The sequence below is a fragment of the Centropristis striata genome, chromosome 17, assembly GCF_030273125.1.
Source record: "Centropristis striata isolate RG_2023a ecotype Rhode Island chromosome 17, C.striata_1.0, whole genome shotgun sequence".
NCBI classification, from domain to species: Eukaryota; Metazoa; Chordata; class Actinopteri; order Perciformes; family Serranidae; genus Centropristis; species Centropristis striata.
Window position 1 is genome coordinate 6,863,742 of NC_081533.1, and position 144,179 is coordinate 7,007,920.

The 144,179-nt window shown below is 41.9% G+C and overlaps 3 protein-coding genes and 1 non-coding gene across 7 annotated transcripts; 3 read left to right on the top strand and 1 right to left on the bottom strand.

Moving 5' to 3' along the window:
- Positions 1-1,459: 1,459 nt before the first annotated feature.
- Positions 1,460-1,642, bottom strand: LOC131990237 (U2 spliceosomal RNA). The gene has a single exon (XR_009396043.1). It is a non-coding gene; the product is annotated as a U2 spliceosomal RNA (small nuclear RNA).
- Positions 1,643-4,880: 3,238 nt separating this feature from the next.
- Positions 4,881-74,966, top strand: ctc1 (CTS telomere maintenance complex component 1). Of its 2 annotated transcripts, XM_059354312.1 has the most exons (23): positions 4,881-5,000; positions 14,438-14,537; positions 14,646-14,718; positions 16,159-16,378; positions 17,062-17,294; positions 18,047-18,176; positions 18,264-18,578; positions 18,649-18,771; positions 18,893-19,122; positions 32,346-32,493; positions 32,660-32,987; positions 37,423-37,537; positions 58,624-59,014; positions 65,608-65,700; positions 65,768-65,905; positions 68,765-68,811; positions 68,900-69,136; positions 69,505-69,573; positions 69,670-69,826; positions 70,336-70,391; positions 70,501-70,657; positions 70,760-70,874; positions 74,747-74,966. In XM_059354312.1, the coding sequence occupies exons 1-23, from the start codon at positions 4,950-4,952 to the stop codon at positions 74,830-74,832; spliced, it is 3,612 nt and encodes a 1,203-aa protein (XP_059210295.1). In that variant the 5' UTR covers positions 4,881-4,949; the 3' UTR covers positions 74,833-74,966. The 2 variants fall into 2 exon arrangements, with proteins under 2 accessions (XP_059210295.1, XP_059210296.1); XM_059354313.1 differs by lacking the exons at positions 70,336-70,391; positions 70,501-70,657; positions 70,760-70,874; positions 74,747-74,966 and having other exon boundaries at positions 69,651-69,788.
- A 4,098-nt stretch (positions 74,967-79,064) lies between these two features.
- On the top strand, positions 79,065-93,583 carry tfr2 (transferrin receptor 2). Of its 3 annotated transcripts, none has more exons than XM_059355022.1 (17): positions 79,065-79,221; positions 80,486-80,696; positions 87,148-87,331; positions 87,502-87,642; positions 87,705-87,813; positions 87,890-88,132; positions 88,223-88,362; positions 88,433-88,608; positions 88,743-88,862; positions 89,049-89,131; positions 89,222-89,285; positions 89,821-89,888; positions 89,979-90,049; positions 90,265-90,349; positions 90,515-90,739; positions 92,551-92,691; positions 92,769-93,583. In XM_059355022.1, exons 2-17 carry the CDS (start codon positions 80,492-80,494, stop codon positions 93,015-93,017), a joined length of 2,304 nt encoding a protein of 767 aa, XP_059211005.1. In that variant the 5' UTR covers positions 79,065-79,221; positions 80,486-80,491; the 3' UTR covers positions 93,018-93,583. The 3 variants fall into 3 exon arrangements, 2 of the variants coding, with proteins under 2 accessions (XP_059211005.1, XP_059211004.1); XM_059355021.1 differs by having other exon boundaries at positions 79,069-79,422; XR_009395982.1 differs by lacking the exon at positions 89,979-90,049 and having other exon boundaries at positions 79,067-79,422; positions 92,769-92,907.
- An 8,610-nt stretch (positions 93,584-102,193) lies between these two features.
- LOC131990149 (zinc finger BED domain-containing protein 4-like) lies at positions 102,194-113,826 on the top strand. Its single transcript, XM_059355550.1, has 8 exons — positions 102,194-102,229; positions 102,326-102,443; positions 102,591-102,730; positions 102,830-102,961; positions 103,323-103,409; positions 103,491-104,082; positions 104,169-104,419; positions 113,479-113,826. The coding sequence occupies exons 1-8, from the start codon at positions 102,194-102,196 to the stop codon at positions 113,824-113,826; spliced, it is 1,704 nt and encodes a 567-aa protein (XP_059211533.1).
- Positions 113,827-144,179: the final 30,353 nt, after the last annotated feature.

Below are 144,179 nucleotides of genomic sequence, written 5' to 3' on the forward strand. Positions count from 1 at the left end.
CACACCCATGTATACTGCACATTTGTGGTGCAACTACAAGGTGAACAGCATGCACAAACTGAAGGTGGCTTATAATGATGCTTTGCGATTACTGTTAAATAAGCCAAGATGGCACAGTGCAAGCCAGCTATTTGTTAGCCTGGGTGTGCCCACTTGTGAAGCGCTTTTACTGTATGTAATCTGATGTATAAATTTATGAGTCGCCTTGTACTGTCCGAAAATAGTGTGATCGTTGCTCTTACTAATCCTCAGGTTAGCTCCACCCGCCTCTCCTCAGTATATTGGAGACACTGGCGTAACAGTTTATTTTGGTCGGTCTGAAGATCATCTTTTTGTATTTTTTGGTTTCTGTCATATTTTTGTCTGCTGTGTAATTTATTTATTTGTATTGTTCCTGTTTTTAATATCTGTCTCCTATGGACCCTGAGTCTTGAATAAAAATTTGATTGATTTACCAAACTCCGCCTACAAATTTAATCCCATTGATTTCTGAGTTGGTCAATACCATTACAAGCCCTTTGGGAACATAACTTATCAACACCTTTACTGACCTTCGAATATGTGGGCGTGGCATGCCGGCAAAATATGGCATCTCGCCATAATACATCAGACTCTATAACTTGACCATACATTGTCCAATCTGTCCCAAATTTCCCACACCTGATGAGGGTCCAGCACTGACCACACCCACATGTCATTATTGACACACAAGCTGTATCCCAATGTCAAGGAAGGATGCTCAAATGGCTGGATTTGAAGGACACTACGTCATCGACATCCACCGAAGGACTGTCCCAATGTCGAGGATGCTCCGGAGGACAGAGTCCTTCTTCTGCCCAAATTCCAAGGATGCATGTTTGTATCCTGAATGCGCTCCGACTACCCATAAAGCATTGCGCACACCGGTCTACCGGGACATTTAAAAATGGCGATCGTAAAAATGGCGATCGTAAAAATGGCGATCGTAAAAACAGCGACGCCGGCGGCGCAATATGCATTTAAATAAGTATTTTCAGTTTACACTGAATGTTATCACATAACTTACAAAATGTGTGTTTAAAGTCAAGCAAAAACATATACATAAACAAATGCCAGAATATTAAGCTAAAGATAATAAACGTCATATTGACACATACCGTCTCAGTCGCTAAAGTTATTGTTAATTAATTTATATGCGTCCGATGATGATGTACTATGTGCAACTATGCCATTCAGAAAGGTATACATTTCTTTATTGTGTTTACAGGGACCGAAAGTCCGCTATTATCCGTTATTGTTATTTATATATAACTGTTATTGTACTGTACTGTAGAATAAAAAGATAAAAAAATCACAGAACATATTTCCATGATGAATTATCCTCCGCTGCTTTTATGAAACTAAGTAGCGGCCAAATTCAGCCAGGATCAGTTTAATATTCAGGTTTAATCCACTTTGTGGCTTTTACTTGATAAATCGTGGAGATTCAACCTTAAAGCATCTTCTTCCATTTATACAAATATGTGTCAGAGTGCTGATGACACATCCATGTCGTGAACTGATTTTGAAATTGCGGCGCTGAATTTATTTATGTATTAATTTATTTTTATTAAACTGATAAGAACAGATACTACACTTGATCTTAGCCAAAAGGCCGAGAGTGACGCTGAATTTAAGCAGGACGTCCAATTACGCAATGAGGCACAGCTGCACACTCCGAAGGCTGTCCCATTTATGCGTTACACCAGTAAAAGGAAGGACTCTGGCCTCGCCTCTGGAGGACCCGACTCCGAAGGAAGGATCCTACCAAGGAAGGATCCTTGACATTGGGATACAGCCACAGTCATAGTGCCCCCCGCTGACATCAGCATCACATTGTCAGAAGTATCAGGACTTTAAAAAGACGCAAACATGCAAAACAATACATCTTTTCCGCAGAAAGAATCAGTCTCATAAATGTATGACTTTTGTTGTCTTCCTCTAGCCTGGCTAACGCCATTCATTTTTCTGTAGAGGAGGCGTGGTTAACGATCCTCCAGAACCGTTTATTTGGCGCTAAGAATGTCTTTCATAAGCGTCTGTACGTAGCTCTTAGCCAATCGTATCAGTTATTACCAGATCACGTATGTAGAGTGACAGAAATGGATGTTTACATAGCTAGCCCTCTAGCATCTCTACTTCGAGACTAAAATGCTCAGTTGTGCTTCTGCAACGTTTTTCTGCAGCATGCTCTGCTCACAGTCTACCAGCAGTGTTGGTGTGTGTGTCTGTGAGAGAGTGATGCTTGCTGCTTTGCTTCTCCAGTTCTCGCTTTCTGCAAGATTATTTATTTTCAACCTTATTTCCCCCTCATGTCATTCAGCCACACACATCCACTGATTTTATGGGCAATAGATGAGCTGCTGTGGGTCTCTGGGCGTCTCCGCTGTCCCCAGGCTCGTAGCGAGATCACCGGCGTTAGAGCAGCGAGCGGTAGCGGAAAACTACAAAACTACAAGCTTCCATCTGTCGAGTAGTACACGTCACCGTCTTGCCGTCCCTCCCCGTTCTGTGATTGGATCCCTAAAACAGGGCTAAGAAACCGCCCTCGTTTCCAGACTGGATGGAGGTTCGAAATGAAATTCAAGCGTGCAAGGCAGTATGGGTATACCCAGGCTAGTCTTCCTCAGTGTGGCCCTAAAACTCGGTCGTATAAAATACACATCCCATATAAATATATATATATATATACAAAGTGTAAAATTATGTTCCTTTATTGAATAAGGATAAATCAAAACAGGTAAACCATCAGCTCCTTTCAAAACTGAAGTCACAGTGACTCTACAAGATAGAAAGGACAGAATCAAAGTATATTATACAACACAAGGATAAATACACATTCAAAGGTCTGTATATAATACTATAATATATAATACAGTGCATGTCTGCACACTGAAATAAATGCAGGACAAATCCATACACATCAAATGAACAGACGAATGATGCAGTAGCCTGCCTGCAAGCTTCTATACACACAGTATACAGCACAATCATCATAAGAGGTCAAATCAATTTAAATAAAAAAAACACACAAATTCCTCTGCCACTGCAGGACATATTTAACTTAAATTTAAATCATGCATATTAACTAAAATAATTTAACACATATTGGTCCCACACCATCCGACCACTGTCGTCATCTGGGAAGATTGCAGGATTGTCCCAGTCCATGGCTGGGGGCCCTCTGGGGGCCCTCTCCTTCTTCAGGCAGGCCACATTGTGGAGGACAGTGAAGACACTGAAAGCGTGCCTTCAGGAGGTCAAAGGTCATCTCATCTCTGGGCCTGGTCCTGGCATGGGCATGGTTGTAGGCCTGCTGTGCTTCCTGGGTCTGTGAATGGTGTCAGGAGAAAAGGCTGGCAGGCAGATCCCCTGTTTCCTAGCAACACACCAGAGAATTCACCTGTCAACACAAAATCTCATCATTACAACCTCAAACAGAGTGACATTCTTGACACAGCCATGATGTAAAAAGTGGTTATTAATGGTTGTGTGGCTCACCTTGTGATAGGCGCTGACAGATTCCAGAGGTCCCAAAGACTCTGGAGTCATGGACTGAGCCAGGCCATTCTGCCACAACATTGTTGATCAGCATAGCAGACCATCTGAAAGCATAAGATGAGGACTATTAAACCAATCAATGACAATATCAAAAAGTTATGTTCACCTGACCATTAATGCTGTTAAATGATTTCCTATTCACAAAATCCACCTCATGGGCCCCTGGGGGGGATTTTATGCTGAGGTGTGTGCAGTCCAGTGCACCAGTGACATTGGGGAAACCTGTAATACAAAGTAATGAGTATCCTACTATGACTGGTAACAGTTGTCCTGTCATTTGTAGATTTTCTCACCTGCAATCCTATAGAACTCCTCTTTGATGTCACAGAGTCTTCTGTGGCCAGGGAAGGACACTGTAATGAATTATTCTGTAGTAATTTCATTTTGCTTAATATATTTTATAAAATGTATTAAATATAAATGCATCCTTGATTTTGAGGCATTTGTTTAAGTAACTTCAATATAAAAATGTTTGAGATAGAATCTACTTATTTTGATCACATTAAATATAATCTTTATGTGTATGTAATTCTAAATCAAGAGAATTTTGAATGAATCCAACACAATAGAATTAGTCCGTTTTTAATTGACAGGAACTTCCTGTAAAGTTGTTATTAACTCAACTTGTAATGTAGTTAGATTTAATTAATAATATTGCGTGCAATCTGTTGCCTCAATTTTATTGAGTAGCTATTGTTTAACCTTTTTTACAGATGAAGACACATACACCCTAAATATAAGAAAAGAGAAAATGTATATATTCCAAAAGGAAATCCAATAAAGTCAGTGAGTGACCGTGGGTCCTTTGAAAGGCGCTATATAAATTAAAGTTGTTATTACTATTATTTGCTCATCTATTTATCAAAGAATAATACAGTCTGGTGGAGTTATATTTACACAATTTCAGTCATATCTGCCGTCCATTTCAATTAAAAATTAAACTAATTCATAATCAGAGTACAACTACGTTTTTGGAGATGTTAATTAACTATTTGGATTGTAATTGTGATGTTTCAGCGGAGCGGTGAGTGTGTAGTTGTGCACTACTTACGCATTCAGACGGTCAGCAATACTTTGCCACGCGTTTTCTCTTTGCTTTACCACTGTGGCGGTGTTTCCTTACTTTTTAATTATGTGTTTCACCTCCTCGTATGACTCCATCCGGATGCAACGGGCCCCTGGACGGCATGCCATGACTGTTATGGGATAAACAGCCAGTTGCACTGAATGTCCGCTGGGTGGCGCCTGAAACAAGCAGCGCTGCAGACGGCTGTGAGCCTGAGCGGACACCGTAGAGAAGCAGGAAGAAGATTTGAAGGTTTCTGCGGGCTGCTGGGCATGTTTTTATATTTAATAAGTCATAAAGTGTCATGGAGCTCCTGCAGCGGCTCCTGGATCAGTTCAGCCCCAGCGGGGAAGCGGTCAGTAACTCCGATCACCAGACTCCTCTTAGAAATGAGCTGATTTAATGATGTTTATGTTCTGAGCGGCGTAAGAAACACCAGAGAAGAAACAAACAGTTTAATAATAATGTTACTCATGTCTCCTGTTAAGGGGTCATTCTCAAACTACAGTCAAATTTGGTCTGGAAATTTTTAAGAAAATCTAACGCATGTCTTTGGTCATATATTGGTATGTTTTACTTTTCCATAATGTGTAGAAACACTTTCTGATAGTGGTCGTAATAAAATTAATTTAAATATTTTATTCCGACATTCAGAGGGAATCATCATTTCCATCACACCATAAAAAGGGTGTTTTTCAAACAAAATGACTAACATAACCCATGTTTTCAAAACATTAAATGAAATTCCACACTAGATATAGCCAAATATATAACTGTATTTATTTTAAGCATTTTATAGATACTAATTTCCCATTGCTTAGATGACAGATACCCTTTAACTGTTTTACTGGTATCTTTTAGTCAAGTTCTTACATGGCACAATCATGAGTTGCCAATCCCACAAATGAATTGTAACCATAACTGCATATTCTTTTAAACTCATAAATATTATTAGTGTGACTGTCTTATTATTTTAATTATTTTTAATTATTCTTATTTAATTTTATGTAAAAATTAGGGCCGGGACTTGATTAACAAAATTAATGGAATTAATTAGAGGCTTTGTAATTAATTAATTGAAATTAATTGCATTTTAATCGCATATAAATATTTCACCTGAGAACAGTGAGAAGTTATTTTTTTCACATGGATTTTTAGTATACCATTGAATAATGACTGAATACATAAGCTATATGTATAAAATATTGTTTATTTTTGTTCAAGTCCAACAGACCAGTGCAATTTTTGCCATTAAGTGTAGCAATAGCACATTTAGAAATATAGTACATTTCAGAAATTCAGGTAGCCTATAGGTAGGTAGACCTTCTGTAAACTATAATGCTTTGTTTTTTTAAGTAAAACATAATACTTTCAAGTACATTCAGAACATTGGAAACCCTGACTATTAGAAAATATCTCTCTGTTGCTTCAGAGGCCATAACAGACTTTGTTGATTTACCAACAGCTGGTTTAAAAAAATCAAATTAATTTCAGTCCAACTTTCTCAATAACCTTGGCCAAAACAATAAAGAGTTCAACATAAAGTGCCAGTTGCACTAACAAAATGTCCCATCATCCACGGGGCCAACCAAAGCGCTCTCATCAGCTTCTTCCTTCATGTTCACTGTGGTTTGTTGTTGTCTGAATTCATCAACGCTAGTTGTTGCTCCAGTATAATCGGTCTGCCTGAAACTCATCCAGTGAGAAACGTTCCGCGGTGCAAAAATAAGTGCGATTAAAATACGTCAATTTTTTTAACGTGTTAATTTTTGTTTAATTAATTAATCTTAATTAACGCGTTAAAGTCCCGGCCCTAGTGAAAATATGGGTTGTGATGGAGATGACACTGTGTGATGGAGATGACACTGTGTGGTGGAAAACAGCATGTGTTGGAAATGACATGTGACACAGAGCATTGTTGAACAATGTTCACTTTTATTATTGGGGGGATGCAATGGCGGCAGGTAGCAGCAGAGTGGCAGGTGCTGCTGTTTCACCTTTCCCAAAACTAACTGGGAGTACGCCTGATTTTCAAACTTCACGTGGGAGCTGGGCGTCTTGGCGATCACATTACTCTCATGTCAAAACTAAGGAGTTTTCCCGCCTGATCATCCCCGTCCTGTTCCTGACTATCCTCACAGTTTCACAATTGTGGGGGAACTGGTGCACCGCTTGTAAACACTCGTCTCCGCTGACCTACTCTCCAGGAAACTGCGCTGTTAGCCTACCGCTTGATTCATGGAGCCAATACATCATCTACTCCAAAGTTTTGGATGATGGGCGAGTGCGAGTTCAGCAATTACAGCGTGAACAGAGCAATAATGGGTGCAAAACGTCTCAGTCATCAAGAAAACGGAGCATCTCCTTGGTTTTCTGCGCGATTCTCTTGTTATGTGGTGATGTCTAAATCCCGGACCTGTGTGCATACTGTGGAACCCGAATACAAAACCGAAAGGAATCTTTGGTGGACATTTAAACATACGTAGCATCATATCAAAGACTGAACAACTTGAACACTTATTAACAGACTCAAATATTGATTACCTGTGCCTTTCTGAAACTAGGTTGACACCTACAACTCCTCCATCTGTTTTTAATGTCCATGGATATAAAGTGTATAGACGTGATAGAATTAAAGGAAAAGGGGGCAGGGTTTGATTTATGTAAAAGACGCTCTGCAAAGCGAGCAAATTAACATACCTGCAAGCAACCTGGAATGTGTAGGGGTAAAAATAATACTATCCCCTCAAATGTCTTTTGCTGTTTTTGCTGTTTATCGACCTCCTGCTGCTACAAATGACTTTTTTGATTGTATAGCTGATGTCCTCAAACAGTATGCAGGGAGTGAAATGATAGTTATGGGAGATTTTAATTTAAACTGGTTTGATAAAGCACGTAGGAAAAAGCTCAAGGACATTATTAAAAATGTTCAGATGACACAAATGATTAGTAAACCCACAAGAATAACAAAATCTTCTCAAACACTACTAGACCTCATCTTTGCAAATAAACCAGAAAGAATGACCAAAACCTACAACCTGATTACTGGTCTGTCAGATCATAATCTTAGGCTGGCCGCTAGAAAGCTGACCAAATCACGTTATAGGAATCAACACACTATGAAAAATAATCCCAATATGTCTTTCATCCCTAAAAAAGACTCGGCACTCATTAGAAAAGAAATAAAAGAAACAAGATGGAGTGAAATTTCTGATAACAAATCCTGCGAACAAGCAAGCAACGATCTAATGCTTGCTTTTAAGGATATTGTATTGAGATATACAAAAACAAGGTCTAAGAAACAAAACACATAACACAACCTGCCTTGGTTTGATAGTCATCTATGGGACATAATGAAAAAGAGAGATACCGCTCTAAAAAAGTTTTTAAAGTCAAGATTAAACACTGATCATCTAATTTTTAAAAGTTTAAGAAACAAGGTTACACAACAACTTAGAAAGGCCAGGACAACTTTTTTTCTGGATCTTATCAGGGATGCCAAAGGGAACAGTAAAAAATTATGGAATAGCATCGATAAATTACTTGGGAAGGAAAAACACACATATGAGAATATTCAACTCAAGGTAAATGGCTCCATCCTAAATGACAGCAATGCTATTGCTATTCATTTTAATGATTATTTTTTAAATTCTGTGCAGCAACTTAGTCAGACGTTTCCGGCAATAGACCCTCCGCAACCATTTACTTGTGAAGGGCCTGTATTTGACCTGAACACATTAAATGAGGCAAAAGTAGATACAATTTTATCAAACTTGTCAAACAGCAAGGCCAAGGATATACACTGCCTGGATACTGCATTTTTAAAGTTACATAAAGAGTCCGTCATTTCATCACTAACTACAATAATAAACAAATCTATAAATGAAGGCATCTTTCCCAGTACTTTTAAAACAGCTATAGTAACTCCAGTCTATAAATCTGGTGACACTCAGGAGGTCAGTAACTACCGCCCCATTAGTATACTCCCAGCAGCCTCAAAGGTCTTGGAAAAGGCAGTGGCAGAACAACTCACTGCCCACCTTGAATCCAAGGCACTTTTACATCCTCTGCAGTTTGGATTCAAGAAAAAACACTCCACTGACATGGCCTGCTGCTACTTCCTTGAGGACATTAAAACCAACTTAGACCAAGGAGGAGTGGTTGGTGCTGTCTTTCTAGACCTGCGCAAGGCCTTTGATACTGTCAATCATAACAAATTGTTTCACAAACTTGGTAATTATAATCTTTCATCACACACTCAAAATTGGATCAAATCATACCTGAGTGACCATTGCCAGTGTGTGCGTGTAAACGATACACTCCTTCCACTTAAAGCCTGCACACTGGGTGTACCGCAAGGATCAATCTTGGGGCCATTACTTTTTAGCATCTATATAAATGACCTGCCCTCCATGTGTGATGATGTCAGCATAATAATGTATGCAGACGACACTGTCATATACACTCATGGTAAGAGCGCTACAGAGGTTGCCAAAACATTAACAAAGGCAATGCAAAAGGTTGCTCTCTGGTTACATAACTCTTGCCTTACCCTAAACTTAGAAAAAACTGTAACCATGTTTTTCTCCAACAGGCTAACACTGAAAGAATGCCCAGACGTCTCAGTAAATGGGCAAACAATTAACAATGTAGATAAATTTAAATACTTGGGTGTTACCCTTGACCCAACTCTTAGCTTTAAAAACCATGTTAAAAAACTGAGAAACACAATCAAATTTAACCTAGCTAACTTCAGATACATAAGAAATTCACACACAATAGAGGCTTCCAGTATCTGAATGCTATGATTATACCACATTTTTTATATTGTATTACAAGTTGGTCTCAGTCAAACAAAACTATACTAAAACCACTTGAATCACTATACAAAAATGCCTTCAAAATCCATGATAAAAAGCCATGGTGCTACTACCACTGTCATATACTCAATAAATATGAAATTTTAAACTTTAACTTTAAATCTGATAAAGCACTCAAATGTCTGCTTACTTTTTAAAATGATTCACAATGCTGCAGCTCCCCCCTTGAAAAAATATATTACACTCTGTTCTGAGAAGTCAATAAGAACAACAAGATCTGTTACAAGGGGGGAGTGTAGTGTACCCCAACGCAAAACTGTATTTGGGAAGTCATCATTTTCTTGCATTGCCATGACTCAATGGAATACTTTGCCAACTGACATTATTTGTTGTAGGAGTTACCATGCCTTCTCACATCTTGCTAAGCGTTGGCTACTGTCAAGACAAGAGTGTACACATTTATGAATTGTGTGTGTGTCTGTGTGTGTGTTGGGAGGCAGTCTGTCCTGTCCTGTTGAACCTTGCTTCAATGTTGCTATTTATCTATTTTATATATTGTCTCTTATTGTTCCATCAACCTGCCCAGGGACTACAGGTGGAAAATAGCAATCTGCTAGAACCTGGCACAATGCATATTCTCTTGTTGTACAAGATTAATGTTTTATTGTGCGCTGTCCCTGTTTGAAATAAATAAATTACAATTACAATTACAATCCTTGACACAAAGTAACATCAATTTAGAAACATAGCAATTTTAAAACTTAGAACTATACTATTTAATCAGATGGTAAAAAAAAATGCTCCTTCCATGCTCTCTATGTGCTGAAACTTACAAGCAAATAGCAAAAGTTGGACAAACTGCAAAACAAAGCCAGTTCATGATTGCTTTTTTAAAATGACATATATATATATATTCAAAATTGAAACTAAAATTTCATTTATCTTTTTTAAGCTGAGCTGTGGTGATAGGTATGCTTGTGGATGCAGGAGTCTCAGTATCACCTGTTACTTCCATGTCTACTGACTGGGGACCAAAACATCTGCAAAGCTGGGGTTCCAAGCAAAAGCAGCTTAGAATTTTTAAATGATGTCCCTCAGTCTGCAAGCCATCAGAAAGGAGACTGTCCATTACCTCAATCTCCTTCAAAGTGACATACATGAGCTTCACAGTAGACCCTTCCATTTGGAAGATCAATGCCATGAGCCACTATTGAGTCAGCCTGCCGTTTAACAGCTGCACCAATCCCATCAGCTTGGCCTTTTCCATGTCCAGCCTCCAGGAAGTCCCATGTGATCCCTTTGAAACCAATCTGAAAGGGAATTTTGCTCAAGAAAAATAAGTTTATCTTGGACCTGTACTGGGTGGTTGGCCCATCACTGATGACATACAGTGTGGTTGCTAGTGGGTTCAGTGCTTTGAGGTAGGGAAGCACTGTGTTGAGATGAGCCCAGATAGCTGATGGGTCGTGGCGCAATGCTAAGTGGAGATGGTCCGATCAGGTTTTTTGGGACACATACCGATCACCTAAAGCCTCACCGATCGGATTACCGATCAGAACTGATCGATCACGTGGGACGATATTAATATTAATATTTTACTCTTTTTGTCCCCCCCATCAATTCATCCACTCATGCACAGGCCTATAGTCTCTCATTTATGTTGACCTTGTAATCATTTATTTACTAGATGCTACTAGATTACCTAGATTGACCTTTGTTTATTGCATAGCAGTAACTTTAATATTCCTTCATAGCAGCAGTGGCACTGTGGAAAACAATATGCCAACATGGCCTCTATAGGGCAGTCAAGAACAGGCAAGAGCTTCATGATGAAAGTTCACTCATTTATTCATACTATCCATTTTAAATGGCTGTATTGTTGCATATATCATATAAAATACAATTCAAATAAAAATTGAGCCTATTTAACAGGCCAAACAAACATCATAATAATGGAAGTCTGAACATTGGTGGCATTATTGCACATTGTTACACAGTACAGTGTAACATATTATTATTGCTCACTCTCACACTAACATTTCTCTAAATGTCTAAACGCTTGCATAAATTGCCGCGAGCGTGTGTGACATCGGACTCACTTAGATAAAGTTCCGTATGGCAGACATGTTGTGGGTGTGTGTAGGTGCATGCAGGCTGCGTGACCACAACACAACACTTCTTCTTCTTCGTTTTAAAGCGGCATCGTTTCGGCACACTACCGCCACCTTTGGATCCGGAATGTATATCACACCATAACAAACACTTGTAAAGCACATGTACGTATAATGTGATAAGTGATTTTAACCTTTGATCAGATTTTTCGATCGATCGTTTTTTGTCATTTTGTGTCTTTCTTGGTCATTTTGTGTCTTTTTGGTCATTTTGTGTCTTTCTTGATCATTTTGTGTCTTTCTTGGTCATTTTGTGCCTTCTTGGTCATTTTGTGTCTTTTCTGGTCATTTTGTGTCTTTTTTTAGTCATTTTGTGGTCAATTTGATTCTTTCTTGGGTAATTTTGTGTCTTTTCTGACAAATCCCAAAGTAGCAAGTTATTACTTTCCAAGGAGTCTCTGGCTTGAAGCTGACTGTTACACACTCATGAGGTCAGAATGGACCTTTAAATTTATAGCAAAGGACTTAGATTAAAAGTAACAGTAAAATCAAAAAATATATATAAATGCACAGACAGAGAGATGTTTTGGTTTAGTTGCTTCATTATTTGTCCAAAATTCGTATCAACTGAGTTTATATGATCTGAACTGTGAGATTGTGTTCAGTGAGCGGGGGTCACAGACAACATGCATGTTAAATTGGGGGTCGCGACTCAAAAAGGTTGAGAACTACTGCATTAGAACATTGAGATTGGTACTTTTCATCACTTTGTGATAAAACAGTTTCTTTGCCATGAACTGGAGGTTTGCATGTATTTTTCAAAGGCATGTTTCTCTCTTTCAGAATGCTCCATTCTAAACTTGTGGTGAAGTATTCTCATGGACTCAAGCAGGAAGCGTTTTTGCATTCTATTCTTGCTCTTTGTAATTGTCTCCTTCTTCCCCGTTGTTATGCTACTGTTGTCATCTCGCTCCAGAAAAGATGTAATCTTTTCCTCCACTTCTTTGCTGATTCTGTTACTTTGAATTTTTCGGGTGTACTGGAGTTTGGTGGCCCTTGTCACATTTGTTTTCATCAGATCAGAATCCAAACTCCTTTTTCGCAAAGCAGAGCAGGCGGTATTTCTTCAGAAGCTTACCAGCGACAACTTTGGAGAGGACTTGCCTATCTCTAGCAGTGTGCATGTTTTGATATTTCTTTTTTATCTGTGAAATAATTGTGTTCTGAAACAGGAGAGTTCTTCTCAAATCCTTTGTTCTTTGTATCTGTTGTTTGGTTTTGAGTTCCGGGGAACTGGCCATTTCCATTTTTTTCTTAAGTCGGTCACATCTTTCTTGTATTTTTCCATCTTCCGTAAAGCAACTTCAAGTTTTGAAGTAGTTGCATAAAGATCTCTGTAGACCTTTGCCCTTGTCTTTGCAACCTTTTTCCTCCCTCTCATCTGTGGACAATTTTTAGGTGCAAGGCAGGCGGTTGAGGTGTTTCAGGTGGTTCAGTGGAGCTGGAGTTGCCTGGGGAGACATATTCTGGGCCAACATCAATGTCTTCAGGTGACTGTGGTGGTGTTGTTGCAGCCATAAAAGATTCAGCTTCAGCCAGTCTTTTCAACTTTTTGCGTCTGTTTTGTTGAGAAGTTCTCCGTTGTCTTCTTACTTTTCTTTTCTCTCTGTGTGTCAATTCTTCAAAAATCTCAGATTTGACAACACCTTGTTTTTTGTTTTTTTTCAGGTATCTTTCTCTGTCTTTTCGGAGAAACTCTTGGTATATAACTGGATCTGATTTAATTCTTCCTCTGCTGTGGTCCTGCGTGCCAACAAAAGAAAAGATGTGTCATATTTAAATATTTATTCTTTAGTCTGTGTGTACACATAATATGAATTAGTTGATGAAAGGTACAACAGTATTTTAAATAATATAAGCCAAATAAATGCAATCGTAACAATGGCATTGTCATTTCCATCACAACATGTCTTTTCCATCACAATAAACAAAGTGATGGGAATTACTGTGGTGGAAATGACAGAGTGTGACATTTTCTTTAAAATGACAGTGTGTGACATTTTCTATAAAATCTCATGATATATTAGCATGCTAATCTCTGTTTTAGAGTTAGCATTAAACATACTCAAAAAACACACTATAAAATGCTATTTTTCTGAATATTTGTACATTCAAAGGAAATATGAGCTGTTTGGAAATGACGACCAATAAACCAGTGACCCCCTAGGGACAGGTTTTTTTTTAATTTTTATTAAAAATACATAAAATATTAATATTTCTTACAAACACATGACACACAGCTTCCCGGGCGCAGTAATGTGCTGCCCACTGCTCCTTGCATGGTGTGTTCACTTGTGTGTAAAAAAGGATGGGTTAAATGCAGAGGTTGAATTTCCCCATTGTGGGATTAATAAAGTAAACTTCTTCTTCATTTCATTAAAATAAACAATTCATGTGTCATTTGTCCATAAAGGTACAATCAAATCAAAAGTGAATTCAATATTATGAGGGATTGAATGTCCAAAATCTGGCCCAGGGACGAAGGACATATAGCAAAAACTAGTCATACAAAACCATATTTTATATAATAAAAATAATAGTTGAGCTGTCATTTATTTTTTGTACGTTATAAATAAATAAAATAAATAAAAAAAAGAGAAATGTGTTTTTGTTTTCCTAATTTCTGCTTGGGACTCAAATGTTTCAATAGTTGGAAAATCACCCATCGGCTCACATGAGCTGCAGTGGACGCTGAGCGCTGCAGAGTCACAGCGCCTCAAACAGAAGTGATCAGTTCATGGATCAGCCGCTGACGGTTTGTGGATGAAGTTCTGCATTAATAACTTGTTGTGTTCCTGCAGGAGTCCACGTGGCTGGAGGAGATGTGCAACTTCGTCTCTGAGCAGCTGGCTCCGCTCCTCTCTGGCCCCGCCCCCTTTGCTGCTGACGACCTGCTGACAGGTGAGTCCGCCAATCAATTCCCAGAGTGTCTCACCTGAATAAACATTAACAAACTGAGAGTTAGTGTTTCCAATAACGGATCAATAATGGATCAGGTGTGTGTTTCAGGTGTGTGCGTGTGTTTGGTGAAGAAGATCCAGGAGAGCAGGCCGCTCACACACACCTTACCTGTCAGCTACAGGTAACCTGCCTCGTTAACATTATTGTTATTAGGGCCACCGGGCAATCGCACAAGGCACTATTGTTATAAGCGCGCACACTCCTCTCACATGCATACACATGCTTCAAACACACAGACACACACACACACACACACATAGAGGTAACTTTACGTGATTTTAATTACACACACACACATATACACACACACACACACAGACACAGGTAACTTTATGCAAAAAAATGTTTGCATTGAAATGAATGGGACAGCTGAAAAAAAATGAACGAAAAAGAACAATAATTGGAGATTTTTAAACGTCTACTTCTCCGGCATAATTTCACCTAGAGACTCCATTTAAACTTTAAACAGACACAAGTCTTGTGTATCGGTGTACTAATCCACGTTTCGATAGGTCATATAGTTTTTTATCAATCCCTGTTCAATGACCATGATCATTTTTGGAGAAATTCTGAGATTATAATGGGTGTGTATTGCATGGAATGTTCGTGTCACAGTGTGTGACATCATTGCCAGAGTGTAGAGGGAGAGAAAAAATTGTCAAAAAATACATTTGAAAACTGCGCTCCAGGCCGTAAATTCCACTCTACAGAAATAATTTATACATAGAAATGTAGGAAAATTTGTCTTCTCCCTCACAATCCTCTGGTAAAGCTGTCAGAGTTATAGTTTGGGCGTAGGACGCACAGATGCGCCACCAACACACACCAACAGCCTCTTTGGCTCCCATATTAAAAACGCACGAAGATTTCGGAAAAAGGGAGATGTAACAGTTTTTTTAGATTGCTCTAACAAAGCTCTTTTTTAATTTTTCTTTAAAAAAACAAACATATGTAGACGTTCAGGAAGAACTCAGGAGGCTCAAAGTGAAGTCGGATCAATGATAGGTATTATGGTTTTGCCAAAAATGCTTTCTGTTCGAGGCCAAAAATTCCACCTGTCAATGTTCCGGGACATTAACAGGTGCCAGTTAATTCTGTTGATTGGTTTGATCTGATTGCCTTTGATCTTTGATGTGATTACAGTTACAGATACGCACACACGCACACACATGGGCGTAAGCACGCACACTCCTCACACATGCACACACATGCTTCAAACACACACGCACACACACACATACACACACAAACATACACACACAGGTAACATGCGCGTAAGCACGCACACTCCTCACACATGCATACACATGCTTCAAACGCGCATGCACACACGCACACACACACACACACATTAACTTTATGTGATTTTAATTACACACACACACACACACACATTTTGACGTTAAAGGGCATAGTTTGAAATCTCTGAAGAATCTCATCATAGTGTACACACACCGGCAGTAGCCCCCGTGGCCCTTTCAAAATTTCCCCAGAGGAAATTTTCTAGTTATTGTTATTATTGTTGTTATTATTGTTGTTGTTATTGATCACATGTCCCCAGGCCGCTGTGTGTCTCTGAGCTGTTGTCCCAGCAGCACCTGTCCTGCGTCAGTAACCTGTCCTGGAGCACCAATCAGCAGCAAACGTGGGCTGAGGAGGCGGAGCTCTCTGTGCCAGGTCACCACGTTCTGCCGCGGGTCAGCCTGCTGCTGATTGGCTGTCTGACAGAGGGGCGGGGCCATTGGAGGCTGACGGATGCCAGCGGCAGTGTCCCCTGTGAGGTCTGTCTGTCTGTCTGTCTGTGGACTCACCTGTCTGTCTCACCTGTCTGTCTGTCTGTCTGTCTGTTTGTCTCACCTGTCTGTCCGTCTCACCTGTCTGTCTCTCTGTGGACTCACCTGTCTGTCCGTCTCACCTGTCTGTCTCTCTGTGGACTCACCTGTCTTTCTGTCTCTCTGTGGAATCACCTGTCTGTCTGTCTGTCTGTCTGTCTCTCTGTGGAATCACCTGTCTGTCTGTCTCTCTGTGCAATCACATGTCTGTCTCAACTGTCTGTCTCTCTGTGGACTCATCTGTCTGTCTGTCTCTCTGTGGAATCACCTGTCCTTCTGTCTGTCTGTGGACTCACCAGTCTGTCTCACATGTTTATCTGTCTGTCCGTCTCACCTGTCTGTCTCTCTGTGGACTCACCTGTCTGTCTGTCTCTCTCTCTGTGGAATCACCTGTCTGTCTGTGGACTCACCTGTCTGTCTCTCTGTGAAATCAGCTGCCTGTCTGTCTGTCTGTGGACTCACCTGTCTGTCTGTCTGTCTGTGAACTCACCTGTCCGTCTCTCCTGTCTGTCTCTCTGTGGACTCACCAGTCTGTCTCACCCGTCTGTCTCTCTGTGGACTCACATATCTGTCTCTCAGTATTCTCACCTGTCTGTCTCTCTGTGGACTCTCCTGTCTGTCTGTCTCTGCAGTGCCTGTCTCCCTCTCCTCTGTGGCTGAATCAACCTGTCTTCCTCCCTCACTGGAACTACATCCCCCATGATGTCGCAGGGCAGGGCGAGGCCGGAGGTTACCTGGAGCTGATTTGTTCTCCTGTTTTGCTGTCTCCTTGTCCTGAGCAGCAATTGGCTGATGGTCCTGAAGGGGGGGCGGGGCTTAGCAGAGCGGTGGGAGTCAGAGAGGCTGCAGGTTTAATACAGGACAGGTACCTGTCTGTCTCTCTTCCTGTCTGTCTGACCCTACCTGTCTGTCTTTCTACCTGTCTGTCTGACCCCTACCTGTCTGTCTCTCCTCCTGTCTGTCTAACCACTACCTGCCTGTCTCTCCTCCTGTCTGTCTAACCACTACCTGTCTGTCTCTCCTCCTGTCTGTCTGACTTATACCTGTCTGTCTCCACCTGTCAGACCCTTACCTGTCTGCCTCTCTACCTGTCTGACCCCTACCTGTCTGTCTCTCTACCTGTCTGTCTGCCTACCTGTCTGTCTGACCCCCACCTGTCTGTCTTTCTACCTGTCTGTCTCCCTACTGTCTGTCTGACCCCTACCTGTCCACCTGTCTGTCTCTACCTGTCTGTCTGTCAGTCTGACCCCTACCTGTCTGTCACTCTACCTGTCTGTCTATCTACCTGTCTGTCTGACCCCCCACCTGTCTGTCTCTCTACCTGTCTATCTCCCTACTGTCTGTCTGACCCCTACCTGTCCACCTGTCTGTCTCTACCTGTCTGTCTGTCAGTCTGACCCCTACCTGTCTGTCTCTCTAACTTTCTCTCTCTACCTGTCTCTCTCTTCCTATCTGTTCCTACCTGTCTGACCTCTACCTGTCTGTCTCTTCCTGTCCGTCTCTCTACCTGTCTGTCTTACCTGTCTGTCTTCCTATCTCTCCCTACCTATTTCTCCCTACCTGTCTGTCTCTACCTGTCTCTCCCTACCTGTCTGTCCCTGCCTGTCTGTCTCTCAGAACCCGTGGACAGCGTGTCTCTGTGTATGGACGGGTGTCGTCAGTGTGCCCTCTTCTGGTCGTGGCAGGAACTCCGTTCTTTGTCTTCTGGTTGACGGACAGGGGCGCTGCGCTGCCAGTCCTGGTGAAGGTGTGTGATATCACTCCCTGAACATGATAATAACAATAACAACAACAATAATAACGCTAACAGCTGATTGGTCTGATTGGTTGTTAGGAGCCAGGCCGGCTGTGGTGGGCGGGGCGTGTGTGTGTGGGTCAGAGTGTTTGTGTGACGGTGCTGCGTGTGTGTGTGTTGCGAGGCTGGAGAGGAAACAACATCCTGTGTGTGACTGACCGCTCAGAGATGCACACAGACGACACACACACGCACGCTGCCTCGCCGCCACCGGACACGCCCCCGCTGCTGCCGGACACGCCCCCGCCGCCGCTGATGTCACGCGCCGATGACAGCGGTGAGGAGGCGGAGCCAGAGAGAGACAACGTCCAATCAGCTGTCAGGATGAAGCCGTCCAGAGTCATCAGCTACCAGGTAAACATGAGAGCACCGATTGGCTGAGGATGTGACCTGTGTGCTAAGCCCCGCCCCTCTCTCCTGATAGGGCACTGTGACAGAGGTGGTGAGTGAGGGGGCGGGGCTGTATGTGATTGACAGGAAGGTGGGGCTATGTCTGGCCTATCAGCCGGCGCTGAGGAGGAACCTGCGACCAGGTGACACGGTGGAGGTGAGTCATAGTGTTTTATTTTGAAAAACTACCGGATTGCGAAGCAGTGGGACGCCAAGGCGTGGAATGACGGGGACGACAAGCGCCACGCTGACCTCTGACCTCTGTAACGCCCCTGCAGCTCCATCACGTCCACTTCCTGTACCGGGCGTGTCCTGACCTTTCTCCCAGCATGCTCTGCACCTGTCTGCGTTCCAGCCTCAGGGTCACGACCTTCAGCAGACTGCGGCGCTCGCCGACTGAACGCCGCTGCCCCGGGGACGCCGTGTTACCACGGTTACTGCTGGAGAAGAACATGGGCGTGTCAGAGTATCTGTGGACCTGTCACCTGAGCTCCCAGCTCTCACACAGGTAAACACAACACACACTTGGACAGATGACACAACACACACCTGGACAGGTGAGACTAAACACACACCTGGACAGGTGACACAACACACACCTGGACAGGTAACACAACACACACCTCCATAGGTGACACAACACACACCTCGACAGGTAGACACCACGCACACCTCAACAGGTGGACACCACACACACCTCTACAGGTAGACACCACACACACCTCTACAGGTAGACACCACACATACCTGGACAGGTAGACACCACACACCTGGACAGGTGACACAACACACACCTGGACAGGTGACACAACACACACCTCGACAGGTGACACAACACACACCTCAACAGGTAGACACCACACACACCTGGACAGGTAGACACCACACACCTCCATAGGTGACACAACACACACCTCGACAGGTGACAAAACACACACCTCGACAGGTGACACAACACACACCTCGACAGGTAGACACCACAAACACCTCGACAGGTAGACACCACACACACCTCTACAGGTAGACACCACACACACCTCTACAGGTAGACACCACACACACCTGGACAGGTAGACACCACACACACCTGGACAGGTAGACACCACACACACCTGGACAGGTAGACACCACACACACCTGGACAGGTGACACCACACACATCTCAACAGGTAGACACCACACACACCTCGACAGGTGAGACACCACACACACCTGGACTGGTGACACAACACATATCTGGACAGGTGACACAACACACACCTGGACAGGTGACACCACACACACCTCAACAGGTAGACACCACACACACCTCGACAGGTGAGACACCACACACACCTGGACTGGTGACACAACACATATCTGGACAGGTGACAAAACACACACCTGGACAGATGACACAACAAACTGTTGCTTGTGAGGAGAGAACGCTGGTGTTGTCTGTTAGCTGCTTCTCCAAGCCGAACCGTATCTGTATTTTCCTTAGTTGTATTCTTAATACCAGCTAATGTCAATGATTTGTTCAAACAAACAATCTTGTCGCCCAACTATCCGAGGTCACGGATCAGTAGACCCTTTTGTAAAGTTGTGAGATACAGTTCTGATTTTGTCAAGTCTAGTGGTTGGCTACCTTTTGCTTGGAAGCTCAATGGATTTGCCCATTATTGCTACCACGACCACAAGATATCCACCTGCGCTGCCTGGGATCTGCTCACCGTCGCTACAGCTCTGTGCTGGAGGTCTTGGTAGCTACACCGCTAGCAACAACCGGCATTACTATGTTGAGCTACTATGTCAACCAGCTGATGAATCTCAACAATATCACCACTCCTCCGTCATGCATCTCAACTATGAAGCAACTTGGACTTCTTCGCCGACCCCGCTACACTCACAGAAGCTCCAGAAGAGCACAGAAGTAGTTTGACCATGGCAACACCTTTCAGGAACAGGATGGAAAACGTGGAATAAAGTCCAGTCCATTACAGCCAATTTAAGCGATTTGTTGCCTCATCAAGCATCAAAATGGAACTATTTAATTCTCAATCTATCACAAACAAATGTTACCTCCTGCATGACCACATCCTGGATAAATGTCTTGATTCTATGTGCATTACGGAGACCTGGCACCAGCTGGTGAAGGTATCTTCACCAGTCTAAATGAGACATGTCCCCCAGGCTACAGCTACCTCCAGAAAGCTTGCACAGCACAGGTCGTGGTGGCGGCCTGTCAGTCATCCATCACGACGACCTGGATATAGCCCTGTTGCCCCTACCTGAGCTGACTTCATTTGAATGCTTTGCATTTCAATGAAACATCTCTCCCCAATGTGGGTTCTTCTCATCTACCGACCACCTAAACCAAACTCCTTCTTTATTCCGGAACTGTCAAATCTTCTCTCAACTTTCTGCACATCCTCTGCTAATGTCATCATCCACAGATCCACATCAACACCCCCTCCTGCCGCTCTGCAGCTGAATTCCTTCAGTTATTGGACTGTTTTAATCTAAGGCAGCTTGTAGATCTCCCTACAAACACCAAAGGGCACACTGGACATTGTCATCACTCAGTACATTTACATGATACATGAAAAAAACGAATTATTGCCTTAATCTGACCATATAGTAGTGTTAAAAAAAATAGCAGTCCAATGTGACTAACCAGATTAATCCAGGTTTTTAGTATATTTTTTATTGCTATATGGCAAACAATTTACCAGTAGCTGCAGTAGATTCTCAGAAAACCAACAAGACCCAGCATTCGTGATATGCACACTCTTAAGGCTGTGCCAGTCGCTTTCTTGAAAAATAGTTGCTAAGGGGGTCTGAAAAGTCGCTAAATTTAGCAACAAAGTCGCGAAGTTTGGAACACTGCTTTGCCGGCTTTTACAAATGCCGTTTGTTGTTGTCGTGTAGAGTGCTAAGTCACATCCTGCTTAGCGATCTATCCAATCAGTAACCACGCTGTTTTCAGGGGAGAAAAAAGACCCTGCTCTGCCACAGGGACTAAAAAAGTACCGTCAAAAGCCGTCTCCGGACTGCTGGTATTCAAATTAGAGGCGTTTCGGCAAGTGAGACCTGCATCATTTATTTGACTCCATTAAATATTTTATTGCGATCTCAGTAGTAATTGCAGTAGATTTTAATGATCATCTTCAAACACATTTCTGAACAAACCCTAAAGTCAATGTTGATTTGCAGCACTGCACTACAAATAGACAAGGTGGAAGAAAGAGAGACTTAAAAAGGTCAAGACAACAGATAATCGATAAAACCTTTATTACAAAACTGTAATTGCCATGCAAACATCATTTAAAAATATTTAACATGAATGTGAAACAAAAATTATGGCTGGCCCGATAAAAGGATGAGACACATTATAAGGGATTTGGTGCACCCCTTACTTGACAAATGTTCTTCTTAAGTTACAAAACACAAATAACAGTGAAAAAGATGTAACAGTGGCCCATATTCTGTATTAATAAATAACATACAGTGGATACTGGACATGTTTAAGCTTTTTGTATAACATATGTAACTTCCAACATCACGGCAGCCAGCTTCCCAACTTACTTCTGCTCCCTGTTGTTTCATGGTATGAGCTTACCAACTGCTTTACTTTTAGCTGTTTTGGCCCTGACTCCTGCATCATTTTGAATCATGTATTCAAATTTGCTGACAAAGTCAGCTATCTTCTCTCTTTTATGGAATCCTGTCAGTAGTTTTTAAAACTCAGCAGATGAAGAGGAGGAGGTGGCTGATGAGGGGGGTGCAGATGATGATGAATCTGTCACTACAACATTGACTTGGCCTAAAAAGAAGAGAACATTGTTTAGTGTAACTTAAAATAATAATGATAACAACATAACAGTGTTAACAGCAAACAATGTGCTCGCACTTTCGAAGAGATTATAGTAGGGCTGCTCAAGCAGGATTGGGTATTGTTTAGAATTGACTGATTCTGCTCATCAGATCCAGTTCTTATTGAATCTTAGAATCTACAATATGATTCTAATATTGTTGGTGGAGGAGAAAATAATATTTATAACCAAATATGATTATAATATCAAGAACCAAAATTAGGTTTGAATCCCCGAGTATACACTAGGTACACTCATGGGTATGTCAATGTATCCATGTGGCATGCATTCACTTTCTAAAGGTCGTATGAAGTCATTTAATGCCATTTTTGCTGTATCGGTATCAAATTGTAAAAGTGTGGTATCCCTGGTTAAAAGGCAGCATGTTGAAAGGCATGATAAAATGCTATTTTATCATGGAAAGTATGATTTAGATTTGTATGTGTGTATATACAAAGACTTAGATGTTAGTATAATACCCAGTGTTCTAGATTTATGAACCCTCAAGTACAGTTTGTATTAAGCTTCGGAATTCAGAGACACATGTAGTTTTGACCAATATTAAAGACACTAATCTAAAGTCACAAGTATATGTCATAATTATCTGAAAAGCTGGTTATGGGAGTTTAAACAAAAGTGGAGTATTAGGACATAGATTCTATACGTATTCAAATTCTGAAGACACAATTCAATTTCCAATTCTTTAATTTTGTGTGTTAAAACATATTCATATTACAGAGCTCTAATTGGAGAATATGTATTATACTACCAGGCCTAACAACTTTTCTATGTGAAACCCTGGAATGAGTAATAAAGAAAAAAATAAGTTTAATAACACAGCACATAACTGTATCCCAAATCGGACACCGTTAGGCTAAGATTCTATCAAAATTTCACATTAACTACTAATATAAATGATCATGTTATGCTTCCAATTAATTAAATGGTGTGAAACTAACGTCTAACTTATTATTTTTCGAACCTTATATTGTTTTAACCGTGTGCGTTAGGCTCGGGTTTACCAGAGTCGGCAAAAGGACGCTAACGCCGGTGAATTAGCCATGAGCTAACTATATCCTAAATTGTACACTTTCATCTCCTCACTGTAAAAAAATGGGGGCTGCTGAGTTTTTCAGGGGGAATTGGATGTTTTCTGGGTAAGCCACATAAATATCGCCGTTAGCAACCATCGTTATCAACACACCCGGACCGTACTCCTGTCCTTCATAATAAAATTCAGTACAGTTAAAATACAGATGTACTTTTAAGATCGTCACCTGAGTGTCGCCCAAGCGTTCTTACTGCTTTCTCTCATCAGTTACTTTAGTATTGTAAATAGACATGTAAATCTCTTAATGAAATTTCACAGGTAGATTGTTAAAAATGTATAAACCAATTATTCCTACACTGCTAGTGGCGATCTTATTTGAAATGACCGTGAAACACTGCAAGGTGCGGCATTACAGATGTGTCTGATCAGGGATCTAAGCGCCGAATGATGTCCGATGTGGGATACAGTTAGCTATACTATACTTACACAATGAAATCCGTCTTAATCATCAGCTATGGGCTTCTATTCCTGTGTGGTGGTGATTGCGTCTACAGACCCCCCCTCTCCCTTTATAACAGATCAATATTAGCTAACTTACTGACAGTCTGAGATTTGTCCCCCCTGTCAGCATCAAGGGTATCACTGGAAATATAAATTTAAAAAAATCATCTTCATCATTTTGGATAGCGTTAGTTTCACTCAAATTCTTGCAGTCACCATCATTGCTACTGTCGTTCTCCATGATGCTAACGTCGGGTGCTGTTGGCTGCGTTTTTCCTTTCCACAACGGCAGTGTCGCCAACATGTCTTCTTTTAAGCCTTTTCCAGATCTGTTGCAAGGTCCTTCGGGCATGGTGAAACAAAATGATACTGAAAAAAACAGTCAAGTTGCATGCACATGTCAGGAGGGTGTTGTTGGCAAGAGACAGGTCCGAATTGGCCTGAATCTGAAGATAAAGTGTGATGCTGCGTTCAAGTGTACCTCGGAGGTGGCAAATTCCGTCCTCAGAGATGGAAAAATAAAATAACAGCCGGTATGTTTTTCTCAACCCCAAGTTATTCGTACGACATAATTTCTCCATGACATCACACACATTGTTAAGAAAATATACATTTTATGACTTTTTATGAATTTTAATGATCTCAACCTCCGACTTTGTTACTCGAACGCGTCCAGGTCTGAAATGGACGTGTTTCCCACCTCCGACTACACCCAAACGCCTTTGGCCTGTGACCTCATGGCTCACTTTTGATGGGTTTAGTCACTGAACTGAGGGAGTTAATTGAAGGCTAAAAGAAAACATGTGAATGAATCAAATGAAGGACTGCAGTTGTGGAGATTTCTATAAATGGTAAGTAAAGTGACCCAATCTCTCTTGAATTTACTTAATCTGCACCATATTACATCACATTATTAAGTAATTAGTTTATTTATTTATTCTTAATGTATTTACTGCCTTATCTGTTAAAAAAAAAAGTTTTACTATTTATTGTTCTATCTATGTACATCTTTTGTTAATCCTTCGAAACAGTTCATTTTTAGATTTTCATCACATTGAAACAATTTCTTTGAAAGGGCTTGAACCTAGATCTTTGAATTTCAATGAGTCACTCACAAGTAGCCCCCGGAAGGATTGCCACCTTGTTGTGGTCCGGGGGCTTGAGTGCCTCAATGACCCCAAGAGCTATACCGACAGGAGCTTAGGCTCCTGGGAGGGTCACCCAAGTCGGTCAGGTCGAGGGATAGAGGTCTGACAAAGTGCAATCCACTGGTCCTCCAGATTGGGGGTTGGGCACAGGGCTAACAACCCAGTCCCATAGAAAAAATATTGTTACGGAAACAGCAACAAAGGAAAAAAACACTACCATGCACAATGGGCCTCCAGAGTTATGGAAAGATAATAGAATGAATGTCAGTAGTGAAAGCGGTAAGGAAGCTACTGACAAGAAGGTGGATGCCCTCAACCAGGATTGGATTCTGGAATGTGCGAACCTTGTACCAAACAAGTAAACTCGCTCAAGTAACAGCAGAAATGAGAAATTACAACCTGCATATTCTCGGAATAAGTGAGAGTAGGTGGACTGGAACAGGCAGACACAAAACCAACACAGGAGAGACCGTTCTGTACTCCGGAAGGGATGACAACCAACATCATGAAGGGGTAGCCATCATCCTTAAAAAAGGAATGGAGAAATGTCTGATGGAATGGAAACCTGTAAACAGCAGACTCATTAAAGTCAGATTGTGGGGGAAACACATTAACATCACAATCATCCAATGCTGTGCACCAACCAATGACAGTGATGAAATAACCAAGGACACATTCTACGATCAGCTTCAAGCAGAATTAGAAGAAAGTCCACAACATGATATGAAGATAATAATGGGCGATTTAAATGCAAAAGTAGGCAGCAATAACAAAAACTACGACAGGGCCATGGGGAGGGAGGGCTGTGGCATCATGAATGAAAATGGAGACAGACTGTTAGAGTTATGTACCACTTACAACCTTGTCTTCGGAGGTACCCTATTCCCACATTGCGACATCCACAAACTCACCTGGTGTTCCCCCAATGGAAGAGACAGGAACCAGATAGACCACCTAATGATCAACGGCACCTGGAGACGATCACTCTTGGACGTTAGAGTCAGGAGAGGAGCTGATGTCGGCAGCGACCATCACCTAGTCACAGCAGCTTAAGCTAAAATTAAGGAGAGCTGGGAAGAAGATAACAGGACAGCAACATTTTGACGTGGAGAAATGACATGACCCCAAAGTAAAGACCGCTTTCATACTACAGCTGAAAAACAGATTCCAAGCTCTGGCTGACATAAGTGACAACACGCAAATAGGACCCGATGATGCCAACATGAAATGGGAACAGATCAAAACGGCTTACTCCAATAGCAGTGAAGTCTGCCTGGGAATAAAACAAAGGAACAGAAAAGAGTGGATTACAGCAGACACCTGGAAAGTCATAGCAGATAGGAGAGCCCTTAAAAAGAAATTAATGGAAGCCAAGTCAGAAAGGATTTAAGAGCTACAATATAGGGAAACCGACAGAACAGTTAAGAGGATGGCAAGAGAAAACCAGAGAAATTATATAAACAGTCTTGCAGATCAGGCAGAAGAAGCAGCAAACAAGGGAGAGCAAGGTAAGGTCTGCATAATCACCAGAATAGTCTGCGGTAGGCACCATAGAGCTACCGATACACCAATCAGTGACAAACAAGGGCGAACTCTTACATCAGAGGCAGAAGTAGATGCAAGGTCGGCCGAACACTTCAGCGAGGTCCTAAACAGACCCCCACCAACAGCAGAAGCAGAGATACAGGAACCTGAGACTGTCCTAGATGTTAACACTGCACCACCAGAAGAGAAAGAAATAGTTTCAGCCATCAAATCACTCAAAAATGGAAAAGCTCCCGGGCATGACAACCTGAATGCAGAACTACTCAAAGTACATCCAGAACTTTCTGCAAAACTGCTCAAACCACTCTTCACATCCATATGGGAGGGGAAAACGATACCAAACGATTGGTCAAAGGGTGTAATCGTAAAGATCCCCAAGAAAGGTTCCCTAAAAAGCTGCGACAACTGGCGTGGAATTACCCTTTTGTCAATTCCAAGTAAAATACTATCAAAAGTCATCATACAAAGAATTTCAGATGCAATAGACAAGCAGCTCAGAAGAGAACAAGCAGGGTTTCGGAAAGGAAGAGGGTGTGCCGACCAAATTTTCACTCTGCGCAACATCATAGAGCAGTGCACAGAATGGCAAAGACAGCTGTATATCAATTTTGTAGACTTCGAGAAAGCATTTGACAGCATCCACAGGGACAGTTTATGGCGCATTCTACGTTTGTATGGGATTCCACGAGAAATCATCCTCGTCATAAAGGGTTTTTACATCAACTTCACATGCCAAGTAGGAAACAGCAACCACACTTTTGAAGTGAAGACTGGAGTGAGGCAAGGATGCGTGATGTCCGCATTACTCTTCAATATCGCCATAGACTGGGTGATGCGAAGAACAACTGAAGATCAACCTAGAGGCATCAAATGGACACTATTTACAACTCTTGAAGACCTAGACTTTGCAGACGACTTGGCACTGGTTTCCCATACACAACAACTTATGCAAAAAAAACATCCCGTGTCAACAGATTTGCACAACAAATAGGACTGAACATAAGCCTGAAGAAAACAGAGGTGATGACCTTAAACGCACAAAACCCTCCACCTATACAAATAAATGGAATAAATATACCCGCAACAGAAGAGTTTTCATATCTGGGAAGCACTTTAAGATATGAACAGGCAATGACCTCAAAAGCCGTCTCAACAAGGCAAGAAACACATTCAGAATCATGAACAATGTGTGGAAGTCCACGAAGTACAGCATCAACACCAAACTCAAGTTATACCAGAGCTGTGTTCTCTCCACCTTATTATACAGCTCTGAATGCTGGAGGATGACGGAGAAAGACCTTTCCAAGATCTCTGCATTCCACACAAGAAACCTCAGAATAATCTCACATATCTTCTGGCCTAACACCATCTCCAACCGGCAATTACTTGCTCGGACAAACCAAGAAAGTATACAGACCATTATTACAAGAAGGCGGTGGAGATGGGTTGGACACATCATGCGAAAAGAACAGAATTACATTACAAGAACCGCTCTACACTGGACACCTGAAGGCACTCGAAAGAGAGGACGACCCAAAGAGACCTGGCGTCGAACAGTGGAGAAAGAACTGAAAGCCATGAAGTAGACCTGGAGTTCTATCCAAAAGCTCGCCCAAAACAGACAGGAGTGGAGATCCTTTGTTGCTGCCCTACATGCCACTAGGCATAAAGGGCAGTAAGTAAGTAAGTAAGTACTCACAAGTATCAAGCATCATCATAAAATCTGGCACCAGTCTATCTTCAGCAAATCCAAGATGAGGCTTTTCAACTGGATGAGATTCTTGTACAGGTATAAAATACCTATTGGATATTCTAAAGAAATACACAGAAAAAAATGTTGTCTGCAAAAGGCCACATTATTATTTTATGTATTTTAACACACAAGCACAAGGCTTACGATTGAGACAAATCGACATGATGACAGATGACATTGCCGGGAGTTCAAGAACACAAAAAGCAATGAAATGTCTGTATTGAGGCAATGGAGAGGAGGAAGAGAAGAAAAGGACAGAGACTGGGAGGGCGGAAAGAGTTTGTGGTTATCGATGAAAGCCATTTCAGACACAAAAGGAAGGTTAGTTGAAACAGCCATTATTATAACCATTGAAGTATTTAAAGTTAAGTGATTATATAATCATTTAAGTAAATTAAATTAGTTTAATGTTATGTTTTAATGGTCAAATGATTACCATATATTAGTCACATATCATCATGTGAATAGCTACCATTTATATGTTCTATGTTCACATATATGTTGTATTTGAATATTTTGACAGTACGGATGTGGAAGAATGGTTGGTGGGTGGACACAGAAAAAGTGGGTGTTTGGAATTCTGGGTGTGAAGCACAGAGGACAGAAGACAATGTCTGTTCTCCACTTGTAGGAAAGACGGGGTCTGCACCATGTTCAGATGGGATCCACAATATTGACTGATGAGTGGCGGGCCTACCGGCAGGCTCTGCCTCAATTTGGATACAAGCATGACTGTCAACCACAGTGTGGAGTATGTCAATGCTGACACAGGCTGCCACACTCAACACATTGGGCCTCATTCATGAAACGTGAGCAGAACGAATTTGTGTGTAAACCGTTCGCAGACGGAAATTTACGTGCATCTCCGCATTCATCAATATTTTAGTAGCTCCGATCTTTTCGTAGCTACTAACAAAATCTACACATGCTGCTGACCACACGTAGTGCTTGTGTAAATTTAAGAACGCATATAAATAATGCTCGTCACTGTTGGAAATTACAATTTTAATTCATAATGCGTTCTGTTATGTACACAATACGCAGATGCCTTTGAAACATGTGACAACGAAACATGACAAACGATTAAAAATATAACATATTTAGTTAAATTAGTTGGCAATTGGCGGGATTAAGATTCAGATTAAACTCATAATTGTGAATTATCTATGTAAATTGACGCATCCTGCCTGCAGTTCTCAGAGGTATCATTAAATTAATGCCAGAGTATATCCAATTTCCTTACGGCGCACAACGGCAGACAGAAGTAATGCAGGGGTTCAGCGCAGTTGCAAACATGCCAGGTGTTATCGGTGCCATAGACTGCACACACGTACGCATCAAGGCTCCATCCGGTGATGCATTTGCTTACATTAACCGGAAAAACTTTCATTCCGTGAATGTGCAACTGATCTGTGACGCAAAGTGTGTGTTGTTAAACGTTGTGGCACGGTGGCACGGTGGCCCGGTGGGACGCATGACGCATTCATCCTGCGTAATTGCGCAGTTGGCACGCGTTTGGAGGATGGAGCTGTGAGAGACGGCTGGCTCATTGGTAAGAATATAGCCTGCATAATCACATGTGTGTGTTATATATGGACTTACCTTTCTATATCCATAGGGGATAGGGGTTACCCACTGACGCCGTGGCTTATGACCCCACTGACCAGCCCGCAGACACCACAGGAGCATACAATGAGGCGCACGCGGCTACTCGGGCCGTTGTAGAGCGCACCAACGGGGTATTTGGACTCTGAGCGTCCTCCTCCTGTGGCAGATGTACTTTTTTTGTGTGCGCTAATGCGTTTCTTTGCGTCAAGTTTAATGTCAAACCATTTACGTTTAACCTCGGACGTAGTTCTTTGCACTACAGAAACCACATTTACTGCGTCCGTCACCTCTCCCACGCTTTCGCTTTGCCTGTCCCTGTCACACCACTACTAACAGATGAAAATAAAATTTATTTTTTGGACTCCACTTCTCCCAAAATAACTTCAATCTCCGCTTCGGAAAAATTCTTTTTTCTTTCTCGTTCTTTTTTTCTTTGTGCCATGACTGACAGGTTGACAGGATGCCTCTACACACCTCCTTATATGGTGGTCATTAGCAATTCATGGGCGGGGTTCATGCTAATTGCTGATTATCGGGAGCGCGCTGCCACCTTACGATGGATTGGCATTCATGATCATACACACGTGTTTACGATCAGATCTGAGTTTCCCGCGGCGTTCATGAATCCGGAGTAGGTTTTTAGTAGCGTAGGCTTTTATGTGCAAATCTACGCACAAATCTACTAACGTTTCATGAATGAGGCCCATTGAGAGGGCCTGGAGGAGCTACAAGGGGACCATCGGGAGACTCCGAGGGTATCACACCGAGGATCTACTAAGAGATCACCTGATTATGATTGATTGGAATGAAAGGCTGGGTAAAAAACACTATAATGGTCCATTGATATTGATATTATTGCAAAGCAATACAAATGGACAAATAAATGATGCCAAGAAGGCAACACATTGACATTCCTGAGTGTGTGATGTTGTGCATTGTTTTTTTGTGTATTGTTAATTTGTAGAAATATGGGGTGAGTAGTAGACAATGAAAACATTGATTTTAAAGTGCATTGTGCCTGAATATTGTACTATCAATTCATTTTAAAATTAAGTTGTCATTTTTGTGTTGTAATCCCACCATTCTTGTCTACCATCATGTTTCTGTGGTACAGTGTTGCATGTTATTGACTCGACTTGAATGTTCATAAATTTGTTCAATACGATGATCAGATCCTATTCTTTTATCACTGCAAAATAATCAGTCTGTTTTAGATCACCAATAAAATTAGTCAAATAAATGTTACTTGATGGCTCACAAACAGCTTATTAAACATTAAATTATTATTATAAACATCACTTGCAACTTTACAATAACATCAAAGTAATGTTTATAGATGGTTTATAAACCATTTATTAGCATTTAGAAAGTACTACAAATAGGTCTACATATTTAATCTATAAATGTTTTACAACATTAAAGGTATATGGATCATTTGAAAATCATTAACAAATGTTTGTTAATGGTAAAGTAACTATTAACTCACATTAATATACTATCTATTTGCCATTAATAAATGCTGTTTAAACAATAATTAATGACTTATTTACCATTTACAAATGGTCTATAGGCTGTTTATAAATGATGATTAAACATTTAAAAAATATATGTTTACCATTTATAAATGGTCTATCTACCATTTACGAATGGTCTATAGGCTGTTTATAAATGATGATTAAACGTTTATAAACTATATGTTTACCATTTATAAATGGTCTCTTTACCATTTATAAATGATGGTTATTGTAAAGTGTTACCAATACAAATTCCAATTGTGATTTAAATTCAGTTTTTAATGCAATTATTCAAGTTAAGCAATTCAAATTCAAATATAAATCATTCAAATTCAGTTTCTGGTGGCACATATTTCAGACCATACTCACCCCACAAAACACAACACGATCCCCCCTCTGCACCCACTCACACGGCCTCCACACACCCAGAACCAGACTCAGCACCATAGGAGACAGACAGGGCTCCTCCTGACACCCTGAGGGCACCACAGTCCATACTTTTAAAAAAGGACTGAAAATTTTCCTTTTTAGCAAAACCTTTGGATCCTCCTGTCCAGATGGTTTTTAGATTGCATATGTATGTATATATAAATACTTTTTCTTCTGTTTTAGCTGTTTTTATCCTTTTCAATCATTTTTATAGTTAGACTTGTATGCTGTTAACCTGTAGCATTACAACACACACCTGGACAGGGGAATGTAATTAACATTGTACAAACCTGTCTGTCCTCCTGTTTGTCTGTCTGTCTGTTTCCAGTCTGGTCCCCAGTGTGTTGCAGCAGCAGTGTGTGTGTCTTCTGTCCTGGAAGTTGATGGAGTGTGTGTTGGGACAGGGACGAGGACGGAGACGGAGGGACATCTACTCAGAGATGTTGGACGAACCACACACCTGTCCTCTGACACAGGTAGATCCACCTGACAACTAGTGTGTTCCCTGTGTCCTCAGTGTCCCCAGTGTCCCTTGTGTGTCTCAGTTTCCTCAGTGTCCTCTGTGTCCTCAGTGTTCTGTGTCCCGTGTCCTCAGAGTCCTCTGTGTCCTCAGTGTTTGCTGTGTCCCCTGTGTCCCCACAGTACCGAGTAGACCCTGCAGTGCATCAGTACCTCAGTGTGTCGGAGCTCCTGGCGTCCCTGCAGTCCGAATGGTCCTCAGTGTCCCCGCCCTCCGATGGATCTGGTCTGAGCCGGTCCTGGTGCTGCAGGAGGCTGGCTTCTGACCCCGCGGCGGGAGCCTGTCTCAGGCGACGTCCCCTGCTGCTGGTTGGCGTGCTGGAGCTGCCGTCGGTGGCGAGCGGCGCCCTGCAGCTCCGAGACGGGACGGCTGCCATCGACTGTGTCGTCACGGAAACCAGAGAAGAAAAAGGAGGAGGACAGAGGGAGTCCTCCAATACAGCCTGGATAGGTACAAACACACACACACGCAAATCCAATCAAATCAAACTTTATTTATATAGGGCTTTTCATACATATAAATGTAACACAAAGTGCTTTACAAAAAATATGACTAAAAACAGACAATAAAAATGACAAACCCACCCCTCCCATCCCCACACACACATCTGCATGTACACATACATATACATGCACACACACGCACATAGACAGGTATGCACACAAACATACACTCAGACTCCCACACAGCACATATTAATTGACAGTGTAGAGACATGGCAAGGCACTGAGGATCCAGATGAGGAAAAAGCAACCTGTGGGAGCATCCACACTGAGAGGTGCCAGAGCCCACAGCCATAGAGGACACCGTCACAGAGACCACCACAACCCGGGTAGACCGGGGCGGACTCCACACATGGTGCAGAGCCGCCCACTCCCCCGAGCCCAGGGAATCTCCAAGAAGACATCCCCATGGGCAGACCGAACACACCCCTCAGTGTGGAGGCCCTCATGAGGGAACTCTGGAGCTAAAAACTATAAGACTAAAAGACAACAGGACAGGATAAAAACTAAAAGACTAAAAGACAACAGGACAGGATAAAAACTATAAGACAACAGGACAGGATAATAACTAAAAGACTAAAAGACAACAGGACAGGATAAAAACTAAAAGACTAAAAGACAACAGGACAGGATAAAAACTACAAGACTAAAAGACAACAGGACAGGATAAAAACTATAAGACTAAAAGACAACAGGACAGGATAAAAACTAAAAGACTAAAAGACAACAAGACAGGATAAAAACTAAAAAACTAAAATACAACAGGAAAGAAAATACAAAAACAATAAGATGAACAACTAGGGCAGTTGTCCTCTGGCAGAGGGCAGGGAAGAGATATACCCACTCACTCTATCAAGGAGGATTCTTTCCATTACCTTGGATAAGATACTGGCCAATGCTATAGATCTATAATTATCCAGGCAACCAACTTTTCCAGCTTTGTCCTTGATAACTTGGACAAACAGAATGGATAACTTTGAATCTGGTATATGCCATGGATCATCAAACCAGTAAAGTCGATTGCTAGGAGGGGAGCAAGCCTGAGACTGGCATATTTCAGATGCTCTGCAGATATTGAGTCCATACCACATGCTTTGTTGTTAGGTCATTTCCTTATGGCATCATATACCTCATGTGTCAGTATACTTATTGATTAATCACTGATAGCAGAGTCCTCAACATATGGATCATGTTTTAAACTGTTAAAGAGGGAGCTATAGTGATGTCTACATAGCTCAGCAACATTATCTTCTTCTTCAACAGTACAAGGAAGGGAAGATTTACAATTATTGAGGGACCTCACCTCCTTCCAAAAGTCAGCGATATTGTTGCTCATCATTATACTGGCCATAGAGTCAGCCCTTATGGCTTGCTCATTTCTAGATATAAAACGAATAGCATTGGAAAGCTTTTTATTCTCAAGCCCAGGGTCTTGCCTAGGTCTCCCAGCCAGGGCCCAAAGTTTGTAAGCTTCCCGAGCTTCAGTATGATATGGAGCTACATGCTCATTCCATCCTGGTCTAATATTATAGGCCCTGTTCCTCCTGTATTTTTTAAGAGGTTTACCACCCTCAAACAGAGCAGCCACTACATCATCATGCATGGCACATAAGTTACTCTTGTGTTCCTCAATCTGACAGTTAACATCCTTACACAGAATAGCTTCCCTGGGCAGATAAACATTACTTAGATATTGGTCTGTGTTAGTATAATAAGCCAAAAAAAAATCCTGTTCAGAGTGTTGACCAGTCTAATTTAGTACTCACATTACCACTGATAGCATTGTTGTTGCCAGCTGTAGTGTCACTTATGTATGTATAACTGTCTGCAGGCAACAGTACTCTACTTGATAGAGTGAAGTTATTATCTTCACTGAAGCAGGTCAGATGTTTAGCATAGTGAGTTGCTGTCAGTGATATCAGCATTCATATCACCAACAACATATACACTACAGATGCTATTGTCTTGGATAAAAGCATTAATAAAAGCCAGTCTATTGAGATATTCAACCTCATTCTCACTAGACTCATATGGAGTATAAAATTATTACATTTATGAGTATATTTTATACCAATACACCAGTCAACATCAACCCTGATTGATTTTATCACAGCATCAAGCTTTTTGTCCCAGAGCACAGCCACCGCGCCTGGGATTCTGCCTCTGACTATAGCCTTGCTAAGATCAGTCATTGACTCTCCCACTCCAAGAAAGTTTTCAATTAAGAGTGTTCAGTTTCTCTAGATCATGTTTAGCAATAAAAGTCTCTTGCAAACATAAAATGTCACATTCTGCAAGCAAACTGTCCACCACAGAACGCCGAGCACAAAGACCCAGACGCAGGCCACAGCAGTTGTAAGACAGTACCCAAATTGACATTTTCATGCCGACGGATTGACACCAGAGGGCACATTTGCCTACCTTTCGGACGGCGCACAACATAATCCACGCGTTGCGTGGCTCATAATAACGCCTTATTAGAGCTCCTACAGGCCAAAGCTCAGGAGTGTACATTTCACCAATATCGTTACATTCAGCAGTCACTTTAAAAGAGCCAACCCTGCTACGTGCATTGTCTTTTTTCTGACAGGTGACCACTCTGTTAAGTTTACTTTTCAGATAATCAGCAAGTGTGTCTGCATCGAGGTCGCTAAGCAATTTTCAGAATTCCTCCTACAGAACAATCTTCGTGATCCAAATCATTCTGGTTTCAAAAGCGGTCACTCAACTGAAACTGCTCTGTTGTCTGTGACAGAAGCCTCTCTACTCTCTAAAATGGGCATGTCTGGCTTGGCTTTGGCCTGGTTTGATTCCTACCTGAAAGGACGCTCATTCAGTGTATCCTGGCATGGACAGTTGTCTACTTTGCATTGCCTCTCCACAGGGGTTCCCCAGGGCTCAGTGCTAGGACCCCTGCTATACGCTATCTACACCACCTCTTTGGGTCATGTTATCCGCTCACATGGCTTTTCCTATCACTGCTATGCAGATGACACTGAGCTCTATCTGTCATTTCCTCCTGATGACCCATCGGTCTCTGCATGGGTCTCTGACTGCCTCTCAGACATAACCACTTGGATGAAGGCACATCTCCTCCAGCTGAGCCTTTCAAAAACTGAACTGCTGGTCCTCCCTGCTAAACCTACAATACACCACGACATCAACATCAAAATTGACTCCCTGTGCCTTGCCCCCACCAGGGTGGTGAGAAACTAAGGTGTGATGATTGATGACCAACTAACCTTTTCCAGTCATGTCGCCTCAGTTACCCAGTCATGCCGCTTTGCACTTTACAACATCAGAAAAATCAGACCTAACCTAACTCAACATGCCACTCAACTCTTGATGCAATCAGTCGTCATCTCGAAACTTGACTACTCTAATGCCCTGACAGGCCTGCCAGCCTGCCAGGAAAACCCCTTCAGATGATCCATGCGGCGGTGCGTCTGGTCTACAATGAGCCAAAAAGTTCACATGTTACACCGCTGGTCATTGAGCTCCATTGGCTACCAGTTGCAGCCCGTATCAAATTCAAATCTCTAATGCTGGCCTACAAAGTTGTCTCCGGTAATGCACCAACCTACCTGAACGCCCTGATTCAGACATATGCAACCTCACGGCCGTTGCGCTCTTCCAATGAACGGTGCCTGGCTCTGCCCCACGTTGGTCCAAGGCAATCCAGACACTTTGCATTTCTTGTTCCCTGCTGGTGGAACACACTACAACTTCCAACCAGAGCAGGGGCGTCCCTCTCTACCTCTAAAAAACTCCTGAAGACCCAGCTCTTCAGGTAGCATCTTCTTTGATTGTTTGCTTTTTTTGCTTTGGATAAAAGCGTCTGCTAAATGACTAAATGTAATGTCTAAATGTAACTAAATAAATAAATAGATCAATAAATAAATAAATAGGTGAATAAATAAATAAATAGTAAAGTAATCAGTTAAAAGCTAGACCAAACAGGTTAGTCTTGAGCCTCCTTTTAAAAACATCAGTAGTCTCTGCGGTCCTGATGCCCTCTGACAGACTGTTCCATAGGCATGGGCCATAATGCAGCCTCCCCGTACGTTTTAGTTTTAACTCTGGGAACAATTAAAAGGCCAGTGCCAGAGGACCTCAGAACCTGCGATGGTTGGTATAATAAAAGCATATCAGATAGATAAGATGACCCAAGACCATTAAGACATTTAAAAACTAATAAAAGAACCTTAAAATCCACACACACACTCACAAACACACACACACACACACACACACACACACACACACACACACACACTGAGGTCAAAGATCACCTGAAAATAATGTGTGTGTTGGTTGTGTGTGTGTTGGTTGTGTCTGTGTGTGTCTGTGTGTGTCTGTGTGTGTGCGTGTGTGTGTTGCAGGCTGTCTGGTGTGTGTCCAGCACTTCACCATGGTAACAGAGAGATTGCTCCAATCAGATTTCCCTTCTGACCAACACCTGAACCAGGACCAGTACAACACATACACACACTGCAGGTACACACACACACACACACACACACACACACACACACACACACACACACACACACACACACACTGCCCTCTGTAGGGAGGTGGGACTGGGCTGTGAGGCAGAGCTACAATCTACAAGTCATGGCTGGTTGATGACCAGACGGATCATCTGCTGAGGCTTGGTGGTGCAGCAGGAAGACCTGCCAGTAGAGAGTTGCAGTAGTCTAAATGTGATAACACCAGGACCTGAACCAGGAGTTGTGTGGATTGCTCGGTCAGGTAGGGTCAGATCTTCCTGTACAGGGAGAATCGACAAGATCTGGAAATTGAGGACACATGAACCTCGAAGATCAGTTGGTCATCAGCAGCCAGGTTCCCGGCAGAGCTGGTGGGACGAGATGCATGGATCCAATCTAAAGATTGATAGGCTGATATACGTTGGAATGGGGTGGGATGACGAGGAGCTCCATCTTTGAGAGGTTAAGCTGGAGGTGATGTTCTGTCATCCATGCGGAGATGTCCACAATGCAAACAGAGATACAAGCCGAGACTGTGGGGTCGTTTGATGGGAAGGAAAGGAAAAGCTGGGTAGGGCTGGGTGATATGGACCAAAAGTCATATCCCGATATATTTAGGCTGAATATCGATATACAATATATATCCTGATATTTTTATCTCCAAGTGAGAGCAAATGTTCAGTCAAATTCAAATATGACATGTCGCAAGTATTTTTATTGAAACCGTTTATTTAAGTGAACATAAATACTGTTTAACAACAGGAGAACCTTTTTTCAAAAATCAAACAAACAACAAAACTAACTAAAAATTATAGTGAAAATATCGTTATATATTGTTTTCTTCTTTGTCAACTTTTTTCATACGTAAACCTTTTTGGTTGATATGAAATCTATTGAATATATTTGTTTTAGTTATTGGGGCTGAGATGGATCAGACAAAGGAAATAAAGGAAACATTTATTGTGACCTTATTGAATCAAATACCCCATTACAAAAAAAAAACTAATAAACACTAAAACTAATAAAAAACTAAGCTTATACAAAGCATTTTCCAAAAATAAAAAAACTAATTAAAACGAACTAAATTTGAAAACAAAAATTGACAACAAAATTAATTAATTAAAACTAATGAAAAATCCAAAACTATTATAACCTTGGTAAGGGCAGCATTTACATGTAAAGAAATATTAAATTTGAACTATGTCGATATGTGGGATATGGTCTAATTTAGTTTCACATTAAAAAATATATCAATATATTTTTTATATCGATTTATCGCCCAGCCCTACAGCTGGGTATCATCCGCTTAGCAATGGTACAAGAACCCATAATGGAGGATGATTGCACCAAGTGAGGTAGTGTAGATTGAGAAGAGAAGGGGGCCTAGCACTGATCCTTGAGGAACCCCACTGGGAGGTTTTGTAGTTCTGACACTTCTCCCTTCCAAGATTTAAAACAGGGGAATTCAACTAAATTTAAAAGAAGTCAGGTAGAGAAAATTTCTTGAAACAAAGGTCCAGAAGATCATAATGTCTCTAACTAATAAGTGTGATATAAATTTAAGTAGCCTAGCAGTAGTTTCAGCATCTCCATAATTAATACCTGTCTGACAAATCAAATAAACTCAGAACGATTCTTAAACGTTTTGACAATATGTATTGTCACATAACATAGCCCTGATCATATCATTAAGTGAATAAGAATAGGGCTGCATTTCAAAAGAAGAACAAATATTAAATGTGAACTGTGCATCTCTAAATAAAGTGCTTAACTTCAGAAAAATCAATTAAAGGGAGCAAAAGCAGGAATTTCCCATTTCTGATTCACATCTCGTTTCAACAGTCTCAACCAATTTTACAGATATTGAATCTCAGATAATAAATTGCAACAGATAATAAATTGCAACATATCTTAACAACAGAATCCATTTAAATACTTTCAGACACTTTGTTTTGCTGTTATTTCCCACTCCCCCACTCTTTACTCAGAGAACTGAGCTCTAGCTTGCCCTGCCTGGATGTTGAATCTGGGCCATTCTCATACACACGGAGGTGCTCATTGGTGAGCATGGGAGGATGTTTTTGGTATTTGTAAAGTTTCTTGTAGAGAACGCTGCCTCGCAGTTGTATGTAGAGCCAGACATGGTCAAGATGTACAGGGCTACTTTTCTCAGACCTGAGAAAGCAGTCTCAGAAACATTTCGAGCCAGAAAGTGTTTTTAACAGTGGCGGACTCAGACTGTTTGAAGGACAGGGGCGAAAAAATTAAAAGGGCACATTGTGCACAACATGGGGCCCCACCAGCACGCAAAAAGCTGTGATGCATCATGTATGATGAAATAGTCCTCATCCTTGATTACGATTAGTATTAAGTTAAAGGAGATCCAGAAGTTATAAATGATATGGTACTGACAATTAAAACCAATCGAACCAAACAAACAAACAACCTCATTTTCTCAGGAATCCCCGGAAACAAGACTGATAACCCCGACACGCTCGTTCGCAACTACATGCAGTCCGCTCTGAAACTCCGTCAACAAAATTACATTCCACCGCATACATCGCCTTGGAGCCCGCACCGGATCACGTCCCCGTCCCATCATTGCAAAGTTTTTCATTTCCAACAAAAATAACTGGTAAAAAGCAAAGGGAGGGAACTGAAAGGAACCATGTTTGGCATGAATGACCAATTCCTGAAGGAAATATCCGACAGACGCAAAGTGCTGTACCCCATCCTCAAGAAGCGCAGGCAGAAGGGCGAACGGGCCACCCTGGTTGTGGACAAACTATACATTGAAGGACAATTATTCCGGGACTCCTCCATCACACCCTGGCTCATATAACACACAGATTTAACCATAAATGCTCAAACTCTCCTCACCGAATATGCATACATAAAAATCTTGTTACACGCCCCCCCCCCCCCCCCGTAAAATAACAAAGGAACTCCGTCTCTCTTGCTCACCCTGTTTTGTGAAGACTGTACCTTTAATATGTCACTCTCGCGAGTGTTTGGTAATGGTAATTTGGTAGGTAATGTGATTTGTGGTCAGTCAGGACAGGCGGGGAGTGGAGCCCTATAGTTTTTTGACCTCTCTCTCTCCACTACTTTTGTAATTTCGTGTATAGGACGCGATTTTTATTTTCATTTTGTGACATTTTATATTTTGTATTTTTCCTGCATTTTTCTGAGTAAACATTCAAGTTTACCGGCTGGTCTCTGTGGATTTATTGGATGTGGACACGGGGAAGAGTGGTACGAGCGTCAAATTAAGGCTTCACCTACATTATAGTCAAAAAACTTGCTCCTCACGGATCAATGGACTCTGGAACGGCCTGACTCGCTGTGGATTACAAAGGAAGGAAACTTCGCGGACTTCACGATCGCCTTAGAAGTGGAAACAATCAACCGTAAGTCGTGCCTTGCCGTGCTTTATTACCGATCGTTAGCAAACCAGCCCATGAGGACGGCAGCTACACGTGTGTACTTGTCGATAGTACGTTCAGGGGACGTCGTTCGGCCGAACGACGAAGAGGAAAGTCTGCGGTGCATTCAAGTGCGCTCTGACATCACAGTTTGGACTAAGAGTGGAATTTTCGATCACTATGGAAACACAAAACAGTGAAAAACGGACAGTAAGGATGACAGAGAAAGCTGTGGAAGAACAGAAAGCCAGGCAAGTGCAGGCACGCAGGTACAAGCTATCTCAACTTACTACAATGGTAAAGCAAATAGAACAATTAATGGAAGATGATGCAAATGTGAACATTGTCAAGGACAAACTGCGTGTGGATTTCAGCAGTTTGCAACAGGAATTTTCTGACTTAAACTCAAGTTTGCAATGTTTTGCAACAGAGGAAGAATTTGTGGTGGATCAAAGCAGCTGGTTTGATCCTAAAAATAAAGCAATGAATGACTTCTTCTGGAAATGTGAAGAATGGATGAAAGGGGTCATGAAAAGAACTGAGCAGGCTGAAGAGCTAGATATTAGTGGATTGTTTGCAGAAAGTAGGTCTACATCATCCAAAACAACCACTAAACGTCCAAAAAGACCTGGATCACGATGTGGAAGCATGTCATCATCATCCTCCTCAGTCAGAATGAAGGCAGAGATGGAGCGGGCATCTTTAATGGCAAAGGCTGCTGCTTTAAAGGAGAAGTTGGCCTTAGAAAGGGAAGAAGCTGAGTGGCATGCAGAGAAAATACGGAGAGAGGTTGAGTTTGAGGCTAAAAAGGAAATGCATGCAGTGCAAACAGCTCTTGCTGAGTCAGATGCAAAATTGGAAGTTTTGCACAAATATGAATATGAACAATCTAACATTGACATTACCGAAGTGGATGATCAGGTTGGTGACACAGAAGTGAAAACTAGGTTTCAACCACCACCACAGCACACCTCACCTGCACCCAAAATGAGGCTCAGTGCTCACAAGGAGTTTTACCTGCATCAAATGTGGAAATGAACAACGGACCAGTGTTGGATAGTCTATGCAAAGCTATCTCTCAACAAGCCAACGTCACAGAGTACCTCGTGAAGAATCATAAGGCATCTCTACTTCCTGATCTCTCTATCCAAATATTTAAAGGAGATCTACTGGAATATAAATCCTTCATCAGGTCTGTGGAACATGGAATCGAAAGCCGCACGGATGACGATCGTGATCGTCTACAGTTTTTGCTACAGTACACAAATGGACAGCCACATGATTTGGTCAAAAGCTGCATCCACATGGAACCTTCAGCAGGTTACACTAAAGCAAAACAAATGCTAAAGGAGTTTTTCGGTGATGACTACAAGATAGCAGAAGCTTACATCAAGGAAGCCTTGGATTGGCAGACAATCAAGTCAGAAGATGGCGCTGCGCTTCAGTCCTTCGCATTATTCCTCACAGGTTGCTCTAACGCCATGACGGATATTATCTACATGGAAGACTTGGACAACACAGCTAACATAAAGGCGCTGGCTAACAAGCTTCCATACAAGCTTCCATACAAGCTCAAAGAAACCTGGAGAAAATCTGCTTGTGATCAACAAGAAAGAACAAAGAAAAGAGTGAAATTTAAGGACTTTGTTAACTTCGTCAACCATCAAGTGAAGTTCCTATTACACCCACTCTATGGTAACATCAACGAAACTGTCACAAGAGAGCCTTTCAGACCAAGGGCCAAAACCCAATACGTTGATACACTCAAATCAAAGAAGGTGTTCACTACATCAGTTGTTTCATCTGGAACCAAAGACAAAATCAAAATAGGAAACGACAAACATGCAACATTGAACACACAAGCAGTGGACGCACATGGCAAACCTTGTGTTTTTTGCAAAGGAGAGCAACACAGCCTCATCGTCTGCAGAAAACTCAAGAGCAAGCTACACAAGGAAAAGATTGAATTTCTGAGAAGCAAAGGTCTGTGTTTTGCATGTTTGAAACATGGTCACATGAGTAGCAGTTGCAAAGAGAAACTGCAATGTCAAGAATGTTCTCGGCTATATCCTACATTGCTACACATGAACTTTAAGGACTCACAAGATGAAACAACACAGGAAAGTTGTGAACGACAATCCATATCCAGTGCCCTAGTACAAACCATGGAAACTGTTGGTGTAACAGGGGCCGGTAGGGAAGATTGTGTGCTTTCAATTGTTCCAGTATGTGTCAAGGCACAAAAGGGAACCAAGACAGTGACAACATACGCTTTTCTGGACCCAGGAAGCTCAGCTACCTTTGTCACAGAGTCACTAATGAAGCAACTCAGCATGAATGGACACAATACAAGCATCGTGTTACGAACTATGGGTAACGAAGCTGTTGTTAACACTTGTGTTGTGAAAGGACTGGAAATCAGTAGCCTGGACGGCGACCAGTTTATTGAGCTTTCAGAGGCATATTCACAGAACACCATTCCTGTAACAAAGGATGATATTCCCTGCCAAGAGGATATTAAATGTTGGCCTCACCTCAAGGATGTGAAGCTTCCCACCATCAAAGCAGAGATTGGATTGCTTATAGGAGCTAACGTTCCCAAGGCTATGGAACCACTTCAAGTCATCAACAGCCACAATGGTGGACCATACGCCGTGAGAACACTACTAGGTTGGACAGTTAATGGACCACTCAGGGGTGGAAGCGATGTAAAGGAATCAGGCAAACGGGTGGAAGTAACTGCAAACCGGATCTCAGTAGCAAAGCTAGAGGAGCTTTGGCAACTGCAGTTCAAGCAGGACTTTCCCGATGCTGGACAAGATGAGGACATCGAAATGTCCAAAGATGATCATCAGTTCCTGAGCATGGTGTCTCAATCTTCACAGATCGTGAATGGACATTACAGCGTATGCCTTCCAGTGAGAAACAAGTCACTGAAGATGCCGAACAACAGGTCAGTTGCAGAGCAACGTGCATTGAATTTGCGAAGAAGATTCTCTAGAGATGTCAAGTTTTTCTCAGAGTATGTCACATTCATGGAGAACCTCATCAAGAAAGGTTATGCTGTGAAGCTCAACAGTACTGAATGTGAGCCTACAGAAGGACGAACATGGTATTTGCCTCACCACGGTGTCAGACATCCAGTTAAACAAAACCTGCGCGTGGTCTTTGACTGCGGGGCAAGTTTTCAAGGAACTTCATTGAACCAGCAGCTGTTACAGGGACCTGACTTAACAAGCTCGCTCATCGGGGTCCTTGTGAGGTTTCGACAAGAGACTGTGGCGGTAATGGCTGACGTGGAGGCCATGTTCCACCAGGTCAGAGTCAACACTGAGGACACAGATCTCTTCAGATTTCTTTGGTGGCCTGATGGGAACCATGAGCTGGAGCTCGTAGAACACAAAATGTTGGTCCACATTTTTGGTGCAACGTCATCACCAAGTGTGGCAACCTTCGCACTGCAGAAATGTGCAACAGACTTTGAGGATGAGTTTGGTCAAGAACTTGCCAAAATGGTCAAGAAAAACTTTTATGTAGATGACTGCCTTGCGTCAACTACAGATGAAGACACAGCAATCACCCTTTGTGCTGACTTGAGGACCATGTTGGCAAAAGGTGGATTTCGCCTGACAAAGTGGTCGAGCAATAGCAGGAAGTTGCTCAACTCAATCCCAGAAGAGGAAAGAGCACAAGGTTTTCAAGATCTGGATTTGGACGAAGACAATTTGCCGATGGAGAGGGCATTAGGAATACAGTGGTGTGCAGAATCTGATCAGTTCAAGTTCAAGATCAACCTCAAAGATAGACCACACACCAGAAGAGGACTGCTTTCCCTCGTCAGTTCAATCTTCGATCCCTTGGGCTTTCTCGCTCCAGTAGTACTGCCTGCCAAAAGAATTCTTCAAGATTTATGTCGGCGGAAGTACGGCTGGGATGAAGATCTGCCAGTTGGTGTCATTAAGAGCTGGAAGAATTGGGTCTCAGGTCTGCAACAACTTGAGAATTTTGGAGTCCACAGATGCATCAAGACAAAGCAGTTTGGTACACCAGCCTTCGCACAGTTGCACCACTTCGCTGACGCGAGTGAAGATGCTTACAGAACTACAAGCTACTTGCTGTTACGAAGTGAAACCGGCGAAGCGCAATCCTCGCTGATGATGGCAAAGGCAAGGGTTGCACCTTTGAAATCTCCAACCATACCAAGAATGGAGTTGACTGCTGCCACAGTTGCAGTCAAGATGGACAAGCTCCTGAAAAAAGAGCTTGAACTGGAACTTCAGGAGTCAATATTCTGGACAGATGTGCTTAAGTACTTGAACAGTGAGAGCACCAGATTCATGACTTTTGTTGCTAATAGAACTTCAGCTATCCTGGAGCACTCTCAGACTTCTCAGTGGAGGTGCGTCAACACCGCTCTGAATCCTGCTGATCAGGTCTCGAGAGGACAAACTGTTGAGGCTTTCTTGAAATGTGAAAGTTGGCTCTCAGGACCGGAGTTCTTGCTCTGTACACAAGACCAGTGGCCTAAGAATCCAGATCCTGGAATGCTGGACGTTGACGACCCGGAGGTCAAAAGAGTGGTTCAAGTGCACTCCATTCAGGCGGCAGATACCAAAGACTCAATGGACCAGTTGATGACTCACTACTCAACTTGGATAAAGTTGAAGCGTGCTGTTGCCTGGTTTCTGAGATTAAAAGATTTGTTGAAGGAACTGAGAGCAAAGAGAAAGGAAACAAGGACACAGGATGAAGAAAGCAGAATGGACCAGTACAAGAAAGCTTTCAAAGGAACAGATTTGACTTGTGAAGATTTGAAAGAAGCAGAAACACAAATCGTCAAGTACTGTCAGAAACAAAGATTCACAGAGGACTTGGCAATGTTAATGGAGCATCGAAAGGTGAAGAAAAGTAGCTCACTCTATAAATTGAATCCAGTGTGGCAAGACGGAGTGATGAGAGTTGGAGGAAGGTTGAGCCGAGCCTCAATGCCGGATGATGCCAAACAGCCAGCCATCTTGCCAAAGGACTCACACATCACAGAGCTTGTACTGAGAAGCATTCATGAGATTACAGCCCACGCTGGAAGGAACCACATGTTGGCCCAACTGCGTCAGAGATTTTGGATCCCTGGAGCAAAGGGAGCCATCAGGAAGTTCTTGTCCAGGTGTGTTGTCTGTAAAAGACTGCATGGAACAACTGGCAAGCAGCTCATGGCGGATTTGCCGAAATGTAGGGTCTTGCCTGATGATCCTCCATTCACAAGAGTTGGCGTCGACTACTTCGGCCCATTCATGGTGAAAAGAGGAAGAGGACAAATCAAGAGGTATGGTGTCATTTTTACATGTCTAGCCATACGAGCCGTTCACTTGGAAGTTGCATCTTCTCTTGACACGGATGCGTGCCTCAACACAATCAGAAGATTTCTTGCCAGAAGAGGACAAGTCAAGGAGATGTACTCTGATAATGGAACAAATTTTCGTTCAGCTGACAGTGAGTTGAAGAAGTCAATAAAAGAATGGAACACTAGCAAGATCGCCAAACATCTGCAACAAAGGGGTGTCCATTGGCACTTCAACCCCCCAGCAGGTTCTCACCATGGAGGAAGTTGGGAGCGACTTATCCGATCAGTGAGAAAGATTCTGAACATCACAGTAAAGGAACAACTTCTGGATGAAGAGGGTCTTCATACCCTACTGTGTGAAGCAGAGGCTGTCATAAACAGCAGGCCCATCACGAAGGCTTCTTCAGACTTCAATGATTTAGAGGCCTTAACGCCCAACCACTTGGTGCTGCTCAAAACTAAGCCTGAGTTACCACCGGGGGTGTTTAACAAGGACGACCAGTACGCTAACCGCAGATGGAGACAGGTTCAGTACCTTGCGGACATCTTCTGGAAGCGTTGGTGCAGAGAGTACCTCACACAGCTTCAAGAACGTCAAAGATGGTCTGCACCTGGAAGAAACTTCCATGTTGGTGATATAGTGCTGATTGTGGACGACACGTCACCCAGGAATTCATGGCCGCTAGGAAAGATCATGGAGACTTTTCCTGACAGCAGAGGGTTTGTTCGTCAGGTTAAGGTGAAGACCAAGACCAATGTCCTTTGTCGCCCAATAACAAAGTTATGTCTTCTTCAAGAAACTGAGGACAATTAAACTGAGCTGGATAGAAGCCAAGACCTCATTTGCTTTGAGGTGAAGAAGGAGAAAATCTTTATAGATATTCCCAGTTTAACTACATAAGCATGTAGGCTCCTTTTTTGAGTTGAAATTTTGAGTAATTGTTTCAAAGAGATTGATAACAATTAGGGGCCGGTAATGTAGGAGCCTAAATGCAATTTTTTGTTGTTAACAGAGTAATTGAAGTTCATAAAAAATAATAATAATAATATTTACAATATGTACATGTTTTGATATTTACAATATAGGTGGATAGATATATTTTTGTTTTGTGAAGACTGTACCTTTAATATGTCACTCTCGCGGAGTGTTTGGTAATGGTAATTTGGTAGGTAATGTGATTTGTGGACAGTCAGGACAGGCGGGGAGTGGAGCCCTATAGTTTTTTGACCTCTCTCTCTCCACTACTTTTGTAATTTCGTGTATAGGACGCGATTTTTATTTTCATTTTGTGACATTTTATATTTTGTTTTTTTCCTGCATTTTTCTGAGTAAACATTCAAGTTTACCGGCTGGTCTCTGTGGATTTATTGGATGTGGACACGGGGAAGAGTGGTACGAGCGTCAAATTAAGGCTTCACCTACATCATCTATCTAACTCAGAATCACACCCTAAAATCTCAACAATTTAATCAAGTATTCTCAGCCACATACAATAGTAGACATAGAGGTGTCTCTATTTCAGTAAATAAAAGAATCCCTCTAATCCACCACTCCACAATAACCGATCCAGAAGGACGATACATCATAATTACTGCATCCATCTACAACAAAAAATTTACAATTGCCAACACATTTTTCTCTACATTACAAGAATATACAGACATCATAATCGGTGGCGATTTCAATACAGTAATTAACCCCACAATCGATTGATCAAGCACCGCAGGCAATTTACGATCCTGGCACTCTACTGAACTATTAAAACAATACATGATAGATTTTGGTCTTGGCAACAGTTGGAGATTGAGCAACCCATCATCAAGAGAATACACTTACCTTTCTCCACTACATCAATCATTCTCTCGCTTAGACTTCTTTCTGATTAGTAACACATTTCTTAGTATGGTATCTGAAACCATCATACATCCAATCATAATTAGTGACCACGCTCCAGTATCCCTCTCCATAAAACTTGAATCAGCTGTAAAATACTCTCCCTGCTGGCGTTTCAACACATCATTACTCAAAGACTCTGATTTCATTGCTTTTATACAGAGAGAGTGGGCATCCTTCCTTGAATTGAACGACTCCCCAGAAATTTCATCTTCAGTACTATGGGAAACCAGTAAGGCAGTAATTAGAGGAGAAATAATATTGTACTCAACAAAAAAAAAAAAGGAAGAGGAACTAGAAAAACATCTGGAACAAAAAATGAAACAACTCACAGATATCTATTCAAACAACCCCAACGAACAAATAAAAAAGGATCTACAACACACAAACTTCAGTTAGATGAAATTTTGAATAAAAAAACACAATTTTTGATACAACTCAAATACGACAACGTGGAAAATAACAAAAAAACAAGCAAATATTTAGCGAGCCAACTACGATGTAAAAAAGAGAAAGCAGTAATCTCAACTATAAAAAACTCAACAGGTGACACTACCCAAAACCCACAAGAAATAAATAAGATCTTTCAATCTTTTTAGAGTAAATTATATTCACACTTCACCGGGGCACCAGACAAGGATGTCCACTCTCTCCATCTTTTATTCGCTATTTTTATAGAACCACTTGCTGCCGCTAGACGTCATAACAAAATCATCAAAGGAGTTGACACCACAAACCACCAGCACAAAATAAGCCTCTACGCAGACGATGTTTTAATGTATCTACAGGACCCACTACCGTCACTAACAGAAACCTTCAATCTCATCAACATATTTTCCAAAATCTCCAACTATACAATAAACTGGAACAAGTCCACTATACTACCACTCTCAGAAGATGCTTGGGATTCTGCAGGACAGAACTTCTCACTTCCACTTCACACTGGGAATATTAGATATTTAGGTATTGACTTTTCCACCAGGCTGTCAGAGTTGTTCCATCTCAACTACAATCCATTATTAAAAACAATAGAAGACGATCTCCAGCGCTGGATGAATCTACCATTATCTCTATTAGGATGAATAGCCACAGTCAAAATGAAAATACTCCCCCACATCAATTACTTTTTCTCAATGATACCCACCATCCCTACAGATAGTTGGTTTAAATCTATTGACTCTATCATTACTCATTTCTACTGGAAAAATAAAAAAGCAAAAATTAAACTATCTACTTTACAAAAAAGCAAATCCCAAGGCAGACTTGATGCACCAAACTTTTACCATTACTACCTCGCAAATCAAACACAATACATAGCAAAATGGATCCACCAAACCAACCACAATACCTCATGGTCAGACCTAGAACAACACTATTGCCAAAACATCTCACTCTCAGATCTACCTTTCCTAAATACAACCATCAAACGACATCCCTGCTTCAAAAACACAGTAATCTCCACTACTCTGACAGCCTGGTGGAAAGTCATTAAGATCTTCAATTCCACTCCAGCACCATGTAAATACACACCAATATGGCACAACCCTGACTTTCAACTCCACAACAATCCTCTTCACTGTAACACATGGGCACAAAAAGGTATCACACATCTCCGCCTTTTTAACAATAATCAGTTTATAGATTTTAAGGACCTCATACAGAACCATGGGATTGACAGACATCAATTTTTAAGTCAAGTCAAGTCAAGTCAAATTTATTTATATAGCGCATTTACAGACGGCTGAGCCGCACCAAAGTGCTTCACATAAAAGTGCAAAAAGTGCAATAAAATACAGAATTGACAAAGGTAAAAAAGAGACTAAAACTAAACAAAACAAAACAAAACAAAACAGCAACCAAACAACTTTAATTGTAGGCAAGAGAAAAGAGGTGGGTTTTTAAGTGAGACTTAAAGACATTTAGGGACTGCGCTGCACGGATGTGGAGGGGGAGGCAGTTCCAGAGTCTGGGGGCTGCTATTGAGAAGGCCCTGTCGCCCCTTGTCTTTAGTCTGGACCTGGGCACCTCCAACAGCAGCTGGTCAGCTGACCGTAGAGCTCTGGAGGGGGTGTGGTGGTGCAGAAGGTCAGACAGGTATGTAGGGGCCAGACCATGGAGGGATTTGTAGACAGTTAGAAGTAGTTTATAGTTGATGCGGTGACGGATGGGGAGCCAGTGGAGTGATGCGAGGACCGGGGTGATGTGATCATGTTTTTTAGTGCAGGTGAGGAGTCTGGCGGCTGAGTTTTGGACCAACTGCAGGCGGCGAAGCTGCAATTGATCCATGCCGGTGTAGAGGGCGTTACAGTAGTCCAGTTGTGATGTGATGAAGGCATGGATAGTTTTCTCCAGGTCACTCTGAGGCAGGTAGGCTTTTGTCTTGGCTAGAGTTCTCAGGTGGAAAAAGCTTCTCCTCACCACTGCACTAACCTGCTGTTCAAACTTAAAAGCACTGTCAAAAATCACACCAAGATTTTTGACAGAAGGCCGGATGTTGGAGGCTAGAGGGCCTAGGGCATCAGTGGAGAAGGCCGGAAAGGTTTTTCCAAAAATAATGACCTCCGTCTTGCTCTCATTCAGGTTGAGGAAGTTTTCACCCATCCATGATCTGATGTCAGCCAGACAATCAAGCAGTGGCTGGAGTGCAGCCTGCCCATCAACCTTAAGAGGCAGATATAGCTGGACGTCGTCGGCAAAGCAGTGGAAGGAGATGTTGTGTTTGACCAGGATGTCCCCTAGGGGTAAAATATATAACAGGAAGAGGATGGGACCTAGTATAGAGCCCTGAGGGACCCCACAGGTGAGGGGGGCAACAGAGGAGAAGAAATCCCCAAGCAGGACAGAGAAGCTCCTGTCAGCCAGGTAGGACTGGAAGAACTTCAGGGCTGTGCCTTTGATGCCAACTTGGTGCTCAAGCCGAGACAGCAGGATCCTGTGATCCACCGTGTCAAAGGCTGCTGTGAGATCGAGGAGCACTAGGATCACAGGACTCCCTGAGTCAACGACTAAGAGCAGGTCGTTTAGCACTCTCAGCAGTGCAGTTTCTGTGCTGTGGGCTGTTCTGAAGCCAGACTGGAATTTTTCATAGATTTTGTTATTGGTGAGAAAGGCTTTCAGTTGGATGTAGACTTCTCGCTCGAGGAGTTTAGACAGGAAGGGTAGTTTGGAAATTGGTCTGAAGTTTGAGAGAATGGAGGGGTCGAGGTTGGGTTTTTTTAGTAGTGGCTGCACCACGGCGAACTTGAAGGCAGCCGGGACACAACCAGTGGAGAGGATGGAATTAAACAACAGTAGAAGGAAGGGGGCAACTGTGTTGAAGACTGTAGCATCCTTAAGTAGACGGGGGGGTAGACAGTCAGAGGGGCAGTTAGAAGGCTGCAGGTGTCTGACTGCATCGGAGAGGGAGGATAGGGTAGTGGGCTCAAACTGCTCGAAGACAGCCGGCTGGGGAAGGGGGGGAGGCGGGGGGAGGGGGCTGGCAGAGGTATCAGAGGGCCTGAGTGCTGCGACCTTGTCAATGAAGAATTTTTGAAAGTTTTCACAGAGGGCAGGTGAGGGCACAACAGGGGATTCATTACGGGGATTTATGAGAGAATTTAGAGTCTTGAAGAGAAACTGAGGTTTGTGACTGTTTCTGGAGACCAGGGTGGAAATGTACTGTGATTTGGCAGTTTTAACGGCTCGTTGGTAGTCCACTAGGCGACTTCGGAGGATTTGGAGGGACACGTGGAGGCGGTCCTTCTGCCACTTGCGCTCAGCCTGCCTACAGGAGCGTCTGAGGACACGCGTTGCATCATTGAGCCATGGTGTTAACTGGGCTTTAGCTTGTTTGGGTTTGAGAGGGGCAACAGAGTCCAGAATGTCAGTGCAAGCTGATGAGAATGCAGAATGAAGCTGATCAGCACTACACTCAGAGATAATGTCCAGTTGTGGCCCATACAGGGGTGAATCATTGAAAGCGGCTGAAAAATGCCCAGCAGTGGATGAGTTAATTGTGCGTGAGGTCCGTTTGGTGACACTAGGGTTACTACCTGGGTGTGGGACTGATACAGTGAACAGAATTGGGGAATGGTCAGAGAAAGACATGGCACAGATTTCAGTCACCGAGGCAGAAACACCATAAGACAGCACAAGATCAAGTGTGTGACCCTTTTCATGTGTTGGACCGGTGACAGCTTGCTTAAGACTAAATGAATCTAGAAGGTTCAGAAAGTCCCGGGTCAGAGGTTGAGACTCGCAGCAAACATGGACATTAAAGTCACCACAAATTATTAAGTGGTCATACTTCACCAATAGCCCAGACAAAAAATCAGCAAAGTCATTGATGAAGTCTTTGTTGAATTAAGGAGGGCGATACACCACTGCACACAATATGGGAGAAGACATAATTAATTCAAAGAGCTGTAGTTCAAAGCTAGCAAAACCAGAGTGTGGAATCTGCCGACAGTGAAAAAACGACTTGTAAACAGAAGCAATGCCTCCGCCTCTCCCAGTCGCACGGGGAGAATTCAGGAAGTTACAGTCCGGTGGGAGAAGTTCAGAGAACGGCGTGTTATCACCGGTAGAGAGCCAGGTCTCACACAGAAATAGAAAGTCTAACTCCCGAGAGATAAAGAAGTCGTTCAGCATGAACGTTTTGCTCGCTAGTGACCGCACGTTAATCAACGCCAACCGGAGGGTTAGCTCGTCGCTAGCCGCTGGTCCGGTGCGCCTCAACAGGCGAAGGCTAGAGTGGTCAACACCACGACTGCACCTACCGAGGGATCGCCGGCCGGCCGAGCCAGGAGTGGAGATTTGAGTACGTCGCGGTCCGGTCGGCGCTGTCGGGACGGCTGGAGGGGCTGGAGACAACGATGGCCGAGGCAGTGGAGCAGCATCGCGGTCGAGGACGGCTTCAGCAGGAGTAGCAGGCGAGACACAGGCAACAGGACGGAGGCATCGCGCCAGACGCCGGGCGGCAGCTCGGTGTGAGGGCAGCTGGATCTTGATCTTCACCAGCAGACCTCCCCTCCTTCCTCGTCTCCTGGAACGCTTTTTGCGAGAAGGGACCGCAGAATGGCGGCGCAGGTAAGCTGGGATACCTGACAGCTCAGGAGGGGGAGAACTGGTCCAGTCTCCTTGATCGGTTCTGGCTGCCCGAGCCACAGGAAATTTTAGGTCGCAGATGTTAAGCAGGGCTTGGCGATCGTAGCACAGAATGGCAGAAACATCCAGATAGACACTTAGAAACAGGGCTATAACAAACAATAGACAGAGCGCCCGTGGAAGACGAATCGCCGAACAGACTGGCGCCATCTTGCTGTACCTTGCTGTTTAAATTACTCACAACTTAAATCCATACTCAAATCAAAAATAACCATAAATGACAACCCACTTGAACCTTCTGAAATAATTCACAACATAATCCTATTTACAAAGTTAAATAAACTAACTTCGAAACTATACAGACTATTATTAGCTTCAGATGACTCAATAACACTTCCAATAGACCACTGGAACACTGACTTGAACATCTCTCCTTCATCAGACTTTTGGAAAGACATAAATAAAAATATATTTGCCATGACATCCAATACAAACCTTCAGCTAATCCAATACAAAACCATCCATCGAATACACATCATACAATACAAAATGCACAAAATGGGATTAGCAACCACAGACATTTGCACACAATGCACAACAGGAACAACAGATAATTACCTTCACACACTCTGGGCTTGTCAACCGGTTTACTCTTTTTGTCACAGAAAACCTCTCCTCCATTTTGGACTGCAGAATCCCTTCATCCCCACAGCTCTGCTTACTAGGAGACACTTCAGTAATCACCATACCCAACAAATACAAGAACAGCTTGCTCATTTCTCTGTTGCTAAGAAAACAATTCTCCTAAACTGGAAATCAAAAAACTCAATAAACATCAATCACTGGATCAACCTTCTCTCGGAACACATCTCTATGGAAAAAATCACTGCCCACAATAACAACAAAATAACAGCTTTCACAGAAAGATGGTCCCCATTCCTCTCCTCTTTGGGCCGGTAACTACACCGGTGCCGCGCACATTCTTATATAAAGAGGGAAAAAAGAATAGAAAAAAAAAAAGAAAAGAAAGAAGAAGGGGGGGGGGGGAATCATCACAATTTCAAACGCACACGCACGCACGCACACACACATTTGTCTATGTATGTACGCATGTATATATATATATATATATATATATATATTATTTGTTTATTTACTTATTTATTAGTAATATTATTATTTTTATTATTTTATCTTTCATTTTTTGCTCTTCCTACATTACCATTACAATTAACTTAATTACTATATTATCATCATTATTTTCGTTACTACTGTGACTATGATTGTAATACTTATTAATATTATCCTCATTTTGTTAATTGTATTTATTGATTTTATCAATACGAATAAGCTTACGGTTCCCTTGGTGCATGGCGGGGCCTCGGATGGAGGCAGGTGAGAAGGACTCTTTCAAACAAAACAAAAACAAACAAACAAAGATAAAAAATAAATAAAATAAAATAAAAAATAAAACCAAATAAACCCACTCCTCACCGGGCAGACCTCCTCCCATGGGTCTGGAATTTGCCCACACCAGGAAGTGCCACAGCAAGATTGGCAACGGGCCAGCAGCCGCCTCCGGGTTAGGCTGCGGCCCAAGGCACAATCAATCAAAAAAAAAAAAAAACAACTCTTGTTTTGTCTTACCTGTTTGTGCTGCTTGGGGCCGGTTTGGGGATCCCCTGGCCTGCCCCCCCTGATGCACTGGTCTGGCCTCGCCCCCTCACTGCGACGTATGTTGTTGTCGTGGCTATCATTGTCATGATGCGTTGGTTTATGTTGGGTCAATTATGTGTATGATCTTGCACATCTTGTCATTGTGTAAGATGTTGTTCTGTATCTCATCAAACTATATTGTGTGGTGATGTCTCCCATCCCCCTGTGTTATTTTATTATATATTATATTATATATTGTTTATATTTATTTTGTAGGTACGTATGTATGTGTGTGTATATATATATGTGTGTGTGTATATATATATATATAATTATTATTATTCCCTTTTTTTAAAATATTATCTTTTTTTAAATTTATTTAATTAGTTATTTTATTTATTCATGTTTATTTGTTTTCTCTCTTTCTTTCCCCCTCCCTCTCTTCTCGCGTTAGCGCTTCTTGCTTTGTTTGTCTATTTATTTTCATTGTGTTATACATATAAGTGAGCCATGTTATATATATTTATATATATGTCGTAGCATCTGCCCCTCATACACACACGCACACACACACACGCACATACACTTGTGATGCTTCTGTGCAAATCGTTTATCATTTATGTTTTTCTTTGTTGTTGTTTGCGCTGTATGTCTGCTGTCTCTACTTGTGGTCCACATGGTGTAGTGTATTTGTCTCTCATGTCACCTTGTTTGTTACGTCATTTCACCAATAAAAAAAAGAAAAGAAAAGTAATAGCACACCTATCCCGATCAAACCGCACAATTTGATATGTAAAGTTTATTTGATAGAGAAATTATTATCTAGATAGTGATTCAGTAAAAAAGTGTGATAACATTATATTAAAATATAACATTTCTTATAACATTTTTATCTTTGAAAGAACACTTTTCAATACACTGATAACAAATCATTTGAAAATGTTTTTTCACTGAAAACTAAATATAAAAGCTAAAAGATGACAACAACATTCTAGTTAGTGCATTTTGGTTTTGCATTACCAGAGTACAGTGACAAAATTTTTGGGGTCAAAGGTCAAATAATCTTTCGAATCCACGATTTTTGGGCATAAAAATTACATCATCAATACATGTAGAAAGAAGTGTCATATCACTAACCTCCCTATAACCCATTTGGCTGGCCAGTTAGAAAAACGTTAAAACCTTTAAAGCAGTTTTTCTCAGTTTTACCTTTTGCTTAGTTAATGCAGTTAGACTTTGTAGGGCAGAATAGTGTCACAATGTTTCCCATCAGGAATGATTAGGCTGAGTAGTATCATGTGGGATGGCTTAACTAGCAAGCAGGTGGTCAGTGCGTTTCCTAATCAGCTAAACCACTACCCTAACGACTACAAGAGCTGCACTGGTAAAAAAAAATAGAAGCACCCCATCAGGTTTTTAATCATAACCTTCCTTTTTGAAATAGGTCCGTATGGGACCAGCTGCTGGGTAGGGACCCGGACCGCGGTCCGCTTGTCAGTGACCTACACCTCATTCCAAATTATTACACAAATTGTATTTAAGTGTCATAAAGATTACATTTTTTGTTTTTCAATTAAACTCATGGATGGTATTGTGTCTCAGGGCTCTTTGGATCACTGAAATCAATCTCAGACACCTGTGATAATTAGTTTGCCAGGTGAGCCCAATAAAGGAAAAACTACTTAAGAAGCACGTTCCACATTATTAAGCAGACGACCATTTCCAGGCAATATGGGAAAGAATAAGGATCTCTCTGCTGCCGAAAAGCATGAAATAGTTCAATGCCTTGGACAAGGTATGAAAACCTTAGATATTTCACGAAAACTTAATTGTGATCATCGTACTGTTAAGATATTTGTGCCTGATTCAGAGCACACACGGGTTCGTGCAGATAAAGGCACAATGAGGAAGGTTTCTGCCAGACAAAAACATCGGATTAAGAGAGCAGCTGCTAAAATGCCATTACAAAGTAGCAAACAGATTTTTGAGCTGCTGGTGCCACTGGAGTACCATGAACATCAAGGTGTAGGATCCTCCAGAGGCTTGCAGTTATGCGTTATTCTATCAGTTATTCTATTCGGCCACCCCTAACCAATGCTCACAAGCAGAAACAGCTGCAGTGGGCCCAGAAATACATGAAGACTAACTACGAACAGTCTTATTCACTGATGAGTGCCGTGCAACCCTGGATGGTCCAGATGGATGGAGTGGTGGTCAGCCCCTTTAGGGTCCCTGAAGGTGTGAAAATGACCTCTGTAAAGTATGTGGAGTTTCTGATGGACCACTTTCTCCCATGGTACAAAAAGAAGAGCCGTGCTTTCAGTAACAAAATCATCTTCATGCATGACAATGCACCATCTCATGCTGCAAGGAATACCTCTGGATCATTGGCTGCTATGGGCATAAAATGAGAGAAACTCATGGTGTGGCCCCCATCCTCCCCTGATCTCAACCCTATTGAGAACCTCTGGAGCATCCTCAAGCAAAAGATCTATGAGGGTGGGAGGTATTTCGCATCCAAACAGCAGCTCTGGGAGGTTGTCCTGACATCCTGCAAAGAAATTCAAGAAGAAACTCTCCAAACACTCACAAGGTCAATGGATGCAAGACTTGTGAAGCTGCTATCAAATCAGGGGTCCTATGTTAAAATGTAACTTGAACAGTGCATTTTAAGTTTTTTATTTTTGAAAAAATACTGTTATCATTGGGAGGTTTGTTCAATAACATTAGATTTCATTAAACTAACGGTTGATGACTTAAATTATGCTGACTGTCATTTGCATCGACTATTTAGGAAAATCGGGGGGAAAAATAATTTGCATAATAATTTGGAACACAGTGTATGCTTTAAAAGATCTGCCTGAGAGGGAGGACTTGAACTAGTTCAGAACCTGATATACCAAGTTCTGTGAGTGTAGAGGATTTAGTGGTTAACAGTGTCGAAGGCTGCAGAGAAGTGCAGCAGCAATAGAGCTGATGATTGGCCAGCTGCTTGAGCCAGACGCAGTGATTCTGTTACAGACAGGAGTGCAGTCTCAGTAGAGTGACTCTGCTTGAAGCCAGACTGATTTGTATCTTACAGGTTGTTCTCAGAAAGGAACCCAGAGACTTGGTTCAAGACTGTGCCTTCCAGAATTTTTGAAAGGAATGGTAGGAGTGACACAGGTCTGCAGTTTCCCACCTGTGTCGTGTCCAGTGATGTTTTTTTGAGCAGTGGAGTCACCTGCGCTCGTTTGAAGGTGGTGGGAAACACGCCAGCTGTTAATGAGGAGTTGATAATATGTGTGATTGAGGGGTTAAATGATATCGGAGTATTTGCTGGTGTGGTGGTGTTTTCTGGGTGTGAGGTGGGACCGGGCTCAGAGACGGAGCTGCATGAGGTGGCACAGGTCTCAGGGACGGAGCTGCGTGAGGTGGGACTGGGCTTAGAGGCGGAGTTGCCTGAGGTGGGACCGGGCTCAGAGGCGGAGCTGTGTGAGGCGGGACAAGGCTCAGCGGCGGAGCTGTGTGAGGCGGGACCGGGCTCAGAGGCAGAGCTCTGTTTTGCTCCAGGTGTCCATCAGCCTGCTGGACATTACAGGCTCCAAGGGTTCTTAGGGAACCTTTTTACAGAACGCTAGATTCTAAACATGGTGTGTGTGTGTGTGTGTGTGTGTGTGTGTGTGTGTGTGTGTCTGTGTGTGTGTCAGAGTGTACCTGCAGTTCTCTCTGGACCTCGTCCACATCCTGAGCCCGTCTGTTGCCATGGGGACACACCTGCAGCGGCGGGGTGATGATGTCACAGCGGGAGGTCAGCCATCAGGCGGGAAGAGGAGAAGAGAAGAAGAAGAAGCAGGGCCCTCGTCCTCCTCCTCTGTTACTGTGGCGACCGGCTGCCGGCCCTGCGCCTCCGTTGTGATCAGGGTGCAGCAGAAGGAGGGCGTGGCCTGGAGGAACACGGGAGCGGGGCTAGGGCGGAGGGGGGCGGGGCTGACACCCTGCTTCTCTGTCAGAGCTGCTGTGATTGGTCCAGTGGTCCGCTGGGGGCGGGACCCAAAGAACCAGCCAATGATGGACAGGGAGGCGGGGACAGAGGAGCAGGTGAGACTTACATAATGCACCTGTTGATAATAACATTTTTTAATAATAATATTGCTATAATAATAATAATAATAATAATAATAATAATAATAATAATAATAATAAATAATAAAAAAATAAAATAATAATAATAAGAATAAAAGAAACTACAGAGAATGAGGATGCAGGGCAGCTGGACTGCGGTGTCAGGACAGAAGGGGAAGAGGAGACGGCCACACATCACAGAGGCAGATCTTCAAGCTCTTATTCAAAGAACTCTGAGGTTCATAGGGGTAAGGACTAGACAACAGCCCGGAAACTAAAGGTGGAAATAGGTGATAATCCTGAATATAATACGGTTCATTTAAATATCTGTCTAATACAATGCTTAAAGAGTATAAAAGGAGCTAGTTATGGGATTTAAGTATTATTTACACAGATTAAAGTCAAAATTGGTAGAAAGAGAGAAACTTAAGAAGTGGCAACTTAAATACAGCTGAGAAGTTGCAGGTGCACAGTGTGCTATTTCCCCAGAGAGATTTCGCCACATCTCTCTGAAGATGGGACTTTTGGGAGTCATAGTATGTTATTGTTGTATATTAGTTCAGAGGGAGATGTGTACTGTTTGTTTGTTTTTTCACTGTGCACTGTTTTGCACAGTTGTTTTGATTTATAGGAGGGACAGAGCTGTAAGTTTACATTTTAAAGTATCATGAATAGACTGAATCTGGTTTCTTATAATGTGCATGGTGTAAACCATCCCATTAAGAGGAAGAAAATTTTGAGTCAGCTGAAGAAACTACAGTGTGCAATTGCACTAATACAAGAAACTCACCTGACTGAAAATGAACATAAAAAACTGAAAAGAGAATGGGTAAACCAAGTATTTCACGCTTCATATGGCAAGAAAAGGGGGGTGGCCATACTAATTAATAAATCTCTACCATTTTCTGTAGAGAAAGTGATTAGTGACGATACGGGAAGATACATCATGGTGATTGGCACAATAGGAGATTTGACTATTTCGATATTAAACATATATGCCCCAAATGAGGAAAATGAAACATTTTTTAAAAACATAGCTAATATAATCAGTAGTAATGGACAAGGGATGATAATTATGGGGGGGATTTCAATACTATACAGAATGGTAAATTAGACAGGTTGCCACCAGAAAGGGGACTAAATACAAAAAAAACCAAAGTCCTAAATAATGTTATGAAAGAATTAGGCCTTATTGATCCATGGAGACATGATAACCCCAAAGGAAGGGAGTTTACCTTCTATTCTAACCCACATGGTAGTTATTCGAGAATAGACTTATTTTGCGTGTCAAAACAACATATACACAAAATCAAAAATTGCAGTATAGAACCAATAACTATAAGTGACCATGCTCCTATCTCACTATCTCTTGAGCTGGGCAGGGAACCCTTCTTTAAGTACTGGAGACTCAATGTGTCGATCTTATCAAACGAAAAGGTGGTCAAAGAACTAAAGCAAAATCTAAAGGAATATTTTCAAATAAATGACAATGGCGAGGTCTCACCATCAATTCTGTGGGAGGGAGGAAAAGCAGTCATAAGAGGGAAAATCATAGAAATAACATCCAGACTGAAAAAAGCTCGACTGGAACAGCAAGGAAAGCTAGAAAGAAAAATCAGAGAGTTGGAGTTAGAACATAAAAGGACATCTCAAAATTCCATCCTCCTCGAATTCAATAAAATCAGGCGTGAGTTAGATGAACTTTTAACATATAAAGCAGAAGGAGCTCTTCGTTTTTTGAATCAGAGATATTATGAAATGGGCAACAGAGCAAGCCGGTTATTGGCTTTCCAACTGCGAAAAGCTCAAACAAATAGATTAATCACAAAAATTCGACATCCCAGTTCGAAACTAATCATGGCAAAGCCAACAGAAATTGCGGAAACTTTTGCAGAATATTATAAAAATTTATACAGCGACTCAGAGTCTAATCTTATTGAAACCAAAACACAAGAATTCTTCAAAAAAACTACGTTTACCAGCATTAACTGTAGAAGAAGCATCTGAAATGATAAAAGCAATTTCATTACAAGAAATAGCCAATACTATAAAAACCCTTAAGAATAACAAATCCCCAGGTACAGATGGCTTCCCAGGAGAATTTTACAAAAGTTTTGCAGAAGAGATAACTCCAGTATTATGCAAAGTGTTTAATTATGCTCTATCAACAGGAAACCCCCCAGACACCTGGTCAGAAGCCATAATTTCCGTGATACATAAAGAGGGCAAAGACCCGGCTTTATGTGAAGGATATAGGCCGGTTAGTTTGCTTTGTAATGATTTAAAAATATTAACAAACATACTAGCACAGAGATTGCAACAACATATAACTAAATTAATCAAACCAGATCAAACAGGGTTTATCCCGGGAAGACAGGGGGCTAACAACATCAGGAGAACATTAAATATTATATCAAATGCTAAAAACATCCTCCAACCGACCTTGTTGCTTAGTCTAGATGCACAAAAGGCATTTGACCGCGTGAAGTGGAACTTCTTATACCAAACATTGGAGGTTTTTGGATTTCATTCAAAGTTTATTGACTGGGTTAAAACTGTTTATAAAAATCCAAAATCACAGATCAGAGTTAATGGCTGTTGCTCTGACTTTTTCTACCTCAAAAGAGGAGTCAGGCAAGGTGATTGCCTGAGTCCGCTGCTGTTTGCTGCAAGTATTGAACCGTTAGCAGAGTCAATCAGACAAAATAAAAACATAAAGGGAATAAAAGATGAAGGGGGCATAGAACACAAAACATCCCTATTTGCAGACGATTTATTAACATATATAAGCGAGCCCTCCACATCTGTACCAGCTCTACTAGACAACCTGAAAGAATATGGTGAAATATCAGGGTACTTGACAAATGAAACCAAATCAATGGCTATGATGCTCTCAGGAAAATGTCCAGTGGAACTTAAAGAAAAGGTCCAATTTAAATGGCCTGAAAAAGGATTTAGATACCTAGGTATAACTATTACTCCTGATACAGCACAGCTATTTGAAGCTAACTATGGGAAACTGATAACCATGATAAAAGATGATTTGGCTATATGGGAGGTTTTACCCTTGAATCTGGTGGGAAGAGTAGAAACAGTAAGAATGAACATACTGCCAAGACTGTTGTTCTTGTTCCAATCATTGCCTATTGTAATTCCTGGAGCTTTTCTAAAAAAATTGGATAAAATCATATCAAAATTTGTATGGCAAAATAAGAAGGCAAGAATTAAATACAAGACGCTTCTCAATAAGAAAGAGAAGGGAGGGCTGAACTTGCCTAACTTAAGAAACTACTATTGGGCAGCTCAACTTAGAGCCTTAGTTATGTGGATCACTAAAGAGAAAGATTCATTGTGGGTGGAGATGGAACAAAATGCATGTCAACAAGTATCTTTAGAATCACTCCCATTTTTGAATGTAAAGGCTCGGAGGAAACTCAGCATGGGCAATGAATGGATCAGGGGAACAATGAAAATCTGGTCAGCAGTACGAAAGAGGCTGAAAATGTCAAATTCGGTAAGTAGGACCACAATAATAGCAAAGAACCCAGATTTTGTACCATCTACCATGGATTCGGGATTTAACAAATGGGCTACCAAGGGGCTAATATATATAGACCAAATGTTTCAGGGACAAACATTGAAATCATTTACACAAATCCAGAAAGATTTTAACCTACCAGCTAATGATTTCTATAAATTTTTACAGCTAAGAGACTATTTACAAAAACACCAGGAATGGGAGAACATTTGTAAGACACCTTCTAAATTAGAGGAAGTGTTGTGGTCATTTCCAGAGAATAAGTCAAAGAAAGGGATTATAGCAAAAATTTATAAAGCACTACAACATGAATCTAATGACAACAACTTAGACATCAAAGAAAAATGGGAGCTGGAAGCCAACATTATAATATCAGATGAACATTGGGAGGAAACATTTAAAGAGGGACACAAATTAACAAATAGCCCATCATGGAGGGAATTTGATTGGAAAATCAAAATGCGCTACTTCAACACTCCGGTTATTACATCAAAATACAGCAATACAACTGATCTATGCTGGAGGGAGTGTGGAGCGGTGGGTGATACTACCCATATATTTTGGGATTGCCCAAAAATAAAAGATTACTGGGGGAATATTAAGAAGTAAATTAAACAAATTATGGGTATTAACCTCCCTATGGAACCAGCACTGTACATTTTGGGCATAACACCTGATAGCATGACAGACAAGAGCTCTAAATATTTACTAAGAATCCTGCTGCTGATCGCAAAAAAGACAATAACAACTTCCTGGTTGAAACCACAGCCTCCAAGTATAACACAATGGAGAGACAGGGTAAAAAAGGTGTTTATTATGGAGAAAATCACAGCAAGACTACAGTTGAAGTCAGACCTGTTTGATAAAAGGTGGTCATTATTAAAACAAGCAATGCCAAAACTCTAATCACCTCCACTTCTTTTTTTTTTTTTTCTTTTTTTTTTCTCTATTTGTACTGTGTTTTGTTCTTCTAGCTTGTAACTGCTCGTACTTTGTATTGTAGATTTACATTCTGTACTGTTATTTATTTATTTACTTATTTTGTGATTGAACAGTACCCCTACTAGGGCAGAGTGTTGAGCAGGGCGAGTGCAACTGTGTACAATGCACATCTCCTCTATGTGCGTCAGATATGTGTTTGTTTATATGTATGTACAGTCAGGTAAATATTTGGACAGTGACACAATTTCCATAATTTTGGTTCTGTACGCTACCACAATGGATTTGAAATGAAATAATCGAGATGCAATTGAAGTGCAGAATTCCAGCTTTAATTTGAGGGTATTCACAACAAAATTGAAGGAAGGGTTTAGGAATTGCAACAATTTTCAAACATAATCCCCTCATTTTAAAGGACCTAAAGTAATTGGACAAATGAATATAATCATAAATAAAATGTTCATTCTTAATACTTTGTTGAGAATCCTTTGCAGGCGATGACTGCCTGAAGTCTGGAACCCATGGACATCACCAAACGCCGGGTTTCCTCCTTTGTGATGCTTTCCCAGGCCTTGACTGCAGCTGTCTTCAGTTGTTGTTTGTTTGCAGGTCTTTCTGCCTTACGTTTTGTCTTAAGCAAGTGGAATGCATTCTCGATCGGATTGAGATCAGGTGATTGACTCGGCCATTGTAGAATATTCCACTTCTTTGCCTTGTAAAACTCCTGGGTTGCTTTCGCAGTATGTTTTGGGTCATTGTCCATCTGTATGGTGAAGCGCCGTCCAATCAACTTTGCTGAATTTGGCTGAATGTGAGCAGACAGAATGCTCCTATAGACTTCAGAATTCATGAGGCTGCTTCCGTCTGCTGTCACATCATCAATAAACACTAATGACCCAGTGCCATTAGATGCCATGCATGCCCAAGCCATCACACTGCCTACACCATGTTTTACAGATGATGTGGTGTGCTTCGGTTCATGAGCCGTTCCAAGCCTTCTCCATACTTTTCTCTTCCCATCATTCTGGTACAGGTTGATCTTAGTTTCATCTGTCCAAAGAATACTGTTCCAGAACTGGGCTGGCTTTTTTAGATGTGTTTTGGCGAACTCTAATCTGGCCTTTCTATTCTTGAGGCTTATGAATGGTTTGCACCTTGTTGTGAACCCTCTGTATTTGCTCTCGTGAAGTCTTCTCTTTATGGTAGACTTGGATAATGATACGCCAACTTCTTGGAGAGTCTGTCTCACCTCAGTAGATGTTGTGAAGGGGTTCTTCTTTACCATTGAAACGATCCTGCGGTCATCAACCGCTGTTGTCTTCCGTGGACGTCCGTGCCTTTTTGGGTTGCCGAGCTCACCAGTGCGTTCCTTTTTTCTCAAAATGTACCAAACTGTTGATTTGGCCACTCCTAATGTTTCTGCTATCTCTCTGATGGATTTCTTCTTTTTTCTCAGCCTGAGGATGGCCTGTTTCACTTGCATTGAGAGCTCCTTTGACCGCATGTTGTGGATTCGCAGCAAACACTTCCAAATGACAATGCCACACATGAAATCAACTCCAGGCCTTTTGCCTGCTTAATTGATGATGAAATAACGAGGGAATAGCCCACACCTGCTCATGAGAATGCTTTGAGTTAATTGTCCAATTACTTTAGGTCCCTTGACATGAGCGGTCTATGTATGAAAATTGTTGCAATTCCTAAACCCTTCCTCCAATTTTGCTGTAAATACCCTCAAATGAAAGCTGAAATTCTGCACTTCAATTGCATCTCAATTATTTCATTTCAATATCTGTGTGGTAGCGTACAGGGACACAATTATGAAAATTGTGTCACTGTCCAAATATTTCCGGACCTGACTGTATGTGCGTATATGTCAAATAAAAAATAAGTTAAAAAAAAAAAAAAATAATAATAATAATAATAATGACATTTGTAAATAAAAATAATTATATTTTTAATAATACATTTTTTTAAAGTAATTCTATTTTAATCATAATAATAATATTTTTAATAATAATAATAATTCTGTAATAATATTTTTATAATGATAATATTTTTAACAATAATAAAAATTGATATTGTGTATTAGCAGGTGGTTCTGGTGCTGTCAGGTGTGGCAGCACGCTGGTTTCCTGTTCTGCAGATCAACTGTTTCTACAGACTCATCACTCCCAACACACAGGTAAACACACCTGAGTGATATCACTGAGGGGGCGGGGCTTCAGCTGATTGGTCCGTTTGTCCCTCAGGATCCAAGTGTTCTGATTGGCTGTGGAGTCTCCGGGAGGAGCAGCGTGGAGCTCCACACTGACTCCACCCTGCAGGTGCGCTCTGATTGGAGGTTCCACACTCTGACACGCCCCCTGCTGCTGCACACCTGCACACAGGTAAACACCTGTAATTATTCTTCATCTGCAGCTTTATTCAGATGTTTAAAAGAATAAATTATTATTGACTGATTTAACTTACTGACTTATTTAACTGACTGAACTTTTTATCAAATGTTAAATATAAATATAATGAATTAATACAATTAAACAATATAATATTTTGTTAAAAACTTGTTTAAAAAACAGTGCTGACCCTGCTCTGTTTTGTTGTCAAAAAATAAAATTATATTAACAAAGTTTACATTAAAAAACAATTTTTTTTAATTAAATGTTAAATAGAAATATATTAAATAAATAGAAATAAAAAAACATAATATTTTTTTAAAAACTCAAAATTATAAATTTTTACATTTTAAATTAAAAAACAGTGCTGTCCCTGCTCGGTCTTGTTGTCAAAAAATAAAATTCATTTTTTTTAATCTTTACAAATGTATTATATTTTTTATATAATAAAAATAAAAAATTATTTGTCTGGTTGCGTTGAGAGAAGTGAAAGTATATACTGGAAATATACAGAAATTCACTAAAAGCTTTACTGACTGGGCAGTAAGAGTTTTTCAGCTGGGGCGATCTGAATCTCTGAATATTTTCTGTGATTAGCCTAAATCTGGATTCCTTTCTGAATTCTGAATCCTCAGAATTCATCTCTCTGAGGGCAAGTGAGCAATTAAGGGGCAATCTAGGATTGGTAACATCCCCCAGGTGTGAGCAATTTTGCACTTCAATTGGAAATTCCAGCCATTCACAGCTCTGGCAGAGGGCGGTATACGCTTGTCACAATCAGCCAGAATGCAAGAACAGCCGTGTTCAATTCCAAGCACAACACAACAATAGGGGCGTTTGCTGAAGCGGCAGCAGCAGCCGTCCTTTGGTAAGACGGACGAGGCTAAGACAAGCAAGTTTACCTGTGCAAGTTAAGGGAACCAGTCCCCTCCCCAGTCTTACAATATGTGCCACTCCATTCTTGTTGTTTTTTCCCTTCCACACAGAAAACATCTTGCCAAAAGGTGCAGAAATCTAACTAACCTACGGCATCTAAAACAGTCCTCACACACTGTCACTTTCTTTTCAATGGGCCTGTGGAACTGCCAATCTGCAGTAAACACAAGCAGTTTTATTATGGCTTACACAAACTGCCTTTCTCTTCAGCTCCTTGCTCTCACTGAGACCTGGATCAAACCTGAGAACACAGCCACCCCTGCTGCACTCTCCACTAATTACACCCTCTCCCACACCCCCGTCCTTCTGGGCGAGGAGGTGGAACTGGCCTGCTAATTTCCAATAAATGGAATTTCACCCCTCAGCTACAGTAGTGTTCAAAATAATAGCAGTCCAATGTGACTAACCAGATTAGTATATTTTTTATTGCTACATGGCAAACAAGGTACCAGTAGGTGCAGTAGATTCTCAGAAAACCAACAAGACCCATCATTCGTGATATGCATGCTCTTAAGGCTGTGCAGTTGGACAATTAGTTGAAAGGGGTGTCTTCAAAAAAATAACAGTGTGGCATTCAATCAGTGAGGTCATCAATTTTGTGAAAAAACAGGTGTGAATCAGGTGGCCTCTATTTAAGGATGAAGCCAGTACTTGTTGAACATGCATTTCTATTTGAAAGCCTGAGGAAAATGGGTTGTTCAAGACATTGTTCAGAAGAACAGCGTACTTTGATTAAAAAGTTGATTGGAGAGGGGAAAACTTATAAAGAGGTGCAAACAATTATAGGCTGTTCAGCTAAAATGATCTCCAATGCTTTAAAATGGAGAGCAAAACCAGAGACACGTGGCAGAAAACGGAAGACAACCATCAAAATGGATGGAAGAATAAGCAGAATGGCAAAGGCTCAGCCAATGATCAGCTCCAGGATGATCAAAGACAGTCTGGAGTTACCTGTAAGTGCTGTGACAGTTAGAAGACGTCTGTGTGAAGCTAATCTATTTACAACAATCCCCCGCAAAGTCCCTCTGTTAAAAAAAGGCATGTGCAGAAGAGGTTACAATTTACCAAAAAACACATCAACTGGCCTAAAGAGTAATGGAGGAATATTTTGTGGACTGATGAGACTAAAATTGTTCTTTTTGGGTCCAAGGGCTGCAGACAGTTTGTGAGGCGACCCCCAAACTCTGAATTCAAGCCACAGTACACATTGAAGACAGTGAAGCAAGGTGGTGCTAGCATCATGATATGGGCATGTTTCTCCTACTATGGTGTTGGGCCTATTTTTCTCATACCAGGGATCATGGATCAGTTTGCATATGTCAAAATACTTGAAGAGGTCATGTTGCCTTCTGCTGAAGAGGACATGCCCTTGGAATGGGCGTTTCAACAAGACAATGACCCCAAACACACTAGAACACAAACAAGCAATATATTAGTTCCAAACCAACAACATTGATGTTATGGAGTGGACCTTAATCCAATTGAGAACTTGTGGGGTGACATCAAAAATGCTGTATCTGAAGCAAAACCAAGAAATGTAAATGAATTGTGGAATGTTGTTAAAGAATCTTGGAGTTGAATAACAGCTGAAAGGTGCCACAAATTGGCTGACTCCATGCCACACAGATGTGAAGCAGTTATAAAAAACTGTGGTTTTTACCAGTTCCGACCAGAGCAGGGGCATCCCTCTCTTCCTTTAAAAACCTCCTGAAGACCCAGCTCTTCAGAGAGCACCACACGATAATTTTACTCCTTAAAGAATTGTCACTCGCACTTATTGATGCACCAATGGCTCTTACTGCACTATATCTTGATTATTTGCTTTTTTCTTCCTTTAAGTCGCTTTGGATAAAAGCATCTGCTAAATGACTAAATGTAAATGTAAATAGTGATAACTCTCTCTCTGTTTGTTCTCAGGCTCTCTCGCCCTCAGTCCTCTCTCTCTCTGAGGTCCTGGACTGCAGGTAAACTTTACTCTCCTCTGATTGGTTTAAATACCGTCCCAGGGCTGACACAGTGTGTTTGTGTATGTGTGTGTGTGTGTTTGTGCAGGTCAGAGTTGGTGTGTTTTCAGGCTCAGGTGTTGGACAGAATCAATCTGAATGACAGGACCTCTGAGTCTGCTGCAGGTGTGTGGTCAGGTGTGTGTTCAGGTGTGCGACTTACAGTGTGCGACCACACTGGGAGGAGTCTTCAGGTGTACCTTGATTTAAGCCACACCCCCTATCCACTTGGCCTGTTGCCAGGCAACACACTGCTACTGTCTGCTTTCCAGAGGAGAGTGTCCAGGTAACACACAGACACACAGACACACACACACACACACACACACACACACACACACACACATATTTATACACACAAACAGACACACACACACACACACATATAATATCTATAAATAAAAATCTATAAAAATGTTTTTTAATTGTTTAGCAAACATATAATTTTATTTCTTATTATTATCATATAAAAAATATAATACATTTGTTAGATTAAAAATGAATTTTATTATTTAACAAGACAAAGCAGGGTCAGCACTGTTTTTTAATGTAAAATTATTTTTAGTTTTTAGGAAAATATGTTTTTTTTAAATTAATGTGTGTATGTGTGTCTGTGTGTGTGTGTGTGTGTGTGTGTGTGTGTGTGTGTTTCAGGTCAGGAAGTGTGTACTTCAGGTCTCTTCCTGTCAGTTTAGTGTGTGTCGTCTCATTGGGAGATCTGAGGTAACAACGTTCTTATTGATTATTGATTGTTATTGATCATTGATTGTTATTGATAATTGATTGTTATTGATTACTAGTTGATCTGTTTCCTGTCAGCTTGGCCCCGCCCCCTCCTGCTCCCATGATGCACCTGAGTGAGTGGACGCTGAGTGAGCAGAGGTGCATCGTGGGTCAGGTCAGAGGTCACGTGGTGTGTTTCCTGTTCCTGCAGCTGCAGTGGAGCTGCTCACAGTGTGGCAGCGTATATGCACAGGTGGGTTCTACTGGGTTCTACAGCACGCACAGGTGGGTTGTACTGGGTTCTACTGCACACAGAAGTCGTTTCTACTGAGTTCTACTCCACACAGAGGTGGGTTCTACTGGTTTCTACTGTACGCACAAGTGGGCTCTACTGAGTTCTACTTTATGCACAGGTGGGTTCTACTGGGTTCTACTGCTCACACAGGTGGGTTCTACTGGGTTCTACTGCTCGCAAAGTTAGGTTCTACTGGGTTCTACTGCACACTCAGGTGGGTTCTACTTGGTTCTACTGCACACTCAGGTGGGTTCTACTGGATTCCACTGTACACAGAGGTGGGTTTTACTGGGTTCTACTGTGTGCACAAGTGGGCTCTACTGGGTTCTACTGCTCACACAGGTGGGTTCTACTGAGTTCTACTGTATGCACAGGTGGGTTCTGCTGGGTTTTACTCCACGCACAGGTGGATTCTATTGGATTCTACTGGGTTCTACTGTTCTTTTAATGAACTCTCCTTCTCTCAGAACTGTTCCAGCTCTCAGTGTCGTTCGACATCGTCCATCTTTAAGTCCGAAGCAAAGTAAGAATACTGTGTACTTATACTACATTTACTTTCATATCTGTGTACCTCTGTGTACCTGTGTGTACCTGAGTGTACCTGTGTGCACTGAGTGTACCTGTGTTTTCAGGCTGGTGATGGATGACGGGACAGGTGAGGCTCACGTCTGGTTCTCAGGTGTGCTGGTCCGTCCTCTGCTGGGATTGGCTGATTCTCAGTGGGAGGGGCTTCAGAGAGCGCTCAGGGTCAGAGGTCAAGTCACAGTGTACCCCCGGGGTCGGAGCCTGGTCAGTACCACTTCATGTTTACCTGTCTGTCACTCTCAGGTGTGTGTATTTACCTGTCTGTCTCTCTCAGGTGTGAGATTTACCTGTCTCTTTCTCTCTCAGGTGTGTGACTCTGACGACCCTCTCCTGCACTTCCTGTTGTGTGTGTGCAGCAGTGACATCGTGTGTCGTCAGCTTCGTCTCACCTGCAGGAAACTCAACAACCGGAGATCAGAAGGTGAGAAGAACTCTCTTCAGACTCACCTGAGGCCTCATGTCTCAACACTCGCAAGTTTATTTACAACTCCACTGCAGGAAACATCTCTCTGGACCGCGACAGCTCCTGCACTTCCTCATTCCGTCACCACAACAACTCACCACGTCATCAGGTGAACCACCACGTGAATGCCTTCAACCTTCGGCCGGTAGCAACTTCCTCCATGCAAACTTCAAAACAAAAGCCTCTGAAAATAGTCATGTTCAACACAAGATCCCTCAACAATAAAAGCCTCATCTTAAATGAATTAATCACTGACAAACAACTGGACTTCCTCTGTCTGACCAAAACCTGGCAAAGACCCATGGAATATCTCACACTCAACGAAACCACCCCTCCTGGATGTTCATACATGGAAAACACTCGCTCTAAGGACCGAGGAGGAGGAATTGCAGCCATACACTGCCAAAACCTCAACCCTCGGCCACTTTCCATCACTGCTGCCCCATCTTTTGAACATCTGGCATTTAAACTCCCCGGTACAAAACCCCTCATCATTGCTATCGTCTACCGTCCACCCAAACCCAACCCAAACTTTCTGTCAGATTTCTCAGAATTCTTCACGCAACTGTTTTCAGTCTCCCCATCCATCCTACTCCTAGGTGACTTTAACATCCACATTGACTCCCCTGACTGTAAAAGTACAACAGACTTTCTGGACATTCTCAACTGCTTCAACCTCACCCAACATGTAAATTTCCCCACCCACCGCCGTGGGCACATTCTGGACCTCATTTGTTCCTCTGGCCTCAATATTGACAACCTCTCACACACAGACCTCACCATCTCCGCCCACCTGACCATCATCATGGACATCAACATTCCCAGCCCCCAACCCAAACAAAACCACATTATAACCTTTCGCAACCTCAAGTCTCTCTGTCCAACACTCCTCTCTATACTATATGCATATGCAACACCATAGCTGACTCCACCCTCCCTGAAAACCCAACTCCAATAGACCTCGTCAACCTGTACAACCACACTCCCATAAAAACAAAAAATGTCTCATTCACTCACTCTGCCCCCTGGTACACTCCTGAACCAACTAAAGTAACAGCGCAGAAAACTGGAACGCCTACACAAGAAAACTGGACTCACTGTACAATACAATACAATAACAAGTCAGCACTCAACGAAGCCCGCTCCACCTTCTACTCCGGCATCATTCACTCTGGCTCCTCCAACACCTGAACTCTGTTTTCTACTATAAACAAGCTCCTCAAACCTATGGACCACATCTCACTCTCCTTCACCCCAGAAAAATGCAATAACTTTCTATCATTTTTTCACTCAAAAGTTGAAAACATACACAGCCAGCTTGCCACCTCCTCCTCCGTCAGCCTCAACCCTCCCTGGACTTGCTTCCCCATACCTCACAGATCTCCTCCAATGTCACTCCCTTATCCGCAACCTCAGATCTTCAGACGTCAACCTACTGACCCCCATCACCAGGACCAAGTGCTGCACCGTTGGCGACAGAGCCTTCTCCACTGCTGCCCCAACCCTCTGGAACTCCCTCCCTACTGACATCCGCAATTCCGACTCCCTCCACGCCTTCAAAAACCAACTCAAAACCCACCTTTTCAAAATATCTTACAAGACCTGAACTTGAATCTCTCATCTCTGTTTATGTTACGACCCTGATGGAGCAGAAATTAATCTGGGGGAATATAGGGAGGCAACAATTAAAGCAAAGACCAAAAGTAACATAGGACCATCTGCAATCACAGGGATTTATTCATAAAACGCATTTAACACAAAGAGAAGGCTTTCTCAGAACAAGACAACGTCGGCCAGAAATGACCACACCGCACACCACGACCCACTGCCTGCAGGAGCACTCTCCTCACTGAAACACCCGGCCGCTGTCAATCAGCTAAACAGCTGATTGAGGCCGAGAGGGAATGGGCAGTACCTGAACAGAAAGAGAAAAGAGAAACAAAAAGCAACAAGCCATACACAGTGTTTGATCCCCGAGAATGCCCTGAAAAGGGACTTCTGGACCAGCTCTCCACTAAAGGGTCTGATTCCCTATCCTGTGGATATTATCTCATAAGGTATTTTGGGAACTATATCAGCTGGTGGCGAGGAGATTCGCCTAGCTTCTAACTGCCTAAATGCGGACACCTATCCTGCTCAATCTAGAATGGCACCTGTTGAATAACCCTTGATCACAGATACCACACTAGCCGCGCACGTTTAATGGCAGCTCTCCTCTTACTGATCTATGCACTTGGTGAATTGCTAGGTTTGTTTAGTGGCTAGGAATACAAGCCCCAAGGATAAGTTTAATTTCTTCGGCTAGAGTAACCAATAAGAACCTTGTTTCAACACACAACCTATTAACACCAAAAGATTCAAAAATCTAATGTCCACTACTTCACTTTAAATGCAAATGAGAATTTATTGATAATATAGCAAGGTGCAAGCATACAGCATGAAATGATCCAAAAACTGATTACAGATAAAATATTCAAAAACCTCATTAATAAAAATGATTATTGTTTGATTTGTCTTACCCTATACCCTAACTGCCTGTGTTAAATGAAGCTGTAGCTTGGAATTGTAATCCATCAAATTTGGAGAGGAAAACGGCAAAGTTGCCTGGCCAAGCAACTAAAATGCACTGTCCGAACTTCAGCCTTTAGCCGAGGCTCTCCACTTTGTCCAAAGTCGGAGTAATCCTTAACCGATACTGTAATCCAGAAAACAGTGAGAACTCAGAAAGAAAAATCCTTTAATCCATTATCGACCGGTGTTGGAATGGTTATTCTCCAAAAACTCGTCTCTCATGTTCACCGTCAAATTGGAAATCTTCTTTCTTGATGATGTCCGTTCGTTCGACAAGTCTCAACATGTCTCAGCTCAACTTCGCCCTTCTTTCAGTTCCCCTTTCTTTACTAGCTTCGCCCTAACTGTCACTCCTTTCTAACACAGTCATCAAAATTAATATCATACATCAACATTTCTTATGCTTACTTCAGTTACCACACGTAATGTTCTACTAATCATTATTGCATTTTAACTCAACAGTTGAATCACCAAATCACATCAACTTTGTAATATATCATTCTTCATAAAATCATTTGTTCCAATCCCTTGTTTTTAGTCTCATACCAACTTTTGCTGGTGTATGGCAAGCAGAGATCTCAACTTAGTTGAGATTATAATTATAATTACTATTACTATTTTTAGTAATTACTATTATAATTTTATGTATTACTATTATTATTATTATTATTATTATTATTACATGCATACCACGGAAACAACAAGGTGTAGGTAACAAGGTGTGGACAACAAGGTATTGATAACACCTTGTAGGTATCAAGGTGTACACAACAAGGTGTAGGCAACTAGGTGTAGACAACAAGGTGTAGGCAACAACATTTAGACAACAAGGTGTAGGCAACAAGGTTTAGACATCAAAGTGTAGACAACAAGGTGAAGGCAACATGGTGTAGACAACAAGGTGCAGGTAACAAGGTGTAGACAATAAGGTGTAGGTAACAAGGTGTAGGCAACAAGGTGTAGACATCAAGGTGTAGACAACAAGGTGAAGGCAACATGGTGTAGACAACAAGGTGCAGGTAACAAGGTGTAGACAATAAGGTGAAGGCAACAACGTGAAGGCAACAAGATGTAGACAACAATGTTTAGACATCAAGGTGTAGACGACAAGGTGAAGGTAACACGGTGAGGTAACAAGCTGTGGACAACAAGGTATAGACATCAAGGATGCAGGTTACAACATTTCAGGCAGACAGCTAAAAGTCTTTGGGTCTTAGAGTCTTTGAGTCTTACCTGCTGAATCTCGTTGCTTGTTTCAGAGATGAAGAGATTCAGTCGAGGAGAACGAGACTTCATGACCAGAGTGACTCCTCCTCTGCAGCTCACCTGTTTGCACCTAGACTGACTGAGCTCACCTGGACCGACTGAGCTCACCTGGACACAGACAGGAGGAGGCTGAGTCAGCTCACCTTCAGTCTGAATGTGATGTTTGTTTTACAGAAAGTTTTGATGTTTATTTTAATGAAATAAAAAGTATTTTTTATCAAACAATTTCTCCTGAAGTCAGTTTGAGCTGTGATGTCACAGCACAGCTATCTGAGATGGATAAAACAAACAAACAGACATTAATTAGGTTTAGAAAGGTAGGTATTAAAAAGCAATGTTTAGACATCAAGATGTAGACAAGTTTTAGACAGCAATGTTTAGACATCAAGGTGTAGACAACAAGGTGTAGACATCAAGATTTAGACAACAAGGTTTAAACAAGGTGTAGACATCAAGGTTTAGACAACAAGGTGTAGACATCAAGGTTAAGACATCAATGTTAAGACATCAAGGTGTATACAACAAGGTGTAGACATCGAGGTTTAGACATCAAGGTGTAGACAACAAGGTGTACATAATGAGGTGTAGACATCAAGGTTTAGACAACAGGGTGTAGGTTGCAAGGTGTAGACATCAAGGTGTAGAAATAAAGGTGTAAATAAAGTGTAAACAACAAGGTGTAGGTAACACATTTTAGACATCAATGTGTAGACGAGAAGGTTTGAGATCAAGGTGTAGACAACAAGGTTTAGAAATCAAGGTGGAGACAACAAGGTTTAGAGATCAAAGTGTAAACATCAAGGTGTAGACATCAAGGTTTAGACAACAAGGTTTAGACATCAAGATTTAGACGTGAAGATATAGACATCAAGGTTTAGACAACAAGGTGCAGACATCAAGGTTTAGACATCAATGTGTAGACATCAATGTTTAGACATCAATGTGTAGACGAGAAGGTTTGAGATCAAGGTGTAGACAACAAGGTTTAGAAATCAAGGTGGAGACAACAAGGTTTAGAGATCAAAGTGTAAACATCAAGGTGTAGACATCAAGGTTTAGACAACAAGGTTTAGACATCAAGATTTAGACGTGAAGATATAGACATCAAGGTTTAGACAACAAGGTGCAGACATCAAGGTTTAGACATCAATGTGTAGACATCAATGTTTAGACATCAAAGTGTAGACATCAAGGTTTAGAAATCAAGGTGTAGACAACAAGCTTCAGACAACAAGTGTAGACATTAAGGTAGACATCAAGTTTTAAACATCAAGGTGTAGGCATCAAGGTGTAGTCAACAAAGTGTAGACATCAAGGTGTAGACAACAAGGTTTAGAGATCAAAGTGTAAACATTAAGGTGTAGACATCAAGGTTTGGACATCAAGGTTTAGACAACAAGGTTTAGACAACGTCTAAAGGTCTAAAGGGCTGGGACAGTGCCAGTGGAGTGGCAGACCGGGGTGGTGGTTCCCATTTTTAAAAAGGGGGACCGGAGGGTGTGTTCCAATTACCGTGTAATCACACTTCTCAGCCTGCCCGGAAAAGTCTACTCCAGGGTGCTGGAAAGAAGGCTCCGGCCGATTGTCGAACCTCAGATTCAGGACGAACAATGCGGCTTCCGTCCTGGCCGTGGAAGAAGCTCTCTCTGCGAGACTTCTGGAGGGGTCATGGGAGTTTGCTCATCCAGTCTACATGTGCTTTGTGGACTTGGAGAAGGCCTACGACCGTGTCCCTCGGGGAGTCTTGCGGGCTGTAATGCGGGAATATGGGGCTTGTTGCTACAAGCTATCCGGTCCCTATATAACCAAAGTGAGAGCTGTATCCGCATACTCGGCACAACGTCAAACACGTTCCCTCCGCCAGGGTTGCCCCTTGTCTCCGATTCTGTTCGTGGTTTTCATGGACAGGATCTCAAGGCGCAGCCAGGGGGAGGAAGCGAAATGAAGGCTAACCTGATAATGTAATAACCTCCCATTAATGTAATACTTTATTACATTATTGGTTAAATGTGTATTACATTATTGGGAAATGCACTTTATTACATTATTGGGAAGTTATTACATTATCAGGTTTTATTACATTTTCACTGGACTCAAGTGCAGATTTTTATTACATTAACGGGGTTATTACATTAACGGGAATTTATTACATTATCAGGTTCTACAGGGCTTTTTTATAGAGAGATTCTATGGGTTTGAGTGCTGTTGTACATGCCAGTGACCAGCTTGTTAAACAATAGTCTATGTGTGAGAAGATCATACAGTGTAAAAACATCAAAGCTGCACTGGCTGTTAATGAATTCCTGATTTGTCTGAAATTTGCCAGATTGTATTTGACAGAGTTAGACACTTTTTTGATGTGTTTCCTGAATGAGAGTGTCGAGTCCAGGTTGATCTGAACTCGCTCACCAAAGCAAGTTCCTCCCCTCCCAGAAAGACACCAGAATGTTCAATACTTTGCAGCCTTTTAGCAAAGAACATACAGACGCTTTTTTTTAACATTTAAAGAAAGACATGAGTCAGTGAGCCAGTCCTGAACATGAGCCATTGCTGTTGTGAGTATTTGAGTGGCCTCTGTTATGCTTTTCGCAGGGGTGAAGATGACTGCGTCATCCGCATACAACTGTGCATTGATACCCTTACAGACATCAAAAAAATCGTTAATGTATAAAGAAAACAAAATAGGTCCAAGTATGGATCCTTGAAGGATCCCTACTGGACAGTCCAGGTAAGGGGATTTGACACCACCGACCACCACACACTGCTTTCTATCTGCAAGATATGATTTGAACCAGTTGAGGGCCTGTGTAGAGAAATTAAATTTCGACAGCTTAGTTAGCAGTATTTGGTGGTCAACAGTGTCAAAGGCCCTTTTAAGGTCTAAGAAAACAGCTCCCACACAGCCGTGTGTCTCGTGTGGAGTGTCTCCCTATCCAGGAGACACTTGGTTTTTTCAGTAAACATACTTATAGCCGACTCTGTGGAATGGTGAGTCCGGAAGCCAAACTGCATCGGATGTAATGCTGTATAACCGTTATTGAGATGCTTTACTAACTGTGTGGCCACCCATTTTTCTATTACTTTGGAAATGACAGGAAGAATACTGATTGGTCTGTAGTTATTAATTTCAGATTTACTTCCAGATTTGAAGATTGGATTCACCATGCTCACCTTCCAGTTCGTCGGGACAACAGAGTGCCTGATGGACAGATTTACCAGCTGCATAGAGTCTCTGAGTGAAGTTTTAAAAAATTTGTTAAGAGAGCAAATAATTTTTATTACATCTCTCTCAGAGATCTCAGTTATGTAAAAAACAGGCTGTTCGCAATTGACAGGATGATAAACACGGTCAGGTGCAGTGAACAGGCTTGATATTTCTTGAACAGAATTGATAAAAAAAGAATTAAATTAAGAGGTAAGAGACAAACAATGGGATTAAAGAGGCCGAGATGAACAGCCTGATGTCTTCATGGTTACACTGAAAGGTGTTCCTTTATTATAAAATAATAATAAATAAATAAATATTAAAAATGGTCAGATTTTGTTCAGCAGAAACTTTTTTAATGGTTTCAGAAACAAATAATATGAAATATAATAATATAAAAACTGTAACCTGCCATCTGATCAAATATAATAATAATAATCATAATGATAATAATAATAAAAATGATTATAATAAGTATCCTTTACATGATTTGTTATTGTTAAACAAAGATTTATTCCTGTATTTTAATGAAAAATACAATAAACAGATTTACTTTTACAAACTGAAGATAATTAAGTAAACAATATATCATTGTTACACAAAAAATGGAATAAAATTCCAACATATAATTATTATATTTAACCGCACATACATAAAATAAATGAATAAATAATTGAAAAATCAGTTTTTCTTCTATTCTGACTACATTAAATCCAAAAAGAAGTTCACCTTTGTTGCTTTATTATAAATAAATACAAAAAAATAGATGAAATATTTTTATTTAGCAGAAACATTATAATGGTTACAGAAGAAAAACTTAATAATATGAATATTATTATTAATAGTTAATAGTAGTTATTAATTGTTTTTTATTTAATTAAAATAACAACAAAAAAACATGTAGAATCTTGTTGCGATTTATAAAGTCAGAAACAACAACAATAAAAACATAAAACTCCTGTTTTATTGCTTTTATTTGTTTATAATTCATGTTTAATTATTTTATTTTGATCAGTTGTGACTGTGTGACAGCAGGTCATGTGATCATGAAGCGCTGCTTCTGATTGGCCGAGCTGAAGTTCAATCCCACAGCACCGAGACACAGATACACAGAGAGACACACAGACAGACAGAGAGACAGATGGACAGACAGACAGACAGAGGGATAGAGAGACAGACAGATAGCGAGACAGACGGACAGAGAGACAAACAGAAAGACAAACGGACAGACAGACAGACAGAGGGACAGACAGAAGAAAACAGGTGAGGTGAATCTCTGCTACTTGTCATTGATCAATGACCCCTCAGATTTAATGTACCATCTGATAAACACTGTGTGTGTTCGCGTGCGTGCGTGCATGTGTGTGTGCATGAGTGTGTGAGTGTGTTTACTCTGCTGTTAATAAAGTTAACAGATCAAACAACATGCTGACCTTCGACCCCGCGAGCAGCTAATCACAGACGGTAAAATATGAACAGTTTCAGTGGATGGGATAATGAGAAAATATGACAATAAACTACAATAGAATTTATTTAAATGCTACAATAATACTAACTTAATTATCACCACTACTGTGTTTACTATAACTCATAATAATTATATTAATAATACTAATAAAAATAATAATAGTTAAATAAAGCTTGGAACAAAAAAAAAGACAAAAAAGGAAATAAATTGAATTCATGAAAATACAATAATGATCCTGACAGGATTAATTATTATAACTGGGACTTTTTATTAGTTGATATTTTTATTTCATGACTACAAGTGAGATGTCTCATCTACAGTAGTATTATTGCTGAGTGTGCTTGAAAGAGCAGGGTTTCTGCAAACAGTTTTCAGGAACTGCGCTCGAGGCTGCAGATGCCAATCTACAGAATTAATTTATACATAGAAACGTAGGAAAATGTGTCTTCTCCCTCACATTGGTGTGGTAAAGCTGTCAGAGTTCTAGTTTGGGCGTAGGACGCACCAACACCTGCTTAACGGATGAGTTTTATACACTGACAAGTTTTACACCAACTGATCAGTTTTACACACTAACTGATGAGTTTTACACTAGTTTCAGACAGACAGACAGACAGACAAACACACACACCAACACCTGCTTTATTATCTAACATTACTTCCTCCACTTTTCCATTTTGAAAACAGTTCAAAATGGAACATAGATGAACATAGTACAGAGTTTTAACTATGCCATGTGGCGTCCACACTGCACTTGCTGGAGGAAACAGCCTATTTGTTCTCTCAGATGAACAAACACATGTTGAAAGCTTGATCTGTCACTGCGGTAGAGATAATGTACTGAAAATTACTCTGCAGTTTCAATAATGTATGGCTGAGAGTCACAGGCCAGAGCCAACACTCAACATTTATTTACAAATGATCTAGTTATTATCAATATCATCATTATTTCAATCTCTATTATCATTTGTTCCTATAAACATTACCTATTTTATCTTATTAATCTATATTTATTAATTTAACAACAACGTTTGAATAAACTGAAGCATGTCCCTGCAGGACGCCATGGACACCATCAGGACTCTTCTGACTCCCTCAAGGGGCGGGGCCGAGGAGGAGGAGGGGGGAGGGGCTCTGAGGTTTGTGATGTCAGAGGAGGAGGAGGCGGGGCCGAGTAGTGACATCACAGCTCTGGTACAACGATATCGCCATGGTTACCGGAAAGTTGTGGTGTTCATGTGCGTGAGCATCATCATCATCTTCACTGCTGGTACACACATACACACACACACACCTTTTTTTTTTTTGGAGACGCATGGTGGCGTGTGTGTAGCGGGTGTCACTCTGCGTTGTGTTGAATTTCTTTGTTGGTAATTAAGGACACCACAACGACGGGATAATTGAAGCTTGTTTATTGGCTCCTCCTCTTTTCTCTCATGGTCTCCATTCTCTGTAATACATTACATCCATCCATCCATTTTCCTCCGCTTATCCGGGGCCGGGTCGCGGGGGCAGCAGGTTAAGCAGGGCATTCCAGACGTCCCTCTCCCCTGCCACAACGTCCAGCTCCTCCTGGGGGACCCCGAGGCTTTCCCAGGCCAGGAGAGAGATGTAATCCCTCCACCGTGTTCTGGGTCTTCCCTGGGGCCTCCTACCGACCTAAGAATTGCATCTCTGCTTTTTGCAGGTGATGTGGTTTTTTTGGCTTCATCAAGCCGGGACCTCCAGCACTCGTTGGGGCAGTTTGCAGCCGAGTGCGAAGCGGTTGGGATGAGAGTCAGCACCTCCAAGCGGCTGAAATGAGTTTCCTCCATAGGGTGGCTGGGCTCAGCCTTAGAGATAGGGTGAGGAGCTCAGACATCCGGAGGGAGCACGGAGTAGAGCCACTGCTCCTTTGCGTCGAAAGGAGTCAGCTGAGGTGGTTTGGGCATCTGGTAAGGATGCCTCCCGGGCGCCTCCCGTTAAAGGGTGTTCCGGGCACGTCCAACTGGTAGGATGCCCCAGGGAAGTAATACATTACAGTAGTGAGCAATACAGATCACCTCCTATTGTCATCACCTTCGCTCTCAGAGTCCCAAAACAGAGAGAGTAAGAGAAATATAATATTTACAATAACAATAATACATTTCATTCAAAACAGTATTGACATTTTTATAACAGTGTGCAATTTTCGGACCAAAATGAAATAAATATAATGCAAATGCACATACCTGTAATACATTACAGTAGTGAGCAATACAGATCCCCTCCTTTTGTCACCACTTATCAACCAACAACAACACTTTCATTGCACGAGGAATGGCGTCTTTTTGACAATACACCTTCACTCTACTTCAGTGTGTCGGACTAACAGTTATTTACAGTGTATGGCGTAAAAATAAATTACAGAATATATGAAAATTGCAACACAAGACATCATTAAACCTCACTTCTCTCAATAACAACGATGATAAGGAACAGATACTATATACACAGTATTAAAGTAAAGTAAAATAAATAAAATAGCGGAGCAGAAAAATACATACTTTCGCTTTCAGAGTCCCAAAACACAGAGCGAACACAACGCGGGAAAATAACTCCCGTCCACAACGGGAGAATCCATTTATTTAACTTTTGTACCAGGGCAAAATACTAACTAAAACTTACATGTAATAGCCTCTGTGTATATCCAAATTATACAGAAAATATTTTGGCCACACATGAACATCACAATCCCTTGTAAAAATGAAATATAAAAACAGGAAGTTACCCCTTACAAATGCAAAATCAAATATTCCCAGATTACACCTTCAAAATAAAAGTTCTCCGCTTTATCCTAAAAACATCAAAATAAAAGTTCATAATCTAGTGTAAAAACATCCCATTGCTACATATGCAGATGCTGCGGCTTCTCTCTCTCTCCTGATACAACAGTGTTTTCGCATATTTTGTCTCTTAACTATTGCAAAGTGAACATACTGCCATAAATTTCTGCTTGAAGTTGGCAGAAGAGCATTTATAGGACTAAACTTCACGCATGCTTCACGCATCCCGAAGAGAGTGCGGAGGGCCTTCAGCAGGATCAATGCACGCAAAGCTCCGGGTCCTGACAACATACCAGGTCGTATACTGAGAGACTGTGCCGGGGAACTCACAGATGTCTTCACAGATATATTCAACATCTCCCTGAGGCAGGCTGTTGTCTCCACGTGCCTCAAAACCGTCACCATCATTCTGGTACCGAAGAAGTCATCTCCCTCCTCCCTCAATGACTATTGTTAGGTTGCACTTACTCCCATCCTGATGAAGTGCGTCGAGCGGCTACAAACTAGAGGAGGTGAGCAGCCTGGCCAGGTGGTGCTGTGTCGACAATCTCCCTCTGAACGTGGAGAAGACAAAGGAGATTGTTGTAGACTTCAGGAGTGAGCGCACCCAGCATGCTTCTCTGAACATCAACGGTGCGGCTGTGGAGAGGGTGAGCAGCACCAAGTTCCTGGGTGTGCACATCTCAGAGGATCTCTCCTGGACCAACAACACTGCATCACTGGCCAAGAAAGCTCAACAGCGTCTCTACTTCCAGCGCAAGCTGAGAAGAGCCAGAGCCCCAGCCCCCATCATGTCCACCTTTTACCGAGGCACCATCGTAAGCATCCTGTCCAGCTGCATCACTGTGTGGTACGGCTCCTGCACTGCCTCCTGTCGCAGGACCCTCTAGCGCATCGTGAGAGCAGCGGAGAAGATCGTTGGTGTCTCTTTCCCCTCACTCCAGGACATCTACAGCACCCGCCTCACACGCAGAGCCTTCTGCATTACAGGTGATCCCACTCACCCGTCACACAACCTCTCCAGTCTGCTGCTACCAGGGAGGAGACTGAGGAGTTTGAGGGCCAGGACCAGCAGACTTTACGACAGCTTCTTCCACCAGGCTATCAGGAAGCTGAACTATCTGCCCTCCCTCCCCTCCCTGCACACAAACTCAGTGCACTAATAATTGAACTGACACTTCTGACACTAAGACACTTAACAGCTAGATAAGCTACAACCGTTTGCACTATTCAGCCTGTATATTTTGCCTTTTATGTTTAGTCTGTATATTTTTGTAGCTTATTTTATTTCTGTTCTGTATATAGCATGTGTATTTTGTTTTAAACGAGGATTTGAGAGAAAAGTAATTTCAGTTCTCTGGATGTGTACACGTGTAGCAGAACTGACAATAAAGTGACTTTGACTTTGACATAGATACACACACACACACACATAGACCAGGGTTTCCTGCAGACCTTATTTGGCCAGGCACCCCGCCCGGCCTGAAATCTGTAGCGCCCGGGCTAGAATGTCGGGCAAAAAAAAAAAAAAGATCCAATGCATGCAAGCGACACGGCAGCGCTTGAGAACTAATCTACCAGCACACATAGATAGATTTGTGTTATAATGAATTAATGTTGATTCTTTAGTGCTGCGCTGTCGCAACCCGTTCTCATTCCCAAAGCGTAATATACCGACGATTTGTCACACCCCTAGACGTATCATACTGACGCAAAGGTTACCCTTCCACATCTGTGTGAAACGCTCTGGGTTCTCAATTGACTCCAATATAAACCCGCTCGCGGCGCTGAGAAACGCTTAGAGCAGAGGCTACAGCCGTCTATTCACTCCAATAATAACCCAACCACTGCCCTACATGACGCTGCGAGCGACAATCTGATTGGAGAACCGAGGACCCTGTGCACGGAAGTATTTTTCTCACTATTTTAAGGATTTCTTTTAATGACATCGTCAACATTTCTCAACACAAACACAGTCTCACTGTCTCACTGATAATTCAACAATAAAATAGCTTCATGTTGTGGCTCTCTGTATCATTTTTTTTCTCCTTCGATTCTGAGAAATAAACTTTTATTCGTTTGTTTTGGATAGCGGAAAGGCCTACATTACCCACAATCCTCAACAACAGTTGCTCCAGCAATCCGCTGGCGGACATTTCTCTCATTTTTAGTGAAAAAAAATCAATATTTTGACTTTGTTTCTGCATAAGAATGGATTTTGATTAAATTTCTAGCGAGAAATATATGTTTTATTTTCTAAATATTCACTCAGTGAATGTACATAATCACTTTGTGGCGAAGATCTCGCCAGAAAAACACGATCCGCTGTGTTTTATTTTGAAATCTGTTTTATTTTGTAATCTACCAGATGTGCTGTGCGATCTCATTGAATCACGCTTCACTGTAAATGGCCCGGACTCTGCTCTCCTGTTTTAGTTAAAATATCTTCATTAAACAAACATTGTTGTCTTTTTTTAGCATAGATAATATACATACAGTATAATTATTTATTAGACAGTGTGTGATATTCGATATATTGGGTAGAAATAGGTTTTCACAACCCTAATACAGAAGAACTACAAAACGTCACTGGTGTCGACATAAGTACTGAAGAGAGGTCTAGGGAGTTGTAGTTTTTTTAATAAAACAGGGATTCCCCTAAAATTGGAAGTTGGAAATACTTAATTAGTGGCTTTCCAGGGGTTTGAGGGGATGTCAATCACATTTTTGGCATCAGACTTTAAATATTGTCTTGTTCAATAGGGGATTTTTTTATTTTTTCACCACTCCCACCCCTTAGTGACTATGCTCACATTATAGTCCATGTCAACACCTTTCTATAACAGTAGGTCTCATCTCTGTAACCCTTTTTGTCTCTTAGTTATAATCATTTAAATATGCCCCAGGGTTAAGGTTCAAAGGTCAATATCTCAAAGCAAGAATATTATAGAACCTTGAAATTGATATATGTTACTCTCCAGGCCAAGACCTTTCCAGTGATGTATTTGGTTTAGCTCTATGACAAAGTTTTATTTTTTCACATCTCGCACTCGGAGCACTCAAAGGGCTCTGGGAATCTGTTAGGACAGATTTCCAAGGTTTGAAAAAAAGTAAAACTTTGTCATCAAGGGGTGGGAGTGGGGGGGCTTTAGGATATGCTGAAAAAATAAAAAATCCCCAGAGCGTTTCGCACAGATGTGGAAGGGTACCCTTTGCGTCAGTATGATACGTCTAGGGGTGCGACAAATCATTGGTATTTTACGCTTTGGGAATGAGAACGGGTTGGCTGTCTGTCTGCAGTGCATTCTGCGCTATGTCTATCTCTCTCACACACACACTCACACACGTATGCGCCATTTGCGGCCCTCGTGACGATATTTTGTGGCCCCCACCTTGATATTAAAGTTTACTGTTAGTGCGGCCCGCAAGTTTCATATGAATGACACTTGACCATGTTGTGTGTGGAAGGTCCCCTTATTGTGCAAGCTGGACAGTTTATTATCTGCCGTGTTGTTTGTAAACTATATTTTGTATGCTGGCGTTGACAGTCTGGTCTTAGTTTTCTGTTAGAAAAACTGCAGCTACTGCAGAGAGGTTTTTTTTAATCCTCTTTAATTGGTTCACACGGGAACAAGGTACAGGACTTGCTGCGGTGAGGTTTCACAAAAATAAAAGTGCGCAGGATCACGCATCACAACATGGCGACCAGTCCAGATCCATAAAAACGTACATTATACAGCAAATAATAATAATCAACCGATGCAAATAACTTGTACTCACACACAACGACCACAAAGTGATAACAGTTATGATTAGGCTCAGTTTGACTCTCCCGTAACCGACGAGGATGTGGGGCAGCAGCGGCGCACTTAACTGGTAACTATTCCTCCGGAACTGTTCGTCGTTCATCCAGGTCTACTCGGAACTACTCGGGTCTTTCCGGTGACGTTCGGCGACGTCCCGAACAGGGCAGAGCAGTGAAGTTCAATAGTACACTACTCGGGAAGTTTGCACATTAAATCATTTATACATAAAACATTTAATCATTCCATGTATGTTATATTAGTAATATTTCTATTATAATGATAACTATAATAACACATAACATTAACATATATGTATTTATTTTCATTATAAATTATAAAGAAGTTTGGATTTTTTTAGCAAAGTTTAGGTAATTTGAGTTTGAGACCCCTGCTTTAAAGAATGCAATGTTGTACTTATGAAAAGTATTTGATTTGATTTATGATAAAGTCTATGTAAGCTGTCTCTCTAAGAGAGTAATAGCTAGAGTGGAATGTTGCAAGTTCCCTGCAATAAAACAGATTGTTGTCAATTCATAATACTTTCTCATCTCCTATTTTAATACTTGTTACACAATAAATAAAATGCTTCAACTGTTGTTTACGACGCTGTGATCGGTGATCGGAAATATCGGATTGGCAGATAGGCTACTGATTTCAGTAAGATCGAATCGGTGATCGGAACCCAAAATCCTGATCGGAGCATCCCTAGTCTGTTTCTGTTTTCTGGATTTTTTGTTTGCTTTGTGTGCCAAGTGTTCCCAAACTTATTAGGCCATGACCCCAAAAATAATCAGTTTGTGTTTTCTAAGTAATTAATTAACTTATCCTTTTTTTATTTTGGGGAAATCAAATAGCAAGGGGTCATTCGTGCCGTGCCACGAGAGAACGTATCGGACGCCTGTGCACACTCTCTTCTCAATGTACAAATATTTAATTAAGCCTACGCTTCAGATGCCTTAAGGTGTGCATGTGTAGACTGAAACACCCTAAACTGTCTCATCGGTCTCTCTTGGTAATACATGGACTGCTTTAATTGTGAAGCCAAGCAGCTGTTAAACTCAAAATTCATCATCATAAAGTAAATAATTATTTGTCTGTCTCTCTCTTGCAGCGTTCCTATTGGCCTACGCTGTGTTTGGTGGGCAGTGCCACTGCACCCAGTGGGGGGGGCAGGGGGAGGAGGAGGGGAGCGGGGCTAAAGGACCTGCAGCAGGAGGGGCGGAGCTTTACCTGGGAGAGTTGCGGGCGATGATGAGGAGGCTGCTGCAGGATGAAGATATCGACAACACAGTCAGGTGCTTCATCACGGAGTCTTTCTTTACTAAAGTATTTCACATAATATAAAATTATAGTCATTATAGTAAACCAACAGACCTTCGCTGCCATGATGCACTGAGCAGAGTTTACTTATTATTATTATTATTATTATTATTATATGCTTCAGTGTCTGTGTTTGTCCCGCCAGTCGAATCAGCAGAGCGAATCATCCTCCAGGGTCCTCAGGGGGAACGTCTCTGGCCTCAGAGGTCCTCCGGCGCTTCAGAGCCCTGCAGATGGATCACACCTGGACTGAGCCTCTGTACGCCACGCTGCAGTTCCCCCACAGGTGGGTCAAAGGTCACAGGTCAGAGAGCAATGATGGAGAGTTCAGAGTGTTTGTGTGTACAGGTCTCAGAGGAGCTCTCTGTGGCTGGTGGACTCTGCAGGACTGACCTCAGAACAGATTCCCCTGAACCCGTCTGACTTCTGTCCCTACAGCGCCACAGGAAGTACCACGGTGAGACAGGATGGGATGTGTTGGTCACAACGGTACCTGCAGGTATCTTTACCTGTCTTTCTCTCTCTATCTGCAGGGCGGAGTTGTCTACGCCAACTACGGCCGTCCAGAGGATTTTAACTGGCTGAAGAGCGCGGGCGTGTCCGTGATTGGTTGTGTGGTGGTGATGCGTGTCGGGGGCGGAGTCAATTTTGCTGAGAAGGTCATGTTGGCTGAAAAGGGCGGGGCGGGGGGAGCTTTGATCTACCCAGATCCCGCCGACCTGCCACAGGACCCCCGACGCCTTGGACTGAACACACACACCGCCGTGTCTGAACATGTAACGCACACACAAACGCAGAAACACACCTGTTCCATGTCCTACTGCTCCCGACCAAGCAGCATCTCCTTCTGTGTCCTCCAATCACAGGTCCACATGGGGTCAGGTGACCCCTTCACCCCCGGCTTCCCCTCCGTCAATCACACTCAGTTCCCTCCTGTCCAGTCCTCCGGCCTGCCACTTATCCCCGCCCTGCCAATCAGTGCCACTGTAGCTGCCAAGCTGCTCAGGTGAGTCCTGCCCCCTCAGGTTACCTGTTCAGGTGTTATGGTGACCTCACCGCATTTCTCTATGTCTCAGCCAGCTGTCAGGTTTGTCCTGCCCTCCAACATGGCGGGGTCGGCTGCCGTATGTGCGCTGTGTGATCGGTCCAGAGTTCAGCTCAGGACAAAGAGTCAAGATGTCAGTTCACAACGTCATGACACCAGTCCTGCTCAACAACATCTTCTCCTCTCTGGAGGGCCGAGATGACCCAGGTACTCCCTGACCGTACAGGTGACCTTAATGAACCATGTCCCTCTTAGGTAATCTGTTTCCCTGTGAGGTACTCCCTTACCGTACAAGGCGAACTTGTCCCTAATAAGAATTTACCAGTTTCTCCATCCGTCAGATCAGTACATCATTCTGGGAGCTCAGAGGGACTCTCTGGGTCCAGGAGCAGTGAAGTCTGGAGTCGGAACAGCGATCCTCCTGGAGCTGGCACGAACTTTCTCTGCAATGGTCAAGAATGGTAAGACTCATTTGGAAAAAAATGAAGGTTCGTTGTCTCTTCAACAGTCGTCAGATCAGGGTACGGTTTGGTGTTTGGGCCCTCCGGTGGTGTCTAAAGGAGCTGTGTGTTTGCAGTATTTCAAGAGGATTCACCGGACCCCGGCAGCTTACTGGGCTCAGTTGTTGTTGTTGTTGTTTTCTGCAGGTTTCAGTCCCAGGCGCAGTTTGCTGTTTGTAAGCTGGGACGCCGGAGATTTTGGGAACGTTGGAGCTACTGAATGGCTGGAGGTTCGTTCAATCAGGGAGCAGGAAACACATCACCAACAAAAGACAATCAGAAAACTTCAACATAACCTGACCTCTGACCTCTGACCTCAGGGTTACCTGTCCATGCTGCACCTGAAGGCCGTGGCCTACTTCAGTCTGGACCAGGCGGTCATGGGTAACAGCTCCCAGCAAATCATAGGAGACCTTCTTTAACCTGTCAATGAAAGAGATCAAATAAATAATGTCTGTCTGTCTGTTTGCAGGTGATATTGTTTGTCTGTCTGTCCGTCTGTCTGTCTGCCCGTCTGTCTTCAGGTGATGATATCCTGTCTGTCTGCCTGTCTGTCTTCAGGTGATGATGTCCTGTCTGTCTGCCTGCCTGCCTGCCTGTCTGTCTGTCTGTCTGCAGGTGATGATGTCATGTCTGTCTGTCTGTCTGTCTGTCTGCCCGTCTGTCGTCAGATGATGATATCCTGTCTGTCTGCCTGTCTGTCTTCAGGTGATGATGTTCTGTCTGCCTGCCTGACTGTCTGCAGGTGATGATGTCCTGTCTGTCTGCCTGCCTGCCTGCCTGTCTGTCTGTCTGTCTGTCTGCAGGTGATGATGTCCTGCCTGTCTGTCTGTCTGTCTGTCTTCAGGTGATGATGTCCTGTCTGCCTGCCTGTCTGTCTGATGATGTCCTGTCTGTCTGCCTGTCTGTCTGCCTGCAGGTGATGATGTCCTGTCTGCCTTCACCAGTCCTCTTCTGGTCGACCTGCTGGAAGCTGCCATCAGACAGGTGATCTGTTGTTGTTATTGTTGTTGTTCAGTGTTAACGTTTCATAGCGTTTAACGGGTCGATGAGTCACCTTGTGGTTCATGTGTGAAGGTGGAGCATCCCAAACATGTGGGTCAGACCATCTACAGCCAGGCTGAGAGGGAGGGAGGCAGCTGGAGGATGTGAGGCACATAGCACACAGTCACAACTCATAATGTTGTTAGAGTAAACAATGAACAGTCATGTTGTTAGAGTAAACAATGAACAGTCATGTTGTTAGAATAAACAATGACCAGTCATGTTGTTAGAGTAAACAATGAACAGCCATGTTGTTAGAGTGAACAATAAATAGTCATGTTGTTAGAGTAAACAACAAACAGTCATGTTTCCTCCGCAGTATGAAGCCGCTCTACCTGAACAGCGGAGCGTACAGTTTCACGGCGTTTGCAGGAGTTCCAGCTGTGGAGCTCAGATTCAGCGAGGTAAGCTTCGTGATGCTCTGCTGTGGAGGGACGCCTCACCATGCTCCTCCGTCTCTCAGAGTTTCACATTCAATCTGAGAACCGGAGCAGATGTGGTTCATATCTGTCAGCTCCGGGGACGCTCCGCCTCGCTGCAGCTCATCAGGTCTGTCTGTGTCCGTCCAGGAGCGAGCATACCCGTTCGTCAACACGCCACTGGACACCCCCTCCCGCCTGCAGGAGGTGCTGGGTGGCCGTCTCGGTGTGGTGGGGCGGAGCCTCGGGGAGCTGGTGGGGGAGATGGTGCTGCGGTTGGCCCACGACCACATCGTGCCGCTCCGAATCACGTCCTACGCTCAGACGGTGCTGCACTTCAGTGCTCAGCTCAACAAACATGCCACGGAGCTGCAGGTACCAATCACCTGGGGCCGGTATTTCAAAAGTGATCAGATAGGATTATCCTGGTCGGATAGGATTAAATCTAGATCTGATCTGAAAACTGGGTATTTCAAACACGGATCCAGATAACCCTGATCCTGAAGATCAGGATTCCGCTCCGGTAATCCAATCCTCCCTTGAATCCAGATAAAAGGCTGGATTTGGGTATTTCAAAACTCAAGGCAGATATCTGGATCAACTTGGTACCAAAATTTCAGGATCATCCTGATCCCACCTCAGAGGTGGATTTCACTTAGATTGACAAAGTCTCAGCTCCACTTCTCCTAGATATTTTTAGTCAAGATGTTCATTTCACTTAATCAAGTGTTAGTGTTTTACTTTTAATAATTAAAGTAGCCTAATTGAAAGAAATTTAAAGCATAGTAAAATATTTGACCCCACTTTCTGAAATTGCTGTAAATATATCATGCAGCACATTGAAGCACTTTCAAGGTATATTTTCATGCTTCTGATTATTGAAGACAAATTCTGTCAGAAACCTAAAAATGTACCTTTAAAATGTCTGGAAATAGCTTGAATGTGATTTTTAAAACATGCAGTAAGGTGTTTGTGTACAAACTGATTATTCTACTTAATCAAATCAGATGATATTTTGCTATAAATGACCATAATTATGTTTAGTGAGAGTCTTCTATATAAGGGAGACAAATTAGGATGAAAAATGTTTCTTATTGTGTCACTAGCCAAGTTATATAGCATGATAGTAATGCAATTACAATTTCAAGCAGTTTCAATAACTTTATTCAATTCATTGTTTCCAAGGATTTCCATCACTCATAGGGCCCTGGTTGTCCTTAATAGCTGAGAGGTCCATGGCCGTGAGTGGACTCTGAAAGTAGAAGAAAGTGAAGGTGTATGAGTATATCTTTATGTACACAAAGCATGACAACATCACCAACATTACTGGAACATTCTGACACTTCTGAATGACCCGTATAGTTAATACTTGTACCGTGTAACGTTACGTTTCCTAAGTACTGCAGCAGCCTGCTCTGTACACATGGAGCAGATTTTTTTTAAGTCTGCCGTGTTGCCAATAATGTAACGCTAATAAACTCTAAAAAAGTTGGTGTTAGTTTAAAGAGTTAAGGTATGATGTACGTCCGGTTAGTTCCTTTATAAGTTAAACCATAGAGTAAAATGAATCAACAAAGCAGCTACCTCGCTAGCCCGCTAGCTGCTTAACACACAAGTCAATGAAGTGGAGTTGGCTACCGTTAGCACGGTCGCGTCTCAATTAGAGATCGCTGCGGCCTGGTTTTAATTAGGTGACAATTCAAGAAGTTGGCTAGCATGATATGTTGGTTGGCGTTCGTATGGTCTTAAAACCGCTACACATTAGATGACGGTAAACTTACACTATTGACGTGAAAGTGGTGGTCCCTGCACGACGAGATTCGGAAATCCAGATCCGCCCACATCGACGTCATGGTGATCCACTCTGCCAATGTTTTGAAATACTCAGATAAAGTCAGCAGGATCACCTTGATCCATGACTGAGAAAAGGAGGATTTCGTTATCCGGATTATCCTGATCCGGATTACAAATTTTGAAATACCGGCCCCTGTGACTCACTGAGAGACGACAGGGACAATATGTCTTCTTCTGTCTCTAAACACGTCTGTCTTTCTGTCCGTCTCTCTGTCTCTCTTTCTGTCTGTCCTCCTGTCTGTCTGTCTGTCTGTCTGTCACTCTGTCTGTCCTCCTGTCTGTCTGTCTTACTGTCTTTCTCTCTCTCTGCCTGTCTGTCTGCCTGTCTCCAGTCCAGAGGTCTGTCTCCTCAGTGGCTGTTCAGTGCTAGGGGAGATTATAGTCGAGCAGCTGAGACTCTTCAGAGAGCGATCGACTACAGCGACCTGCACGACCCGAGCACTGCCCGCTGCTACAGCACCCGCATCATGAAGGTACTAGTACTTCAACCACTGCAGCAATAATACTGCACACACTGCAGTACTAATACTACAGTTACTGTGTCCTGCAGGTGGAGTACTGCTTCCTGTCCCAGTATGTGTCAGTGGTGGAGACGCCGTTCCGTCATGTGATCCATGGCCGTGGCGACCACACTCTGAGTGCACTTAGTGAGCACCTGACCCTGCTGACCTCTGACCCCCAACGCTTTGACGAGCAGCGATTTAGACGGCAGCTCGCCTTCTTCACCTGGACGCTGCAGGGAGCCGCCAACAGCCTGAGAGGAGATGTGTGGAGCATACACACCTCTCACACACACTGATACACACACATACACACACACATTGAGACACACACACACTGAGACAAACACACACACACTGACACACACCTCACACACTGACACACACACACACACACACACACACAGACACAGACATTCATTTATCAATGAGCGGACGACAGAAAGTAAGCGGAAAGTGGGCATACGATCATTTCTAAAAGGCTCGGCTTTTATCAATGTGGACGTGAGCGGAGGGTACAGTCAGATCTCAGTCTGCTCTCAGCTCGTGTATGCAAATTTCAGTCAGCGTGAAGTCCACACGTCTGAGTCTGAGAATTGATCTTAGACTATTGTATTGATGCCTGGAGCTGATAAAACTCTGCCGTGTTTTGTTTTTTAATGGTGACAAACCAAAACATGTTTAGACTACATAATTTATCATTAAAATATCATTTAAAATAAATACACCCTGTGACCGTGAAAGTCTTTAATCAGAATACTAGCCGAGGCTATTAAATGTTGTTGTCTTCCGTTATTTACTGTTATTATTATTATCCTGCTGCACTGTAAACCCAGATTTTGTTTCTAATTAAACTTCCGAGTGATCATTACTTATTCTTTTATGTTTTGTAAAAACCTGCTGTCATTACTAAACAACATTAGTTGCTTGTACTATTTAGCTAAAATATTCATTGCACTCATCATGTTTAGCAGAGATAACTTGGTATGTTTACATTCATAAGAAAAGAAAAGGGAGGGGTCTAATTCAGAAACCTACCTGGTCACGTGATAAGGCCAGCGTCTTGTAACTGTAACGTCCACGGTGCTCTACACTCTGCACAGGCATCGGCGGTAGACGGACTCTGACCAGGAAACAACTTTACTCCAAGTGGAACGGTTAGTATGTAAAACTAGAAAATTTCCTCTGGGGAAATTCTGAAAGGGCCACGGGGGCTACTGCCGGTGTGTGTACACTATGATGAGATTATTCAGAGATTTCAAACAATTAATACTAGTAATGTTATGATACTGTATATACAAGGAGCACACCTACAACAAGCATTCCTTTTCAAGTATTTATTGATACAGCAACCTATGCCCTTCAACCTCAAAATGTGTGTGTGTGTGTGTGTGTGTGACTAAAACATTAACATTACCTGTGTGTGTGTGTGTGTGTGTGTGTGTGTGCGTGCGTGCGTGTGTGTTTTGGAAGCATGTGTATCTTGAGGACTGTGTGTGCTTACGCACATGTGTGTGTGTGTGTGTATCTGTAACTGTAATCACATCAAAGATCAAAGGCAATCAGATCAAAGCAATCAACAGAATTAACTGACACCTGCCAATGTTCAGTAATAGAGGTGGACAGAGTGGAATTTCTGGCCTCGAACAGAAAGAGTTTTTGGCAAAACCATAATACCTATCATTGATCCGACTTCACTTTGAGCGTCCTGAGTTCTTCCTGAACGTCTACATATGTTTGTTTTTTTAAGAAAAATGGAAAAATAGTGCGATTGCCCCGAGGCCCTAATAACTCTTGTAACCTAGTTATCTTTGTGGGAACTTTTAATAGGTACCCAAAAGCTCTGAAATAACTTGTTGACACAGCTTTTTTTCTGTTGAATAATACTGTTTGAACGTGTGCATGGTGTAAATACATGCTTATTACATTTTTTTTTTACATTACATGTCATTTAGCAGACGCTTTTGTCCAAAGCGACTTACAATAAGCTTATAGCAGGCTAACGCTAACTAATGTCCACTCAAAACAGTGTGAGCTACCATGTTGAAGTTAGCTTAGTGTTAACATTCTGGGGATTTCCACCGGTCGCGTAATGGCTCCGCTGTGGTTTTGCTCCATGCTCTGCTCGGCGTCAATTCCCAACGGGCGCGGAACGGCTGTGGAACGGCAGCGTAGCGAGCAAGCTGTATACAAGCGAGATAACGAGAACACGAGGTAATCCTGAACGGACAGGAGACCGCGAGATCCCGTGATAAAGTAAACAACAACCTTAACAACAAACAGCTTACTTTGCCTCTCCGACGTGGAAGATCTGTTGATCTGACCATCTATCTTTATAAAAAGAATGTGTAATGTCATAAATGATTGTATGCTGTTCCACTTCAACAATCAGTCTCTCGTCGTTGTTAGAGCGTAAAGCTTTTACAGCTTCTACCTCTCACCCGGGTTCTTTTTCCTAAACTTGGTTTACAAAACACTCAGGACAATTGAATAAAGTCAACCATTTATTGAAAGAATCATAGCCAAATGCAATGCTCAGCGCTTGACTCTGCCAAGTGACCCCAATGGCATCACAGGACAAAGTGATTACAAAAACCCTGATGTTACACAAAGCTTCTTGGATTTTGGCGAAATCCCGGACAATGGGTGGGCTCTTTAACGCAATTGGTCAATTTGGAAATGATATGCACTGGTTACCACCCATTAACCAAGCATCTGGGGATTGAACATCTCACTGATCTTTCAAACTTTATGTGTGTGTATTGTTGTCTGCTGAAGCTTCACATCCTATCCTCTGCTCCCCCATGCATACCTTTCCTGAACTCTGACCTCTCCTAACCGTAAATGACCAGTCCTGTCAGTGTATGACCCAGTTCAGGTCAGAATTTTAAGTCTCAGGCAACCTGAGTACCCCCGCTCCCACATCGTCCATGTCGCCGACCCTCTGAGACCCTTTGATTGAGTGATTGCTGATCTGGTGCCCCAGGTCAAGACTTAATGTTGATCTGCTCTGTTGAGATTAACGAGGTTTAGCAACAGCTCGTGGAGAAAATAGAAATGCTACAGATTGAAAGCAAAGCGGAGCGGAGAGCCGCGGCTGGGACGCTGCTGTTCTACGGCGCCCGGTGGAAATGCTCCCATTGATTAAAGTGGCAGCGTTAAGCAACGGAGACCGCGGTGCAGCCATTCCGCACCCGGTGGAAATCAGGCTGGAGGACTGCTCACATACTGGCAAGTTTGAGCGACTGTGTCATTTATACTACTTATTTTACTTTTTATATTTCCGTCATTTCACGTATATATTATACGTATATATATTTCACGTATACGTACATATTTATATATATATATATATATATATATATATATATCTATATATAGTGAGTACTTCCCTGTGAATTATGCAGTGCCCTTAAACCTTTTCTTGCCCCCTGCATAGCTCCAGCTCCATCTGCGCACACAGATACACAGTTCCCCCATCTCAGTCCCTATTTTTGGATATTATAGTTGAGCTTGTTGAAAATGTCCCGTCCAGTGCATATTCCCTCCATTGATGAGCAAAATAGCATATCTTTGTGCATTTTCCCCTCATAGCTGTACCTCACATAGGCCAGCAGCTGCACATCTCCTGACACATCAGTGCACTCATCAAGTTGCATGGAAAATCTTCCACTCTTCCTCACTCTGTCAATGAGCTGATCTTTAATGTCATTTGCCATGTCCTGAATGCGGCGCCCCATAGTGTCATTTGAAAGGGGAATAGTTTGTACAGTGTTAGCATGCATTGCTCTTGTCATTGCTATGGCTGCGGGATGGATGAGACTCTCCGCGATCGTATGAGCCTTTTTGGATTGAGCCACCAGATATGCCACCTCATATGAAGCTGCAAGGGCCTTAGCAGGGACAGTAGAATATTCACTCACCACTGTTTTTGGCTTTTAGTGGGGCGGATTAGCTGAACAATCATTCATTTTGTGATAAAAGCATCAAATTTGGTACACTCATTGCTGAATACATGTTTAATGAATCTGGATATTGGGCCATCGCAAAAAAAATTCTGATGGCTGTGGCGGCCATTTTTAAAAATGGCTGCCGGTGGTTACTGGCGTGGAATGCTTTGCCTACCCTACAGCTGCTGTTTCATGTTTTCAGCACCACAAATATAATTTAGAGACATGTTAAAGTGACAAAAGCTTTATTACAGTCTAATAGAAAAGAACATTAACTTTGTATAACATTTTATTAGGTCTTGATATTCCCATTCACAGGCTATGGCCTCCTCTTTGGCTTGTATTCTTCTGTTAGTGGAGCGGCTAAGTGATATAATCTTTCAGTTTATGATACAAGCGTGAAAATTGGCATGAACACTCTCCATTGGTCACTTGACAAGAAAATTGTCTGAGACATTTAAAATTTTAAGATGGCGGCCATTTTTCAAGATGGCCGACACCCAAGTGGAGCGGTTAAGTGATATAATGGTTTATTTGGTGATACAAGCATACAAATTGGCATGAGCAGTCTCTGTTGGTCACTTAACAAAAAAATTGTCCGAGACATTTGAAATTGTAAGATGGCGGCCATTTTTCAAGATGGCCTACACCTTAGTGGCGCAATTCAATTATATAGTGGTTTATTTGGTGATACAAGCATGAAAAATCGGCATGAGCAGTATCTGTAGGTCACTTGACAATAAGCAACGCACAGTTACTTGAAATTCCAAGATAGCGGCCATTTTTCAAGATGGCCGACACCTTAGTGGAGCAGTTAAGTGATACAATGGTTTATTGGGTGATATACGCATAAAAACTGGCATGAGCAGTATCTGTGGGTCACTTGACAATAAGCCAGCCACAGCTACTGGAAATTTCAAGGCGGCAATTCTTTTTTTCAGGATGACTGCCACCTGCCATGTGGACCTTTAAATTATGAATTTCCTCATAGAAATGTATTGGGTTCCTCAAGAGAGGTTGTTTGACTGTGCTTTGTCTGACTCCTTGCCCACGACCTGTCCAGTTTGGTAAAACCTGACAGGAGTTCCCTCCCACCGGCGTAGCTCTCCGGGTTCACCGAGGTACACAGGCTCCCTTACCATGAGGGCTTTTTTAAATACTTTTTTAAATTACTTTTTTTAAAACTAACCATTACTACTGCCATTAAACATGCCAAATAAATACTCAGGGGGTGGGGAAACACAGTTGTGGTGCTGAACGGACAGTGCTCCAAAATAATAATTGAGCAATGGTTAATACTGAACGACAATAATGACAGATCCAGAGGCAACAGCAGCTCTGGCTGACACGGAACCATGACAAACAGTATCTGAAACTATACTAGGGAACTAAACTGAAAATATGAAAGCAATGTTACAAAGTAAAAACTGAACATGTCACAGTAATAGGCTGGTGACAAAATAGAACATAATGCGCCGATGTGGCGAGGGGAAGCCGAGCCATAGGCCTACACTTGAAAACACAAAGGACAACAAGGAATAACACTGGCAAAAGAAACAAGCAAATAAGTTCTAGCAGGGGCAATACATAGGCATGTGCAACTGAGTCCATATCTGTAGCACTTACACTTTCCAGTACAAGCCTTGGTGCACCCACATTTTGTCAACTCCCAACAACTCTCCGCAATAGGTGGAAGTGGAGTCCAGAAGACTTTCCACTCCTTGTCCTGTTTACCCATCCCCAGTCGGACGGGCTCGGTATTTGTGGATGTCTCTCTTCAATGCCTGTCCCCACACATATCCAGCCTCATAAGAAGTTATGGATCTTCTTGACCTCTTGACATGGATATCTTTGGTATCTTTAGTGTCTTTAGCAGCAGTAGATGCTCTTTTTTGGGCCCTTTCCAGCTGTGTGTTGTTGAACATAAGTTTACAGCTTGAATGATATTTTGCTCTGTTTCTTGTCAATGTGCTTTCTATGCCACCACCTTCATCTAGTCGGGTTGGACTACGTAAGATAGGCAGAGCATTTATTTTATGAAATAATGGAACATTTCTTGCAATGGTATTATAACCAGTATGATCTTGGTGTCCCGCTGTTTGTTTTCTCAACTGTTATGATGGCTTCTGCAATGTCTGCAGCAAATTCAAAGGCAGAGGCCGAGGGTTTATCCTTTTACCACCTTTTAATAAGCACTTTGATGTATGGGATACAACTAAGTTCATGCCTTAACCCTACACTTAGTCCAATCGTTCATCCAATGCCATTTTTACCCTGTACGATCTGTACACCACCCGGTTAACTAAAACTACTCAGAGTTTAACAGCAGTCATATATCACCAGTGTGCCCTGGTAGTGTAGATACTCACTCTTATCTAATCTGTCTATGATCAACAAATCAACACAACTGTATTATGATGTTTTAAAACTTGTTTTCCAGAATAATCTAAATCCCAATACATTTCTATGAGAAAATTGATCTTTTGAGGATCCAGGGGGCGGCCATCTTGAAAATAGAAATTTCAAGTGGCTGGGAGTGTTTTTTTGTCAACCCAAGTAACTGTGGGTGGCTTATTGTCAAGTGACCCATGGAGACTGCTCATGCCAATTTTTATGCTTGTATCACCAAATAAACCATTATATCATTCAATTGCTCCACTAAGGTGTCGGCCATCTTGAAAAATGGCCGCCATCTTGGAACTTGCGATGGCCTAATATACAGATTTGTTTGAAACAAATCCACCAACACATCCACCAAATTGTGTGCTTTTATCACAAAATAAACAATTCTTGTGATTTATTGAGCTTATCCGCCCCACAGGGGATGCACATTTTTGGGGGGGTGCTACCCACATGTTTAGCCCCGTTGCTCATTCCATGAATGCACGATCCTTACAAGCTGTACCTCGTTGTAAAGGTGACTAATCAGGCTTTCCAAAAATATATAATTCATCACCAGTTGGTATTATTAAAAGGGCAGTTTTTATTCATCATTGATTTATTCGTATAACAAATGCCTGCCTCGGCCACTAGGGGGCGCTTTTGAGGTGGCCCAATATCCAGATTTGTTTGAAACATATTCACCAACACATCTACCAAATTTCATGCTTTTATCACAAAGTGAACGATTGGTGTAAAATATTGAGCTAATCCGCCCCACTATTCTAAGTTCTTGCTCCGTGTGCTGAAAAAAATCAATTGGCTTATCAATCAAGCTGCTGTGTTTTGTCTCTAAATGTCTCTTCAGTTTTACTGGTTTGAGGCTTTCGTTTGCCAGCACTTCAGAGCATATGACACTCTGTGGGTATTCAGTGTTATTTTTTGTTATGCAGGAAAAGCCATACTTTCAGAAGTCGGGATGATATTTACAGAGCCTAGCCCGTGTTGGCCCCACAGCCCCCACAGTTGCTGTTGCTGCTGTTGACCCAAGTCTGGAGCTTTTCTTTTCAGCCATCGCTCCATTTTTCCAGCATCAGTTATAGCTAGCAAACTAAAGCTGCGGTAAAGCAACAACGCGCCAATTTTTCTTCTTTTTGTTTGTTTATTTTTCCCGCTCTGCTCACTGAACAGAATCTTACGCGCACAGTTCAGATAATAACTCAGTTGATAGGACGAGTTTTGGGCAAATAATGAAGCAGACAACAACTTAAACACACACACACATATATATATATATATATATATATATATATATGTGTGTGTGTGTGTGTGTGTGTGTGTATTTATTTTTTTTTTTCTCAAAATGATTTGGTGACCCCAGAAATCATCTCGCGACCACAATTGGGGTCAGGACCCCAAGGTTGAGAATCGCTGATCCAGAGTACCAAATCCAAAACTTATTAGTCATTTAGATACTCAAATTTGCAAAAATGGGTGCCAGGTTAAAACATATCTTATATTCCATTGTCTATTTATTCTTCAAGGTCCAGATGAGAAGGTGGTAATGACCTCCAGACTGAACATTTCAAATCATATAGAAGACATTTATGGATGTTTTTCAGCACTAATTTGCAGATGGCTTAGCTGCCTTATATAGTTCAGTTGAGTTAGTTTCTTTTGTTATCTGTATTTTTCAGGTGTTCATGGAGGATCATGGGCAAGGACCTCAAGCAGGAATTTTATGAGAGCATTGATAGGCACAATCCCCGTCGTCTCGAGTTATTTGGATCGAAGAGAGGGAATGTTGGGCAGTTGTTGACACAGATTCCACAAAAGACCAGGGTTGGTCCATACACAATGGCCCTCATCTATCAAACGAGCGTAGAAACCAGCGCAGATCTGAGTGTATATTTCGTCTTACGACAGGGTTCACGTGGGATTTATCAAACGATCGTATCTCTCCAATCACAGCGTAAGAATGATCGGCTGTTGATAAATGTGGCAGCTCGAAACGAGCGTCATTTAAATGTCACGCCCTAATATATACCCGATTCAGATGACTCGCCTCCAGAGTTTACGACACCGAAGAACGCAATACGGCCAAAAAGAGGACCTCTTCTTTACATTTACTAATAATGATGTCCTAGTCAGAGGAGCGTGTGACAGCGCTGATTGGAAATGTTTCTATTCGGGCAGCACCGCTGGTAAAAGAGAGCTGACGCTCCGGTGTCCAGCAGGATAACTGTAAACAGCAGAAGACAACAACATTTAATATCCTCGGCTGGCATTCTGTTTAAAGAATTTCACGATCGCAGGGTGTATTTATTTTTGGATTATGTTTTAATGATAAATTATGTAGTCTAAACATGTTTTGCTTTGTCACCATTAAAAATCAAAACACCACAGAGTTTGATCAGCTCCAGGCATCGATACTAGTATAGTCTAAGATCAGTTCTCCGACTCAGACGTGTGGACTTCACGCTGACTCAAATTTGCACGAGCGTACACAAGCTGAGAGCAGACGTGAGATCTGATCGTACCCTCCGCTCACGTCCATATTGATAAATGCCGAGGCTTGCGTAGAAATGATCGTACGCCCACTTTACGATCACTTTCTGACGTACGCTCGTTTGATAAATGAGGGCCATTATGTACTCATATCACAGTCCTACTCTATTAGTTGTGTAGTTCAATCCAAACATTGCTTGGTTGGTTAAGCTTTCTTATAGATTGTGGCAGATCACCCTGCCTATAACACAAAGTCATAAGTGTGCAGTTAAGAGTAGCCTGATATCTTCTAGCTATAGCCTGGTGGGTGCACACACTAGAGTTAGTAGTGATGGGTCGGATCGTGCCGATGCTTCGGAGCGTGTGTCGAGAAATCCCGGAAGTCTTTGGTGGAGCGCGTATCGACGCTTGTGTTGTTTAGGGCGAGTGACGTCATTGATGACGTTCGAAGCCTCGGTGGTTCAGGAAATGGTTCGATTACTGGCGGGATTTATGAACCTATAAGTACTGCAATGGAGCCGCTCACACTTTGTGGGTTTGTGTTGGCGATTTGTTGGTTTGTTTGTGACATAGATATATATCTTGTACTACAAATACATTTTTCCATGGAACCTGTGAGAAAGAGAAAGTTTTCCCCCATGTGGGAACACTTTGAGCAGATCTCCCCCAACAAGGTAAATACACTTTCAGTATTATAATAATAATAATAATAATAATAATAATCTTATTTTTGTATGCAATGTACTATTTTTTTTTTCTTTTAATCCAAGGTGAAGTGTTTGTTGTGTGCCAAGGAATTGGGATACAACAATAACACCTCATCCATGTTGAGGCATTTTCGTGCTTTGCATGAAAACAGTGAGGGGAATGTGGCTGGACCCAGTCCAGGTAAGTCATTTCAAATATCCACTGTATGAACATACTTTTCAATTCCTAACACATCTTCTAATCAACTATAATAATGTAATGTACATAACTAATGATATATTTTTAAAATCCAAAACATGTAAACACATGTCTTCTTTTCTCTCCCAGTGAGCAGAAAGAAGGACCTGGACGATGCCTTGGTGTCAATGATTGTCAAAGACACCCAGCCTTTCAGTATAGTGGAGGACACAGGATTTAGAGAGTTTGTGGCTAAACTAGATCCAACCTACATCCTCCCAACAAGAAAGGTTTGTTTGGTGACATAGATGAAGCATGAGAGTACTATTGAATTCAATGCATTGATTATTATTTTCTTCTTTTAACCTTTCTTTTCACCTTTCCTTTAGGTTGTTAAGGCCATGGTTGAAGACAGATACCAGCATGAGAAGGAGAAGGCCAAAGCTGAGGTCCAGAAAGTAGCTGCAGTTAGTTTGACAGCAGACATGTGGACATCTATAAACATGGATGCATACTTGGCTGTAACATGCCATTTTATAGATGAGACGACATGTCTGAAGTCTGCACTACTTGGTGTGCAGAAATTCCCCAGGCACACACAGCAGAAAACCTGGCCACTGTGAAATCCTCCCTCATGGATGACTGGGGCATCCGATCAAAAGTAACTTGTTTAGGTCAGTTTACTGTGCAAGGCTAAATGTGAGGACAAAGAGTTGCACCTAAATTTCATTGTATATGTTGTGCGATGATAATAAAGCATCTTTCTATCTATCTATCTCTCTAGTTACTGATGGTGCATCCAATATGATTGCCTGTGGCAGGGAGCTGCAGTTGCGCCATGCAGTGTGTATTGCTCACACACTAAATTTGGTTGTTAAAAAGGCCCTGGAATTAACTCCAGTACTGTCCAGCATTCGCATGAAGGCAAGAAAGCTGGTGGGCTATTTTAGAAGCAGCACAACTGCCAAAGTGAGTAACATTATTTTCACATTTGTTTACACATTATTTTGCATTGCTACATGTGAAACATTTACTTTTTTATGTTTAAAGGAAAAGCTGGACCAAGTACAAGACCAGATGGGGAAGCCCAAAAAGAAACTGATTCAAGAGGTCGAAACTCGGTGGAACAGCACCTTCCAGATGTTGGAGCGCGTTGCAGAGCTCAGGGAGCCTGTGGGGGCAGCTTTGGCAGGACTCAAAACAGACATTCCTGCTCTGACCTCAGACGACCTCACTATTGTGTGTGGGTGCTTGGCAGTACTGTCACCTTTTTTTGAGGCCACAACTGAGCTCTCGGAAGAGAAAAGGGTGTCTTGCTCTAAAGTGGTCCCATTGCTGAAGATGGTTGAGAAGCTGATCCAGGAGGAGACTGCAAAGGCAGCTGTACCAGTGGCTCGGGAACTGGGGGGGCACCTGATAAGGCTCCTGAGAGAGAAGCTGTACAAAGTTCAGAGCATGAGCATCCTGTCGCTTGCAACACTGCTCGACCCACGGTTCAAGGCACTTGGCTTCTTCTGTCCGATGAAGACAGAGGAAGCCATCAAACGACTGACGGCAGAATGTGCCAACATTATCGGGTCTCGTACTCATTCACTGCCACCTGTAGCGTCCACTTCACAGGATTCTGGAGCTGAAAGACCTGGTAGGTATTTTTGGTTTGATTTACATTGTACTTATGACCTAATTTATATATGTTATATATTTATATATATATATTCTGCTTCCCAGGAAACAAACTATGGAGCCATTTGGATGCCATGGTGTCAGAATCAAGAAAGACGAGTAATGTTTTTGCTGATGCCACAGTGGAAGCACAACGGTACCTGGCTGAACCGAATATTGCCAGGACTGAGGATCCTCTGCAGTACTGGGAGAGGCAGAGGCAAATATACCCGAGCCTATATAGGCTAGCTCTGGGGTACTTGTGCACCCCTGCCTCCTCAGTCCCATGTGAACGAGTTTTTTCAAAAGCTGGAGAGGTTGTCTCCAAAAAAAGAAACCGGCTGAGTCCGAGCACAGTGGAGAAATTGTTGTTTTTAAACTGCAACCAATAAATTCACAAGCACTATTGATGTCCCATCTCTGTCCCATCTCTGTCCCATGCTTTGAAAACACTGTAACACTTTTAACAAACATCTCATGTCCTATTGGATTTATTTTATCATTGACTGAAATGATAAAAAAAAGTAAAAATAAAGTAAATAATAATGATGACTATATATTAATAATAAATACTAATACACTGCTATTAGCATTACCCACATATTAATCAAAACAACAGATAAATGAACCACACAAAATCAAATTAAGTGTTTTTATTCAAGTTGGCAGTGATTATTCCCATGCACCAAGAGGCCTCACAAACAGCTCAAAGGTCAATGACGATTTGGACCAGCAGGGGGTTTGTGAGCACATGAAGCCTCAAGATATGAACCTTTTCTCGAACCAGTTGGCTGGAAAGGTTCAAGGCTTCATGAGGCTTCATCTACCCATCACTAAGAGTTAGAGCTAGAAATAGTGGCTCATGAACACTTACACAGTTTATGTACATTTGTTGTTATGCATTATTTTTCTTACCGCCCGCAGTACTTCCTGGTTGGTGAAAGGACCCGAGGACAGTGAATGCTGCCCTTTTATTTGCCTGTGTGGCATGTGGGACATAATTGGGCCAAACCAATGTTTCTTTTTTTCCCTCTTTTTTTCAGGGCTTATTGGTTGAAATATTGTTGTAGAATATTTATCACCATGTTGAGATAAGACTGAAATATTTGAGTGATGATGTCCAATGTACTTGATGTCCAATGTACTTTAATTTATTATTTAATGGCCTGGAATGGTCTGTTCCAGAGGAAGGAGCTTAGACTTTATATTTGGAGATTTTTTTGCTCACTTGAGGTAGTCGCTGGGGGACTGCTGAGCTGTGCTGACCCTCCCGTGTAGAAAATGTATTTAATTAGGGACCGAGCACTAACGGTGCGAGGACCCTATTGAAATTGGTCCGTTTTTTATTAGGGACCGAGCACTAACGGTGCGAGGACCCTATTGAAATTGGTCCGTTTTTTATTATTAGGGGCCGAGCACTAACGGTGCGAGGACCCTATTGTAATTGGTCCGTCTATTATTATTTCGACAAATGAATCGCCTTTTTGAAGCCTTAATCATAATCAAAAACTCCCCAAACTTGGCACAAAATTCAATCGTGGCGAAAATGTACGTATTTCATTGCTTTCAGAAATGGGTGTGACAAAATGACCTACTAGCGCCCCCTAGAATTCAGCCCCTCACACAGGTTTGTCGTAGAGACACGAAATTTGGTACATACATGTATCATGGGAAGACGCACCAAAAAGTCTCAAGAAGCCATACCCTAAAATGTACAGGAAGTCGGCCATCTTGGATTTTATATGGAATTTTCGCCATTTCCACGTTGCATACTTTAACGAACTCCTCCTACAGATTTCACCCGATTTACATCAAACTTGGTCAGTGCCATCACAACAAATTTGTGATCAAAAGTTGTATAAAACTTTACCGACGGTCACACTATGTGGGCGTGGCATGCCGCCAAAATATGGCGTCTCGCCAAAAAACACGAGATCGTCATAACTTCTCCATTCTTTGTCCCATCTGGTCCAAACTTCTCATGCTTCATCAGAGTCCAGCCCTTAACACTTCTAAATAACAATATTTCATAAAGCCCCGCCCCTTATGCTATATCCACGCCGCCTTTCATCACATGACCACCTTGCATACTTTAACTAACTCCTGCTACAGATTTCACCCCATTGACTCCAAACTTGGTCAGTACCATCAAAGGGCCTTGGGGATAAAATTTAGTATAAAGCTTTACCGACGGTCACACTATGTGGGCGTGGCATGTCAGCAAAATATGGCGTCTCGCCATAAAACACGAGATCGTCATAACTTCTCCATTCTTTGTCCCATCTGGTCCAAACTTCTCATGCTTCATCAGAGTCCAGCCCTTAACACTTCTAAATAACAATATTTCATAAAGCCCCGCCCCTTATGCTATATCCACGCCCCCTTTCATCACATGACCACCTTGCATACTTTAACTAACTCCTGCTACAGATTTCACCCGATTTACTTCAAACTTGGTCAGTAGCATCACAAGTCCTTTGGGATCAAAAGTTGTTTACATCTTGACCGAGAGTCACACTATGTGGGCGTGGCATGGCGGCAAAATATGGCGTCTCGCCATAACACACGAGACTGTATAACTTGACCATACATTGTCCAATCTGTCCCAAATTTCACACACGTGATTAGGGTCCAGCCAGGAACACACCCACATGTCCATCTTCACAGACAGTCACAGCGCCCCCTGCTGGCTACAGGAAGTCACATGTTTTATACTTAGCCCTCGCAGTAGGCTTCATGTAGAGACACAAAATTTGGTACACACATGAATCATGTGGAGACGCACCAAAAAGCCTCTTGGATCCATACCTCAAACCCAACAGGAAGTCCGCCATCTTGGTTCGAATATCGCACAATTCATCGTTTTTACCCATTTCCACGCTGCATACAGTACTTTAACGAACTCCTCCTACAGATTTCACCCGCTTTACTTGAAACTTGGTCAGTAGCATCACAAGGCCTTTGGGATCAAAAGTTGTATACATCTTGACCTTGGGTCACACTATGTGGGCGTGGCATGGCGGCAAAATATGGCGTCTCGCCATCTAACACCAGACTGTATAACTTCACCATACATTGTCCAATCTGTCCCAAATTTCACACACGTGATTAGGGTCCAGCCCTGAACACACCCACGTGTCAATATTGACACACAGTCATATCGCCCCCTGCTGGCAACAGCAAGTAACATGTTTTACACCTACCCGAGCACAGTGGTAGGAGACACGCCATTTGGTATGCATAGGGACTTAGCCCACAGCGCTGCGTCTGACGTGCCCTCCCCCGACGTGCCCTCCCCCGACGGCTCCACTCTGCGAGGGCCTGTTCAGTACTCCGTGCAGTCCTAGTTTTTTGATGTTTTGGAAGTTTTCTTTTGATGTAAATAGTTCTTGTGGTTGACCATAATAAATGGGATTTTTTGCACCGTCGTTTTTTTGACTGCGCCTTTATTTTTGTAAGGCAGTTTTCCCTTACAAATTGGTTTTTGGGGGAATTTTTCCAGTATGCCAAACGGCAACCTACCCTCACTCTGAGTCAGAGTGTGACATAGATCATTAGGGACTGAGCACTAACGGTGCGAGGACCCTATTGTAATTGAAGGGATTATTAGGGACCGAGCACTAACGGTGCAAGGACCCTATTGTAATTGGTCCATCACTTTACTTAAAGCATACATTGATCATTTATTTATACTTATGGCATCCTATGAGTCCTTATAACAATTGATTGTTGAGGTGTGTGCATAGAGCAGTATGAGTAGTTGTAATGTATTATAAGCCTCATCAGTCAGCCTGTAGTTTATAACCAGTCAAGAGCACTCATAAGACACTTGGATTTATAAGTCATTATAAGCTATATTTATAACTGTTGATATAGTGCATCATGAAGCTTTATATGTGTTTATGAATGCAGTCATAATGCATTATGATTGATTATAATGAGCATTATAATTCACTATGAATGCGCTCATAATGCACTATAGATGTAGTCTTCATAGAAAGTGTTACCCAATATTTCATAAAGCCCCGCCCCTTATGCTATATCCACACCCCTTTCATAAAATGACCACGTTGCATACTTTATATAACTCCTCCAACAGATTTCACCCCATGGACTTCAAATTTGGTCAGTACCATCACAAGGGCTTTGGGATCAAAAGTTATATAAATCTTTACCGCCTGTCACACTACGCCATAACACACGAGACTGTATAACTTGACAATACATTGTCCAATCTGTCCCAAATTTCGCACACATGATGAGGGTCCAGCCCGGAACACACCCACGTGTCAATATTGACACACAGTCATAGCGCCCCCCGCTGGCTACAGGAAGTAACTTGTTTTATACTTAGCCCTTGCAGTAGGTTTCACGTAGAGACACGAAAATTGGTACACACATTACTCATGTGGAGACGCACCAAAAAGCCTCTTGGACCCATACCTCAAACCCAACCGGAAGTCCGCCCTCTTGGTTTGAATATCGCACTTGTCATCGTTTTTGGCCATTTCCAGGTTGCATACTTTAACAAACTCCTCCTAGACAAGTTAAAAAAAAATTAGGCTCCATGTTAGTTCAGACTTTTATTGTAGAGGGTGTTTCCTGTTCTGCTCACTGTGAGTTCAGACTTTTATTGTGGAGGGTGTTTCCCTATGAGGCTCACTTATAGTTCAAACTTTTATTGTGGAGGGTGTTTCCTGTGAGGCTCACTTATAGTTCAAACTTTTATTGTGGAGGGTGTTTCCTGTGAGGCTCACTTTGAGTTTAGACTTTTATTGTGGAGGGTGTTTCCTGTGAGGCTCACTGTGAGTTAAGACTTTTATTGTGAAGGGTGTTTCCTTTGAGGCCCACTGTGAGTTCAGACTTTTATTGCGGAGGGTATTTCTTGTGTTGCTCACTGTGAGTTCAGACCAGACTGTATATAAATAATGGACGTAGTCACCGTGACGTCAACCACTGGTTTGTGGACTGCCCGTTGGAAGCCTCGAGTTCAGCGTTAAACTCGTCGCCATCTTGCGTCGCCATCTTGTTTCTGATACACTTAGTAGACCATAATTGGACTGTGGCGGAGCGCGAGGGATCTGATGACACTGACTACACGCCTCTCTACACTGGCAACCTGACTGAGAGAAGCCGCTGCTAATTCATGTTAGCATTAATTGGAGCATTAACTGGGATGTTGGTTTTGGCTAGCAAAAAAACAAAAACAAAATGTATCTTTCTTACCTCAGAAAACTGAGTAGTGACTCCTTGGAGTGTCTGTTAGTCCAACCAAACACTGAACAAGACATTTTTACTGAACAAAACGTTCATAACGTCATGAAGTGAAAATACAGTGTGAAAGGGTCAAAGTTATGAGACCAATTTTCAAGGTTTACTCATGCAATTTTTCTAACATTACCGATTTGAATAATTCTGACACCAACAGGAAAAAACCTCACCAATTATTTCTGCGCAGATCGTTGATGGGGAATGAAGAGCAGGAGGCCTTCCAAGTTCTCAGTTTAACATAGTTTTATTACAATACGTCAAAAAATGTGCATTTTACAGAGATTCTCCGGGTTCAAAAACTCATGTCCCTGAATACAAACAGACAGGTTTCAGTTCGTGAAGTCTGAACCCTGTCTCTCTCCCTACAAACCCATTAAAAACCTTACAATTGTTTACAAAACATGCTGGTCAATTTCTTCCAGGAAGTTCCGCCTTCTTCATCCGCTGATTCGCCAGTTTTAATCCATACAAGGCCACGTCATGTCACCTGGACAACAATCTTGCTGCCGGAACCAGACCTTGCCCTGACCTACTAACAAACTTGTTAGCACAAACATTTTACCTTGTTATGACTTACAGAGATCACTTCACACGGGACTCCCATTCCACTTCCCATGATCACCGCTCTCTCCAGACACATAATACCCACACACTCTGCACAGTAAAAATTGTGCACCAATACATCTGGATGTCATTCTTTGTGATTATAGAATATTAATCAGTTTAAGCCAATGAAATATATGTAATCAAAATAAATAAACTCAAACTCAAACCTCTCCAAGGTTTAGTGAATTATGCATACATAGTGACCTTTGATAGTGACCTGCGTTACGCACAGAGACAGAGAACAGAGACAGACAACAGAGACAGTCAAAATATTCAAATTATTTTAACAGTAAACGTCCTCTTTTCTATCTATATAACGTTATATATAACTTTATTGACACGTTGCCGTGGATACGCATTGCCCTGCTTCTCTCCTGGTGACGGCTGGCCTTGTCAGTGACCTGTTGCCACACCCCAAATCATACGATTCTTTATCTTCTATTTTCTGCTAAATCGGGCCATTATTAGAACTATTGACATCAAATTGTCTTGAAGATGATTTTTTACTAGCGATTGAGACCATATTGTTGTCCTGAAAAAAAATTCTGAGGTAATAAATCGAGTCAGAAGTTTTCAAATTTTGCTCTGAAATGAATGGGCAGATTTTTTTTGCAGCCAAATTTAGCACCCCCTACTGGAATTTTCGGTGGATTGCAGGCTTAAGGCACTTCCTGGTTGGCCTCCATGCTCAGACACGGAGATTGCCGCTTGGTTCAGACTTTTATTGTGGAGAGTATTTCCTGTGCTGCTCACTGTGAGTTTAGACTTTTATTGTGGAGGGTGTTTCCTGTTAGGCTCACTGTGAGTTCAGACTTTTATTGTGGAGGGTGTTTCCTGTGAGGCCCACAGTGAGTTCAGACTTTTATTGTGGAGGGTGTTTCCTGTGGGTCCACCACATTTAGTTAGTTTAGTATTTATTAAATATAGTTTAACATAAACAAGTTTAATTCCCATAAAAAATCTGTCTCACCTACAGGGAAGACTTCTCTCTCTGTCCTCCTGTCTGTTCTCCTGTCTGTTCTCCTGTCTGTCCTCCTGTCTGTCCTCCAGTATCACCTCCTGTCTCTCCTCCTGTCTCCGCTCCTGTCTGTCCTCCTAACTGCCCTCCTGTCTCACCTCCTGTCTCTCCTCCTGTTTCACCTCCTGTCTGTCCTCCTGTCTCACCTCCTGTCTGTTCTCCTGTCTGTCCTCCTGTATCACCTCCTGTCTCTCCTCCTGTCTGTCCTCCTAACTGCCCTCCTGTCTGTCCTCCTGTCTCACCTCCTGTCTCTCCTCCTGTTTCACCTCCTGTCTGTTCTCCTGTCTGTCCTCCTGTCTCACCTCCTGTCTGTTCTCCTGTCTGTCCTCCTGTCTCTCGTCCTGTCTGTTCTCCTGTCTGTCCTCGTGTCTTTCGTCCTGTCTCACCTCCTGTCTGTCCTCCAGTATCACCTCCTGTCTCACCTCCTGTCTGTCCTCCTAACTGCCCTCCTGTCTGTCCTCCTGTCTCACCTCCTGTTTCACCTCCTGTCTGTTCTCCTGTCTGTCCTCCTGTCTCACCTCCTGTCTGTTCTCCTGTCTGTCCTCCTGTCTCTCGTCCTGTCTCACCTCCTGTCTGTTCTTCTGTCTGTCCTCCTGTTTCAGCTCCTGTCTCTCCTCCTGTCTCACGTCCTATCTGTCCTCCTGTCTCACCTCCTGTCTGTCCTCTTGTGTCCTCCTCCTCCTCTTTTTTTTCTCCATCATTCTGTCCTTTCTCCTCATTGTCCTGTTCAACCTCTCCATCATTTTCCTCTCCTCCTTGTTCTTCTTCCTCCTCCTCCTCTTTCTGTGCCTCCTTTTTCCGCTCCTCATCTTTCTGCTTCTCCTCCTCTTCCTCCTCCTCCTCCTCCTCTTTCTGTTCCTCCTCCTCCTCCTCCTCTTTCTCTACATCTCTTTCTCCTCCTCTCCCCATTTCGTCCTTCTCTCCTCCTGCGTCCTCCTCTTTCTGCTCCTCCTCCTCCTCTTTCTCAACATCTCTTTCTCCTCCTCTGCCCATTTCGTCCTCCTCTCCTCCTGCATCCTCCTCTTTTCTAGTGTCATATGTTGCTGTCATAGATGTTAACATGATATCTCTTATCCATATATTCATATTAATAAGGATTTAACTGAGTACATTTAATGTAATATCTGCTGTGTTGATGTACTTTTACTTTACTTGGTTATTCTTAATTTCAGCTACTTTATACTACTGTACTTTATAATCCCAGGATTTTTTTTATTTCCTATATAAAATTACATATATAAAAACTATTATGATGCAGTATTTCAACCTAATACTCATCTGCTTAATAGTACACAAAGTACCCAAAACTATCTCCACACGGATGAACATTAAACTACTTGTTATTTGTTAGTATATGTTTGTGATACAAACAGAGTAATAAAGTATTCTGTAAAATTAGTTATTTAACTTTTTTCTAAGTAAGTATCTGAGTATTTCTGAGATAATATGAAGTATATTTACACTTACTGACATGGACAGACTGAGGCCAAGTACACACACCAGTATCAGAGTGACCTTCATCGTTTACTGTAATACAACAAGTACAGTTACAGCAATACAACAAGTTCAGTTACTGCAATACAACAAGTACTGTTACAGCAATACAACAAGTACAGTTACTGCAATACATCATGTACTCTTACTGCAATACATCATGTACTCTTACTGCAATATAACAAGTACTGTTACTGCAATACAACAAGTACTTTTACTGCAATACATCGTGTAATGTTACTGCAATATAACAAGTACAGTTACTGCAATATAACAAGTACTTTTACTGCAATACATCGTGTAATGTTACTGCAATATAACAAGTACAGTTACTGCAATATAACAAGTACTGTTACTGCAATACAACATGTACTGTTACTGCAATACAACGATAAGTACCAGTGCATATCTAAAGGTATTTGTACTCACTCACTTCTGCTTTTCTGGTCAGTGCAGTTGCAGTAGTACTCTGTCGTAATAGTACTAAGAGGGTGAAGTAGGTCGGTCTCATATTTAAACTGTTCTAACGTCCTGAGGCAGCCAATCACAGGACAGGACGCAGCATGACATCACACCCTGTGGTCGATGCGGTGAGACAGTAACGAGGACGCCGTCTGGATTTAATTCAGGATGTGAAGGAGCAACCGCCCACCTGTCTGGACTCCATTTAATAGAGAACAAACTAGAAAAACACCCAAAACACTCACAGGTCTCTGCTGCAAACATGTACTAGCTACCCTGAAGTGCAAACCACACCAGCAATTCACCATAACATGCCAGCAATTCATCACAACACACCAGCAATTCACCACAACACACCAGCAATTCACCACAACACACCAGCAATTCATCACAACACACCAGCAATTCGCCACAACACACCAGCAATTCATCACAAATATAAATATACAAGCCGGCGATCGATAGGGTGCTAGCATTAGCGGGCTAACAAGAACAAGACCAACTCGCCACTGCATATGGCTAAAGGGGGAACTCCAGTCCATAGAACCCCTCATCAATGAGCTCTTCCAGCGGCAGTCTGAGCTGTGCTCTCGCCTGGCAATCCTCGAAGCTCGGGACACTCAGCGGTCCTCAGCGGCAGTTCCCAAAGATGTCCCCTCCACATCTGCCATGCCTGATGTCCCCAGCATATTGGACACTCACTCTTCCTTATGGTCGTCTGTTGATAAGACGCGGAAACGGCTTCATGCTCAAACACCACGCCAGAGTTTCCAGCCGCGATTCACCCCCGGGGCAGAAAGCGTCATACTCCTCGAACTACTGCACCGATGTCCCATGGTAAACGGGCTAGATGTTCACCACCTCCACCAGTAACTGACGCTGAATCCTGGCCCCCTCTCCCAGCCCCACAGTCCTCCCTCCCTCCGGCATTAGTGGAGACGGTCCCTGGGAGGATGAGTGATGACGTCATCTGTGCAGGTGACTCTAACTCTTCTTCTTCTTCTACTACTCTGGATGTCACAGTCATCGCCGATGTACTCCTTTCACCTAGACTGTCTTTGTATGATAAAGGCTGTAAAAACCAACCTCTGGTAATTCTTGTAATTGGTGACTCCATTATTAGAAACATGCATCTCCCAGGCTCTATCACTTACTGTCTCTCCAGTGGGAAAACAACTGACTTTATAGAGCTAATTCCTACCATTATTGATCTCCATCCTTCTGTTCATCATGTCCTGTCACACACGGGTACAAATGATGTTATGTCTAGACAATCTGTTAAACTCCATCATGATCTGGAACCACTAGTGAACACAGTTGAAAGTCTTGGGAAGATTTGTGTTTTGTCTGGCCCAATACCCACATTGTCAAAAAACTTGTATCGTTTCAGTCGTACAGTCTACATCACTGGGTGCGTAACTTCACTACTGCCACTGGACTTGACTTGATGATGGGGGCTGAAAAGTTGACTCCCAACTTTATAAATTTCATTGCTTTTAGTTCACATTGATGCTGTCTGCAGCAAGATCCTGCCCAGTCTACAGTCTGCTTTCCTCATAGCCCTGTCCCTGACAGTGCGGGTCTTGTTGCTGCTGTAAAAAATGGTGGGGCTCTCCCCATGTCTGACTCCCTCATCCCTGTGAGGATTTCTAAAAGGCCTGAGCATGTTTTGTTTGGTAATCAAATGAAGCAGATTCCGTTCAGAAACCCTCCTAATTTAATTAAGATTAAAACAATAACTATTCAGTGCTGTGAATCACAGCAGGTATCTTCTAACTCTGTCCTTAAGTCTCAGGCAGATTTTAAGGTGCAAAATGGATTGAGTTTTATTCATATGAATGTGTGCAATTCACAGCAGCCACTGATAGTTATCCACAGAACCCTTCCACTGACTTTTTTGATGTGGCAAGATGGCGCCAGCTTGTGCGGCCTGCCGTCTGCCAGCTCTGCCAGCTCTGCTATTGATATTTGTTGTTGTATTATTATGCTGTTTTTGCCAGGATTCATCTGCCTTGCTGGTATATGACTGTACCTGACTGTCTTTCTTTTAACTCCCCTCGAACCACTGGCCGAGGTGGAGGAGTAGCATCTGTTTTTAAATCCAGTTTTCAATGTCAAGTGTCACAGCCGATTACTTTCTCCAGCTTTGAGCTGCAGACATTCATTGTGAACTTTTCTTCACCTGTCCTGTGCGCCGTGGTCTATCGCCCACCTCAGTTCAACAAGGATTTTATAAAGGACTTCACAGATTTTGTGGCTGGAGTGGCAGTGAACTATGATCGGTTTTTAATTGTTGGAGATTATAATATCCATGTCTGCTGTGAATCTCGACCCATGGTGAAAGACTTTCTTAATATTATTGACTCTTTTAGCCTAACTCAGTCTGTGTGTGATGCAACACATGAGAAGGGCCACACTCTGGACTCTTATATTATCCTTTGGGCTGCAGTTAAATGTCAGTGAGATTTGTGACACGCAAATTTCTGATCACTTCGCTGTCTTATTTAATGTGACACTGCCTCGCTCGCAAGTGAAGCGGTGCGCCACGGACCGCCGTGTGTGCACAATTAACCCATCAACTACTTCTGACTTTTCTGCGGCATTCAATCATGCAATGCTACATACTGAAATTCACAATGGGTCTCTAACTCCTGATGAGTTTTAATAAGTTTTAATAGTATTTGTACTGACATTTTAGACTTGGTGGCCCCTTTTAGATGTAAGCGCTCCAAGCCAGCAGCTGAGCCATGGCTTAATGGCAGCACTCGCACTTTAAGACGTGCATGTAGACGCGCAGAGAGGAAGTGGAAGAAAGATCGCCTTCACGTTTCTTTGGACATTTTAAAAAACAGTCTACATCAATATCAAAAAGCTGTTAAAACTGCCAAGAGTCAGTTTTTTATCAAACCTCATATCAGTCAATAGTCATAAACCTCAGTTTCTTTTTAATACTTTGAATACTCTTTTAAACCCCTGTGACCACAATGTTGTTGTTACTTCATTTGAACTGTGTCAAAATTTTTTAAGGTTTTTTATTAACAAGATCTCAGATATTAAGTCCTTGCTATTGCCATCTGCAGTAGATCCTGCTGTTTCTCCCACTAGCCCTGCAGTTTTTGACACATTTCAGCAAGTGTCTGTCTCAGAGCTAACTGATGTTGTCCACCGTCTCAGGCCTTCTTATTGTCCTCTTGACAGCATCCCTCCCCGTCTCTTGAAGGATGTTTTTAATGTTATTGGGCCCTGTGTGTCGGATCTGATTAATTTATCTTTGATGTCTGGATGTGTCCCAGCTGCCTTTAAACATGCTGTGGTCCAGCCCCTCCTCAAAAAACATAATCTAGATCCCTCAGTTTTATCAAATTTTAGGTCCATCTCTAAACTCCCATTTCTCTCTAAGGTTTTGGAGAAGGTGGTCAATGAACAGCTGAAGTCTTTTATTGATTTTAATGGCATCTCTGAGAAGTTCCAGTCTGGTTTTAAGTCACGCCATAGCACAGAAACGGCGATTTTAAGGATTTTAAATTACCTTCTTTTAACAGTAGACTCTGGTAACCCTGCGGTCCTGGTCCTTCTGGATCTGACAGCTGCCTTCGACACAGTTGATCACAACATTCTCCTGTCTCGCCTAAGCACCTGTGTCGGCATTAAAGGCACCGCTCTTAAATGGTTTGAGTCATACCTGTCAGATAGGAGCTTCTCTGTGCAGCTGGGCCAATTTTCCTCAGACTCCCCCCTGAGCTGTGGGGTGCCTCAGGGTTCCATTCTGGGCCCCCTCCTCTTTTCTATTTACATGTTGCCATTGGGATCCATATTTCAAAAGTATAATGTCTCATTTCATTGCTATGCGGACGATGTACAAATATATTTACCGCTAAAAATGAACAACCAATCCTCTGTGCAGGTCTTATTAGACTGCCTAAAAGACACCCAGTCATGGATGGCAGCAAACTTTCTGTCAATAAATAAAAATAAGACTGAGATCATTTTATTTGGCCAACAAAATATTTTAGATGGCTATGACAGCGCCATTGGTAGCCTTGAATCTCTATGTCAACCCTCTGCAAGAAACCTTGGGGTTATTCTGGACTCTCACTTCAAATTTACCAAACAGATAAGCTCCACTGTCAAAACCAGCTTCTTCCACTTACGGCTACTGTCCAAAGTAAAGGCTTATCTCCCCACGAATCACTTTGAGCGAGTCATTCATTACATTCATTACATCACGCCTAGACTACTGTAACTCTTTGTTTGTTGGTCTTGACCAGTCAGCAGTGCGCCGCTTACAGGTTGTCCAAAATGCAGCCGCCCGCCTGCTGACTGGAAAGAAACGGCGTGAGCACATAACCCCCATCCTTGCATCTTTGCACTGGCTGCCTGTGAATTTTAGGATCCAGTTTAAGGTTTTATTAATTGTTTTTAAGTGCTTAAATGGTCTGGCACCGTCTTATTTATCAGAGCTTTTAAAACCCCACAGTACTTCCAGAGCACTTAGGTCGTCTAACCAGCTGCTCCTGGTCGTACCGCGGTCCAGACTCTGTACTCGTGGGGACAGAGCCTTCTCTGTGGCGGCCCCAAAGCTGTGGAACAGCCTACCTCTCCAGGTCAGAGCTGCACAGTCTGTTGAGCACTTTAAAACATTATTAAAAACCTATTTATTCTCCTTGGCGTTCAGTCCCAGCTAGGCAAGAATCCTTGGCTTTCTTTTTTACTTTTTTACCCTTTTATTTGTCTTTTGTATCTCTAACTCTGTTTTGGATTGAGTTTTTATTACTATTTTATTCTATTTTATTTTATTGTTTTTACTGTTTTTAGTATTTTATTCTTTTTATTGGTTTTATTTATACCCAGTTGTGTATGATTTATTCTATTTTAATAACTGTACAGCACTTTGGTCAACTGAGGTTGTTTTTAAATGTGCTCTATAAATAAACTTTGACTTGACTTGACTTGACTTGCAATCTGATTTCGAAAATGGATTACATTAACATCTGGGCTTTACAAACAAAGGCAGATATTTTTGTACTTTCTGAAACTTGGCTAACTGATCAAGTGGGTGATAATGATATTGCTCTTGATGGTTATAATGTTTTCAGGACAGATAGATGTAGGCCTACAAGAGGTGGTGGTGTGGCCATTTTTGTTAAGAAGAGTTTTTCTGTAACTGTTGTTGAGTCTGTGGCCATGCCAAAATGCTTTGAATACTTGGCCTTAAGTGTCTCCTTAAGCAACAGTGCTAACGGTGGAAAAATCACTGTCTATCGTCCCCCGTCTGCACCATCAACTGCCATTTCTCATTTGGCTCATCTGATCTCATCTTACCTTTCCTGATTTTAGTGACCATTGTCCAATTGCTTGTATTAAAGATGTTAAACAAGTAAAATCAAAGCCTCATTTAATTTTTAAGAGGAATCTTTAAAAGTTTTTAAATGATATTTCTTCTCTTGATCTTCCATAACTAACATCTCTGTCCCTACCCTAGCTTTTAATAATTTTATTAAAGATTTTAATTCAGTAGTGGATAGACATGCCCCTTTTAAGAAATTGAGAATAAAGAACAGATGCAACCCCTGGTTCTCACAAGAAATTGCTGAATTATTGCATGCTAGGGACACTGCTTGGAACAAGGCTCGCGCCTCAGATTCAACTAGTGATAGGAAATATTTTCGTCTTCTTCGTAATAAATGTCTTGTATCTATACAAAATGCTAAATCTCTTTATTATGTCACATCCTTATCAGATTGTTCTGGTAACCCATCTAGGTTCTGGAGAACAATCAAAACACTCTCAAATAGTCCAACCTCATCTTTACCTACTCAGATTTCTCAGGGCTCCATCTCCATTTCTGGAGATTGTTCTGGAGAACAATATGTTCTTTTTAACAGATATTTAAGCTTGTGGTGAGAAACCGGAACCGGAAGTGACTGTACCTGTGTTGGAGAAAAGTTTGGAGAGAGTTTGTGTGTTTTGGTGCTTGGTTTTGGACTATTTCTGTGTTTATTGGCTACTGATTTTGGATTACGGACATCGGACTATCTGCGGACACCCTTGGCTTGAATACTGCCTGGTTTTAGCGACGCTGATTTTCGGAACACGGATGGAAAGAATAGAGCTAGTCAGCTAATTGACAAACTAGCTAGCGGGCGGCTAGGGTAACAGCAGACGCTATAGCGTTACCTAGCAACATGGGTCCGAAGAAGGCTCTGACAGCCGAAAAGGGAGATGACATTAGGAAGTCTCTAGACTTTTTGTCTGAGGAGATTTCGGTTGTGAAACTGCAACAGAAATCCATCCTGGGCCTGGTGGAGGAAGTGAAGGCTCTCCGGATCCAGAACGCCGAGGAAGACCGGCGTCTGGTGCACCTGGAAAGCCGAGTGGCGGAGCTGGAGCAGTACACCAGGGTCAGCGACGTGATTGTGACCGGGCTCCATATCAAACCCTGGTCATACGCCCGGGCAGTGACTGTTGACAACGGGAGGGAGCCCGGTGAGCAGGATGTCAGCTCCGTAGAGCATCAGGTGGCTGCCTTCCTACAATCTAAAGGTATTGAAATGGACTGGAACAACGTTGAGGCATGCCACCCTCTGCCCCGGAAAGATGACAGCGACAAACGAGCCATGATCATGAGATTTGTCAACAGAAAACACAAAACCGCACTATTAAAACAAGGAAGGAAACTGAAGGATCAAACGTATTTATCAATGACCATCTGACCAAACAAAACGCTGATATCGTCAGAAAAGCACGCCTCATGAAAAAACGGAAAAATTCAACACATATGGACAACAAACTGTAAAATATTCATTAAACTAAACGGGACACCAGAGCAAGCCAAAGTGCTGGTCATCAGGAACATCGAGGAAATGGACAAACACAAATAAATAAATCTGGACTAAGGTATGATGACTCATACACAACACACCACCGTGATACAGTCTGAAATAACTCATTCATCTACAACTGGAGACAATAGGGATATAATTCAAAGGATTGCTGATCATGAAAAACTGGAACTGAGAACATTTCAATACACTGACCATAATTTACTGGACTTGGAGCACGATATAGACCCAGACAACAACTTCTTCTCTAACATCAACGACAACTGCTGCTATTACACAGCTGAACAGTACAATTAGACCATTAAAACAGACAGCAAATTGTCTATAATTCATTTCAATAGCAGAAGTCTGTATGCAAACTTCAATGACATCGAGGAATATTTAAGTAAATTCAAAAAAACATTTAAAATAATTGCAATATCACAAACATGGATCAATGCAGATAAAGGAATGGATTTTGAACTGGAGGGATATGAATTTAACTGTGTAAACAGAAAAAACAAGAGTGGAGGAGGGGTGGCTGTGTATGTGGATAACAGCTTGAATTATATAGTAGTAGAAAAAATGACAACTGTCATTGATAACTTATTAGAATGTATAATAATTGAAATATGTGAAGAAAAAAACAAAAATGTAATAATCAGCTGTATATACAGAGCACCGGGCTCTAGTATTGAAGCATTCAAGGACTGGATAGGGGAAATGTTTTCAAAGACTAATCAAAAAGCTGTTTTCATCTGTGGTGACTTCAATATTGATCTACTCAATCCAAATAAGCACAAAATGACCGACGAATTCATCAATACAATGTACAGCATGAGCTTATATCCAAAAAACACCAGACCTAGTAGAATCACATCCCATTGTGCCACTTTGATGGATGACATATTTACCAATGATATTGAAAATAATACAATGAGCGGACAATTAATTAATGACATCAGTGTCCCCCTACCAGTGTTTACAGTTTATAACAGCAACTACCAGAGAAATCAGCCAGAGGAAAAACTAAAATACAGACGTATGAAGACAGAGGAAACTATGAGTACATTTGAGAATGATTTACTGGCACAAAATTGGGAAAAGGTATATAATGAAAGTGATATTGATACTGCATATGAAACCTTTTTAAGAATATTCACATCATTATATGATAAAAATTGTCCAATAAAACGATACTACAGAGAACAAAAATACAAAGATCGACCATGGTTCACGAAGGGATTACAAAATGCCTATAAAAAGAAAAATACACTATATAGAGAATTCATAAAACAATGGACTAAAGAAGCAGAAAAAAACTATAAAAACAAGTTAACCAATATTATAAGGGTATGTAGGAAAGAATACTATAGTTAAATATATTATAACGAAAGTAATATTAAAGGTATATGAGACATATTAAATAGTATTAATAAAAATAGTGCTAAACAACAGAGCTACCCTCAATATTTTATTGATAATAATATTAAAAAGGACAATATGGACGATGTGGTCAACAGCTTTAATCATTTTTTTTGTAAATGTTGGACCAAACCTGTGTAGGGCTCACAGCTACTCCAGAAGATTCATTTGGATTAAAGACTGAATGCAGTGATTATTATTGTCAACAAATTCTCTCCATGCTTCAAGATGGAGGTCGTTCTTTGTCCCCCTCCAAACAAAGACAAACGACCCCACCCCCACAGGTATCTGGAGATACCTAAAGGCGTCTCATTGGCTGATACCAACAGGAAATACAACTTCCAGGTTGAGACACAAAAGTGTCCTGCAGCCACCCCTTCTCTCTCTCTTCTCTTCTCAACTCCCTGAGGAACAGCATGTCTGCTGTCCTGGTCTGATCTTCCAGGAGGAAGATCAGACATCTTCCCTCTGTCTCCAGCTCTAAGAGGCCCCAAACCAAGTGGGCCCACCACAACGCTTCTAAGTTTCCTGCCTGTGATCTATCCTGGACATAATCACAGAGATCCTCACCAAGCTTCTGGAGCCAACAGCAAACAACGCTATAACCACCAAAACCCAACCAGGAACCAGATTCTTCCTCAAAAGGAGTGCTGCTTTCCCCTTTCAACTCTGGACTTTGTGGTATAGTACTGGGCAGTTAGTAAGCAAGAACAAGTTTGTTAAGTTTTAATCAATGGTGTTGATCTGTTGTGTGTTTAAGTATATTTGTTGGGATATTTTGTGTAGTTAGATCACTTGAAGTTGTATGATTAATGTTGCTCTACATATCTCAAGTTGTACATGTAAATTAGCTATAACTCCTTTGATTTACTCACACACTAATCCACATGAAATATACTTTAATTTGGCTTCCTACAACACATAGACCTTCACGACCGCATGGTCTATTGTTCTTCAAGAACAAAAGGGCTTCCGCCATTTTGATTCATTTAAATGACCGCCTTTCGGCAGCCATTTTGTTACACATTCTTTCACCCACATTTCCACTGTAAATAGTCTTTTAGATTAGTTATTGTGCGTTCTGTTTGCTTTGCTTTATTTAGAATAAATATGTTTTTGGATTAATATGCTTCTCCCTTTAATGTTGCACATGAATGAGTGATTTGCTAACCTCTGCTATGGAAAGAACTCAAAATTCCTTCAACAGTTACTAAATATTAATAAGGTAATTCGATTATAATTATATTCATAATTAATAATCAATGTTCCAAATTGATAATTTGTTAACTTTATGAGACTGATTAACTATGATTTGCTATCTTTTCCTATTCCTAAGTGAATAGGTGGTGCCCCGACAGTAACTTTAATTCATTTAAAGTATTAAATATTAATTTAGTCAATTTCCGATAGCAAAATTGATCTAAATTAGCTTTTACCTCTAAATATTTTGGTACCCCTAATGGAGGCAATGTGTATCTGAACCAGATACCCCTACACCTGGAAAAACCAATTCCAAATCCATTGTTATCTGAGGATTGGAATGATAACCTCATAGTGAGAAATCCCAGTTCAGTGTTCCTGACAACAGAGGAAGAAAAATAAATAATAGATATGGTAAATACATGTAAATGCTAAACATCTACTGATTCAAATGAAATTGATTTGAAAGTTGTAAAAAAAGGTAATTGAGGGGATTTCTGAACCACTTAAAACTGGGGATACACACCACTTCACAAATTACAGGCCAGTTTCTTTACTTCCGCAATTCTCCCAACTTCTAGAAAACCATTTGATAACAGATAAGACAAATTCATAAACAAACATAAATTACTTTCTGACAGTCAATACGGATTTAGAGCAAACAGCTCAACATCACTGGCATTAACAGAATCAATTGAGGAGATCACAAACGCAATAGATCACAAACTGCATTCATTTGGAGTATTCATAGATCTTTGATACAATTAATCATAACATATTAATCAATAAACTTGAACGGTACGGGTTCAGGGGTTTTTGCACTGGGTGAGAAGTTATTTAAGTAACAGAAAACAATTTGTGAAGTTGGGGGAACATTCATCGTCATGCTTGGACATTGCTTGTGGCGTCCCACAGGGGTCAGTATTAGGTCCAAACCTATTTATACTTTACATAAATGACATATGCAGAGTTTCAAAAACATTCAAATTAGTATTATTTGCAGATGACACTCGTATTTTTTGTTCTGGGGGGGATCACCACTGAAATGTGCAAACTGAAAATGTGGTTTGACAGAAACAAATTATCATTAAACTTAAGTAAAACCAAATTCATGTTATTCGGCAATTGCAATAAGAACACACAAGTACAGTTACAAATAGATGGGGTGGACGTTGAAAGAGTATGTAAACACAAGTTTCTTGGGGTAACAATTGATGATAAAATAAACTGGAAGTCTCATATAAAAAATGTACAAAGCACACTGTCAAGCAGCATTTCCGTTCTGATCAAAGCAAAACACATTCTGGACCACAAATCACTCCACATTCTCTACTGTTCACTGATTTTACCATATTTACAATACTGCGCAAAGGTTTGGGGTAATTCTTATAAATGTACAATACGATCTATCAATACTACGGAGCCCCTAAAGGGACATGGTGAAAATAAAATAAAACTTTGGTTTCCCGTGAGCACAAGATACTTTCTGGTGAGCACGAGATACTTTCTGGTGAGCACGAGATACATTCTGGTGAGCACGAGATACTTTTCTCGTGAGCACGAGATACTTACTGGTGAGCACAAGAAAGTATCTCCTGCTCACAAGGTTAGTTCGGCTATATTTTGACCTGGGACTTCATTATAAGGACATTGTTGCTTTACTTGCAAGTCGTCACCGTTATGTTGTATCTGAAAGACATTTAAAACGAATTTTGAAGTCTTGTAGTCTGTTTCCGCGCAAGGGATACACCAACTTGGATCACATAGTTAACTTCATTCATGAACGGTTACAAACATCTGGTCAGCTCTGGATGTAGATGGATGTACACAAAATGCAAGGAGAATGGATTACACGTCAAGAAAGAAGAGTTACGCTTAATTCTAAAAGAACTTGACCCAAGGGGTGTTGAACTGAGAGGAAGAAGACTGCTCCATCGTCGAAGCTATTTTGCAAAAGGGCCCAATTATATTTGGCACTTGGACTCTTTTGACAAACTGAAACCATTTGGTATATGTATTAACGGCTGCATCGACGGGTTTTCCCGGAAAATTATCTGGATTACTACGAGCAGTGACCTAAAAATCATTGGAGGCTACTACATGGAGGCAGTCGAGAGATTAGTTGGATGTCCAAGGATTGTCAGAGGCGACCGAGGCACAGAGAATGTTAAAGTCAGGGACTTTCAGCGTTTTCTTCATTGCAACATTCACGACAGCTCTGGTATTGACAGCTACATCGAAGGGGCAAGCACAGCAAATCAGCGCATTGAGAGTTGGTGGGGCTTCCTTAGAAGGGAATCAATGGAATTCTACATCTCTCTGTTTACTGACCAGAAGGGCCGTGGTTTGTTCAATGGTATATATTTGGACAGAAGTCTAATTCAGTTCTGCTTCTTCAGTATAATTCAGGTAAGCTACAAATGTATTATATTGTTATGTTAACCTACTTTCATCTTAAATTTTGGCCCACATTTTTTTTTTTTTACATTTTCCAATGAGCAGACACTGCATGGTTGTGGGACTCACAATGTCTCATCATGTCCACCTGTCTTAATTACTGTCATCAATGTGGTGTCCTACAATAATAATTCATAAAGAAAATTGAAAATAGCTCTGACAGTGTTTTTTGAGCATGAAGGCATTTCCACGTCAGCTCCAGAGCTGTCCACAGTGCTGAAATGGCAACTGCTCGTTTATTTCCTATAATTTCCTGTAACTTAATTTCCTGTAATTTACAACCATGTGTGGGATTCACATGTCATCAGACCATCGAAGAATGACAGGGTACCCAGTGGTCGACCCCAAATCATGTACATGTTTCCAGAACTGTACACATGTGATGAATGCTTTTCCCCAGTGGACAGAGCTGATGTACAGTTGCATCAGAGTAACTGCACATTTCTTCCAGCAGTGCCATGTGACACAGACATCTACAACATCTGCAACATTCTGATGGTGGAGTCACAGCTGCATCTTCCAGCTGATGCTTATCAAGCAGTGGATTTGTACCTGCATTTGAAGAATGAGATAACATCTGCTCTCTAATTTGAGATGGAACTACATTTATTATCCATCTAAACTGAACATGTGATCAGACAATTCTTCTACAGTCCACCATATTTAAATCACCAAACATTCTCAGTTAAGTTGTAATGGTTTCCCTGGAACTCTGTAGATGCTATATTTGGAACTACAGATTAATTTTGCAGTGATACTGAGAAGCAATTGAATCTTCCACGGGATGCGTGTCAAGAAAGTTGTTTTAGGCACTAAAAGTAAAGTGAGGATGCTTACAAAAATTATGTTATAAATTGTCAATCAATTAACTTCATACAAAGTGCAGTAAAGATAAAAAAAAAAAAAACCCTAAATGAAATCCATATTAGGTGTGTCCACCTTTTGCCTTTAAAAGAACACCTATTCTCCTTGGTACACCTGTGCAGTTTTTCAAGGCACTTGGCAGATAGGTTGTGCCTATCATGGATAACTTTAAGCAGTTCTTATGTGGATTTAGGCTGTCTCAGTTGTTTCTGTCTCTTCAGGTAATCCCAGACTGATTCAATGAAGCACGGAATTGTACATTTTTTAAATGAGGCCTTCTCAGTAATTTGTGCCCGGAGTAGATGTAGAGGCTTAGTACTCTCTCTTTGCGTTGTGTTATTAAGTCAACCAGGACATCGAGTTGGCATCCAGCCATTTATTCTGACGAAATAAAACAAGTGCATCCCTCGTTATCCCACAAGGTCTGAATGCCATGAAATACAATAAACATGAAATACAACAAACATGAAATACAAAAATCATACCTGACAAAATAAAACAAGTGCATCCCTCTGAAAAATATAAAATTAAAAGACACGTTAAGTTTCTACTAAAATAAAATAAAATAAAATTAATATATTAAAGAAAAAAGACGGAGCTCATAGCCCGTAACCTTACCGTTATCCCACAAGGTCTGAATGCAGCTGCCCCCGGGGTGCACGACACTAAACCCCAGGGGTGCTGCGTTCAATACCTGTGGGCTTTTTTAAAGATGGCAAGTGGAATCACTCATACCTGATTAACTATGTTACATAGACACTTAATTTGTTGTACAGCATAGGAGGAGCATTGTCATAGAACAGGAAATTAACAAAACCACAACAAAGAAAAACAACAAGGCAGGACATGAAAGAAAAATTGAATATTTGCTGAACAATATTGTACTCTTGGCAGTAACTGTCGGTATCGTTACCATATGAGGCTTCAACAAAATCAGCCATAAGTAGCCATTTGAAATGGTACTATATGTGCATCGAACAGGTATTATTTTGTTGAATGCTGCCATCAACTTCTTTCTGAATAACAATTACATAAAACATCCACATGACAATGTGAAAATGGTACATGCCTGTAAAAAGGGATTTTCACCTCAAAGCAGACCTTTCTGACTAAATCTTTAAACTTAAACCTTAAATCTTTAAACTTAAAGTCTTTTGGACTAGGCAAAATTTCAAACTCTGTGTGCTGACACATATTACAGCCATATCATTTACAATTAGAAAATAACAAAACCAAACTAGGCCTGCAAGCAGGACTGAACGGGACCAAGCAGAGTGGAGCCGGGGGAGGCCACGTCGGGGGAGGCCACGTCGGGCGCGGCCACGTCGGGCGCGGCGCTGTGGGCTCATTCCCTATGCGTACCAAATGACGTGTCTCCTACCGCTGTGCTCGGGGTAGGTTTAAAACATGTTACTTCCTGTTCCCAGCAGGGGGCGCTATGACTGTGTGTCAATATTGACATGTGGGTGTGTTCAGGGGTGGACCCTCATCATGTGTGAGAAATTTGGGACAGATAGGACAATGTATAGTCAAGTTATATACGGTCTCGTGTGTGATGGCGAGACGCCATATTTTGCCGCCATGCCACGCCCACATAGAGTGACAGCCGGTAAAGCTTTCAATAACTTTTGATCCCAAAGCCCTTGTGATGGTACTGACCAAGTTTGAAGTCCATGGGGTGAAATCTGTCGGAGGAGTTTGTTAAAGTATGCGAAGTGGAAATGGGAAAAACAATGAATTGTGCGACATTCAAACCAAGATGGCGGACTTCCTGTGGGGTTTGAGGTATGGGTCCAAGAGGCTTTTTGGTGCGTCTCCACATGATTCATGTGTGTACCAAATTTCGTGTCTCTACGTGAAGCCTACTGCTAGTGCAAAGTATAAAACATGTGACTTCCTGTAGCCAGCGGGGGGCGCTATGACTGTGTGTCAATATTCACATGTGGGTGTGTTCAGAGGTGGACCCTCATCACGTGTAAGAATTTTGGGCCAGATGAGACAATGTATGCTGAAGTTATACAGTCCCGTATTTTATGGCGAGACGCCATCTTCTGACGCCATGTCACGCCCACATAGTGTGGCCGTGAGTAAAGGTCTTGATAAGTTTTGTTCCTGAAGGCCTTGGGATGGTACTGAGCAAGTTTGAAGTCAATGGTATTAAATCTGTAGGAGGAGTTTGTTAAAGTATGCAATGTGGTCATTTGATGAAAGGGGGCGTGGATTAAGCATAAGGGGCGGGGCTTTATGAACATTTTTTATTTAGAAGTGTTATGGGCTGGACTCTGATGAAGCATGAGAAGTTTGGATCAGATCAGACAAAGAATAGAAAAGTTATTACGATCTCGTGTTTTATGACGAGACGCCATATTTTGCCGCCATGCCACGCCCACATAGTATGACTGTCGGGATTTGAATCACTTTTGATCCCAAAGGCCTTGTGATGGTACTGACCAAGTTTGAAGTAAATCGGGTGAAATCTGTAGGAGGAGTTCGTTAAAGTATGCGACCCGGAAATGGCGAAAATTCCTTATTCGATCCAAGATGGCCGACTTCCTGTACGTTTTTGGATATGGCTTCCTGAGACTTTTTGGTGCGTGTTGTCATGATACACACGTATGTACCAAATTTTGTACGACAAACCTGTGTGAGGGGCTGAATTCTAGGGAGCGCTAGTAGGTCATTTTGCCACGGGCATTGCCAAAAGCAATAAAATACGTACATTTTCGACACGATTGAATTTTGTGCCGAGTTTGGTGAGTTTTTGAATATGATAAAGGCCTCAAAAAGGCGATTCATTTGGCGTAATAATAATAATAAACAGACCAATTACAATAGGGTCCTTGCACTTTCAGTGCTCTGTCCCTAAAAACGGACCAATTACAATAGGGTCCTCGCACCGTTAGTGCTCGGTCCCTAAAAATGCAGTGTAATGCAGCAATCTCATCAGATAATTCAACTGATTTAATCTCCTCTACATACAATCTCCTCTCAGTACAATGAATTCTTAGTTGTAATATGTGAATGAACAAATGACATATTTTAAGTGTAAATAAATGTCAATCTGTTTGTTTCAGACAAATGCCATAACAATCTCAGTAGAAAAGGGAAATGTGTAAAATAATTTGCATTCACTACACAATATCTATTGTAAAGCAGTCTCCAGACAGGACATTGTCAAACTCTTTACAAAACTCTGGGTATGAGCTGTAGGTGCATGGTAACTCAAGAACTTCTCCACATGTGTGTGCTACTGGCCTGCGACTTAAACCATACAATCTATTAAAAATTACTTCAATTGTGTCTTTGCAAAAACACATTGGATCCTGTGCAGAAGCGCAAGAAGATCTCCAGTTTTCTTTGGTCGATGCTTCTCACATACCGTAGCAGGTGGTTAAGAGCTATCTGCTCTTTTGGATTTAGGCTTTCAGTTGATGGCTTTATCATCTGGGCAACTTTTCTGTTAGCTGGCCTCTTAGATTCGTAAAGCTCCATTAGGCTGTCTTTGGTCATGAGTGTTGGCACAGCATTGTGAATACTGGAGTGGAAACAATCAATTGTGAACTTTGGTTCTTGAAGAAGAGCTTTGTGTGCCATTGTTAAAATGACACCACGTAAGTTGTCTTTGGATGGCAGGCAGTGTGAGCCCATTCTTGAGAAGACATCAAGTAAGTCCTCCTCAACAGTTTCATTCATGTTGCCCTGTAGTGCTTTTTCAAGTGATGCGCGCTCATTCTCTGAAAGAAATCTGGCAAATGACATAATCAAGAGTTCTTCATCCACTAAATTAACTCCTTGACAACAAGCAAGAACAAAAGCTGGAGGTCTATAAAGAAGTCAGCATATCAGAAAATGATATGCTTATACAGCCATGATTTCTGAACGTATTATGACTGAACATATGCATGAATGTATACCTTTTACAGCATATACCATACTCTTTGCATATGAGACAGGTGTCACAGTTTTAGCTCTGTCTCCAAGTAATTTTCCACTGAGCCTGCCTCCTCCTCACTCCACCTGTCAGCCTCTCCCTCCTCACCAGCCAGACTCTCTTCACCTGTTCACCCAACTGCCTCTGATCACTAATCAAGCCACTGTAAAGACTCCTGCCTCACACACACTTACTGCCAGATTGTTCTCAGCTCTTCAATGACAGACTTTCCAGCGATTTCCCTCGGACTGATTTCCTGTTGTCGACCCTGCCTGCCTCTGATCTACCCGTCTTGCCTGACCCCCGGTAAGCTCACCAGCCTTCTGTCCCTGACCTGGAGTTTCCCTGCCAGTCGAACCGGCTTCGCAGCCACAGAATTTAAGAGACTTTGTTGTTACATTCAAGCTGTTCAAAGTGCATATTGCTTGCATTCGTCTGTACCTGTCAAGGTTTACATTAAAAGCAATAATCAAGTGTTCCTGGTATCCTGTGTGTTGCAATTGGGTCCATACACAATCTGTTACAACAGGTGTGATATACAATGCTAATCACACAAACCATAAAGGAAGTGACTCATTCTACTTATTGAATTGTATGAGGAGAAAGACAGATAAACCACATATGCAATCATATGGCAGTAAGGTTAACATTTTCGGGTCCTATCCAGAAAGAATGAGCTGTGCCTGCTAATTGCACCAGAATTGTGCATCATTTGCACCCACAACCTGCCACTATCAAGCTATCCACAGAGAACTTTCATGTATTTGTACTTTTACAGTACTTTACATCTATAACATAATCTAAGATTTCCTTCGAAATACAGCTATGCATGTGATTCAGGCAATTTTGATACATGTTAGATTAGATGTCTTAATCTTACAATACTAATGACACCTGTATGGATTTCACATCAGTATATTCTGTTTGTTATCCACAACTGGCTGCAGAATAACGTCTCCAAACTGAGGAAGAGGCTGATGTGTGCCTTTATGCACGGTTCTGAGGTAGCTTCATTAACAGGATCAACATGATTTGGATAAACCAGACCTTATGGGTAAATTCTGAGTCTCACATCTGTTATTTTTTTCAGTATCTACAGTAGGCTATTGATATCACGTATCATGTGGCAGAAGATAAATTACCTTAACTGGCCTCTCATCTGTGGGCTCATAGTTCCGATGATGCATCAGAGAGAAGTATTACGTCTTTAGCCTTGGAGGTTGTGCAGATGCGCAGCAATCGTAGTTTAGTCTACTCGTACAGCTGGCCCAAGTCTTCCATCGGTCTTTTGGATGAATGTCCATTTGGAAAAAACAAGACCGTCTCCAGCAGTTCACCCATAGTTACTGATTTCTGGACCAACGGGTGCCATGTTCCACCTCCATTTCTTGTCCTGATTTGGTGATAAGTGCCGCTCTCAAAGTGGAGCCATCCATTTCAACCCGGTTAACTTAGGCCCCGTTCACACGAGGACGGTCTGAACAGAAGACACAAAAGTGGCGTCGCGTCTTCACTTTTTATTCCGCGTTTAGACAAGCATTTTCGGGAGGAAATCTGCATGCATACGATGACGCAAAAGTGTGTGAAATTCGATTGTATGCATGCCAGGCGGCATCACTTAAAGCGATAAGAGCATCTTTGGGCATGCAGAAGTTTTCACGCCACACATTTTCATCTGCCTCTCCTTCCACAAAGTTATTCACCATCCACTAGATCTCCCAGGTCTCGTTCACATCCGTCTGGCTCGCCTCCGACGAATTGCTGCATTTTTCTACATCACCAATTGCTGTGATAGAGATAATTACAGATCCTTCTCTGTTCAGTAATACTATCTCTACATATCCTGTACATTTGGTGGAAAGACTCCTGTAAGTTTATTAGAACTGCCAGAGCAGCTTGAAGGTCCGACGCATGGAAATAATCCCACATGTTTGTTTATTTTCCTGTACTGGAGCATGTATGTGACGTAAACACATACGTGACGTAAGCAGATCTGAGCAGAGTTTTGCGTCTTGGCAGTGTAGACGGACACACTACGGCGGAGCGTATTTAACTTTTACACTTTGGAAGGTGGTTTCAAATTTTTGCGTCTTTAAGCCCCAAAAACGCCGTCACCGTCTAAACGAAAGGCACTTCCGATAAAATATTTTGTCGTTTTCACCCGCGAGCGTCCTCGTGTGAACGGGGCCTTAAACTGCATTTTTCTTGCCCAAACCGGAGCTTTTTGTGTCTCTATTGGCAAGAGTGTTTCGCTGTTCCCCTAGCCTGTCTCTTAATTTCTGCATGAGAGCGGACTTCACAGTCTTTACTCCTCCTGACATTTCGTTTGTCACAGTTCTTTGATGACAAAATGCTCTGAGTGCAAGTCGGTCCCCATATCTTACGATATACTGTCCTAACTCTTCATCTGTCATAACACCTGTAAGCAAGGCAAACGTCAAAAAACGTTTGGAAAATTACATTAACACACATTAGGCTATACATGTCTATTGCTTCCTTTACCCGACTAAAGTTAACATTTATCTTCACCTTATTATCTTTGAGTTTGTTGATGACACTATCAGGTATATTTCGCATTTGGAGGAAAGAGAATAAATCCACTTCTGCTGCCATTCTTTGAGCAGTTTAAGCACAGGAGGCACAACTACCCTTAATTACGCCACCTTCGGTTTCTCATGCTCACGAGAAAAGTATCTCGTAAGCACAAGAAACGTATCTCATGCTCACCAGAAAGTATCTTGTGCTCACCAGAAAGTATCTTGTGCTCACCAGAAAGTATCTTGTGCTCACCAGAAATGTTTCTCGTGCTCAGGGGAAACCAAAGGTTTTTTTTTATTTTCACCATGTCCCTTTACGGGCTCCGTACAATACTGCAGAAACGAGCCATAAGAATAATTCATAATACGGGTTATAGAGACCACACAAATTCACTATTCTTAAAATCAAAAACTTTAAAATTCACTGACCTGGTTCATTTCCAATCAGCACAAATCATGTACAAATCAATAATTGATGATTGATAATTGAATAAATGATTGGTGTCAGCTTACCACACACTTTTACAACTCATTTTTGTGTGTGTTTTACGTCGTATGTGAACTGTCCTTTTATAATGATGTACCTCAAGGCGGCTGTGGCTCAGTTGGTAGAGAGGTCGTCTTCTGATCGGAAGGTTGGTGGTTCGATTCGCGACCATGGCAGCCTACATGTCTAAGTATCCTTGAGCAAGATACTGAACCCCAAATTGCTCCCGATCCTGCGTTTATCAGTGTGTGAATGAATTACCACCAGTATGAATGTTTGTGTGAATGAGTGAATGAGCGTAGTGTGTAGTGTAAAGCGCTTTGGATAAAAGCACTATATAGGTGCACCCCATTTACCATTTCCCCTTCGTCTAGATCTTGTAGATGTCTCATACACCACAGCTGTTCGGGAGGGAGACCTCCTTCTGTCCGTAGAGTATGATTATTCCATCCACTGATGATGGTGTCAAGGTCAGCCCGGAATCGAGGGAGAAAGATGTACCACATCAGAGATATCAAGCAGACCATCTTCCTCCAGAGAGTATAGGACATCATGGTACTTGCTAGTGACTCCAACCCAGACGTAAATGATAAATGGACCTGCACTTATATAGCGATTTTCTAGTCGCTTTGCAACCACTCAAAGCTCTTTACACTACAGGCTGCGCTCATTCACCCACTCACACACACATTCATACTGGTGGCAGAGGCTACCCTAAACAGTGCCACCTGCCAACGTTGTAGAACCTGATAATGTAATCAATTCCCGATAATGTAATAACCCCAATAATGTAATAAAAATCTGCACTTGAGTCCATTGAAAATGTAATAAAACCTGATAATGTAATAACTTCCCAATAATGTAATACACTTTTTTTTTTTACCAATAATGTGATAAAGTATAACAAATCAAATCAAATCAATTTTATTTATATAGCCCAAAATCACAAATCACAGATTTGCCTCAAAGGGCTTCACAGACTGTACATGGTACGACACCCTCTGTCCTTAGACCCTCACATCGGCCACGGAAAAACTCCTTTAACCCATTGAGGCCTGAAAAATCGCTGGGCGATTTTAAAATAAGCCTCTAATTTTCTGGAAATTCTGGAAAAATTCTGGAAAAAAAAGTGTCAACTCTTCTACTAAATAATAGATTTTTCAGCCTCTGTAGCAGATAGAAATGAAATTCAAAAAGGTATTTGAGAGCTTATACAAATACTACAAAACGACGCATCCGCTTTCCAGGCTTCAATGGGTTAAAAAAAACCTTTTAGCAGGGGAAAAAAGAAGAAGAAACCTCAGGGAGAGCGACAGAGGAGGGATCCATCTCCCAGGACGGACAGACGTGCAATAGATGTCGTTGTACAGGGTACAGAGTAGAGTAGAGTAGATAGAGGTTGGGGGGGGGGCAATAGAGAGAGAGAGGGAGAGAGAGAGAGAGAGAGAGGAGCAGGGGTTCGGGGGGGGGGGGGGGGGGGCACAGCAGCAGGTGATGAAGCGCCACCATTGGCCAGTAGTGATGGTGAGTGGACCAGGAGAGGAACATTCCCATCTGGGGCCGAACCAGATCCACAGCAGTGAGACCAGCAGGAGTGATGGAGCAGGACCACAGCTCCACACCCTGTGAAGAGAGAGCAGAGAAAAGTGCGAGTATTCTGGGAAAATAAAAGCGTGTGTCATGTATTATTGGGACAGAGAGAAAGAGGGCCCCGGTGTATCGTGTCCCCCGACACATTGGGCCTATAGCGGCATAACTAGGGGATGGTCCAAGGCAGGCCTCAGCCAGCCCTAACTATAGGCTTTGTCAAGGAGGAAAGTTTTAAGTTTACTCTTGAATAAAGAGAGGGTGTCTACCTCCCGTACTGAGACTGGGAGATGATTCCACAAGAGAGGAGCTTGATAACTGAAGGCTCTGGCTCCCAATCTAGTTTTAAGGACTTTAGGAACCACAAGTAACATAGAATTTTGGGAGCGTAGTGCTCTAGAAGGGTAATATGGCATTATGAGGTCTTTAAGATATGGTGGTGCCTGACCATTTAGAGCTTTGTAAGTAAGAAGAAGGATTTTGAACTCAATTCTGGATTTTACAGGGAGCCAGTGCAGCGAAGCTAGAACAGGAGAAATATGATCTCTTTTCTTGGTTCTTGTTAGTACACGAGCCGCAGCATTTTGGACTAACTGAAGAGTTTTAAGGGATTTATTGGAGCAGCCTGACAGTAAGGAATTACAGTAATCTAACCTTGAAGTAACAAAAGCATGAACTAATTTTTCTGCATCCTTTTGAGACAGGATGTGTCTAATTTTTGTAATATTACGTAGGTGAAAAAATGCAGTCCTTGAAGTTTGTTTTATATGGGAGTTAAATGACAGATCCTGATCAAAGATAACTCCAAGATTCCTTATGGTGGTATTGGAGGCCAGGGTAATGCCATCGATGCTAATTAAGTCTTTAGATAATGAGTTTCGGAGGTGTTCGGGTCCCAGTACAATGACTTCCGTTTTTTCCGAGTTTAACATTAGGAAGTTGTGGACCATCCAGGTTTTTATGTCTTTAAGGCATGCATTAAGTTTGGCTAGCTGATCAGTTTCACCTGGCTTGATTCATATATATAACTGAGTGTCATCAGCATAACAATGAAAGTTAATTGAATGTTTTCTAATTATATTACCTAGAGGGAGCATATAAAGGGTGAATAAAATTGGTCCAAGCACAGAACCCTGTGGAACACCGTGGTTAACATCAGTCACCGAGGATTAATTATTCACATGAACAAACTGGAAACGGTCTAATAAGTACGATTTAAACCAGCCCAGTGCCGTTCCTCTAATGCCAATTACATGTTCCAGTCTCTGTAATAGGATACGATGGTCAATTGTATCAAATGCAGCACTCAGATCTAGTAAGACAAGGACTGAGACAAGTCCATTATCAGAAGAAATTAAAAGGTCATTTGTAATTTTTACCAATGCTGTTTCTGTGCTATGATGAGTTCTAAATCCTGACTGGAAGTCCTCATATAGACTATTGTGTTGAAGAAAATCACAAAGTTGATTTGCGACTGCTTTCTCCAGGATCTTAGAGAGGAAGGGGAGGTTAGATATTGGTCTATAGTTTGCTAAAACGCCAGGATCTAAATTAATCTTTTTGAGAAGAGGTTTAATTACAGCTACTTTAAATGATTGTGGCACATAGCCTGTTAATAATGACAAGTTGATTGCATCTAAGAAAGAAGTACCCGTTAAAGGTAGAACCTCTTTAAGCAGCCTTGTTGGTATGGGGTCTAGGAGACAGGTTGACGGTTTAGATGAGGAAATCATTGAGGTTAGTTGTTGGAAAGTGATGGGAGCGAAGCAGTCTAAATGTATATCAGGGTTTGTACCCGTTTCTAAGGCTCCAGGGTTTAAGGATGCCTCAGTACCAGTTAATGGCAGGAGGTAGTGAATTTTATTTCTAATAGTTATAATTTTCTCATTGAAAAAGCTCATAAAATCATTACTAGTGAGGGCAATATACATGATTCAATAGAGCTGTGACTCTCTGTCAGCCTGGCTACAGTGCTGAAAAGGAATCTTGGGTTGTTCTTATTTTTCTCAATTAATGACGAATAATAGGCTGATCTGGCTTTACGGAGGATTTTCTTATATGTTTTAAGACTGTCCTGCCAGGTTAAAAGAAATTCATCCAGCTTAGTTGAACGCCATTTCCTTTCGAGGAAACCAAGCACCTTTAGATTTCAAGAAGCTGTTGAATGCATTAATGTGTCATGGATACCTCGTTTGTGAAAAACGGATGAACGGGTCAAAAGTTAATAAACATTCAACTTTGACCTGTTGGTGGCGCTAGAGCTCTTGAGCTAGAGTTGCCTACACAGTATCACCACTTGAACTCAAGTAATGGGTGGTCTGCTGTTAAATTATTACAATATTGGGGAATTATTACATTATCAGGACTTGTGAAATGAAGGCTAACCTGATAATGTAATAACCTCCCATTAATGTTAACTTTATTACATTATTGGTTAAAAGTGTATTACATTATTCGGAAATGCACTTTATTACATTATCCAGAAGTTATTACATTATCAGGTTTTATTACATTTTCAATGGACTCAAGTGCAGATTTTTATTACATTATCGGGGTTATTACATTATCGGGAATTTATAACATTATCAGGTTCTACAAGCATCCTTAACCTCCGGAGACCTTCCTGTTCCTTTCAAAACAACTGTAAACATAGGGCGCTCACATGACATGTAGCATTTTCTGGCGCATAGAATGAGCGTGAGAACCTAAAACCCCGTTTCTCCCAGTTGACACGGCAACACATAACCGGAGTTTTCCAAATTCTCCATCTTTGCCCGGATAAAAACAGGGTTTTCATGTAAATGAGAGGCCAAACCGCATGGAAATATCTGTGTTTTCCCTTCGTGTAAACGGGGCCTCAGTTTCATCTCTTTAACTCATCATCTCTAAAGTTTTGTGCTGTTTTGTCCATTTTTTAATCCTTTTCATCCTGCCTGTATACACCACTTAAAACATGTTAAAATGCTGTATTTTTTTTCAGCACAACCTCACCTATATGACCAAATAATTGATTTTTTATTCTGACTTTCTGGATCAGCATTTTGAACCAAAAAGAAACAAAGAAAAACCAACATAAATGTGATCTTGTGATTGTGTGTGATCCTGTCATCCAACTCTGTTTTTATTCTAGTGGGACTCTATTTTATTTGTGTCTTGTGTGTTTAGAGTAACCATTTTGGTCATTTTGTGTATTTTTTAGTCATGTTTTGTCATTGTAAGTCATTTTATGTCTTTTTTTGCTCATTTTGTGTCCTTTTTTTGGTCACTTTCTGTCTTTGGTCATCTTGTGTCTTTTGTTATGTCTTTTTTAGTTATTTTGTTTCTTTTTTTGGTCATTTTGTGTCTTTTTTAGTCATTTTGTGTAAAGATCACCAGTACTGGCAGAGCAGAACCCAAGAGCACGACACAGAGACAGTAGATCAGCAGGTAACTCAGTTTACTTAAATGTTCAGGCAAAAAGGTCAAAACCAGGAGATCAGTCCAAACAGGCAAACAAATCCAACAAGGGGCAGGCAGGTATCCAAAATCCAATAAACAGGCAGGTTCAGAACAGGTAGATCAAGCAGAAAACAGACTAGGGTACGCTGGAAGGCTTGTTGTAAACACAAGACCATCTGGCAGAGAGCAAGTGGAAGTGGACCAGTATAGATACAGGGTAACTAATGAGGGAATGGCCTGCAGGTGAGGAGATGAGCAGGGAAACCCAGGTGAACTGATTGCCTGGCAAGTGGGAGTGGCAGGATCTGAAATGACAGGTGAGTTAGGCCTCGTTCAGACTGCCAGCCAAAATCCGATTTTTAGCCCATCCAGATTGGAACTGGATGGCTCTTTTGAAGTCTGAACAGTCACAAATCACATGAAATCCAATTTTTGCAGACCGGATCGAAACCACCTTCGGGAGGTAGTTTCAAATCGCATTTGGACAGATGTGTCTCAGTCTGAACCGCTCCAAACACTCGGATCGGTTTTGACTGTCCGCAACGTCACTCTACGCGTAGCGCGGGCAGCGTGGAGACGAGGTGTCCACCGGCAGCCGCGCCTGACTCATGCGGGCCCGACGGGGGCGTCCATCTGCCCGGTTTCTCCCCTGGTGCGTCTGAGGTGTTCTGCACCTCTACTGGACAGTGATAAGTGATATGATGACAGATTCGCCTGCAGTCTGAATGCGGCCTTGATGATATGGCATGAAAACAAAATAAACTAATTAAGAGTTGCTGGGAACCCTTACATTTTTGTGTCTTTTTTAATCACTTTGTGTATTCTTCTGTGGAGTCTTTTGTGGTCATTTTGTGTCTATTTTTGGTCATTTTTTCTTCTTTTTTAATCATTTTGTGTCTTTTTTTAGTCCTTAAGTCCAACATAAAATGTGATTTTGAATCTTTTTGTTTACTTTCAAAACACTATCATGCTCAATGAAGAATTTTAAATGTTGCAAATGTGAACAAAGGTTGCAAATATAACATATAAGAGGGTTACATCCAGTTATACAGCCAGAACTTTAGAGGTAAATTTACAGTAGGGCTCCACGCTGCTTTGTTTTCCAGTCTGGATGTCATGAAGAAGTCATGCATTGGTGCTTTTGGAGACTCCAGAGGGTTAACGTGTTGTCTTTGTTTAGAAGAATGGTCCCGCAGAGCTCTCACATGCCCTGTCTCTGAACTACAGAAAGAAACAGAAGCTCTGTGTGATGGAGACCAGAGACGTGTTGACGTTCAGCCACTAGATGGAGACACAGACTGTGAGACTGCAGGGTCTGGTCCTCAGCAGGCTCAGTGTAAACTCAAACATCAGAGAAACCGATTCTACCACAGATCCTCCAGCTCAGACTAGAGGAAGTCTGCCTTGAGGGTCTGAGGTCACAGATTTAATCCCTGCTCAGATTTTAGTGAAAGTTGGAGAACTTCTGAAACAAAAGCTGCTGAACTGAGATCCAGTGGCTCATGCTGTTACACACATTATATCAGAATAAATATGAACAAGAGATGCTTTTCAATCAATAACACACAGCTGTTTAATGTTTCACCACTGAACTGAAGGAAGCAAAAGTGTCTCGTGATTCTTCTTCTGTCTCGTCTTCTTCTCTCCACTTCGGTCCACCGAAGACAGTCCAGAGGGGAAGGACACCGACCGCCACGCTGGTAGAAATTGCGTCAGAAATTTTTGCCCTAAAAGCCTAGATTTGGTTCCCTCTCGTACATTCTAATGCCACTATTCCATCTTAATCATTGCATATTTTTAAGAATTAAAGGAGAATAAGGATTCTTCTATGTTTTATTTAAGGCATCATATTTTGACAGTTTTCTTGTAAATTCTGTGTTGGACTCTGCTACCACATCCATGTGCTCTTATTTTGGTAAATTGACTTGCATTTATATATCGCTTTTCTAGTCGCTTTGCGACCACTCAAATCACTTTACACTACAGACTGTGCTCATTCACCCTTTCACACACACACATTCATACTGGTGGCAGAGACTACCCTAAACAGTGCCACCTGCCACCATTGGGAATTCATTCACATACTGATGAACACAGCATCGGGAGCAATTTGGGGTCATTTTGAAAGCTACATGAGTTTGCTTTTATTTTGAGGGCGGGTCTAACACGTTCCTGCTGTAACACCTTATGGTGTGTTATATTTACACTGAAAGTCGGAACTTGGAGCTCGGAATAACGTCGAAAATTCTGACATTCGTGTAGACCTTGAAAACACCATTAGCCGTGGCACACAAGCGCCGGACTCCATGTGCGCTGTAATGTAAATAAGTCTAACTTATGGGCATTAATCCTCTGTTTTACCGGCGATGTTTGTCGCCTTATGTAGGGAAAGTGGGGGGTGGGGCAGATCGGGATCACTATGGATCTGGGAGGGACATATCCCCCCGTCCCTTGTGCCATCTGCGCGCATGCAATCAGCCGCTCTTTATGACGGGCGGTGACGTCGGCCCCGTACGTCAGACGCGATGTCGTCCCCATGACGGGAGCAGCTGCATTCAGCTCTGGGACGCTCAGGGCGCAGGAGAAGTGCGCCCCAGCATGCTTTTTTTTTTTTTTTTTAGCATTTTAAGCCCCAGAACACTTTCTGAAGAAAGGCATCTGATCAAATATGTTGTTGTTTCCCCTGAATTATATAATATCTAATGCAGAAACATTGAACAGACTGGAGCTGAGTTAATCTGTAACAGCTGCTGCTGGTTTAAAGGGTTGAACCTGGTTCTACTTCTATATATGATAGTGATAGCTGAAGAAGCTGCTGGCGCTTCTTCAGTCAGCCCATCGATGGATTCACTTTCAGCTGGAGAATTCAGAGAAATTCAGGTTAGTTTGGATTTCAGGTCATCAGCATAAAATGTGATGTGATGTGAAGCTGAAGCATTCAGTTACTGAGCCTCAACCACCCCTGCAGGGTTCAACTGCTAATAGAGAGTAAGGCTAAGTTTACATGATGACGTTCACTTAAAGCAATAAGAGCATCTTTGGGCATGCAGAAGTTTTTTCACACCACGCATTTTCATCAGCTACTCCTTCCACAAAGTTATTCCACCATCGACTAGATCTCCCAGGTCTCGTCCAAGAACAGCTTGAAGGTCTGACGCATGGAAATAATCAGACATGTTTGTTTATTTCCCTGTACTGGCACATGTATGTGACATAAACACGTACGCGACGTGAGCAGATCTGAGCAGAGTTTTGTGTCTTGGCAGTGTAGACGGACATGCTACGGCGGAGCGGATAACAGTTTTACACTCTGGAGGGTGGTTTCAGATTTTTGCGTTTTTAAGCCCCAAAAACGATGTCACTGTCTAAACGAAAGGCACTTCCGATTAAATATTTTGTCGTTTTTACCCGCAAGTGTCCTCATGTAAACGGGGCTTAGTTTCGGGACAGTTTCAGTATGAGATCTTCAGGTTTTCTGGATCCTCACTGTTTTCTTCTAAACTGCTGAGAAACACAACTTGTATTCAACGTTAGAAGCAAATAGAATTCATCACATTACTACACTACTTTTGTTTAACAACTTGTTTAACCACACAACATATTCAGAGAGAGAAACATTCAGGGGCCTCCAAAGTTCAAGGGCCTCCAAAGTTCAGGGGCCTCCAAAGTTTAGGAGCCTCCAAAGTTCAAGGACATCCAAAGTTCAGGGGCCTCCAAAGTGCAGGAGCCTCCAAAGTTCAAGGGTCTCCAAAGTTCAGGGGCCTCTTAAGTTCAGAAGCCTCCAAAGTTTAGGGGCCTCCAAAGTTCAGGAGCCGCCAAAGTTCAATTACCTCCAAAGTTCAGGAGCCTCCAATGTTCAGGAGCCTCCAAAGTTTAGGAGCCTCCAAAGTTCAAGGACATCCAAAGTTCAAGGACATCCAAAGTTCAGGGGCCTCCAAAGTTCAGGAGCCTCCAAAGTTCAAGGGTCTCCAAAGTACTCCTCTTAAGTTCTGAAGCCTCCAAAGTTTAGGGGCCTCCAAAGTTCAGGAGCTGCCAAAGTTCAATTACCTCCAAAGTTCAGGAGCCTCCAAAGTTTAGGGACCTTCAAAGTTCAGGAGCCGCCAAAGTTCAATTACCTCCAAAGTTCAGGGGCCTCCCATAACTTGTCAGGTTTTCTGTCAATCACTCTAATCACACGTTACATGGCTGCTGATTGATCCAGATTAGGAGTGACCCACGTGGCCCCATAGTGTAGGGCCTGTTAGTGGAAATGTCACGGAGGATGTTTGAAAGTGGTGCCCAGAAAAGAAAAAAACGTAATAAGTGTTCCTATAGAACAAATGTGACACATATGATGAGCAACTTGGTTGGCTAACCATCACTCCAAGAAGCTCTTATGTTTTGTTGGACTTGCTCAGGAATATTATTGTAAATAAGTCTGCAAACTTTTTGTATTGTCTTTTCTTACGTCAGTGGACTCGGCATAATTATTTGACAAGACATGTTACTGAGGGGAGGTTAGGGTTAGGGTTAGGTTTCTTAGCCCTGTTTTAGGGATCCAATCACAGAACGGGGAGGGACAGCAAGACGATGACACGTACTTGGAAGCTTGTAGTTTTCTTACGGATCCAACATGGCTGCTGCAGACGCGAAACTCTCTTTAGCTGTAGATGGTGTTTTAAATAGTTTAGAGCGAAAGTTGAAAGGCGAAAGGTCTCTCGGCGGCTCCGCTGTCCCCCGGCTCGTAGCGAGATCACTGGCGTTACGGTAGCGGGGCTAATAGCGGTAGCGGCGCTAATCACCGTCGCTACCGTAATGCCGGTGATCTCGCTACGAGCCGGGGGACAGCGGAGCTGGCGAGAGACCCACAGCAGCTTGTTAATTGCCCATAAAATCAGTGGATGTGTGTGGCTGAATGACATGAGGGGGAATAAAGCGTGAAAATAAATAATCTTGCAGAAAGCGAGAACTGGAGAAGCAACGCAGCAAGCAACACTCTCACAGACACACACACAACAAACATTAATTTCTATTGCTCTACATACGTCTTCTGTTATAACTGATACGATTGGCTAAGAGCTACCTACAGACGCTTTTGATAGACATTCTAAGCGCCCAATAAACGGCTCTAAACACCTCTTCTACGGAGAAATGAATGGCTGGTTTCCAGACTAAATCTCATTTGAGATTAGTCTGGTGTTAGCCAGGCTACCTGCCTGTATACACCACTTAAAAAATGTTTAAATGCTGTATTATTTTTTTCAGCACAACCTCACCTATATGACCTAATAATAATTGGTTTTTTATTCTGACTTTCTGGATCAGCATTTTGAACCAAAAAAAGAAACAAAGAAAAACCAACATAAATGTGATCTTGTGATTGTGTGTGATCCTGTCATCCAACTCTGTTTTTATTCTAGTTGGTCATTTTATGTCTTTTTTTGGTCATTTTATGTCTTTTTTGGTGATTTTGTGTCTTTTTTTAGTCATTTTGTGTCTTTTTTGGTCATTTTGTGTCTTTTTTTTAGATGTTTTGTGTCTTTTTTGGTCATTTTGTGTCTTTTTTTAGTCTTTTTGTGTCTTTTTCAGTCCTTTAGTGCAACATAAAATGTGAGTTTTAATCTTTTTTTTAACACTATCATGCTCAATGAAGAATTTTAAATGTTGCAAATGTGAACAAAGGTGTCAAATACAACATATAAGAAGGTTGCATCCAATTCTATCATTTTATACTAAATATATTTGACTTTGTCTCCAGTTTTACTTGAAACATCAAACTGAAACTGGCCTCATGGAGTTTACAGCCAGAACTTTAGAGGTAAATTTACAGTAGGGCTCCACGCTGCTTTTCTAGACTGGATATGATGAAGAAGTAATGCTTTGGCGCTTTTGGAGACTCCAGAGGGTTGAAGAAATCTGTCCTGTTCAGAGCCGTTCTGGAGTGAAACTCCTTCCATTTTATATCGTATCAATAGATTTCAAAGAGAGGTATATATTTTTGCTTAAACAGTTTCTGTTAATGTTGCAGCTGCAGTAGCTAAACTGTGCGGGTGCACAAGGGTGTTCGTATCAAGGTTATTATAGTTAACGAAAACTAACGAAATAACGAAAACTAGAATTTAAAAAACATTTTCGTTAACTAAAATAAAAATAAAAATTAGTTTTAAAAAAAACGATAACTAACTGAAACTGTATTGTGTGGTTACAAAGCTAACTAAAACTAACTCAAATTATAGTGAAAATTACCATCGTTTTCGTCTTTGTCAACTTTTTCCATACATAATCCAGTGTTTCTTATCCTCCGCTGAGTGTGTGTATTCCTGCTTTGTGGGCTTCCAGTAGAAGCACAAGTGAAATTACCGTAATGACAACATGTTGGCTGTAAAGAGCAACTTCTCAGCTTTCAGAAAACAAACCGTTTAATTATTATGGTACAAGTGTCACCAGTGCAACACTCTGTAAACTTTGGATGTTGTGTTTTCACTGTGTGCAAGTCAAAG

Bases quoted from the DNA above. Each gene is read 5' to 3' on its own strand.
- ctc1 (XM_059354312.1), top strand. From the start codon at position 4,950: ATGGAGCTCCTGCAGCGGCTCCTGGATCAGTTCAGCCCCAGCGGGGAA. The intron at 32,494-32,659 runs GTAGATCCACCT...GTGTCCCCACAG, and splicing joins ACACCTGTCCTCTGACACAG to TACCGAGTAGACCCTGCAGT. The intron at 59,015-65,607 runs GTGAGACTTACA...ATTGTGTATTAG, and splicing joins AGGCGGGGACAGAGGAGCAG to CAGGTGGTTCTGGTGCTGTC.
- tfr2 (XM_059355022.1), top strand. From the start codon at position 80,492: ATGGACACCATCAGGACTCTTCTGACTCCCTCAAGGGGCGGGGCCGAG. The intron at 80,697-87,147 runs GTACACACATAC...TCTCTCTTGCAG, and splicing joins CATCATCATCTTCACTGCTG to CGTTCCTATTGGCCTACGCT. The intron at 87,332-87,501 runs GTGCTTCATCAC...TTGTCCCGCCAG, and splicing joins GATATCGACAACACAGTCAG to TCGAATCAGCAGAGCGAATC.
- LOC131990149 (XM_059355550.1), top strand. From the start codon at position 102,194: ATGTGGGAACACTTTGAGCAGATCTCCCCCAACAAG. The intron at 102,731-102,829 runs GTTTGTTTGGTG...CCTTTCCTTTAG, and splicing joins ACATCCTCCCAACAAGAAAG to GTTGTTAAGGCCATGGTTGA. The intron at 104,420-113,478 runs GTTGTCTCCAAA...ATATGGCTAAAG, and splicing joins TTTTTTCAAAAGCTGGAGAG to GGGGAACTCCAGTCCATAGA.